At 40.8% G+C, this 144,179-nt stretch overlaps 1 protein-coding gene and 1 long non-coding RNA gene across 6 annotated transcripts; one reads left to right on the top strand and one right to left on the bottom strand.

Annotated features, from left to right (window-relative positions):
- Positions 1–43,313: 43,313 nt before the first annotated feature.
- On the top strand, positions 43,314–45,870 carry LOC133244519 (uncharacterized). The gene is made up of 3 exons (XR_009735436.1): positions 43,314–43,387; positions 44,990–45,143; positions 45,599–45,870. It is a non-coding gene; the product is annotated as an uncharacterized LOC133244519 (long non-coding RNA).
- On the bottom strand, positions 43,381–143,586 carry OMA1 (OMA1 zinc metallopeptidase). Of its 5 annotated transcripts, none has more exons than XM_061411793.1 (9): positions 143,503–143,540; positions 132,420–132,938; positions 128,950–129,178; positions 123,108–123,281; positions 122,887–122,994; positions 120,154–120,282; positions 116,364–116,438; positions 98,942–99,091; positions 43,381–44,437 (listed from the first exon to the last, which is right to left on the bottom strand). In XM_061411793.1, exons 2-9 carry the CDS (start codon positions 132,917–132,919, stop codon positions 44,420–44,422), a joined length of 1,383 nt encoding a protein of 460 aa, XP_061267777.1. In that variant the 5' UTR covers positions 132,920–132,938; positions 143,503–143,540; the 3' UTR covers positions 43,381–44,419. The 5 variants fall into 5 exon arrangements, with proteins under 5 accessions (XP_061267777.1, XP_061267776.1, XP_061267773.1 ...); XM_061411792.1 differs by lacking the exon at positions 143,503–143,540 and adding an exon at positions 143,557–143,581 and having other exon boundaries at positions 44,048–44,437; XM_061411789.1 differs by lacking the exon at positions 43,381–44,437 and adding an exon at positions 78,086–78,933 and having other exon boundaries at positions 143,503–143,586.
- Positions 143,587–144,179: the final 593 nt, after the last annotated feature.

The following is a 144,179-nucleotide window of genomic DNA, read 5'->3' as shown; positions in this document are numbered from 1 at the left end:
GCACTTTCACTTTTCACTTTCATGCATTGGAGAAGGAAATGGCAACCCACTCCAGTGTTCTTGCCTGGAGAATCCCAGGGACGGGGGCGCCTGGTGGGCTGCCGTCTATGGGGTCGCACAGAGTCGGACACGACTGAAGTGACTTAGCAGTAGCAGTAGCAGGACATGGAATCAACCTAGATGTCCATCAACAGATAAATGGATAAAGAAGCTACAGTATATATATATATATATATATATATATATATATATATACATATATACATACACAACAGAATTTTACTCAGCCACACAAAGGAATGCACTTCAATCAATTCCAATGAGGTGGATAAGCCTAGAGTCTATTATAACATAGTGAAGTAAGTCAGAAAGAAAAACAAACACCATATATTAACACATATATATGGAATCTAAAGGCTTTCCTGGTGGCTCAGATGGTAAAGAATCCTCCTGCAGTGCAGGAGATCAGGGTTCTATTCCTGGGTTGGGAAGATCCCCTGGAGAAGGAGATGGCAACCCACTTTAGTAGTACTGGTGAATCTATTTGCAGGGCAGCAGTGGAGATGAAGACATAAAGTACAGACATGTGGACACAGCAGGGGAAGCAGAGCATGGACGAATGGAGAGAGTAGCACGGAAGCATGTACACTACCGTATGGAAAACAGAGAGCCAGCAGAAGTTTGCTGTCTGACTCAGGAAACCCAGACCAGTGCTCCGTGACAACCCAGAGGGGTAACATGGGGTCGGGGTGGGAGGGAGGTTCAAGAGGGACAGGACCTACAGCTGATTTATGTTGATGTACAGCAGAAACCAACACAATATTATAAAACAATTATCCTTCCATTAAAAATAAACTTTAAAAAATCTATTCTCTGTATGTCCTAGCCCACTCATCCTGTTCATGGGGTTCTCATAGAAAGAAATAGAGGAAAACAATAGAATAGGAAAGACTAAAGATCTCTTTAAGAGAATTAGAGATATGAAGGGAACATTTCATGCAAAGATGGGCTCAATAAAGGACAGAAATGGTATGGACCTAACAGAAGCAGAAGATATTAACAAGAGGTGGCAAGAATATACAGAGAAGGACTGCACAAAAAGATCTTGAAGACCCAGATAACCACAATAGTATGATCACTCACCTAGAGCCAGACATCCTGGAATAAGTTAAATGGGCCTTAGGAAGCATCACTAAAAACAAAGCTAGTGGAGGTGATGGAATTCCAGTTGAGCTATTTCAAATCCTAAAAATGATGCTGTTATATATTTGGAAAACTCGGCAGTGGCCACTTGACTGGAAAAGGTCAGTTTTCATTCTAATCCCAAAGAAAGGCAATGCCAAAGAATGTTCAAACTATCACAAAATTGCACTCATCTCACACGCTAGCAAAGTAATGCTCAACATTCTCCAAGCCAGGCTTCAACAGTACATGAACCAAGAACTTCCAGATATTCAAGATGGATTTATAAAAGGCAGAGGAACCAGAGATCAAATTACTAACATCCATTGCATCATAGAAAAAGCAAGAGAGTTCCAGAAAAACATCTACTTCTTTATTGACTATGCCAAAGCCTTTGACTGTGTGGACCACAACAAACTGTGGAAAATTCTTAAAGAGATGGGAATACCAGACCACTTTACCTGCCTCTTGAAAAATCTGTATGTAGATCAAGAAGCAACAGTTAGAACCAGACATGGAACAACAGACCGGTTCCAAATTGGGAAGGCTGTATACTGTCACCTTGCTTATGTAACTTATATGCAGAGTACATCATGTGAAATGCCAGGCTGGATGAAGCACAAGCTGGAATCAAGATTGCCAGGAAAAATATCAATAACCTCAGATATGCAGATGACACCACTCTTATGGCAGAAAGCAAAGAGGAACTAAAGAGCCTCTTGATGAATGTGAAAGAAGAGAGTGAAAAATCTGGCTTAAAACTCAACATTCAAAAAAACTAAGATCGTGGCATCCAGTCCCATCACTTCATGGCAAACAGATGGGGAAACAATGGAAACAGTGACAGACTTTCTTTTCTTGGTTTCTAAAATCACTCCAGATGGTGACTGCAGCCATGAAATTAAAAGACACTTGCTCCTTGGAAGAAAAGCTATGACAAACCTAGACAGTATTAAAAGGCAGAGACATTATTTTGCTGACAAAGGTCTGTCTAGTCAAAGCTATGGTTTTTCCAGTAGTCATGTATGGATGTGAAAGTTTGACCATAAAGAAACCTGAGTGCTGAATAATTGATACTTTTGAACTGTGGTGTTGGAGAAAATTCTTGAGAGTCCTTTGGACTGCAAGGAGATCCAACCAGTCAGCCCTAAAGGAAATCAGTCCCGAATATTCATTGGAGGACTGATGGTGAAGCTGAAGCTCCAATACTTTGGCCACCTGATGTGAAGAACTGACTCATTGGAAAAGACCCTGATGCTGGGAAATATTGAAGGCAGGAGGAGAAGGGGATGACAGAAGATGAGATGGTTGGATGGCATGACCGACTCAATGGACATGAGTTTGAGCAAGCTCCGAAAGTTGATGATGGACAGGGAAGCCTGGTGTGTGCTGCAGTCCATGGGAATGCAAAGAGTTGGACTCAACTGAGCAACTGAACTGAACTGAGCCTACTCAGCCCTTTCTCAAACTTCTTTAAAAATAATCTAATTTCACAGTGCCTACTTTCTCCCCACCTAGCAATCTAGCTTGGACTCCAAATACCTACTGAAACTTCATGATCTCAGATCATCAAAGACCTCCAGTAAAGAACCTCAGCTTCAGTCAGCACTGTTTTATGAGCACTCCTACCTTTCAGAAACTCTCACCTCCAGAATATAGGCAATAACACATGACCACAAGCTCTTACATCTTTGAGACTTCGACCCTGTGGACTGCATCACTTTGGACCCTTGGCTTCAGACTGGGCTCTCGATGGAAGACTGCTCAGTGTTGGTTTGTTTTTTCTCTTTCTCCCTGTTTTCTTTCCATATATCTGGAAATGTCATCTTCTTCCTTCAGGCCTCATCTTCACTGAGTTCTGGTAGAGCTTTTTCTTACACTGATTCTAGCTTTTCTTTCTCAGATCTCAGTCACAGATCCCAGTCTCTGTGACTGGATCATCCTTTCCCTGTGCACTGAAGGCTGGTGTTCCATCCTCACTAATTTCCTGTTCTTTTCTCACACTCTAAGCTGTCAGTGACCTCTTTTATCCCCTGACTTTAACTACCACTCATATGTTATTAAATACCACACCAGTACAGCTCTTCCCACGCCTTCCCAGGGGCGCAGTGACCCATGTGCCATGTGGGAGCTCACTGGACACCTCCAATGGATGCCCCACAGATACCTCCCCATCATCATATGCAATGGAGCTAAGCTTCTGCCTCCACAAAGCCACGAGAATGAGTGACATCATTCCCGAGAGCCTATTTTCCTTTGCTCTGTCATCCTTTCTGCCCAGATATCCTCCCTGCTGAGCCCCTTAACCTCTTTAATCCTGGCCCTCCTCCCCATCAGCCTTCTCCGCAAAGAGATAATGTTTTCCTTTTCTGCCACCATTCCCGTGTCTTCACTGACCTCAACATTGTGTCTTGTCACTGGGTGGAGAATCTTCATTATTGATGCCTCAGGCCTAACTCTGTTAATCTGTTCCATCATTTATAAGACAGCTAACCTTAGCACATCTGAGCTATTGAACAAGTATCAGTGGGAATTAGATTTGGTCCCTGACAAGCATGGATCTGTAGTCTGTGGCCTGGGCAAGGCCGCCATGGGGGAGAGAATCAGATAGCTGCCTCTGCTTCTCAAACTAGTATGGTCTTTCTCCCTGGCATAGAAGCCACTCCCAACTCCAGCCTGTTTAACTGAGGTCCTGACATTTGGCTTTCCAGTGGGAGAAAATGCACAAAATTTAGATTTGATGCATAACATTTAAATTTGGTCAGGATTTGAAGTCAGCTCTTCATCTTGGTTGTGAGATCTCAGGCAAGTCACTTCACTGCTCTGAACATGTAAAATGGGCCTAGTGTTCCATTCCTATACCCAGGTATTCCATTGAGAAAATTACATTAAATGCCAAGAATTTTACCAGCATTATCTCATGTAATCCTCATGCCATACCATTAGCTAGTTATACTGAGGCACACCCAGTGGAGTTTGGGGGATGAATAAAGGGAGATAATGGAATATTATTCTTTATCCAATGGGATTCTATATAGATGTGAGAGAATGGAACCATCCCCCCAACAGAGCAGCCTAAGATTCCCAATTGGAACAACAAAAACTCAGACCACCATATTCTTAATCTGTTGAGTCTCTCAGCTGCTCTGTATCATTCACCAGCACTCAGTTCCATGTCACAAGGATGAAGCTGGATTCTTCTTAATGGTCTCCTCTCAGCACTGAATTATACCAGAGACAGCAATTAGAAAGTCAAGAAGTATACCAACCTCTCTCAAGAAAAGGTCCAGAAATTCAAAAAAAGAAGAAACACTAGGAAGAGAAGAAGGAAAAGAAACAGTTATGAATTTTTTAATTATCTGCTGAATAATCAAATGATACCATTATAACATGTGACTCTAAAATTACTCTTGGAGATAGAGCATTTAAAGAGAAAAATGTAATGTCCATGATGTCCACAGTTCATTGTTCCTGAGTAAATGGTCCTACCCCACCCCAACCACCCACTGACACCCCAACCCACTTCCCACCCCCCTACACCTCTCCCTGCATCACCCCCTCCCCCAGCCACCAGAATCTAAGTCAGAGCACAAGGAGCCTTTGAACTATTCCTTTCCTTCATCCCCACACCCTACCAGGCACCAATTCCTGTCCATCTGGCATGTAAACTTTCTCTTCATGCCCAGCTCCATGTTCTCTCTCTGTTTCTGGGACCTCCACCACTGCCCAGTCCCTGGGTCTCCAGCCCATCCTCCAGGGAGTCTCCAGAGCTTTCCAAAACACCAAGAAGATCAACTCCTTTCCCTGTTCAGAGTCCTTCTTGTCTCTCTACTGCTCTGGATAATAGTTTTCAAACTTGAATGTGTGTAAGAATCACCAGAGAGCTTGTTAAAGATACAGGTTTAGGTCTTACCCCAGAGATTCTGAATCTGTGAGTTTAAAGAGAGCCTGGGAACCTGCATTTTTAACAAATACCCTGCCCCCACTTGGCATTCTGACACATAAAGTTTAAATACTACATTTTAAGAAAAAGTGGGAAAGCAGGCAGACAGGCAGGCAGACGACCAGACCTGGTGTGAGAACTTGATTCATACTCCTCGGAACAATGCAGACTCCTCGCCATCTGGCCCCTGCCAGAGCCATCTTTCAAGCTGCTGTCCCTTCCCACCCTGTAGAATGTCGGTCCCTCAGTCATGCCTTGTCCTCTGTACCCTGCTTTGTTTTTCTCCAGAACACACATCACCACCTGACACATTTACAATTATTAATGTGCTTATTTTCTGTCTTGCCTCATTGCAATAGAAGCTTCTAGTGTAAGCAGGAAAATATTTGCTTACTTTCCTATCTCTCATTACCCGGAACAGGGCCTGACACAGAGTAGGTGGTATCTATAAGTATTTGTGCAAGATAGAGCATAAAAGAAGAAACCACTGCGTCCCCTGCCCCTCACCCACACTCCCTTTGAGGAGTGGCGCCACGCCTTCAAGTCACGTGACTCTGAGGAACCTATGGGTGGCAGTGCCCTGCATTCCGCTGGGCTGAGTGAGCACATGACCAGGGCCTGGCCAATCACAGTGGCCCATCTCCATGCCCTCTGTGGTGATAATTCTAGGGGTGGGTACTTGATTCAAGCTGGTCAACTGGTGTTTTTCCCAAGAGTTATGATGAGGACGTGGACATGCAGATATCAGGGACCATATTCCCTACCATCTGCCATAGCAGAAGAGGAAGCCAAGAAGAAATAAACAGAGTCTAGAGATGAGCAGAAGGAAGAGCCTGGCTATGTGGAGTCCTCAAGTCCAAGTCTTAAGGCCCTGGTGGCTGCTGTGAGTCTGTTCTGCCATTCTGGAGTCATACCCCACACCCTTTCTGGCTACAGAAGTCATTTCTCAATTTTTACTTCAACTAGTTTGAATTGTTTTCCCTTTGTCTGCAAATGACAGAGTTGCCCAATACATAGTTAATGACAATTTCTTATGAAGTGCTAGGAAGGGAAATGTAAGGTGTGTTCAGAATGAACAACTGGTGGGTCCAACCCAATCTTTTAAAAATTTTTTTCGTTGTTGTACAGCAGAAACTAACACAACATTGTAATTACCCCCCAATTAAAAAAGCAAAAAAAAACCAAACAAAAACCCATACACATATATTAACAAGGAAAAGTCGAATACCTAAATAGAAAAGTAAGGAAAGTACAGCTATTTCAGTGAAAAATAAATAAAAATTAATTTTAAAATCTGAAAAAAAAGTAACAAACAAAGACCTACTGCATAGCACAGGGAACTTGTCTCAATTCTTTGCAATAACCTAGATGGAGAAAGAATTTGAAAAAGAATAGATACATGTATATGTATAACTGAGTCACTTTGCTGTACACCTGAAACTGGTTTAGTGGTGGTTTAGTCACTAAGTCGTGTCCAACTCTTGCGATCCCATGGACTATAGACTGTCAGGCTCCTCTGTCCATGGGATTCTCCAGGCAAGAATACTGGAGTGGGTTGCCATTTCCTTCTCCCCGAGATCTTCCCAACCCAGGGATCGAACCCAGGTCACCTAAAACTAACACAGCATTATTAATCAACTATACGCCAATTAAAAAAATACAAAATAGGAACAAAAGAATTTTAACACAATTTTAAATGTTACTTTACATTTAAAATATTGGCAATATTCCCTGTGTTGTACAATACATTCTTAGCCTATCTTACACCCAATAGTTTGAACCTCCCACTCCCCTACTCTCATATGGCCCCTCTCTCCCACCATGGGTAGCCACTAGTTTGAAAGTGAAAGTGTTACTTGCTCAGTCATGTTCAACTCTTTGTGACTCCATGGACTGTAGCCTACCTGGTTCCTCTGTCCATGAGATTTCCCAGGCAAGAATACTGGGGTGGGTTGCCATGTCTTTCACCAGGGCAATCTTCCCAACCCAGGGATCGAACCCAGGTCTCCTGCACTGCAGGCAGATTCTTTACCGTTTGAGCTACCCAGGAAGCCACGAGTTTATTCTCTGCCAGTCTGTTATTTTCACTAGTTTGTTGTATTTTTTAGATTCCACCAAGCTGGTCTTGAGGGTCAGACTGCTTCTCCAAGGAATGGCATCTAGCTGTAGTCTAAAGGACAAAAAGATTCAGCAAGATGAAGTAGGGAAGAGAGGGATCCCAGCAGTGAAGCAGCAGGTATGAAGGACCTTGGCTAGAAGGAGGGAGCTGAAGCATTCAGGACACCAAATATAGGCCAGTGTCATGGACACTGTTGGTCCTCCCCCCCACCCCCACCCCCTCCACCACCTGCCACATGCTCTGGGATCCCTTCTGTTTCTATGGGATTTGCTACTAGTAGCTTACTTTATACCTGTGGCTGGAGACACCTCACCTGTGTGGAGAGCCAGTGTGCTTGAAAGTCTACATTCTCTTTTAGGTGCCCAATACCAACACCTGACTGGGGTGGAAGAACCAAAACTAGACAAACTCTAGTGATCATGCTGCTGTTAAGTCGCTTCAGTCGTGTCTGATCATAACTATCACCAAAAAAAACCAGACATAGTGGTTACCACTGGGGAGAGAGAAGAGAGAATCAATAAAGAGGTAGGGGAGTAAGAGGTACAAACTATTATGTACAAAATAAGTATGAGGATATATTGTACAACATGGGGAATATAGTCAATATTTTATAATAAATGGAGCATAACCTTTAAAAAATTGTGAATCACTATATTGTATACCTGTTACTTACATAATATTGTACAGCAACTGTAGTTGTTCGGTCACTTAGTGGTGTCTAACTCTTTGTAACCCCATGGGCTGCAGCACACCAGGCTTCCCTGTCTTCACCATCTCCTAGAGTTTGCTCAAACTCGTCCATTGAGTCAGTGATGCCATCCAACCATCTCATCCACTGTTGTCCCCTTCTCCTCCTGCCTTCAATCTTTCCCAGCATCAGGGTCTTTTCCAATGAGTCAGCTCTTCTCATCAGGTGGCCAAAGGATTGGAGCTTCAGCTTCACATCAGTCCTTCCAGGGAATATTCAGGATTGATTTCCTTTAGGATTGACTGGTTGGATCTCCTTGCAGTCCAAGGGACTCTCAAGAATTTTCTCTAACACTACAGTTCAAAAGCATCAATTCTTCAGCTCAGCTTTTTTTTTATTGTCCAGCTCTTATATCTGTACATGACTACTGGAAAAACCATAGCTTTGACTAGATGGACCTTTGTCAGCAAAGTAATGTCTCTGCTTTTTAATATGCTGTCTAGGTTTGTCATAGCTTTTCTTCCAAGCAGTAAGTGTCTTTTAATTTCATGTCTGCAGTCACTGTCCACAGTGATTTTGGAATCCAAGAAAAACGTCTGTCACTGTTTCCATTGTTTCCTCATCTATTTGCCATGAAGTGATGGGACCAGATGCCATGATCTTTGTTTTTTGAATGTTGAGATTTAAACCAGGTTTTTCACTCTCCTTTTTCACCTTCACCAAGAGGTTCTTTAATTCCTGCTCTCTTTCTGCCATAGGGGCAATATCATCTGTATATCTGAGGTTTATTGTACCTCAATTAAAAAACAAACTAGACAAACTCTGAGGTATAAATTACACTATACTTTAGCACTTCTTGTGGGATCAGGAGCAGTCTGTGTAACTGAAATTACTTGGCTTCTTCCTGTTCCCTATCTTTTCCCCTGCTTCCTGCAGGGTTCCTCCTGGAACACTCAGAGAAGAAACCATCTGCATGTGACTCTTTGGCTCAGAAAGCACTGTGGGGAGAACCAGACTGAGACAGCCATTGTGGCTGAAGTAGAAGGAGGCTGGGAGGATGGAAGGAGGTGGAATTAGGAGGGGAGGGTCAGGGCATGAATGCTTATGAATCTGTATAGAATCCTGGCCTACATGCCAAGAACAGTGGGCCGCCACTGGAGGCTCTGTAGGTGGCAGAATGTGCATGTGGATGCTAAGCTGCTCAGTTGTGTCTGACTCTGAAACCCTGTGGACTGGAGCCCACCAGGCTCTTCTGCTCATGGAATTCTCCAGGCAAGAACACTGGAGTCTGCTGCCATGCCCTCCTCCAGGGGATCTTCCCAACCAGGGGATCCAACCCAGGTCTTCCATGTCTCCTGTGTTTGCAGGTGGGTTCTTTACCCCTAGCGCCACCTGGAAAGCCCTAAGCAGCAGAGTAGCTCTTCCTACTCCCCCACTCAGTACCGTGGACCCCAAAGTTTTCACCACTTCTCAGACAGCCCTTTCACAGCCCATTTGTCAGCTTTGACTTAGGTCTTCCCTCTGCCTCTTCTACTTTCTTACTCAGTTAACTGTGATAGATCCTTCAAGACTCACTTCAAGAATTGCCTCCTCCAGGAAGTCTTCCCTGACCTTCATCAGTCACACTCAATGCCCCCAACCAGGGTTGGACTAGATGCCACTTTTCTGTGCTCCTCCAGCACCCTCTTCTTACTTTTATCATTCAGCTCCCTTTAACGAATGAATTTCTTGGGGGAACCTGCTCAAACATTTTATTACTGATGGGGCAAGTAATCAAAAAAGTTCAGTGCCCTCACCTCTAGATCCTGAGCTTCCTGAGAACTAAAATTGTCCACTTTTTTCTCCTTAAAGTTTTATTCAGTGCCTAGTCAAAATGAAAAATTGCCTACTTGCTCACTGTGTGTCAGGCCACTGTCCCAAGCATTTCACATGCCTTGTAATTTATGACAATCCCTTGAGGAAGGTACATGTTATCCCTGTTTTATAAATAAGACAAGTGCGGCACAGAAAGACTAAATAATTCACCCACGAAGATCACACAGCTCGAAAACAGGATTCACAGTCAGAGGGTATTGACTCCAGAACCTGGACTTTTATATATTCAGTTCAGTTCAGTTCAGTCGCTCAGTCGTGTCCGACTCTTTGCGACCCCATGAATCGCAGCACGCCAGGCCTCCCTGTCCATCACCAGCTCCCGGAGTTCACTCAGACTCACGTCCATTGAGTCAGTGATACCATCCAGCCATCTCATCCTCTGTCGTCCCCTTCTCCTCCTGCCCCCAATCCCTCCCAGCATCAGAGTCTTTTCCAATGAGTCAACTCTTCGCATGAGGTGACCAAAGTACTGGAGTTTCAGATAATATATAATATAATATATAATATATATTATTTTATATATATATATATATAATTTATTTATGTTGGCTCTGCTGTATTCTCATTGCTGCGAGGGCTTTTCTCTAGTTGCTGTGGCTAGTAGGGGCTATTCTCTAGTTGCAGTGCTCAAGCTTCTCACTGTGGTGGCTTCTCTTGTAGCAGAGCACGGGCTCTATCTAGGTGCCCAGGCTTCAGTCATGGTTTCTGGGCTCTGGAGCACAGGCTCAGTAGCTGTAGCGCCTGGCCTTAGTTGTTCCACAGCATGTGGGATCTTCCTGGTCCAGGGATCGAATCTGTGTCTCCTGTATTGGCAGGCAAATTCTTTACCGCTGAGCCACCAGGGTAGCCCCAGGACCTGACTCTTAAGTAACATGTTAAGGTCAACACACAGCACAGGCATTAAAAAGAGGTGGGCACGATGCTCATATCACTGTTATCCCACGATCTCTGCATTCCTGGCCTCTTTTTGGTCTCCTCCTTCCCCACTGGACCTCATCCTGGTCATGATGATACATGTTTCATCTCCTGCCTGCTTTTTCTCATACGCTTTACCAATCCTCGAAAGTTCCTTGGCTCCAGCATGCCCTCACAATGGGATGATTCTTGGGATTAGATTCTCACTTAGCTCTGTGTGGTACCACGTGAGATCATTGCCTTCCTGACAAGATTTTAGAGAGGACTAGACACCTTGATGAAATTTTGGAAACCCCCAAGAGGGGTGTCAGCCATGTTTTTTTACATAGCCACGCTGCAGCAGGGATGGAAGGAGAAGAGGATTTCCTGGGAGAATACCCCAGATGCTCCCAGCTGAAATCTGAAGACTGTGAGACCCACACACAAGCCTACACCCTGGGGTCAACTTCGGAGGTTGAGGGGGTGGATGCAGGCGGAGGTGGGGTGGGCAGTTCCTTGCTCTGTTCGCTGCTGCCTTATTCAGCTCTCATTAGCATCCTACTATGTGCAGGGTACCAGGCTAGATGCTGAGTTTACAGAGATGCCTGAGAGAAGGTCAGAGGCCCCAAGGAACTCCAAGCTGAGGCAGAAATTCAGACCAGCTAGCAGACCATTTTAATAAACTGGGGTAGGCACTGTGAGAGGAAGTAGTGGAAACTTAAGAGGAAGGACCCTTGACCTGACCCAGATTGGGAGTATCAGGGAAAACCTCCTAGAAGAAGCCAAAAAAAAAAAAAAAAAAAAGGAAGGAATTTCAAATATGGATTTATGTTAGGATCAGGACATTACTTCTTATTCAGCTGCATGGTTTTGGGAAAATTGCTTAACCTCTATAAGCTTGAATGATCCTATTTGTATAATGGGAGTAATTGTGTGTACAGCATGGGATTAATGAGATAATTAATGAGATAAGTATGTATCAGCCACACAGCTATCTGTTGAATTTTCACCTAGGGTCAGGCACCTTTCTTTGCATTCTTAGCCCATGTAACCCTAACAACAACTCTTTGATATAGAAACTATCATTAACACCATTTTATAGATGAGAAAGCTGAGGCATTGTCTTAGTTTGAATGAACAAACCAGATGCAGATTGACACAAAGATTCGAGTGCAAATAGTTTATGGAGAGAGGCTTCCTTGGTGGCTCAGGGGTAAAGAACCCACCAGACAATGCAAGAGACTCGGGTTTGATCCCGAGTTAGGATCCCTAGTTGGGATCCCGAGTTGATTCCTCAGGTTGGGAAGATCCCCTGGAAGAGGGCATGGCAACCCATTCCAGTATTCTTGCCAGGGAAATCCTGTGGACAGAGGAGGCTGGCAGGCTATAGTCCATGAGGTCACAAAGAGTTGAACACAACTTAGTAACTAAACAACAACAACACAACAAGTTTATGGAGCGGTGCAAAGAACATGATAACAGCAGAGGAAAGGAACATACCAACTACAGGTACATTATTAAGCCAGCTGCTATGGTGGTTGAATAGACCTTAATCCTGCAGAGAATTCTAAGGAATTGTGCAAAACACCTGCGTCATTATCCCAGACAATAAGCAAGGTTGGGTATTTATATCCCCATATCTGTCAGTCATTGGTTAAAGGCTGCCCCCAGAAGACTTGGCCTGCAATGTACATTGATAAACTGAGTTCTGGAGGGCCAAGGATAGCTCTCCAACAAAGATGCCGATGCTGGCCACAGAAAGTTGGGTTGGAATGAGTGGGAATACAAAGCGGATGTGAGGAGATAGGCACCAAAAACTGACAATGTCTGCTATAGGTCCCAGAGGCTAAGTAACCTGTCAAGGTCACATAGCTAATAAGTAACAGAACTGAATCTGAACCCAGGCAACTTGGATCCAGAGCTCATTCTATTAACTCCACACTACACTGCTGCTCCTAGATTGTTGGTCACATGAAGTGTAGCATTTATGGTTGTCACTGCCGCCATGATTATTGTTTTTGGTCCTGCCTTTTAGAGATTAAACCCAAGGGCAAGAAGTTGCTATTAATTTTATCATGCATTTTCTTGAAAAAGTTGAGTTTGAGAATGTGGTTCTTTAGTTCAAGCCCTAACTTTGTGCTGCCTACTAGACAGATCATTTCCCCCCTCTAGCCTTGATTTCCTCATTTATAAAAGGTGTCAGATTGGATGATCTCTGTACAAGTCTCCTGTCTGACAGTCTTTACTCCTCTCATATGGCTTTTTCACAAAGTGTAGGGCACCCTAATGGTGAGGACAGGTCAGTGGGTGTCTCCAGCCTGACCATCTCCGCCCCTTCAGACAGCAAGTTCCTGATTAACTAGCACTGATGGTAATTTATGTTCCTACAAAATCCTCCTCATTGGGAACAAGAGAAAATTAAATTGCTCACTGGAGTCGGTAACAGATGGTTGGCTCCATCTTCTTCTGACTAGGACCCCCCCAGAGAGAGTAATTGAGGGCATCCTGTCATACAAAAGGGACCAGAGGGGCTGAGGGAGGCTGAAGGATGGTCGGGAGTCCTCTCCTTGGCACATATGTCATTCTGATGTCTCCCCATTTCTCAGTGAAGGAGAAAATCAAATACAACCCAGAAGGAGCTAAAACAGTTTGTAAATAGGGCACGCTGGGGTGCCTCCAGCTTTTTTTATTCCACTTTATTTTGTTTTGATGTGTATGCATGCGCGCACATGTGTGTATACCCCAAAGCCAAGTTGGAGATTTCCCAAGCATCTGGCCCAGGAAACTCAACTTGTCCAGTCCCAGGGGAACCCCTGGATGGATCTAGAGGCTGACTGAGCCCTTCTTGTTCATGCCAGTGCTGGCCCCACTCCCAAAACTCCAAAATGCTAGTTTTAACTGAGAGCTGACACAAGAGTCCCTATTATTACTCAACTGAGGAAGGAGAGGGGCAATCTTTTTCAAGCAATGGTTTCCACCCAGCAACCCATTGACAACATTCATACACACAATCCCACTGGACCTTCTGAAGCTTCCATTTCCTTCCCTTGATATCCCTTCAGGCCCTTTATGCAAATACCCATCAGAATAGAAGGATCCTCTTTTGAGACCAAAGTCCAGAGAGGCTTTTTTTTTTTTTTTTTGAGAGGGTGTCAAACAAGTACAATTTGGAGCATAAAAGACCTATACTGTCCTATAGACCTAGTTCTAATCCTTACTCTGCCACTAACAAGCTGTGTGGCCTTGGGCAAGTCATTTAACCTCTCTGACCTCACTCTTTTGATCTGTAAGAACATTTTATTTTGAGGATTACGGGAAACAGCATAGGTAAAGCAGCCAACAAAGATATCTGGCATACTGTAGACACTCAGTGTTTATTCAAAGAATTACAGAAGCTCAAGATAAAAACCCCCAAAACCTTTGGAGTCATCCTCCTAGATTTTCTAGTCACTAGTTAGGGACCCGCAAGGTAGACTTTAAATACACCCAGCCCCTCTCTCTTCCTGTGCCCTCCTCATGACAGTTGTGGTGGCTCAGTTCCCCATCACCTCCCACTCCCTCAACACACACATACATGCTTCTCCCATATTACCCCATGAGGCCAGTAAATAATTTAAAGACTGCTCCAATCCATAACCTAGTTTGTGCTCAACAATGCCAAATGTCCTGAAACCAGGAAGCTTCCTGTAACAGCATTCCCCATGCAGTACATGTAACAAGATTGCTAAAGTTTTGAACACAGGAAGAAATCACCTATAATTCTACTGCAATAATACCAAATCCTTATTTCATTAGCAAACAAGCTTTCCCATCTTTTCTAATGCTTTTCTTCACTAAAAATTCAGTAAGCCCTGGATTGGCTCCTAGAATAAACAAGTAACATTAGTGGAAAAACTGATGAAATCTGAAAAAAAAAAAAAAGTCTGGAGTTTAGTTAATGGTAATGTACCAAAAGTTTTGACAAATATACCACAGTAAAGTAAGATGCTAAAATTAGGGAGATCTAGGTGAGGGATGGACTTACCAGGTGACTCAGTGGTAAAGAACCCACCTGCCAATGCAGGAGACATGGGTTTGATCCCTGGGTTGGGAAGATCTCCTGGAGGAGGACAAGGCAACCCACTCCAATATTCTCGCCTGGGAAATTCCACGGACAGAGAAGCCTGGTGGGCTATAGTCTATGGAGTAACAAAAGAGTTGGACATGACTTAGCGACTAAACAACAACACAAGGTGAAGTGCATGTGGGAACTTGCTGTACTATCTTTGAAAGCTTTCTTTAAAGTCATTCTGAAGTGAAGAGTTCATTTTTTAAAAGACAAGATTTAGAACAGGAGATGTCATGTGTAACACTGTAAATAAATGAACAAACATGTTTTCTCTTCTAAAAAAAAAACCTTAATAACCAACACTTTTCATTGTTTAAACATAGCAATTATAGTTATCACTTGTTGTTGCTAAATAATAGTTCATCTCAAAATATATCATTTCCATGTTCTTCTGATTCCTGCCACCACTTTCCAGTCTCTGCCTGGAGACTGCCTATTTCACCTCTCCTGCCTCTATTTCAACACCTATAAAATGAGAGTTATAAAAATTTCCAGACATTATTGCAAAGATTGAATGGGATAATACAGGGTTTGGCAAATGGTAAGTGTTGGTTAGTGTTATTATCATTCTCCTGTATTGGCTTTTAATCCAACTCTAATATTAAAGACCCACGTGTCATTAAACAAACTATTAAATATCTCAGGACTTGGTTTTCTCATCTGTTGCTCAAAACTATCTTCTTTAGGAGGCAGCCTAAATGTCTGTTGACAGATGAATGGGTAAAGAAGATGTGGTACATATATATACTGGGATATTACTCAGTCATGAAAAATGAAGTAATGCCATTCACTTGCAGCAACATGGATAAAACTAGATATTATCATACTAAGTGAAGAAAGTCAAACAGAGAAAGACAAATATCATATGGTACCCCTTATATATGGAATATAAAAAAAAAGTCACAAATGAACTTATTTCCAAAATAGAAACTCACAGACACAGGAAACAAACTTACAGTTATCAAAGGGAAAAGGGGGATGGAGGTGAGGATAAATGAAGAGATGGGATTAACACATATGCACTACTATACATAAAATAGATAACAAACAAGGACCTACTGTATAGCACAGGGAACTATACTCAATAATTTATAATAACCTGTAAGAGAAAAGAATCTGAAATAGAATACACACACACACACACACACACACACATATATATATATGCATGCTGTACAACTGAAACTAACACAATATTGTAAATCAACTATATGTGTGCTTAGTCGCCCAGTCCTGTCTGACTCTGCAGCCCCGGAACTGCAGCCCACCAGGCTCCTCTGTCCATGCGGATTTTCCAGGCAAGAATACTGGAGTGGGTTGCCATGCCCTCCTCCAGGGGATCTTCCCAATCCGTGGATTGAACCCAGGTCTCCCACATTTCAGGCGGATTCTTTACCCACTAAGCCACCAGAGAAGCATAAATCAACTGTACTTCAGTTTAAAACAGAAAAAAAAAAAAAGAAATCTAAGAGATGATCACTTAAAATACCGTCAGTTGAATACACCAGAGTTACCATATTTTTTAAAAACTCATCTTCTGTGACAGCATTAGCACTATTGGTGTGGGCTGTCATACTACCCTAGAGGCAGAATAAAGCAGGAGAAATAAAAACAGCCAACCAGAACACTTACCGTCTGCCAAACTACTGTAAGAGCCTTGCATGTATTACTCATTTAATCCTTGCATCTGTACTATGAGGTAGGGAGTCTCCCTTTAGAGATAAGTATACCTAGGCTCAGAGAAATAAGTATCCAGGATCATTCCTGGCTGACTTGGGCTTGAACCGGGTGGTCTGGCTCCAGACTTGCTCCTCTTAGCGCTGCAGAGCAAGGACAGCTCTAAGCTCTGTCCAGCTCTCACAGCAGCTGGGAGGTTATGGCACCAGCCAGCAAAAGGGATCTGGGAGAGGCCCCACCAGCACCCACTGTAGGGAAGACGGAGAACTGTACGCTGATTCGTACCTGTTTCTGTCGTGAATTGAAACCTATCACTTCCAATCACATGCCATTGGTCAAAACAAGCCCTTTGGTCATGCCAAACATCAAAGGTTCTGGGCCCAGAAAGAAGAAAACTATAACTACTGCAGAGTAACGCAAATGTCTGCTGATCATTATTAAAATAAAAGGATCTTCTTAAAAGACTAGAAGCAGTTGGTTAATACTGAAACAGAAGTTGATATAATACATATTATCCCCATATAATTATTAAATAAAATAGAATTATATCAGTAGTTTTTGTTGTTATAATTTTTGTTCACAGTTTAACAAATACTTTTCTTCCTCGAATATTTACAAGCTCCACCACTTACTAACTATGTGACCTTCTACCATGGCCAACCATTCCAAGCTGCCTGGGACTGAGGGTTTCCAGTAACATCGGACTTGTAGTGCTAAAATCAGAACAGTCCCAGTCAAACCTAGACAGTTGGTCACCCTACTTCTAACAAGCCTCTTAACCTCCCTAAACCATTTTTTATATTTGTAACATGAAAGGTAATAATATTATTAAAATCTACTTTTGTAAGGTTTCAGTTCAGTCGCTCAGTCATGTCCGACTCTTTCCGACCCCATGAATCGCAGCATGCCAGGCCTCCCTGTCCATCACCAACTCCCAGAGTTCACTGAGACTCACGTCCATCGAGTCAGTGATGCCATCCAGCCATCTCATCCTCTGTCGTCCCCTTCTCCTCCTGCCCCCAATGCCTCCCAGCATCAGGGTCTTTTCCAATGAGTCAACTCTTTGCATGAGGTGGCCAAAGTACTGGAGTTTCAGCTTCAGCATCAGTCCTTCCAATGAACACCCAGGACTGATCTCCTTTAGAATGGACTGGTTGGATCTCCTTGCAGTCCAAGGGACTCTCAAGAGTCTTCTCTAACACCACAATTCAAAAGCATCAATTCTTCGGCACTCAGCTTTCTTCACAGTCCACCTCTCACATCCATACATGACCACAGGAAAAACAATAGGTATATGTAAACATAACAATTTTTTGTGCATGGTAAATTCATTACATTCTGACAATATCATGAACATTATTTCTGCTTTATAGATGAAGACCCTGAAACCCCAGCAGGTGATGAGACTCTCCCAAAAACAACGTGCAACGTTGTTCTTCAGGCTGCAGAGACCAGACACTGCCCTCATCTGGCCCTGCCCAGTGCCGCTGGGCCCTGGCCCCTCTCCGGTCTGCAGAAAGTGTTTCCCTACAACATCCGGATGGTTTCCCGCTCCGTAATGTACGTTCCCTGTGGTGAGCCTGCGCATGTGCTCCTGGTCTTGCGGCTGTGGAATGTATTCCTTGCTGTTGGATTTAGAAACCCAACTGTATGGCTAGTGATGCTCTCAGAAAAATCTTTCCTGGAGGAATGGGGACTTTCCTTCAGGGACTGATGAATTACAGTTCCCCTGCAGGAGTAGTAATTCCTTGCACTTAGGACGCCTGTTAACACCTAGCAAAGGTCTTCTCCAGCAATCCCTCCGCTTGCCATTTCAATGACCCGTGAGAGGACAGAAGAGCTACCACCTTCTTCTTTCCTCAGGTAGGGAAATGCAAGCCCAGGGTAGTGAAGAAGTTCTAGAAGACAGCTCTCCACCCCCACCAGAGTTCTGTTTGCCACAGTTAAGATCATCAGATAGAAACTCAAAAGTCACTTTCTGCTAAGGTGACCAAATTTTAGCAGACGTTGACATTGTTCTAATTTTCACTGCTAAAGTAACCCATCACAGAACACTCCTACTCCTGGGCAAACCAGGATGGTTGGTTGGTCCATGGCTTCTCGGATTGCCTCTCAAACCACCTCCCGTATTCTGTTGTATGAATTTATATGCACTCCATGCTTCTCTTTTTAGTACTTATCACAGTTGTAATTACACAGCCAGTTGTGAAATGTGTTATTTTTGTCTTGTCCACTAGACTATAGCTTTAGGCAGGCAATGATCAAATCTGCATCCTTTGCTCCTAGCTCATTATGCAGAGTATTCTCTCAATAGACCTTCCTCAAATAAATGATTACATGAATGAATGAATGAGTCACTCAGTAAATGTTTGTTGTATGAAAATATCTAGTAACCACCTTTGCTCAGATTGACATTTCCCAATATGTCTTCCTTCTGGGACTCACTAATATTAGTAACCAAAAAATAAGTGTTTCCTTGGTAAAATAAGCGCCAGAACTCTGGGTTAAACAAAGTGGATCAGATTTTCTTTATTTTGCAGGGACCTTTGTATTTACCGAGTGAAGTGTATACTATGTTTTCCAGTTTAACCATGAGCTCTTTGAGCAAAGAGCATTTGGAGGACTTATGATCTGAAAAACATCTTTTGAGAAATGCTGGACCAGATAGTGTGTGGACTTGCTGCCAACTCCATTTCCAGTCTCCTCGGGAAGACTGCTGTTATTGCTGTTGTTATTGAGGCCATTGTTCCTTGTCTACGAATAAAAGAAACATGAGGATAAGCTCTGCTTCTCACAAGGCCTGACTCTCCAAACTCCCATACCTTCACCTTCCAAGGCAAACTAATGCTTTATAAAACTAAATCACCATGATATGCTGGCTTGTTTCCCCGAAATACTCCTGAAGAATGGCAAGACTGTTTCAGCTCTTTTTCCCCAAATCCTCATATCTCCCTGCAATCACAGACCCCGTGGCCATTTTCAGATAGTGAAAGGCAGCTCTTTGGACATCCCAGCAGATTGGAGTTGGTGACAAAACTCCCTTCATTTCACCATCTAAGAGCTGAGTGCTCAGAGATGAGGAAGCTAGACTCTTGCCTGGCTTGGCAACCTTCCTGGTCATTATTCACAGGTAATGACTGATCAGTCTCCTACAGCCTGCAGAAGAAGAAAAATCAAAGAAGGGGTTTGCTTAGCTGTCATGAATGCTAAAAGAACAGTAGCGAGAGGGGGTAGGGAGGAATAAGTAGCACCTGCTCCTGAGGGGATGAAATAATGGTGTATTTCAAAGTAAATTTAAAACTGTTTTGAAATCTATCAGCCAATGGTAGGGTACAGAGTCATTTGTCAAGATGAAAAATAAGAAGAGAGTTGATCAACTTTTCAGTCTCAGAAAGGGCATGAAGGTAGACTTTGCTGCCAGTGACAGCTCTTTTCTACATATGTTCATGTATTAATTCCTTCTTTTATTCAACACAGATTTATTGAGAGCTGATTAGCTGTCAAGCACTATGCTAGTAGCCATAGGAGACACAAAGGTCAGCAGAAGAAACACTGCCTCTGCCTTTACAGAACCCCGAGGTCAGTGAAGGAGAGTGTAAACAATCCGGTAGGTGAACCGTGACAAGTGCAATGAAAGAAAAGGAAAGTTACATGGTGCTAGTGACTGACGCTCGGCAAAATGATATGACCTAACATGAGCAATCAGGGGAGGCTTCCTTGAGGAGGTGACGTTTGAGCTGAGCTCTAAAGGATAAGCAGAAAGTCTTTCACTTGGACTTTGTGAAATAGGCATTATAAGGCCCATATCAGCATATTTGGGGCTGTGAGTAGGAGCAAACTCAACTAAAAATAATGTAAGTGAAATGAAATTTATCTTGCATAACAAGAAGACCAGAGGAAGCACAGTTTCTGGGCTGCTCAATTAAGTGGCTTAACAGTGGCATCCAGAACTAGGTTTTTCCATCTTTCCACCTTGTTGTCTTCCTCCCGGGCTTGTGTTTGCAGACTGCACTGTGCAGCCTCATGCGGTGGCTGTCACAACTCCAGGCATCACACAAGGGGCAGCACTGGGAGACAGATGGTGAGTGTGCTCCTCCCCTGAGGCTTTTTCCACTGAAGGAATCCTTTCCCAAAGCTACCAATAGACATTGACTCATGCCTTTTTGGCCAGAATTTCATCCCATGCCCTTTCCTAAAGCAATCAAGGAATTACCACCACAATCAGTGTAGATCAAGACTTCAACTCCTACCCCGCAGAAGTCTGTGATTGCTTAATAGCTAAACAAAGACAGTGTTTATGAGCAAAGTAGAACATAAGAATTTTTCTCACAACCAGTTTTACAATTAGATTTTTATTTTTCTTTTGGCTGCACTGGGTCTTTGTTGCAGTGTGTCGACTCTTGATCGTGACCCTTGGGCTTCTCTAGTTGCAGCCCTTGGGCTCTCTAGTTGTGGAGTGCAGGATCCAGGCCCGCAAGCTCAGTAGCTGCAGCGGGCAGGCTTCTCTCTAGTTGTGGCACATGTGCTTAGTTGCCCTGCAGCATGTAGGGTCTTAGTTCCCCGACATAGGGATTGAACCCATGTACCCTGCATTGGAGGTGGATTCTTAACCACTGGACCTCCAATTAGGAAGTTGACATCTCAGAGTTAAACAACTTCTCTCCTGCAACTTTAGATTGGAGCATGGATGAATCTGATCCTGATTTCATGCTTTCCTCTCCATCCAATCATGCGGTGAAGGATGGACCAGATTCAGGGAGGTTTCATTCTGTGATGCAAGATCAGGGGCTGGTCCTGCTGTTGAGTCTGCAGGTGAAGGAGCCCCAGTTGTGGGAGGAGACAAGGGGCTGAGAGCAGAGAGGGCCCAACACGTTTTCAAGCGAGAGACTCGGAGACAGGGAACATGAGCAGAAGAAACTACTGTAACTAGAGATCCCATTAGGGTCTCAGAAATGAGACAGGAGTCACAGCTATTAGAACTGAAGTACTAGCAGATGGGCTTGCTGCTGCTGCTGCTAAGTCACTTCAGTCGTGTCCAACTCTGTGCGACCCCAGAGACGGCAGCCCACCAGGTTTCCCCGTCCCTGGGATTCTCCAGGCAAGAACACTGGAGTGGGTTGCCGTTTCCTTCTCCAATGCATGAAAGTGAAAAGTGAAAGTGAAGTCGCTCAGTCGTGCCCAACCCTCAGCAACCCCATGGACTGCAGCCTTCCAGGCTCCTCTGTCCATGGGATTTTCCAGGCAAGAGTACTGGAGTGGGGTGCCATTGCCTTCTCCAGGAGCTGGGCTTAGTGACTGAGTAAAACTCTTGTGAGCGCCCCACCCCCATCTCAGCACTGGGCTGCACAGCTGCCTCAAGTGTGAGGACAGGAGGGCCAGAGGAGGACGGGGCAGGCCACAGAACAGGTCTAAGTTGAGGCGCCCACACTTGTAAAGTGGAGCAAGAAAGGGAATCCACCAGAAGAGACAGGAAAGAACGGTCAGAGAGATAGGAAAGGAACGGGAATAGTAAAGATGGCAGAACAAGATATCCACAGGGAAGGGACAGTCACACAAGGTCTGGCATAGAGTGTGAATGGATACACTTGGATGCATCCATCAATGTATGAATGAGTACACAGATGATTGAATAAAAGAGCAAATATAGGGGAAATGCCAGATAAGATGCAGATACTATATATATCAGGGAATAAACAGGGGATTTCTGAGTTCCCAGGGGGTGGGATTCAGGAGAGAAGAGGGAGATGGAAGGTCATAGAAGATGACTGTGAAATCTCAGGACTTGGAACCTCTTGGATTGGATCTGATCATCAGTAGGAGTCAGGTTATATGCCTCCCCCGACCGCCCACCCCCACCATACACACAGGCACGTGCATTTTCTAGATGCAGATGCAAAGGCAGGCTCTGCTGCTTCCCCGCTCTTTACAGATGACAGGTGGGCCCTCTCACAGACTACACAGGTTCCTTGGAGTGAAGAGTACATTTTTGCAAGTGACAGAATACCAAGCAGATGGAATCCACCAGGATGGGTAAGAAAAGGAGAGACCACCAAATACCACTTTTCGAAACTCAAGGAGTATCTCAGAGGAGTCCTATCGTCTGCTCTACCATTATTTTCAGCCACACTGCTGTCCTAAAAACCTAGGAGTGCAAGGGTCAAAGATGAGAGACATCCTCTCTTCAAACATGACCCCTTGACTTCTCAATCCCATGCTTTATACCCATGCTGTCCTTTCAAGGTAAAGTGCCTTCTTACCCCAAATTCACACACCTTCAAGAGACAACTTCCCTAAGCCAGGGTGCCTTTCTATGAATCCCTTCAAGGGATTGCTTAAATAAAGCATAGAATACAGTATTCCACAGCTGACTGCTCCCACAGTATCATAGCATCATTCCCCTCTACTTATGTGTGAAAGTGAAAGTCGCTCAGTCGTGTCTGACTCTTTGCAACCCCTTGGACTATACAGTCCATAGAAATTCTCCAGGCCAGAATACTGGAGTGGGTAGCCTTTCCCTTCGCCAGAGGATCTTCCCAACCCAGGGATCAAACCCAGGTCTCCTGCATTGTAGGTGGATTCTTTACCAGCTGAGCCACAAAGGGAAGCTCATATTTATGTTTATCTGATAATTAATCTCCTTTTTCTCTAGCCTAAGATTATTTGGAGACAGAAACTATATTTCATGTCTGTGTGTGAATCTGCAGTCATGTCTGTATCCAGAGCAACTAACATACATCTAATTAATAGTAACTGCTCAAAGCAGATATACTGATTAAAACATATAATTGCTAAGCAAATGAGTAATAATGAATAAAAGAATTAACAAATGAAGGATATGTGAATGAATGAATGGGAATAAGTGCAAGAATTAGCAAATAAAAGAGCAAACGAGTGTTTTCTGGCTCTAGTCAAGATGGAGTCAAGACACCCTCCACACTGTCTTATTCCCATTGAAAGCAACTAAAAACTCTGTGGAGAGAAAGCAGGGGGGAGCCCTCTGAGGACTCTGAAAGCAAATGGTAGCAAAAGAAACAGAACTTCAAGTGATACCAAACTAGTGATGAGTTTTTTATACATTTTTTTCTCCAATATTTCCTAGCCTGGACTCGAATGCAGCCTGAAATCTAGACCATGCATTGGATGAATGTGAAGCTTCTTCTAGTTCCGGTTCAAGGAGTCATATGGCTCCAATTTTACGCATGGCAAATAAGCCATATGGTGTCTCTTTTTGTTGTTGTTGTTTAGTCACCATGGTGTGTCAGACTCTTTGCAACTCCATGGACTGCAGCATGCCAGGCTTCCCTGTCCCTCACCATCTCCCAGAGTTTGCCCAAGTTCATGTCCATTGAATTGGTGATGCCATCAAAATGTCTCATTCTCTGTCACCCTCTTCTCCTTCTGCCTTCAACCTTTCCCAGCATCAGGGTCTTTTCCAATGAGTCAGATGTTCGCATCAGGTAGCCAAAATATTGGAGCTTCAGCTTTAGCATCAGTCTTTCCAATGAGTATTTACAGTTGATTTCCTTTTAAGATTTGCTGGTTTGATCTCCGTGTTGTCCAAGGGACTCTCAAGAGTCTTCTCTAGCACCACAGTTCAAAAACATCAATCCTTTGGCACTCTGCCTTCTTCTTTATGATCCAGCTCTCACATCGGTACATGACTACTCAAAACACCATTGCCTTGACTATACGGACCTTTGTCACAATGCGATGCCTTTGCTTTTTAACACACTGCCTAGGTTTGTCATAGCTTTCCTGACAAGAAGCAATCATCTACTTTCATGGCTGCAGTCACCATCTGCAGTGATTTTGCAGCACCAAAAAGTAAAGTCAGCCACTGTTTCCCCATCTATTTGCCACGAAGTGATGGGACCAGATGCCATGATCTTAGTTTTCTTTTTTTGATACTGAGTTTTGAGCCAGCTTTTTCACTCTCCTCCTTCACCCTCATCAAGAGGCTCTTTAGTTCCTCTTTGCTGTCTGCCATTAGAATGGTACCATACGCATATCTGAGGTTGTTGATATTTCTCCCAATAATCTTGATTCCAGCTTTTAACTCATTCAGCCCAGCATTTCACATGACGTGCTCTGCATAGTAGTTAAACAAACAGAGTGACAATAAACAGCCTTGTCACACACCTTTCTCAATCCTGAACCAGTCAGTTGTTCCATACAGGATTCTAACTGTGACTTCTTGACCTGCATATAGGTTTCTCAGGAGACAGGCAAGATGGTCTGGTATTCCCATCTCTTTAAGAGTTTTCCGCAGTGTGTTGTGTGCTATGACTTTGACACATAGTCAAAGGCTTTAGCATAGTCAACGAAACAGAGGTAGATGTTTTCCTGGAATTCCCTTGCTTTCTCTATGATCCAGTGAGTGTTGGCAATTTGATGTCTGGTTCCTCTGCCTTTTTAAACCCAGCTTGAACATCTGGAAATTCTCGATTCATGCAAGGCTGAAGCCTAGCTTAAAGGATTTTGAGCATAACCTTACTAGCATGGGAGATGAGTGCAATAGTCCAGTGGTTTGAACATTCTTTAGTATTGCCCTTCTTGGGGATTGGGATGAGCCACCACATGGCCTTATCACCTCCAAAGGTCTCTACCTACTAATACCACCACATTCATTAGGATTCCCTGGTAGCTTCCCTGGTGGCTCAGACAGTAAAGAATCTGCCTGCAATGCAAGAGACTTGGGTTTGATCCCTGGGTCAGGAAGATCCCCTGGAGAAGGAAATGGCAACGCACTCCAGCATTCTTGCTGAGAAAGTCCCGTGGACAGTGGTGACTGGCGGGCTACAGTCCACGAGGTCACCAAGAGCCAGACATGACTGAGAAAACTAACACTTTCATTAGGATTCATGTACCTATTAATACAGCACCATCATTAGTATTTCAACAAATGAATTTGTTCAGAGAGTAGGGGAGAAAGAAACATTCAGACCACAGTAAATGGATACAATTTGTTTTTTAAATGAACAACAAAACCAAGTGTTGATGAGGATATGGGTGAACTAGAACTTTCATTCATTGCTGGCGGAAATGCAAAACATTACAGCCACCTCACAAAACAGTCTGCAGTTTCTTATAAAGTTAAACCTACACTTATCAATGATCCAGCAGCCCCATTCCTAAGTATTACTGTGGAGAAATAACATATTCACACAAAGCCCTGTACGTAAATTTTATAGCAGTTCTAGTCACAGTTACCAAAAATAGGAAATCATATGGATTGGATATGTGATCCATCCATACAGTGGGCTACTAGTCAGCAATCAATAACAACAAATAACAACAGCGATGAATGTCAAAGGGATATGCTACGTAAAAGAAGATGGTCTCAAAAGGTTACATACTATATGATTCAATTTATATGACATTCTGGAAAAAGCAAAAGTGCAATGACAGAGAAGTGGTTTCCAGGGGTTAGGGGTGGGAGGAAGGTTTGACCACAAAGGGGCACAGGGTGCTTTTGAGGCGATGAGCTATTCTGTGTTCTGGTTATGATGGTGATTATATAAATATATACATGTATTAAAACTCCTAGAGCTGTACACCTAGAAAAAGGAAATTTATTGGACTCTATGTAACTTTATATAGCAATAATAATAATAATGGTGAATGAATATATTCATATTCTCATGTCTTTGTTCACTCTGTCCCCATCCATAAAGGATTTTCTTCCCTCTTCTCAGCTTATGTGAACCTCTGGCCATCCCCACTAATTACCTGGAATCCCACCTCTCAAGATGCCTCTCTAACTGCATCTCAGTGCTCCCTTGTAGCCCGAGGCATACTGCCAAAAAGACCTGGTGCAATAAGGCCCATTGGGGTCAGCTTCTCTAGTATGCTGGTGCAAGTCCGGCCTCACCTCCCTCAGGGTGCCCTCCAGGGCTGCTACGTGTCAGCGTGGCAGCTACCCTTGGGTTCTGTTTCCATCAAGACTCTTGACTGCACGGCAGAGAGACCCACTTGAGCTAGCCTGGGGGAAAGGCATTAACCGCAGGGCTTCCCAGAGGCCTTGGAGAACCTATGAGAGAGAATTAAGCAGAGCCAGTCCCAGGGGGCCTGAGACCCGGCCTCTCTCGCAGGGCCTGCGGCTCTCTGCTTCTCTCCGTGGGTCTGCTCCATTCTCTGGACTGGCCCTGCTCTCTTCTGTTTGTACACCAGCTTGTAGGTGGCCCGCCAGTTCCTTCAGCTTCTGGTGCATGTAACCTTCCTGCTCCAGGGCCCACCACATGCTGGCAGCAGTCTCTTATGTTTCAAAGTTTGGGGAAAGCAATCAGTTTGCTCAACCCAGCTGTTTGAGTCGGCCACACAATTCCGGGCTTGGGTTATGTGTCCACCCCTGACTCAGTGAGCAGCTAGGTGAAGTACTGGATCAAATGCACTGTGAGCTGCTCCTTCCAAGAGCTGTGACAAGGGCAGACCCTTCTAAAGTGCTGTGATAAACCATACTGGAAAAGAATATGAAAAAGAATGTGTGAGTGTTTATATATATATATATATATATATATACAACTGAATCACAGCTGTTCAGTAGAAATTAACAACCTTATAAATCAACCATACTTTAATAAAATTAAGTTTTTTAAAAGTTCTGCTCAAATGAATTTACTGGTATGTCAGGCTATAGACACATAGCTCCCCTTCTGCACAAAGTCAATGCCATGAGTCCAGCTACAGGGGTAACTCCTTTTGGGGAGCCTCAGTATCAAGACATTGTCCAGCTGCTGCTTGGTGATCAGAATGCCTTCCAGACAAGCCAGAGCAAGAGGAGTCAGAGACAGTGAGGTCAGGAGGCCTGCTAGTACAGGAGGCCGAGAGCAGCGGCTGCCCCAGACTCAAAGTTCACCTTGAGTGGAGGCCACACAGAGCCGCTTTGCTGACAGATGAAGGGGCTGGCGAGGGGAGGGTGCAGGAGGCGGGTCCATAGGGGCAGGCAGATGCCAGGGTGCTGGAAGAAGAGAGGAGATGAAACAGGTGTCCTAGCAGCACGCCTCTTTGCTTTCTGAGTGTCATTTGCCTTTTCCCTTCTACCTCGGGCCCCATCCTCCTCACCCAAGGCTTGATAGAGAGACCCCCCCACCTATCACCTCTGGACAGAACTTTCTGAGACATCCTGAGTGCCACCTGCTCCTAGACACAACCCTCCAGATCTGGGCAGTGACACTACAGAGCTGTCCTCTTTCTGAGGAGAGGAGATACTCTGTCACACGCTCTTCCCACATTTAACTGTGTGTTTATTCTGGAAAGCTCCAGTTCCTCCCCTTCCCTAGCACCTCAGAAGCACAGCCTACTCGGCCTTGCCCTTGGTTCCTTTGGGCCGCACCTCAACAGTGACGTGTGGCATCCTGAGCTACATTTGTGTGCTTTCTTCACCTTTGATGGTTCATGAGCTCCTCAGATGTTGCATCTTTATCTTGTGCTTCCCATCACCTAGAACAATTTTGAGTAGGGTCTGCATTTGGGCTCCTGAAGAAGTGATTCTGAGTTATGGATCTAAGGGTGAGTAGTTCATTTGGGCAGAGAAGGCAATGGCACCCCACTCCAGTACTCTTGCCTGGAAACCCCCATGGACGGAGAAGCCTGGTAGGCTGCAGTCCATGGGGTCACTAAGAATCGGACAGGACTGAGCGACTTCACTTTCACTTTTCACTTTCATGCATTGGAGAAGGAAATGGCAACCCACTCCAGTGTTCTTGCCTGGAGAATCCCAGGGACGGAGGAGCCTGGTGGGCTGCCATCTATGGGGTCACACAGAGTCGGACATGACTGAAGCAACTTAGCAGCAGCAGCAGTAGCAGTTCATTTGGGATGGAATTCCAGGAAACACCTGTGGGGATGGAAAAGTAAGAGAGGGAAGGATGGGGAAGCAGCCAATGAAAGAGTCCATTAAAACTTAGTTACCAATAGGGACAAGTGAAGCTTAATCCTACTGGGAGAACTCTGGCAGGGAAACATGTGCTTATCAGAGTCGTCCTACTGGAGGGAGCTGGTTGTGATACACCAACACCTATCTGTCATTGGGTCAGGGATGCTTCTTGTTGTTCGGTTGCTATGTCCAACTTTTTTGCAACCCCATAGACTGTAACCTGCCAGGCTCCTCTGTCCATGGGATGTCCCAAGCAAGAACACTGGAGTGGGTTGTCTTTCCCTTCTCCAGAGATCTTCCTGACCCACCGATTGAACCTGTGTCCCCTGCATTGCAGGTGGATTATTTACCAGTGAGTCAACTGGAAAGCCCAGGGCTGCTTCTAGGGGGCCTTAATTCCCTGGGATTACAGTCCACCACTAGGACAGGCAAGGCAGGCTTTGGCAGCTGGAGAAAGCCCTCAGCACAGACAGGCACTGGCCGGTGGAACTTGGTACAACTGAAGATGAAGTCACAAGGTGGTGGGGATATGGGCGATGCGACAGAGCTTAACAAATATCTACTGCATTATGAGCGATTAAGGTCACTCAGAGATCTTTAGGAATCAGCTTTTGTATCACCAAAGATTGATACACAAAAGAAGGAATGAATTTCATTATATTTAATTTTTGCCAAGGGGTCAGAGTATGGTTAATAAAGTATTCTATTTTCTCTTAACAGTTCTTCCACTCTATGTGTGAAACTAACACAATATTGTGAATCAACTATACTTCAGTACAAACTTTTTTAATAAAAAAAAATATTTTGTAGACAAGTACATCCTCTAATGTTATATATGCCACCCAATGGGTAATTGTTTCAGAAACTGTGGTTGGGTATCTATGGGTGGGTGTCTCCTTTCTCCCCACCTCCATGGCCCCAGCATCCCTCTCAGAGCTATGGGGTCAATCAAAGCAGAGAAACATCCCCGAAGAGGTGATCCTTCTCCCAGAGGCACACAGCACAAAGACTCTGGAGTCAGACCAGCTTGGGCAGCATCCTGGCCCTGGCTCCACTCACTGTTCTCACTTTGGTTCAACAGCTCACTTTTGTTGTCTATAAAATGGGCCTATCTACCTTGCTTACTTTTATGGGAATGAAATGACATAAACGTATGGAAAATATTCAACATTGTGTTAATACTTTATTTCTCAATTTTCTTTCCTTCCCCTAATCTAAGGCAACCCTATAAGAGGGTCTAATGGTGGGAGGGAAAACTGATTTCAAAAATTGGGATCTTTGAGATCCTCAGTAAGCAGATGACAGTACTGAGCACAGAGAGGTTAAGAAAAATATCCACGGTCACAGCTAATAAATGGCTCAGCTGGGATTAGAGCCCAGACAGTGTGGCTCCAGAGTCTATGTTCATATGCTCATGATGCTTTGCTTACTGTTTGAGAATGAATACTGGAAAAAGAAAGATACTAGGCTAGTGAAAGCATCCAAAATTACAATAATAATGGACAGTCCAGAGCAAAGCAGGCATAGGAGGGAGTGGAAGGGAGGCATGCACAGAAGAGACCTGGCAATGGAGGACTCTGAGGCCTAGGAAAAGGAGAAGAGAGGAGAAATCCCCAAGAATTTATATTTTCCAAGCCCGGGGCTATTTTTAGCATATGTAACTTAGGGCCAGAGAGCCAGGTTTTGGAAAAGACAATGACACAAATGAAAACCAATATAATATTGTAAAGTAATTAGCCTCCAACTAAAATAAATAAATTTATATTAAAAAAAAGAATCCATTGAGCTACTACTCATTAAGCATCTACTAAATATGAAAACTCCCACCAAGCCTTAAATATGATTTAGAAACACCCAAGAAGTTTATTTTTTAAATCCCAGCACTTAGATCTGGACACAAACAATTAAGTCAGTATCTGTGGGGTTCAGGCTGTGGGCATTGGTATTTTTAAAAAAGCAGCCCAGGTGATTATTATATGCGGCCAGGGCTGAGACCACTGGAATTCCTTATCTCATTTAATCCCCCCGGCATCCCTATGAGGTTCTACTATTATTGTCTCAGATAGGCTAAGGAAGAACTAAGAAAAAGAGCCAAGTTTCAGACTTTATGTAGCTGTAAAGCCCATGCTTTCAGCTGCTCCGTAGGTTGAGAGGCTGAAAGAGGTCTTAAAGATTGCCATGCCCAGCCCCATTTCACAGAGAAGAAAATGGAGGTCCAGGGAGGGAGTGAGCTGCCAGAGGTCACCCACACCAGCTGTGCCACATCAGACTCCTACCTAGCTTTCCGGACCCCCAGCCCAGAACTCACTGCTCCCAGACATGCCGTGTTCTGTTTTAGACTAGAATTCTGATACAGAGAAGAAGTAGTGAGGAAAACCACCCGAGCGCTGGGTCAGACTGTCAGAGGGCGCTCCTTCACTCTCCTGTCTGCAAAGGCTGACTCCATGTTACGGGAAAGAAGCGAGAAAGGGAGCCCCAGCAGGCCACCCTGTCCCCTCCCTGCGTCTACACAACAGCACCTGCTCCTGACAGCAAAAGCCCTTATTAAGCGTCCTGTACCATCTCATCTCCTGCCCCCGCTGAACTTATACTGCTCATGTTGTAGGGATTAGGGGGAAAAAAAAATCCCTCCACCCCGAGGCAGAACAATAACAACACGGATGCTGACTGGGAAGGCAGTTCGTCGTGTGGGCTTGAAAAATAATGAAGGTGACATTTAGGGGGGCCGCTCTGGCCTCCCTGTCACTGAGCCTCATCATTAATTTAACCGTCTCTGTTACAGACAAACTTTCTAGTCAGCCTTGGAGGGATGAGGAGGGGGCTTCCTGTCCTCTGTGGCCCATTAGAGATGCAGGGGGCTTCTCTCCCTCCTCCCCCAGTCACCTGAAATCTAGTCTCTGTCCGATTCTTGGCTCAAATGACATTTCTGCAGAAGAGCATAATTGGCTGCTGTGGACGAGGGGAGAAAAGGCAAAAAGTGCGTTGGCAGGAGGGCTCCGAGAAACATCTATCTTTACCCAGCACAGAGAAGCTATTCTTCAAATGCCCACAATGGGACATGCATTCATGTGTATATTCATCTGTTCAACAATTAATTACATGTGCCTCTTTGGCGTCAGGCATGGTGCAAAGAGCTGAATATACCTTGGTGAGCCAAACAGGTAGAGACCCTGCCTTCCTGGAGTTTCTAATCTAGTTCTGTGCTATCCAGTGTAGTGATCACGAACCACAAGTGTCTACGTATTTAAACTGATCTAAGTATAATCAAAAGTTCAATTCCTCCTTTGTACTAGTTGGGCTTCCCTTGTGGCTCAGCTGATAAAGAATCCGCCTGCAATGTGGGAGACCTGGGTTTGATCCCTGGGTTGGGAAGATCCCCTGGACAAGGGAAAGCCTATCCACTCCAGTAATTGGGCCTAGAGAATTCCATGGACTGTATAGTCCACGGGGTCACAAAGAGTCAGACATGACCGAGTGACTTTCACTTCACATTGTACTAGTAACATTTCAGGTGTTCAGTAGTCATGTGGCTAGTAGCTACCACATTGGATAGACAGGAAACATCTCCATCTTCAGAGAAATTTCAGTTAGACAGCACTGGTCTAGTGGGACAGGCAGACACTTTATATTATTTCATCTCTCCCTCATAGAACCTTTGAGGTAAGCATAGTTTCCCCTATTTTAGAGAGGAGGAAGCAGGGACCACGTGGTCACTTGTGGAATCAGGGTTTGAACTCAGGTTTCTCCTACCCCAAAATCTATAAGTAAGTAAAGGAAACAGGATCAAAACTACAGGTAGAAAAGCAAAATGGTTCAGACCATGTGACTTGCAATACGACCTATTAAAATGTTAAGTATAAATTTGGGTCATTTTTTTTTAACCTCTCTGGGCCTCAGTTTATTCATCATGTAGGGATAATAATAGGGTCACTTCATATTCTGTGGTAAGATGTTTGTGTACACATCCTGGTATGGGATAAATGCTCAGTGTTTTGGAGCCCACTCAGAGAACAATGAGTTTAGGACTATGGACACAGCTACATACACAAGTTAGGGGATACCATCTTTTAATAATCTGTATCTGACACCTACCTGATAGGTTAGTTTGAGAAATAAATAAAATGGCATAGTTAAGTGTTCATTCAATACGAATTCCTTCCATCCCCTTGGATGATGAATCTGAGCTCTAAATGACAGAAGTACAATAGTGATTTAAAACCAGAGATAAAGAAACACTCAGAAATCATTTGTTTTGGAAAATTCAAGAACAGAACAACCAGGAACAGTAAAGATGAACCCCGGATTTTGATCATTATATTATTTGTCTATGTAACAAATTACCCAAATACTCAATGCCTTAAAACAACAAAGATTCATTATCTCATAGATTCTGAGGGTCATGAATCTGAAAGCAATTTAGCTGGGTGCCTCTCGCTTGGGGTATCTAGCAAGGTGGCAGTCAAGTTGTTGGCTGGGGCTGTATTATCTGAAGGCTTGTCTGGGCAGGAGAATCAACTTGCAAGGGAATTTAGTCCCAAGACTGCTGTCAGGGGGCCTCATTTCTCTCTAGCTCTGTTTGGTTTTCTTGGGTCTTTACCACATGGGCTTCTACACAAGGCCCTATAAGAGTTCTTAAGACATGGAAGCTGGCTTTCCCCCAGAGCAACTGACCCAAGGGGTAGAAAGAGCAAGTGACAGAGAGAACCCATAGTCTGTTCACAAGGTAATCTCAAAAAGAACATACCACCACTTTTGCCATGTTCTATTCATTAGAAGCAAGTCACTAAATCCAGCCCATATTGGACTGAGAGAGGAATTAAGCTCTACAGCTTGTAAGGAGAAGCATCCAAGAATTTGTGGACATATATTAAAACCACCATAAGCACGGACTGGGCTGTGTGCCCAGGTCTTCCTTTGAGCAGAGTGCCTGGATGGACCAGGAGTCAAAGACAAAAAGTCTAGGCACATAAATACCACTTTACCATCCAGGAGCTTGAGTCAGATCTGGGAAGATAGCAAAAGGCAGACGAAGAAGTTGGCAGCAGTAGGACATATTAGTAATGTTTATGCATATGTGTGGGGCAGGGAAGGAAGGGCACATCACCTGTATTATTATAGGACATACACTAATTGTATATAAATTCTTTCTCCTAATTGGGGCACCGTGTTTGGGGAACGAGGCACCAGAAACACTTCCAAACTTGCACTGTTTTATTTCTGGCCAGAGCACCTTCCCTGAATCCATCTCCTTTCTTTCACTTGGCCCTAGGTTGAGCAGCAGAGAAGGGGATGAAAGAAATTAATATTTATTGAATAGCTGCTATGTCATTGTATTTCTCACAAATATCCTATCAGATAGGTGTCAAAGACAGATTATTAAAATGTGTGTGTGCATGTGTGTGTGTGTGTGCTCAGTTGTATCCAACTCTTTCATCCCCATGGACTGTAGCCTGCTGGGCTCCTCTACCCACGGTATTTCCCAGGCAGGAATACTGGAGTGGGTTGTCATTTCCTACTCCAGGAGATCTTCCTGATCCTGGGATCAATCCCACATCTCTTGTGTCCCCTTCATTGGCAGATAGATTCTTTACCACTGAGCCACCTAGATATGGTGTCCCCCAACTCATGTGTATACCTGTCCATAGTCCTGAATCTCATTGTTCTCTGTGGGTGCCCCCCTCACCAGGGATCCAAACTGCAGTGCTCTCTGCATGCTCAGTTGTGTCCACGACTCTTTGCAACCCATAGACTATTGTTCTCTGAGTGGTCTCCAAAATGAGGTTGACCTATTCTAATGATTCATGGGAGTTGTGGAGGAAAACACATTGGTGGAGCCCTCTATTTATATGTTTAAACCTAAAATAAGTAAAATATTAATGTTTACTAAGCTATAATATGCCAAAGCCTTTGACTGTGTGGATCACAATAAACTGGAAAATTCTGAAAGAGATGGGAATCCCAGACCACCTGACCTACCTCTTGAGAAACCTATATGCAGGTCAGGAAGCAACAGTTAGAACTGGACATGGAACAACAGACTGGTTCCAAATAGGAAAAGGAGTACGTCAAGGCTGTATATTGTCACCCTGCTTATTTAACTTATATGCAGAGTACATCATGAGAAATGCTGGGCTGGAAGAAGCACAAGCTGGAATCAAGATTGCTGGGAGAAATATCAATAACCTCAGATATGCAGATGACACCACCCTTATGGCAGAAAGTGAAGAAGAACTAAAAAGCCTCTTGATGAAAGTCAAAGAGGAGAGTGAAAAAGTTGGCTTAAAGCTCAACATTCAGAAAACTAAGATCATGGCATCCGGTCCCATCACTTCATGGGAAATAGATGGGGAAACAGTGGAAACAGTGTCAGACTTTATTTTTCTGGGCTCCAAAATCACTGCAGATGGTGACTGCAGCCATGGAATTAAAAGACGCTTACTCCTTGGAAGGAAACCAACCTAGATAGCATGTTAAAAAGAGGTATTACTTTGCCAACAAAGGTCCATCTAGTCAAGGCTATGGTTTTTCCAGTGCTCATGTATGGATGTGAGAGTTGGACTGTGAAGAAAGCTGAGCACTGAAGAATTGATGGTTTTGAACTGTGGTGCTGGAGAAGACTTTTGTGAGTTCCTTGGACTGCAAGGAGATCCAACCGGTCCATCCTAAAGGAGACCAGTCCTGGGTGTTCACTGGAAGGACTGATGCTGAGGCTGAAACTCCAATACTTTGGCCACCTTATGAGAAGAGTTGACTCATTGGAAAAGACCCTGATGCTGGGAGGGATTGGGGGCAGGAGGAGAAGGGGACGACAGAGGATGAGATGGCTGGATGGCATCACCGACTCGATGCACATGAGTTTGGGTGAACTCCCTGAGTTGGTGATGGACAGGGAGGCCTGGTGTGCTGCAGTTCATGGGGTCGCAAAGAGTTGGACACGACTGAGCCACTGAACTGAACTGAACTGAATATGCAGATAAGCTCTGATGCTGTTACTGGGTCTATCTGTCACCTATTCTCTACTCTCTTTTCTTTCTCTGAAGAAAAGGTAAGTGTCCCACAAGATAGAAAGGCTACCCACAGAATCCTCATTCAATTTTTACTTTTCAGCATTTAAGGGTTTACTGTATGGACATGAGTATAATTAAGAGACTTTACAAATTATTGTCTGAGATACTAGAGTTGGGTGAAGATCATGAAAATCTTCTATACCAAAAGAGGCTCACTAGTTATCCCAGAGCTAAATACTTAAAAGAGTTGTCTAGAAGAGAGATGAGATAAAAATTGATGATGAAATTATTTTTAAAAACGACAAAGGTTTGGAATTTACTGAGATTTCCTGTGATGAAAACAGCTGTTGGCAGTCCCTTATAGCTAAGACAGTGATTAAATTCAACCCCTCAGATAAATTAAACTTTGGGCCAAACTTTCAATTTTTTTTTTTTTTTAACTTTTTGGCCACACTGCACAGCTTAAGGGATCTTAGTTCCCGGCCGGGGATCCAACCTGCACCCTCTGCAGAGGAATCAATGGCGTCTTTACCACTGGGCCACCGGGGAAGGCCCTGGGCCAAACGTTTACATAACTATTTCAGAAAGTGTTGCAAGATTTTCAAAATCACAATATTTTAGTGTGAGTATGTATTTCTGGGTCACTAATTATTTTTCAATTAGTGTTTATTTTTATTTCGGGCTTTCAAAAAATTCCAATCTTAAAAATTTCCGTTTTTGGACTTCCCACCAGAGAAGGAGGTCCAGTAGTTAAAACTCTGAAATTCCAGTGAGGAGTGCAGATTGTATCCCTAGGCAGGGAACTAAGAGCCCACATGCCACGTGGCATAGCCAAAAAAGAAAAAAATCTCCATTTGTGTTTGTCTTACACACAAAATATTAGTACACATGTAACGATACAATTTTTAAACAAAGCAATGTGTATACATTGATCCTGGATGCTCAGTTTCCAGTGCCAATCGAGGCTCATGATCAAAAAGGACTGATCTAGAGCCCAGTTATTGCCAATGTGATTTATACTCGTGCTCATTCTCCTGAAACATTTCTAAGTAAGGAATAGGCAGGATGGGTGAGAAAGGAGAGAGCAAAGATGGAGAGCAGACAAGAGATGGCCGCTCTGGAGAGTCAGAGCTGCTCAGGGATTGCCAGGGAGAAAGCAAGGTTTGTTCTGAAGCTGATTTCATATAAGTACAGTAACCAAGGACGAAACTGCAACTGAACCCAGCTAAACTACTCAAGAGCTTTTTTAAAAAAATAAGTCAAAAGGTGTACATTAAAGGACACCGAGGCAGGCAAGCATCGACATGAACAAGGGTAGTACTGCCGTGAAGAGAATGAGCTCTCCCTGAGACTGAGTTATTCAGAAGGGCTCATGATTTTTCTCTGTTTTTATTTTCTATCTTGATGAGAAATGTGCTGATTCCACCCTGTCTCAGGACAAATAGAACTTTGACATATAGTTCACAATTTACGTAACTGATCGCATATACTTGTGCTGGCTACACTGTGTTTCTGACAATTACAAATACTTCTTTGCTCACTCGGTGGTGTTGTGGGGCATCCGTGATCACCCCGCTGTGCCTTGATGCTACAATTACGGGTGCTCTTTATTCCATCTGACACTGCAAGGAAGCGAACTGAGGCTCAGACAGGTTATTTGATCAAGGACACCTAAAGGGTAAAAGGCAGATCCAGGATTTGGACCCAGATCAATAAGGGAAGTACCTTAAAATTTCTCTGCCACATCTCAAGTGTCCCCAGACTGAGTCACCTCAATCCCAAGAAATCTCTGTCTATAGCAGTGTTTCAGAAGTTCAGGGTATTCTGAAGGTATTCAGAGGTTCAGGGTACCCAAAACTTCAGGGTATTCTCCAAACTTCAAAATGTCTAAAAAATGGCATGAGACAGGCTATTTACCAATAAATACAGTGCTTGTACTGGGTAAAATCTTTCAAGGGTGGAGTCAATCAGTGTATGAAAATCATGTATGGGTCATTGGTGGTCAAAATGGGGGAAGTCATTTCTTTAGATTTTTACCCAAATGACAAGTACCTTGCATCAAGTCCCTTCAACTTCATATAGCATCTGGTGAAGCCAGACTGGGCTGTTGAGCGAATGAATGCCTCAGGCTGTTGATAAGACCTTATTGTGTTCAGTTTCCTCAACTATAAAATAGGGGTGAGGACAGACATACCTCTAAGAGTTGTGGTTGGGATTTTTAAAAATCAAAACATGCAAAGTACTTAGAACAGTGCCTGACATCTAGCAGGAAATCAGTGACAGCTATCGTTATTGTTTTAGCCTCGGTTTCTGCATCAGTAAAATAGGAGAGTGCACATACTACCTACTACCCACAGGCATACTGTGAGACTCAAATGAAACGGTACAATAGTGCCTTACAAGCTACAGCGTGCTCCGAAGATGACAGAATGTGTTGTACTTTTCAGTTTTCTGACTCACACATGAAACAAGTCTGAGAACAGCACATTCCAGCCGGGAAATTAAAAGCTTTGTTCCTTTGGAGTCAGAGTGTGTCCCTGTACAGATCAATGTTGCTGAAGTGAAAAGAGAGATTTAATTACCTCCAGCCTCACCACCTTCCCTGCTGAGAGCAGCGAGCTCCTGGTGGGAGGGGAGGCTGAGTGTGGAGGTGACGGGCCATCGTGTGCACACCTGGGGAATCCTAGACCACCAGCCTGGGCTCTGTTCCTGGGGGCAGACAGCTTGACACAGGCAGAGCTGACCCCAAAGAGAAGGTGTGAACCTGTCTCTGAAAAGGCCATGAGCTGGGATGGAATCCCTCGGGGGGAGGAGGCAGTTAAGGCTGCCTTCCTCGCCCTTGCATGCCTGTGTGTGTCACCATGGAAGGGAACACGGCACTGAGTTTGCATACACTGGTATTCATGAACCCAAGGGTATGAACTCTCAGATGCATAAGGTCATATGCACACCAGAGAGTCTGTGTGTGTGTGTACCTGTGCATCTGGGCACACATTGCATGCGAAACACAAGTGGGTTTGCCTGCGGGCTCTGTGTCTGCCCCCATGGGCACACATGCATGTCTGGGTCTCTGCTCTTGGCCCAGTGGGCATGGATCCTTATGGCCAGGTGGATCCATCTGTGTGAGATTCTGGCATCACTGTCTAGATTTGTGTTCAAGTCTAAACACAAATATATATGAGTTTGTACAGCTCTTACTGTGCATCTCACTGGTGCCTGGTTCTGAGACAGGGCAGGCTATGGGGCTGCTGCCCACGGGATACCTGTGGAGTCGGGTCTGGGGGGCTCTGGGTGAATACCCCAAAGCTAGGAACTGGCAGGGAGCTGTGGTTGGGAGAAAGTGAGCTCACTGCCAAAGGGGTCAAGTAAGAGTGGACCTAAATGAGAGGAGATGTGGAGCCTGGGCTGCAGGGAGGAAAGGACAAGGAAGAACACAGTGCAAGACGGGGGAGCAGAGATCTGGCTGACAAACCCACCACCAATGGGCAGGCACAGACAGAAGAGCATCTTGCTTTTTAACCAGAGATGTCTCCTTAAAGGCGCCACACCCATTGCCCAGGGCACACAGCCTGAGGACTGGTGTGCGTACACAGGGTGTGTTTCTACACAGGGCTTCTCTGGGGGTTGACATATGATATGACTGCATGTTGGCTTTTACTCAGGCAGTGTTTAGACAGCACCTATTGCATACATGAGGTCTTTGGGAGGAATTGGAACAAAGTGGAAGCATGTCCCTTGAGCCTGAGTTTCTAAATGGAGGAGTGAAACATACAATGAAGAAAAAAATAAGCAATGTAAAGAAAGTGTTCAGGCATTCTACTGTATAGATTTGTGTGCAAGTCTGAACTCCACCTTTTACTGGCTCTGTGGTCTTCAGATCAGATCAGTCGCTCAGTTGTGTCCGACTCTTTGCGACCCCATGAATCGCAGCACGCCAGGCCTCCCTGTCCATCACCAACTCCCGGAGTTCACCCACACTCACGTCCATCGAGTCAGTGATGACATCCAGCCATCTCATCCTCTGTCGTCCCCTTCTCCTCTTGCCCCCAATCCCTCCCAGCATCAGAGTCTTTTCCAGTGAGTCAACTCTTCGCATGAAGTGGCCAAAGTACTGGAGTTTCAGCTTTAGCATCATTCCTTCCAAAGAAATCCCAGGGCTGATCTCCTTCAGAATGGACTGGTTGGATCTCCTTGCAGTCCAAGGGACTCTAAAGACTCTTCTCCAACACCAGAGTTCAAAAGCATCAATTCTTTGGCGCTCAGCCTTCTTCACAGTCCAACTCTCACATCCATACATGACCACTGGAAAAACCATAGCCTTGACTAGACGAACCTTTGTTGGCAAAGTAATGTCTCTGCTTTTGACTATGCTATCTAGGTTGGTCATAACTTTCCTTGCAAGGAGTAAACGTCTTTTAATTTCATGGCTGCAGTCACCATCTGCAGTGATTTTGGAGCCCAGAAAAATAAAGTCTGACACTGTTTCCACTGTTTCCCCATCTATTTCCCATGAAGTGATGGGACCAGATGCCATGGTCTTAGTTTTCTGAATGTTGAGCTTTAAGCCAACTTTTTCACTCTCCACTTTCATTTTCATCAAGAGGCTTTTTAGTTCCTCTTCACTTTCTGCCAGAAGGGTGGTGTCATCTGCATATCTGAGGTTATTGATATTTCTCCCGGCAATCTTGATTCCAGCTTGTGCTTCTTCCAGTCCAGCGTTTCTCATGATGTACTCTGCATATAAGTTAAATAAGCAGGGTGACAATATACAGCCTTGACGTACTCCTTTTTCTATTTGGAACCAGTCTGTTGTTCCATGTCCAGTTCTAACTGTTGCTTCCTGACCTGCATACAGATTTCTCAAGAGGCAGGGCAGGTGGTCTGGTATTCCCATCTCTTGAAGAATTTTCCACAGTTTATTGTGATCCACACAGTCAAAGACTTTGGCATAGTTAATAAAGCAGAAATAGATGTTTTTCTGGAACTCTCTTGCTTTTTCCATGATCCAGCGGATGTTGGCAATTTGATCTCTGGTTCCTCTAACTTTTCTAAAACCAGCTTGAACATCAGGAAGTTCATGGTTCATATATTGCTGAAGCCTGGCTTAGAGAATTTTGAGCATTACTTTACTAGCGTGTGAGATGAGTGCAATTGTGCGGTAGTTTGAGCATTCTTTGGCATTGCCTTTCTTTGGGATTGGAACGAAAACTGACCTTTTCCAGTCCTGTGGCCACTGCTGAGTTTTCCAAATTTGCTGGCATATTGAGTGCAGCACTTTCACAGCATCATCTTTCAGGATTTGAAATAGCTCAACTGGAATTCTATCACCTCCACTAGCTTTGTTTGTAGTGATGCTTTCTAAGGCCCACTTGACTTCTCATTCCAGAATGTCTGGCTCTAGGTCAGTGATCACACCATCGTGATTATCTGGGTCGTGAAGATCTTTTTTGTACAGTTCTTCTGTGTATTCTTGCCACCTCTTCTTAATATCTTCTGCTTCTGTTAGGTCCATAGCATTTCTGTCCTTTATCGAGTCCATCTTTGCATGAAATGTCCCTTTGGTATCTCTGATTTTCTTGAAGAGATCCTTAGTCTTTCCCATTCTGTTGTTTTCCTCTATTTCTTTGCATTGATTGCTGAAGAAGGCTTTCTTATCTCTTCTTGCTATTCTTTGGAACTCTGCATTCAGGTATTTATATCTTTCCTTTTCTCCTTTGCTTTTCACTTCTCTTCTTTTCACAGCTATGTGTAAGGCCTCCCCAGACAGCCATTTTGCTTTTTTGCATTTCTTTTCCATGGGGATGGTCTTGATCCCTGTCTCCTGTACAATGTCACGAACCTCATTCCATAGTTCATCAGGCACTCTATCTATCAGATCTAGGCCTTTAAATCTATTTCTCACTTCCACTGTATAATCATAAGGGATTTGATTTAGGTCATACCTGAATGGTCTAGTGGTTTTCCCTACTTTTTTCAATTTAAGTCTGAATTTGGCAATAAGGATTTCATGGTCTGAGCCACAGTCAGCTCCTGGTCTTGTTTTTGCTGACTGTATAGAGCTTCTCCATCTTTGGCTGCAAAGAATATAATCAATCTGATTTCGGTGTTGACCATCTGGTGATGTCTATGTATAGAGTATTCTCTTGTGTTGTTGGAAGAGGGTGTTTGCTATGACCAGTGCATTTTCTTGGCAAAACTCTATTAGCCTTTGCCCTGCTTCATTCTGTATTCCAAGGCCAAATTTGCCTGTTACTCCAGGTGCTTCTTGACTCCCTACTTTTGCATTCCAGTCCCCTATAATGTAAAGGACATCTTTTTTGGGTGTTAGTTATAAAAGGTCTTGTAGGTCTTCATAGAACCATTCAACTTCAGCTTCTTCAGCATTACTGGTTGGGGCATAGACTTGGATTACTGTTATATTGAATGGTTTGCCTTGGAAACGAACAGAGATCATTCTGTTTTTTGAGATTGCATCCAAGTACTGCATTTCAGACTCTTTTGTTGACCATGATGGCTACTCCATTTCTTCTGAGGGATTCCTGCCGGCAGTAGTAGATATAATGGTCATCTGAGTTAAACTCACCCATTCCAGTCCATTTCAGTTCACTGATTCCTAGAATGTCGACATTCCTAGAATGTCTGTGGTCTTAGGCAAGTTATTTAACCTCTCTGAGTTTCATTTCCCTCATCTGCAAGATGAAATAATAATACCAATTATTGTTACTAGGCAATTGTGACAATGAAAGGAAGTAAGAAATATGAAGTCACCTAATAAAGTATACAGTACATAGCATATGTGATGAGTGGGGCTCAGTCCAGCAGGCTCCTGAGAAGGCACTGACCAGGTGACAGTCTGAGAGAGGATGTGGAGGATCCAGACCTCCACATGAGGCAGCTCTTGTCTTTAGACCTTTGTTGCTATGAGTCAGTCTCTGAGTCATATCCAACTCTTTGTGACTCCATGGACTGTAGCCCGCCAGGCTCCTCTGTCCCTGGAATTCTCCAGGCAAGAATGCTGGAGGGGGTAGCCATTCTCTTCACCAAGGGGACTTCCCAACCCAGAGATCGAACCTGGGTCTCCTGCACTGCAGGCAGATTCTTTACCATCTAAGCCTCCAGGGAAGCAGAATCAGAGGAGGATCCTAAAACCAACCCCTGGGGTCAGGAGAAGCTTTGCAGGAAGATGGGCAGAGTGAGGTGGGTGTATCTGACATAGGCCGTGGTAGGACACACGGTGTTTCACATTTGATACAGTCCTGTCAAGGTGATGCATTGAAATAGCCTGCAAATCAAAATGGCTCCACTACAGTTATAATGGATAACATTTATGGAGCACTTGCCATGTGCTTTAATTCATTTGCTCCTATGACACAGTGTGGGAATCCACATTTTCAGATGAGAAAACTGGGGGCTTAGGTAGCTTGGCTAAAGTGCCCAGCTGGTAAGTGTTTGAGCTGGGGGGATGACTCCAAGCTGTACCCCTATGCCACCTCTGGTCAGAAATGTTTCCCCATTAAAACTCAGGACCTGAGGCCAAGAGAGAAGCCAGATTTTGGAGAGGAAGAAACCTAGAGCAGTATGGTGGCTGTAAGAATGTGCCTCTCAGATGTCCAACCTCAGGGAGCATAACTGACCAGTGGTCCCAGCCACTGTGCTCTGAAGTCCAGCACTGTCTTTGCACCATGCTGGTTCCTGGCAGCTCCCAGCCAGAGGCAGAACCCAGCGAGGGACACTCAGCAGGGTCATTCAGGGGAGACTCAGGCCTCCTCACCCGGGCAACTTGGGTTCAAGGACCCCCAGACAGCTTTGCCAGACTCAGGATTGTCTAAGAATTTCCACCCAACCCCCTGCCTTCCCTCTGTCCTTCACTCAGGGTCACATCAACTTCACACGCCGTAGCTCCTCCCATCTCTCCTGACTTCCCCTTCACTTTCTCTCCCGTTTCAGATTTCCTATACATTTAATCCTGTCTGTTTCTGGTTTCTGCTTCTTCTACGGACCTGGACTAATACAGATCAAGTAAGTGTAAACAGAAGCCACGTGGGTGCCCAGCTGAAGTCTGTGGAGCACTGGATTCTGAGCCTGGATAGTAGAAGAAAGGGAGGACGCTCGAGTGGTCTCATGCGAAGCACTGTCACTTTGCGCTTCCTTTTTCAGGCCTCGGGGAGGGGGAAGTTCTTTCTTGAAGGAACAATCTCTCTCCCCTGCCACACGCCATCCTCTCTTCCTTCCCCTGGCTCCACCTGGTTCTCTTCTGGAGGTTACTTCCTCCAGAAAGCCTTGATGCCGTGACACGGGGTGATGTGTCACTTTCAGTGCTGCCACTGCCCCGACCTTCATCTCTCATGGACTTCATCCCACTGCCTGGGTACCTGTCCATGCCTCTGTGTTCCTGCTGGATGGGGGTGGGGGCTCCTGGGCGGTGGGTCAGAGTCTGTGCTACTTGTCACTGTATTCTGGTGCCTGGAATGTAGGAGTGGTAAATCAATGACTGAAATGATCGAACACATCAATAAGTGGATGGTTGGCCTCATAGCAAACACATCACTTGCCTTGTATAAAACAGACACAGAACCTGGAGGCAGAGCACCGCAGTGGACCCCTGACACCAGAAAGACTTTCATGTGAACCTAGCTCTGCTAATTAGCAGCTGAGTGACCCCAAATTTGCTGAGCCTCAGTTTTCTCATCTGTAAAAAGGGATTGTAATGTTCAACTCTCCAAGTTGTGAAGACTGAAAATAAAACACATGAGGCATTTAACAAAGTGGCTGTCACAGTAGTAGGAAATCAGGCATCAGGCCCTCTGACCTGGCCCCCCAGGTCCTCCTCTATAGATCTATCACCTCATACAGCAGTGCTCAGACAAAGGCAGAGGCTCTGCTTTCCTGACTTTCAAAACAGTTACTTACGTTCTACTATCTGCTCTACCCGCCTTCTCTCTTCCCTCAATTTTCCATCTCCTGATTAGTAAAAACATAATAAGCACATATTGCTTGTCAACAGCACTGGGGATTCAGAAATAAGCAGATGAAAATCTTCCTTCTTAGAGTTCATGGTCCAGTGAGGGTCTGGGAGAGAAAGAGAGTAGAAACAAGCATAAAAATAAAGAATTGCTACTCAGGGCAGGAAAAGCCACAATAGGCTAAGACTCAATTGCTGACATGTGATAACAAAGACCCAAGATTTTCTGAAGCAGAGCCGATTTCAAGTCATTTAATATATTTTCAAAAAAGGTAATCTGTGGAGTATGATTTAATATGGGTTACTTTTATCATGGAATACTTTAGGCACAGGTACAAAGAGCAATCATGAACCAACCACTCAGCTTAAAACAGAAAACCTGACTGCATTCTTCTTTCTTTCTCTCCCCAGTGGCAACTTCAATCCGGAAGTTTGTGCTTAATCACTCCCTAGTGTGTTCTTAGACTTTTATTATGTATGCACATATCTACAAATGATGTATTGCTTGGTTCTACATGTTTTAAAACTTTATATAAATGTCACATCCTGTATGTATCACTCTGCAACTTTTTTGGTTGTTTTTGCTCAATACTGTACTTTTGAGATGTATCTATATTGAGGCCTTTATCTCTACTTCATTCATTTTCACTGCTCTGTAGCATTCCATTGCATGTCAATATCACAGTATTGATCTGTGTTCCTGGTGATAAACATTTGCAATGGGGAAATAGAGTCACTCTGTCTACTAGAGACTTCCAATAAGCAGACACCAAGATGGGATCAGATGTAAAGAGATGAATTGGAGAGACACAGGTGAGTGATGTGGGTAGGGGAGGAGGAGTAGGCAGGGACAGCCTTCAGACCACAATGCAGGTCTGACACAGGAAAGGAGAGTGGGAAGGAAGGAGGACTGAGTCAGGAAGATTTCTGACTAGCGTGGCTCTAAGCAAGTCTCAGCTAGGCCAACAGGGAGTCCTCAAGCAAAGGTTGTCCATTATAGGTACCCACTGGGAGGCCAGAATGGCCCCGTCCAGCTCTAGCACTGCTGCTGTGTCCAGTCACTGGCTGGAAGCCATCCAGATGAAATGTCACACTGGATCTGAAGGTGTGGCAGCTGGGGCATCAGTCAGCTAAGCTCCACACAGCAGGTTCTCTGGAATGGGGTGCTGAATGGGTCCACAACCTCTGTGGCTGCCATACTGTGCATGAGCAGAGAACAGGCAGATTCCTACTTATTTATTCATTTGTTCATTCATTCTCTATCTTAGAAACAAATTGAGATGTTTCAGAAGGTCATCACAGAACAGTGCCATGAAAGCTGGGTCCCTAGAGGACTGTTTCAGACTTCATCACTGGGGCCAGCAGCCGCAGGAAGTCATTTTTGTCTGGTGACCACATAGAGCTCTACTGCCAGGGACCTACAGTCAAGGTTCCAAGAGTCTTCAAGGTAAGATTTTGGAGTCAAACAGACCTGTTTTTATTCTTTTCTCTGCCACTTGGTCACTTGTGCAAAGACCTTTGTACCTTGCTCTAGGTCTCAAAAATGAGGGTAACCAGACCTATTTCATGGAGCTGTTATGAGGATTAAAAGAGGTGATGTAAACATAGCATCTGGCACACATAGTAGGTGATTTAAAAAACATTAGGTTCCTCATCCAACATTCTTGGATGGAACAATTTTTCTCAAACAGAACTGCTAAAACTTAGAGCCCTAGTTCTGCAAACCCTAGCTATAGCAATCAGGGTGAATCGAAATGGTCTCCATTGACCCTTCTTATTCACACCCATCACTCTTTCTAAAGCAGCATTTGTGATTAATCTCACTCTAGGGCTAAATCAGTCCCAAGAGCTTCCAAGGCACTTGATAAAGAAGCTCTCTGATTTATAGCAAACACCATTATTGAGCGGTGGCAGAGAGAGGCCATTGGGGGATTTGTCTTGCTGGAAACTCTGTCTGTTGGAGCCATTTCTTCTACTTTCCCAGATAAGAGGTCAATTTATTTCAAAATAGATAAATGGGGTCCTTTTTTTATTCCCTTGGTGGGGTTGGAAGGAGAGAGGAGTTGGATGATTTTTTAAAAATAATGAATAATAGTTAACATTTTAAATTTGGGGAACTCTTCATGGCTGACACAGACATCAGGGTTCAGCAGAAGGCTAGGCACATAGTTCAGTTCAGTTCAGTTGCTCAGTCATGTCCAACTCTTTGTGACCCCATGGACTGCAGCACACCAGGCTTCCCTGTCCATCACCAACTCCCAAAGCTTGCTCAAACTCATGTCCACCGAGTTGGTCATGCCATCCAACCATCTTATCCTCTGTCATGCCCTTCTCCTCCTGCCTTCAATCCTTCCCAGCATCAGGGTCTTTTCAATGAGTCAGTTCTTCACATCAAGTGGCCAAAGTACTGAGAGGGTAACAGGCAGGAAGGCCAGGGGTCTCCAAATAGAGGAAATAGCCTGCAAGTGTCAGACATTTTTATCTCTCTTAAGCGGCAGGAGGAAACAAACTAGCAATATTTTTTCCTTCTCTATACAAATTTAAAGGGAGGTTTCTCTTAAAATATTGTGTTGCCATAATGACACCCGGTTTCGCCTGAAGTTAGCTATTCTCGAGTCTAGAGATAACCAATGCCTTTTTCTTATGGAAATGTTTGTCTTAAGCTATGCTAATGTACTATGCCTTTACCCCAAAACTCTGTCTCCAAGTCGGTTCCGCCTCTTGGCCCAGAACCTACTTGACAAACCAGTATGGATATTGTTCCCCTAATCTATGTAAATGAAACTATTTGTATGGTGGTCTGCCCTTCTTCAAGATTCAAGTTAATCATTTTATGGCCCAGGATAAACCATTTATCCCAAAATGCATCTTATGGGTGAGGGGCCTGGTGCCATTCTGAATTTTAAGACATTCCTTTCTTTCATTAACAGACTGCTAGTGACTATATAACATCCAGCTAAAGACTAGCAGGGGGTACTCTTTCTGCCCCCTTCTGATGCCTATGTCAGAAGCTTTCTCTATCTCCTTTATACTTTAATAAAACTTTACTACACAAAAGCTCTGAGCGATCAAGCCTCGTCTCTGGCCCCGGATTGAATTCTTCTCCTCCGGGGGCCAAGAATCCCGGTGTATTCGCGTGATTCAACAACAACCTTTCATCTTGGGGGCTCGTCCGGGATCCTTCAGGACAAGGTAAGGATGCTTGGAGCTTTAGTTCTTTGTTCTCTTAGCGAACACGTTTTCTGCTATGCTTTACTAACTCTACCGTGTGCTTGTGTGAATGAATGGCATGCCCTGCGTGAAACAAGTAAGGAGCCCTGCTCTGCGGTTCCACGGTGATCTCATACGGCTCATGGCAGAAACCTGTCGGGGCGTTATACCGACCTGCCAATGCCAAGAGGCACCCAATGTCTTCTTCGGGAACCGACCAGAAATGGGCAAAGCGTGTGGACCGAACTCTCCTTTCTCGGTCAAACTTTTCGGTCTCTTTGACCATTTCATAACTCCTTGGGAATTAGAAGTACTAACCTAATCTATCGGATCATAGACTTTCAAGGGACTTGTGATCTATACTGTTACCGTGTACTGTGGCTTAGGTCCCAAACTTGGATTGGTAGTCAAGAAAGTGTCTAGCCTCGCTAGGAATCGAAAGTTCGGAAGCTAGATGGAGCTCTAGCTCCCAGAACATCTCTGAGGTTAAAGGTTACTCAGATTGGGACTGCGATGGGTTTTTTTTCCTTTGGTAATGCCGGCTCTTAGTGGATCAGAGGAGGCTGTTATACTGGTGTGGTGATGCTTGGAAAGAACATCTCAGTTTTATGTTCACGTCGGTCTTATTGTGGTCAGGAAATACTCAGGGTCGTGCACAGGCACTCAGGTGACGAATGTTTCCCACAATGGTCTTAGCTTGGGAGGCATTCCGGGAGGTTACTCTGATTCACCCCGGGTGACATCAGAGGCAAGCAAGGTTAAGGGTGAAGAGCTGGACGTCAAGTAGGGATGCTATCAAGTCTACCCCTGGTACATCCCCACCCCGTCTCGGTGGTAGAACCGGGAGGGACGAGTACGGCCCCTGCGTCGGTAAGGGACAGACTAAGTCCGACCAGGAAGGAAAAGCTTTTGGTGTAACGTCTGTCTACACCCCCATCTAGAGCAGGGAGGGACGCCTCCGGTAGAAAAAATGGCGCTGGTCGCTTTTTTCTCTCTTACAGATGGGAGCTAACAATTCCAGCCTCACTCCTTTGAACTGTATCCTGAAAAACTGGGATAGATTTGATCCCCAGGGCTTAAAGAAGACACACCTGGTCTTCCTATGTGATACTGCATGGCCACGGTATCCATTGGAGGACGGCGAACGGTGGCCAGTTGGAGGGTCTCTTAAGTATAATACTGTTCTACAATTAGACCGGTTCTGTAAGGAACAAGGGAAATGGGTAGAAGTAGCATATGTGTTGCCCTTTTTCTCTCTGCGAAATATGCCAGACTTATGTCCTAAGGGTATAGATTTGGGTGTGAAACCTTCAGCTCCTCCCTATCCTCTTCCTTTGCCCCCGTACCTGGGACTCCAAACTGGGATTCAAACTGCCCACATGGAGGTCCAAACAACTCCTGTCTCAGTACGACCTCAGACTACTCTGGTTTCAGTAGAAACTCAGACCATCGAAGTAAGCGATGAGATGGAGGACAGGAGACAAAGAGAAGAGGAAAAACAGGTTTCTCCAATCTATCCCTGGGATCATATGCGCAGAGCAGCCAGAGAGACTGAGGAACAGCCACACAAGCTGTTGCCTCTTTATGAAACACCCACCGGGAGAAATAATCAGTCCATGAGAGTTAATAAGCCTTTTTTTATCAAGAAATACAAAGAATCAAGGAGGATCTGGGAGACTATTTAGAGGACCCAGAAAAATATATCAGAGCTTTTAAAGGTGTTACTTTGCTTTATGATCTCACTTGGAAGGATGTGATGTATATCTTGGGACAAACGCTGACTCCTGAGTCAAAGACTCGAGTTTTGGGAAAAGCGGTTGCTTATGGAGATGAGTGGCTTGGTAATGAATCAGTAGGGAAGAGGGAGAACGAGATAGCGGCCCTCCCCACTGGGAATCAGGCGGTCCCAACTATAGAACCAGACTGGGACTACAACACAGCTAAAGGAAGATGGGATCAGAGTCATTTTGTTAGATGCATTCTTGAAGGACTTAGGCAGGCGCGTTCTAAGCCTTTAAACTATGGCAAATTGGCAGATATAGAACAGGAAGAGAAAGAAGCTCCTGGTAAATTCCTAGATAGACTGAGAGAAGGCCTTCGCAGATTCACTGAGATTGATCCCGAAAGTGAAGAGGGAAAAGTGATCTTAAAGGATAGATTTCTCACTCAGTCGGCTCCAGATATCCGCCGTAAGCTATTAAAACAGGCGTATGGACCAAATCAGTCTTTAGATACTCTGTTACAACTGGCTCAGACAGTCTATTATGGTAGGGAATATGAGGAAAAGAAAGAAAGGCAAAAAAAGACAAAGGAAAAGGCGGAAGCCTTCGCCATGGCTATGAAAAACGTTCTTAAACAGCCTGAGAAAAATGCCCAGAGGGGCCCAGGTGAAAAGGGATGGGCTTGCTACTGCTGTGGGAAGGAGGGGCACCTCAAGCGGGATTGCCCTCAGGCATCTAAGCCGCCCCCGGCTCCATGTCCGGTCTGCAAAGGACCACACTGGAAGAGAGACTGTCCCCAGAGGCGTAGGTCTCCGGGGTCGGACTCTCAAGACAATCAGGACTGAAGGTGCCCGGGGGTCCCCACACAAGCTCCCGTCCTAATTACACCTGAGGAACCCCGGGTATTAATAGTTGTGGGGGGCCAATCCGTCGATTTCCTTTTAGATACTGGGGCAACTTATTCTGTGCTTACTGAAGCCCCTGGCCCACTTTCTTCCCGATCCGCTTCCGTAATGGGACTGTCTGGACAAGCCAAAAGGTATTATTTCAGTTATTCTTTATCTTGCAACTGGGATTCTGTGCTGTTTTCACACGAGTTTCTGATTGTGCCAGAATCTCCCTCACCCCTTTTGGGAAGGGATATACTGAGCAAGGTCCATGCCTCTGTTTTCATGAATATGGAGCCCTCCCTTTCTCTCCCTTTAGTTGAACAAAATGTAAATCCTAGAGTATGGGCTGATGGAAAATCTGTGGGTCGAGCACAAAATGCTATTCCTGTAGTTGTTAAGCTCAAAGACCCACACGTATTTCCACATAAGAAGCAGTATCCACTGAAACCTGAAGTTAAAGAAGGGTTAAAACCCATCATCGAAAATTTAAAGGAACAGGGACTATTAATTCCCTGTAACAGTCCTTGCAACACTCCTATTTTGGGTATAAAGAAATCAAATGGTAAATGGAGACTAGTTCAAGATTTACGAATAATAAATGAGGCTGTAGTTCCTTTACACCCCGTGGTGCCTAATCCTTATACTCTATTGTCTGAAATTCCTGAACGGGCCAAATATTTCTCAGTAATTGATTTAAAGGATGCCTTCTATTCAGTGCCTTTGGCGGAAGAAAGTCAATTCCTATTTGCCTTTGAAGACCCTACGCAGCCAGCTTCTCAGTTAACCTGGACAGTTTTGCCCCAGGGATTTCGTGACAGTCCTCACTTATTCGGACAAAGTTTGTCACGGGATTTACAAAACTTTAATAGCTCTGAAGCAGTGGTGTTACAATATGTAGATGATATTTTGCTCTGTGCTGAGACAGAAGAAGCTTGTTCGCGAGCCTCAGAAGATTTCTTAAACTTTCTGGCAGGCTGTGGTTACAAGGCATCAAGAGAAAAGGCTCAGCTTTGTCAACAATCGGTTAGATATCTGGGCCTAATCATATCAGAAGGGACTAGGGCCATAGGCCCTGAGAGAATTAAACCTATACTAAATCACCCCCTACCTATGACTTTAAGACAATTGAGAGGATTTTTGGGAATCACAGGTTACTGTCGCATTTGGATTCCGGGTTATGGAGAACTTGCCCGGCCTTTATATAAACTTATAGCTGAAACTCAGCAGGCCCAAACTGACAAACTGGTTTGGTCTCCAGAAACTCAAAAGGCTTTTAAGGTTCTTCAGACTGCTCTCCTGCAAGCTCCAGCTCTGAGCTTGCCCACAGGGTCAGAATTTAATTTGTTTGTCACTGAAAGAAAAGGTGTGGCATTGGGAGTTTTGACACAACCCCGAGGGCCTCACCAACAACCTATTGCTTATCTAAGCAGAGAATTAGATGTAGTTGCACGTGGGTGGCCCCACTGCCTAAGAGTAATTGGGGCAGCGGCTTTATTAGCACCTGAAGCTTTAAAAATAATTAATGGACGAAACCTTACTGTACTGACTTCTCATGATGTGAGTGGAATCTTAAATTCTAAGGTTAATATTTGGATGACAGACAGTAGGCTTCTTAAGTATCAGTCATTGTTGTTAGAAGGACCAGTAACTAAGCTTAAAGTTTGTGGAAATTTAAATCCTGCCACTTTCCTTCCTGAGAAGGAAAATGAAACACCTGATCACGATTGTTCTCAATTCCTAACTTTAAACTATGCAGCTCGGGAGGATCTAAAGGATACCCCATTAGACAATCCTGACATGGAAATATTTACAGATGGCAGTTCTTTTGTTCAGGATGAAAAGCGTAAAGCAGGTTACGCCGTGGTGACTGCTGAACAGGTTTTAGAAGCAAAATCTCTCCCCCAGGAAACTAGTGCTCAGTTAGCGGAGCTTGTGGCCCTGACCCGAGCTCTAGAGTTAAGCAAAGGGCAGCGGATGGGCCTGATAACCTATGTGAGCTTACTTCTGCTGACTCCAAATATCCTGAGTCTGCCGTTGGATCCTCAAGACAATGTCTTCCTGTCCTGGGCTCACTCCTATGCTGCATTCCACAATCGGTCTAACTGCTGGGTCTGCGGAGCGCTCCCCTCTTCGTCAGTGGAAGGCTTCCCGTGGTAGACATCCCCACTTCAAGGAAAAGACTTTCTCCAAGTCTGTGAATACCTTCGACAACAATCACATGCGATGCCTCTTCGTCATCTGATGACATCTACCAACCCTAAAATGGACTGGTGCAACACTTTGTACTCTAACTATGGACATAATGTGACTTTTAATTTTGATTATACATTGTCTCGGTTCAATGACTATTTTGCTACATATAAGGTAAATAGGTCTAGATCTAATGGCTTTTTACCTGACGTTTATCAAATATGGGATGAGGTTACATGGCTAACTCCTGAAAGAGGACGTTTAATATCTACTGCCTCTATATGCTGGGAACAAACAGAGCCGTCCCCAAAAGTTAGCCAACAACTTAATTACAATGATTGGAAACAAATGGGATATTTGTCTCGGGAAACATGCAATGTAATCATTCCCGTGTTTTCCAATCCCAGTTCAGGTTCTCCCTTTGTCTGGCCAGGCACGAATTGGGACTGGATATCTCAGTCGCGCTGGCTTGCTCCAAACGGAACTTATTGGATATGTGGCTCTTACCTATGGGCATGGCTTCCCCCTGGTTGGATAGGGAGATGCACCCTGGGTCTAGCCTTTACTCATGGCTTTATATTTTCAGAGCTTCCAGAAAAGCCTGCTAATTTACCCCACTTTAGAACTCGGTGGGCAAGGTCTGTATTTTATTGGTATGATTATTTGGCTGCAGCGTTTGTTCCCTCTTTGGGAACTACAGATGTTATGTTACGAGTGGATGCTTTGACTAATTTTACTCAACAGGCATTACAAGATTCTCAAAAGGCTATTTCAGCTCTTAATGCTGAACAAGCACAAATTAGAAAGGTGGTTTTACAAAACAGATTGGCTCTAGACATTCTGACAGCTGCACAAGGAGGAACTTGTGCCATTATTCATACCCAATGCTGTACATATATACCTGATATGAGCACGAATGTTACTCATTTTACTAACCACATGAACAAGATGATTAGGGCCATGGACACTCCTGAAGCCTCAATTGCTTCACTTTGGAAAACGTTAACTAATTCCCCATGGTGGACAACTATCTTAATTACGATAATTCTGGTTGTTTTGTTCTTGCTGTTTGCTCCCTGCATCTGTAATTGTATAACTGGATTTGTTTCTAGCCGCATGAAAGCTTTTAAGTTACAAATGGTTGCTCAAACTCCTGCTACTACTGTAGCTACCTCCAGCTACTATTTGGGGCCCCTGGATCAGATATCCTCAATATGAGGATTAGGAGAATATGTTGCCTCACCAATTTAGGGACAACGCCCCTTGTCAGCTCGGAAGTAGTTATGGAATGAAAACGACGCCCCTTTTCCCTAGGCAACATAATTCTCCTAAAAGAAAAGGGGGAATGAGAGGGTAACAGGCAGGAAGGCCAGGGGTCTCCAAATAGAGGAAATAGCCTGCAAGTGTCAGACATTTTTATCTCTCTTAAGCGGCAAGAGGAAACAAACTAGCAATATTTTTTCCTTCTCTATACAAATTTAAAGGGAGGTTTCTCTTAAAATATTGTGTTGCCATAATGACACCCGGTTTCGCCTGAAGTTAGCTATTCTCGAGTCTAGAGATAACCAATGCCTTTTTCTTATGGAAATGTTTGTCTTAAGCTATGCTAATGTACTATGCCTTTACCCCAAAACTCTGTCTCCAAGTCGGTTCCGCCTCTTGGCCCAGAACCTACTTGACAAACCAGTATGGATATTGTTCCCCTAATCTATGTAAATGAAACTATTTGTATGGTGGTCTGCCCTTCTTCAAGATTTAAGTTAATCATTTTATGGCCCAGGATAAACCATTTATCCCAAAATGCATCTTATGGGTGAGGGGCCTGGTGCCATTCTGAATTTTAAGACATTCCTTTCTTTCATTAACAGACTGCTAGTGACTATATAACATCCAGCTAAAGACTAGCAGGGGGTACTCTTTCTGCCCCCTTCTGATGCCTATGTCAGAAGCTTTCTCTATCTCCTTTATACTTTAATAAAACTTTACTACACAAAAGCTCTGAGCGATCAAGCCTCGTCTCTGGCCCCGGATTGAATTCTTCTCCTCCGGGGGCCAAGAATCCCGGTGTATTCGCGTGATTCAACAACAACCTTTCAGTACTGAAGTTTTAGCTTCAGCATCAGTCCTTCCAATGAACATTCAAGACTGAGTTCCTTTAGGATTGACTGGTTGGATCTCCTTGCAGTCCAAGGGACTCTCAAGAGTCTTCTCCAACACCACAGGTCAAAAGCATCAATTCTTCAATGCTCAGCTTTCTTTATAGTCAAACTCTCAGATCCATACATGACTACTGGAAAAACCATAGCTTTGACTAGATGGACATTTGTCAGCAAAGTAATGTCTCTGCTTTTTAATATGCTGTCTAGATTGGACATAGCTTTTCTTCCAGGGAGCAAGCGTCTTTTAATTTCATGGTTGTAATCACTATCTATAGTGATTTGGGAGCCCAAAACAATAAAGTCTGCCACAATTTCCATTGTTCCCCCATATATTTGCCATGAAGTGATGGGCCAGATGCCATGATCTTAGTTTTCTGAATGTTGAGTTTTAAACCAGCTTCTTCACTCTCCTCTTTCACTTTCATCAAGAGGCTCTTTAGTTCTTCTTCACTTTCTGCCATGAGGGTGGTGTCATCTGTGTGTCTGAGGTTATTGATATTTCTCCCAGCAATCTTGATTCCAGCTTGTGCTTCAGTCAGCCTGGCATTTTGCATGATATACTCTGCATATAAGTTAAATAAGCAGAGGGACATCGTAGGTCCTCAATAAATGTTTGTGGCATATGCAGTCAACTCATGGAATCCTCACAGTGCCCCTGTGAAGTGTACCAAACTCATTCTTCACATTTGACAAAAGGGGAAGCTGAGGCTCCCAAGTAAGAAATGGAAGAATTAGGACCGTGATGTAGCCTCAGACCTAACCTTGACCAGCCACCACACCACTGCCCTTGGTGGTTCAGGAGCAGAGCCATCATACCCATTCCTTGAGCACAGATGCCTAAGACACTGGCTCAGAGTGAAAGCCCAGTCAGCCAAGGCTGCAACTTATTTTTACCTAGTTTTTGGATCCAGTTGGTTCTACTCCAGAACATATACATAGAACATTTGTCTCTCACTTGCAGTCCCACTTCTTCACTTCTGCCTACTCAGAGCCAGACTTTCCTCTCCAACAAACCTTACAAATGGTAGTCTGACAAGACTTTGCCTGAATATTTCCAGTAACCAAGAGCTCCCTCCCTGCTAGAGCTGTCCATAAGAGAGCTCCTCTTATCTGTGCCCTAGGAAGGTAATTCCCCTGGACCTTAGACTTTGCTGCAGGCATAAAAGCATAGGTGAAAAGCTCAGGCAGACCTGCCCTGAAGTATGGACTTTCCATTTACTAGCTAGGTGAACTGGCAAAGTTAACTAATTTGCAAAATGCAACCAATAATATTTTATCAGTAGGATTTCATTTGGGTGCAGGTGTGAGAATGGCCACCTGATGTGAAGAGCCGACTCACAGGAAAAGATCCGGATGCTGGGGAAGATTGAAGGCAGGAGGAGAAGATGACAAAGAACGAGATGGTTGAATGGCATTACCAACTCAACAGACATGAGTTTGAGCAATCTCTGGGAGACGGTGAAGGACAGGGACAAGCTCTGGCAGATGGTGAAGGACAGGGAAGCCTGGCACACTGCAGTCCATGTGGTTGCAACGAGTTGGACACAACTGAGCAACTGAACAAGAGAATACTTAATTAACAGTGGCATAAACAATACACTTAATTTTTCATTTCATAAACAATTGCAAGGGAGGCAGCACTGGCACTCGCTCAGCAACACAGTGATGTTGGGCTTCAGGTTAGTATCTTCATGATTCTCTTGGCCTGCCCTCAAGTTCATTAAAAGGCCACAGCAGCAACAAGTATCATATCTTAACACAAAACTTGCAAAGCAGGGATAGAAGACACAGGATTAAAAATAAAGCAAAGTAGATAAACAATAAGGGTCTACTGTATAGCACAGGGAACTATATTCAATATCCTGAGATAAACCATAATGGAAAGAATATACATATGTATGCATGTATTTCAGAATGTATAACTGAATCACTTTGCTGTATAGCAAAAATTAACATAACATTGTAAATCAACTATATTTCCATTGAAAATGTAAAATAAAATAAAACAACCAGACTTTTTCATGGCCTCTCTCTTATCAGGTGGAAAACATTTGCCATTCTGGAAAATATTAGACTTGTCTCTATTTCTCATTGGTCAGATCTGGTCACATGCCTACTTCTAGACCAATCACTAGCTGAGGGAGATAGTACTGCCATGATTGACTTAGACAACCATGTTTTATCTCCTTGGGCAGGGCAGATTGCCATTTAAACAAAATGAAGCTCTGCTAGCTGTTGGCTGAACAGCAACAATATTGCACTTGAGGGTAAAATGGGATATGTGCACAGTGCTTAGTAATTTCTGACATGTTTTACTCCTTGTTAACTCTTACTATTGCCTATTATGATGATAAACATTAACAAAGGTACCCAGTTTCCCTCTGACAATCTCTTCTTCCACCTAGAACTTCAGTTCACCCTTAATTATGTTCTACCTTGAGGATCATTCTTCTTGACAGAAAAGATAAAAGCATTAAAGGTAGGACTGCCTTGTTGCATTTACTCTACTGGGAGTTGTTCACATTGTAGTCTGGGCGGATGGTGCCCTCTGGAGTTGTGCAGGATATAACTTGTGTGACTGCTAGCCTTGGTCCTATTAGAAGTAAAATAGTTCTTTCTGTGTCATCTGTCTTCACCATACCATCTTCTCCCATAAGCAGTCCCCTCCTGTTCTTGGTATATTTGACCCTACAAAAACTTTAGCTTTTTTGTCTTACTCGTACGTCTCACTTAGGAATTGAGCCTGGATTAACATCTTATCAATATCTTGAGTGAAAATAGGGACAGGCAGCTCCCTTTAAGGGATACAGTCAGTGACCAGTTGTGGTCATTGAACTTGACCATGGGACCTCTATCTGCCCTTCATACGGCAGTAGGGCTGGGGGGAAGGCAGGCTTTCCAGTTCTGCTGTCACCTTTGAAACAGTTCAAAGAGACTCATCAGCAAAGGGTAGAGAAACCAGGGCAGGTATTTCCTGAATATTACTTGATGCTATCTTGAGTAGAAAACAAAAGACTTTGTTGAAAAACCTTTCTTGTATTTGTCTCTTGATATTCTCTGCCTTACAAAAGAATCTCTTATATCATCTGAGGCCTGATAAGAAGAGTCAGATTTTGGCCCCAAACTTTCCTTTGCAAATCATCTTTGGAAGTAAGTGGACTATAAGGCATATGTTTGAGGGGTAAGAGAAAGAACAAGAATTAGAACAATGGTAATTAGTTACCATGTGCCAGGCACCTCTGCACATAACTCCACTGCCTTCTCCTGGCTGCTCTGTGAAGCAGGTATCACCAATATTTGGTGGGCGTGAAATCAGTCCTGGGAAAGTGAAGGAATTTTCTAAGGTCTGTCTGATTCAAAAGACATTTCTCCACATCACACTGTCAGTTCAGTTCAGTTCAGTTGCTCAGTCATGTCCAACTCTTTGTGACACCATGGACTGCAGCATGCCAGGCCTCCCTGTCCATCACCAACTCCCGGAGCTTCCTCAAACTCATGTCCATTGAGTCAGTGATGCCCTCCAACCATCTCATCCTCTTTCGTCCCCTTCTCCTCCTGCCTTCAATCATTCCCAGCATCAGAGTCTTTTCCAATACATCAAACTGTATTTTTGTTCATCATAAACTAGTCAGTCAAATAGCCAACCCACCCTCATCGAATGCCTTCACATGGCATTAAATCTGGAGCCCATCAGCTTGGAGGATGGGGACAGTCCAAACTGTGACTCTGGGTCAAAACACCCATGCTCTCTAGGCTCTGATTCCCATGCATTCATCTATAAAGTGAGACGATCATATCCACTTCACAGAATGGCTGCACTGATCAAATCAGCCCCTGGATGTCAAGTGCTTTTGGGTCCTGGCTTGTAAGAGGCGATTAATTATTCATCCACTAACCAACGGTGGCTCTTATTACTGCTCTGCTTACTGGTCTTACTGTCAGTGACTGGATCTTGCTGAGCCCTGAAGTGAATTGAGAAGTGTGAAGTGAAAGTGTTAGTCACTCAGTCATGTCTGACTCTTTACGACCCCATAGCCTACCAGGCTCCTCTGTCTGTGGAATTCTCCAGGCAAGAATACTGGAGTGGGTTGCAGGGGATCTTCCCAACCCAGGGATTGAACTCTGGTCTCCTGCATTGCATGCAGATTCTTTACCATCTGAGCCATCAGGGAAGCCCCAGTGACCGGTTTCCAAAACAACCCAACCTGAATGTCCTCTGCAGAGTAAGCTGGAGCACTTCTGAGTTGGCTCCCTCAAAACTGGTTTGCCTTCCCAGCCTGTGTTCCGTGTTTCGACTCCCGACAGATTCCTTGTACCGGACAAGGCCTCTGAGTGTGACTCTGCCATCTGCTCCGGCTGTTAAATAAACTTCTGCTCCCGGACGGGCTGTCACATGTGTGTAAAAACCACTTTATGTCTGGACTCTGATTTCCAAGTCAAAATTCCCACTACATGGCTGGTTATTAGGGTCACTCCAGATCCAGATTGTATGAATCAGAGATAATAGGTTCCAGCTCCGAGGCTGCCCTGGGGCCTGATGATGGGCCTGAATGAGGGATGTTTACTTATTGTATGTGGGCATGTTTATGGCTACTCTGAGCATCAGATGATCACTTTTGTGTCACCATCATTAGAAGAGGTGGCATTATGAAGGGACAATAAGCCACTCATGCCCAGTACTACAGTTTATGAAGCCCATTTATATTTAAGTGTTGACTCATTACCTCCTCATAACAACCCCGAGAGGCAAGGGTTATTTAAACTATGCCCTGCTGTGTAACCATGGGCCAATCCCCAGTCTCTGAACTTTAGTTTTGTCATCTGCTAAGTGGGGTTGTTATAGGCATTCAATAATAATAACAGTGTTTGATAACTAACTTCCCAGTTTGGGTCTCCCCCAAAATAAGGCCAACGCAGGCACCAGGTAAAGTAGGTAGCCCTGAGGTGGTTTATCTGGCCTTGCTCTCAGGAACTCATATAAGGAAGTGGACAGAGAGAGCGGGGAGGGAGAAACCGCTGCAGTATGGATTAATGACAGGGTTAAAACTGTGATGCGGCTTCTCAGGTGGCTCTGTGGTAAAGAATCCACCTGCAATGCAGGAGACCTGGGTTCGATCCCTAGGTCGGGAAGATCCCCTGGAGAAGGGAAAGACTGCGCATGCCACTATTCTTGCCTGGGAAATCCCATGGACAGAGAAGCCTGGAGGGTTACAGTCCATGGGGTCGTAAAGAGCCAGACATGACTTAGAGCCAGACATGAGCCTAAACACACACATCTATAGGCTCATAAATCACACTAAAACTAAACCTGCTACAGATAGGTTTCCCTTTTCTTACCCTTGGGTAAGAACAGATGATCATCAGTTCTGGGTTGTATCACATCAGGCAATGGTCATCCTTTTGGAAATGACCTCTCCTAAATAATAAACTTATCACCCAGACTAAGATGATGCTAGAATTGGCCTGCATACAGCGTTGTTTTTTGTTTTTGGGTTTTTTTTTGAAAGAGAAATGAAGCAGTTTTTAATAAAAATAGTGGCATAAATTTGGTTGTATATCTTGGAATACAAAAATAAATTGTAGGTGTTTTAAATACAAAACGATAAAAAGCCAGCCCCAAACTGCATGCAGCATTTTGGATAATGTACAAAGCAGAGACACATAACTATATTTAAAACCCATAATAACTGCGGGAAGTAGGCAGGGAAAATGTTATCATCCTATTTTCCTAAAGAAAAAATAAGATTAGTCATGTTCTTGATTTTTCTCAAGGTATTCTAACATCAGAGGGGAACAGTTGTGGAAAAAATTAAATTCAACTTGCCTTTCTGCAAAAATGATACTTAAAAAATATATCCTTATATACGGAACAACAGACCTGTCTACCGTCAGTAGACTGTCCATCACCCCTAACCTACAGAAATATGGCTATAATTTAATATACTGGTCAATGTTAATACATGTTAATTTTACTTTATTTCATCTTCTGGAGAAAAAAAAGTGAATCTGACTGTAAACCTCCTGGGAAGAGGTCCCAGGCCCCTTGTGGCCTGTAAAGATGTTATTGGAATCTTTCAAAGAACCTAACTAAAAACTTTATATTTTCTCTCAAAAAAAAAAAAAAAAAAAAACTTTATATTTTCTCTCATATAATTAGGCCACACAGACTAATTAAAATCACAAATCTTTCTTTTGGCTGGAATTTGGTAACACCAGAGATCACATGATGATCAGCAGTCCTGATTGGTCATTAATGACATCACAGAAACTTTGAGACCTGGAAGCAGAACCACACTGTGACTTATGCCCCTTACCCAACTATCTCAGCTCCTAAGCAGCCAGTGCAGCAAGAGACCCTGGTCATGGGTTGAGACATTCCAACCCTTCAAGACAGAGAGAACTTGGTGCAAACATCCATGCACACAGAGCCAGATCATGTAAAAAGAATTCTTGGTGATTTAAAAGCTAGAGCCACTGGCCTACTTTGGAGGGCTATGGGTTTTCTGATGGAAATTAGGGGGCCAAGGAGTAAAGTGGGGATGCCCTGATAGTGCTTTATTTCCACAGTGAAATGAGATATCAGATCAGATCAGTCACTCAGTCCTGTCCAACTCTTTGCAACCCCATGAATCGCAGCACGCCAGGCCTCCCTGTCCATCACCAACTCCCAGAGTTCACCCACACTCACGTCCATCGAGTCATTGATGCCATCCAGCCATCTCATCCTCTGTCGTCCCCTTCTCCTCCTGCCCCCAATCCATCCCAGCATCAGAGTCTTTTCCAATGAGTCAACTCTTCACATGACGAGGCAAAAGCATGGGAGTTTCAGCTTTAGCATCATTCCTTCCAAAGGAATCCCAGAGCTGATCTCCTTCAGAATGGACTGATTGGATATCCTTGCAGTCCAAGGGACTCTCAAGACTCTTCTCCAACACCACAGTTCAAAAGCATCAATTGTTCGGCGCTCAGCCTTTTTCACAGTCCAACTCTCACATCCATACATGACCACAGGAAAAACCATAGCCCTGACTAGACGAACCTTTGTTGGCAAAGTAATGTCTCTGCTTTTGAATATGCTATCTAGGTTGGTCATAACTTTCCTTCCAAGGAGTAAGTGTCTTTTAATTTCATGGCTGCAGTCACCATCTGTAGTGATTTTGGAGCCCAGAAAAATAAAGTCTGACACTGTTTCCACTGTTTCCCCATCTATTTCCCATGAAGTGGTGGGACCGGATGCCATGGTCTTAGTTTTCTGAATGTTGAGCTTTAAGCCAACTTTTTCACTCTCCACTTTCACTTTCATCAAGAGGCTTTTGAGTTCCTCTTCACTTTCTGCCAGAAGGGTGGTGTCATCTGCATATCTGAGGTTATTAATATTTCTCCCGGCAATCTTGATTCCAGCTTGTGCTTCTTCCAGTCCAGCATTTCTCATGATGTACTCTGCATATAAGTTAAATAAGCAGGGTGACAATATACAGCCTTGACGAACTCCTTTTCCTATTTGGAACCAGTCTGTTGTTCCATGTCCAGTTCTAACTGTTGCTTCCTGACCTGCATACAAATTTCTCAAGAGGCAGATCAGGTGGTCTGGTATTCCCATCTCTTTCAGAATTTTCCACAGTTTATTGTGATCCACACAGTCAAAGGCTTTGGCATAGTCAATAAAGCAGAAATAAATAAATAAATAAATAAATAAAGGAGAAATTATATATATATATATATATATGTATATATATATATATATGTTTTTACCACAGATTAAGGAACTCTCTGCTGCTGCTGCTAAGTCACTTCAGTCGTGTCCGACTCTGTGTGACCCACAGACGGCAGCCTACCAGGCTCCTCCGTCCCTGGGATTCTCCAGGCAAGAACGCTGGAGTGGGTTGCCATTTCCTTCTCCAATGCATGAAAGTGAAAAGTGAAAGTGAAGTCACTCAGTCGTGTCTGACTCTTCACGACCCCATGGACTGCAGCCTACCAGGCTCCTCCATCCATGGGAGTTTCCAGGCAAGAGCACTGGAGTGGGTTGCCATTGCCTTCTCCAAAGGAACTCTCTAGGTTTCAATAAAAATACATTATACAGATGCTGGAGAAGGTGTAGAGAAAAGGGAACCCTCCTATACTGTTGGTGGGAATTTAAGTTTGTTCAGCCATTATGAAAAACAGTAGAGAGTTTCCTCAGAAAACTAAAAATAGAATTACTACATGATCCAGCAATCCCACAACTGGGCATATATCCAGACAAAACTCTAATTTGAAAAGATACATACAACCCAATGTTCACAGTGACACTATTCACAATATCAAAGATATGGAAACAACCTACATGTCCATCGACAGACAAATGGATAAAGAAGATATGGTACACAAATACAATGAATAGTACTCAGACATAAAAAAGAACAAAATAATGCCATTTGCAGCAACACAGATGCAATGAGATTATCATTCTAAGTGAAGTAAATCAGAAAAAGACAAACACCATACGAAATCATTCATATATGGAACCTAAAATATGACACAAATGAACCAATCTATGGAAGAGAAACAGATTCACAGACATAAAGAGCAGACTTGCGGCTGCCAAGGAGGGAGATGGGGGAGGGATGGACCAGGAACTTGGGGTTGAAAGATGCAAACTACTACACTTAGGATGGATAAGCAAGGTCCTATTATATAGCACATGGAACTATATTCAATATCCTGAGATAAACCATAATGGCGATGCATATAAAAAAGATTTGTGTGAATGTATGTGTGTGTGTGTATACATATATATAAAACTGAGTCTCTTTGCTGTACAGCAGAATTAACACAGCATTGTAAATCAAGTGTATTTCAATTTAAAAAAATGTTATATTATAGAACAATTACCAGGAATTTTATCTTCATGTATATGAATATGCTTAAAATAGATATTTTTACCACATGCCATAGAGCATTAAAATGAGTGCTTTTAAGAAAGGGAAGAGAAGGTATTGGCCCTGCTGTTCACAAGTGAGGAGTGAAAGGAAAGGAACCCTGTGCATTTCCACTTCCTTTATGAGATTTGCCAGCTGAAGTAGTAAATGGATGAGGAGCACAGACTCTGGAATCAGAAGATGAAGGCTTGGATCTCAGTTCTGCCATTACTTGCTGAGCAGTGCTGGGCAGTTGCTTAGTATCTTTGAGCTTCAGTTTTGAGATATAAAAAATGGAGGTAAGGCCTGCCTCTCCAAAGAGAGTGGAGTTACAGTGTGGTGTTACTGTTGAATGAGCACAGGATTATAAATCAACGAATCTTTTCCTTCTGATCCCAGTTCAGCCATTCACTTGGATAACTTGCCTAACTCCTTCAAGCTTTAGTTTTATCCCCTATGAGCAAAACTCACTTGTCCTTCCAATCTCATAGGTTGATTTTGAGGATATAATTCAGGTCAGGCCAAAAAAAAAATTATAAATGAAAAAGCAAACATTTCAACACAAACCCACTATCATATCAACATAAAATTTCGCTACAGTGTTTTTGTCCAGATTATCATTTCAGACCAATCTTCAAAGGATCGTTTTTCCTTACTTGCTCAGAGGCAAAGGTAACAGGTTTCTTTATTCATCACTCAATAGACCCTACGGTTGCATGTCCCCACCATGTCATAGAGCTCTGTTTGGGTGCTGTTGACTGTACCCATCCTTGGCTCCTGCCAGTCAGGACAATACCATCCTCTACCATGGTGATGGTGACTGCTTCTGGGATGCTCTTTAGAGGCTGCACTTAGAAATGAAGGCTTTGTTTCAAAAGTTGCAAAGTGAGTCACTCTTCCTATCTAGATGTGAAGTAAACCTGGCAGCTGCCTACAGCCATCTTGATTATCATCAGAAGAGAGAGAAGCCAGAGCTGAGAAAAATCACAAAGAGCCATCGCTCTGCTGATATCATGATCCTTTGGACTGAATTGTGTCCAGAGCTAGTGCACTTCTGGGCTTGCTGGCTGAGACAATAAATTTTCTTGATTGAGTTTGAGTTGGTTTTTCTGTTCTTGCAAGTAAAATAATCTTAAGAAATATACCATGTGACCTTGAGCAAGTTTCATTAACCCCCTGAACGTCAGTTTCCTGATCTATAATAGGGGATAATATAATATCTATCATATAGAGGGTTACAGTGAGGTTCAATAGTGCTTGAAAAATGCTTAGCACAGTGCTTAGTACAAAGTAAGAATTCAATAAATTGTGGCTATTTTTATTATGTTTGGAGCTCTAGACATTGTGCTAAATGCTTTCAGTACATCATTTCCCTTAATCATCATGTTAACCTATAAAGTGGGATTTACTATCTCCATTTACAAATGAAGAAATGAGGGTTAGAGGGTTTAGGGGACTTGTCCAGGGTCCCATGGCTACCAAAAGGCAGAGATTTCATCAAATATCATTACTTTTCCTTTTTTCTAATCTTTCGACCAGATGATATTGTACATTATCATCAAAATGCAAATGTGCTAAAAATGATTAGGTATTAGAGATATAGCAGTAAATATACATTTTTCTTTGAGCTTAGTTTTAGAGGGTATAGTATTAAAACTATTGGATTATAAAAGAAATTAAATTGAATTTGTGCTCTGGATTAACCAGCATCATTTTCCAGCCAACAGCATCTAAATCCTCCAAGCACATAAAAAGCACTGAAAGTAAGTTATGCAACTAAATGCAGGACATAGAGAGGTCGTTTCCATGTACAACTTAAAGCATATGTACACATATTATGTTCCAATTACTATTTAATTTCTCCTAAAACCCTGAGCTGAAATGTAACATTTCTTTTACATTTATTGATTCTAGTTTTTAAAAAAATCTTTTTCATGTACACTATAAAATTATCATCTCTATATTGTCTCTGCTCTTTCTGACAAGATGTAAACTTGTGTATGTTTTCTAGGAAGTCTGAACAATACAATTAGATGTGAGAATAGAAGAAAAACAAATAGACTAGGGTCTTCACTACATAATTTTCTTAGGAAATGTACAGGGAAATCTAAAACTGCATTTTACTGTTGACCTGTAGGGGACCTTCTCCAGATGCCGCTACATGGCATGGAGTGACAGCACTCCAACCACTAAGGGAGGAAAGACCAACCAAAGGGAGAATGGTTAATCCAAACCTCTGCCTTACAAGTGTTGTCTTGTGGGCAGATGAGGGAATTCCTTCCGAGCAATAAATAGAAAGCCTCGAAAAACATAAATACACTCTGGACTGGTCTTCTTAACAACTAGGTCAATATTTTGTCAAAGAAAATGTAACTGCATCCAAACATATCCCCGGTGAGAAGTAACAGAATTTCACAGGCAGGGAGAGAGGTTTCACTTCCGTCCTGCCTCACTCCAGGTTTTTCACATGAGGCCTGATAGAAACGTCTGAGAGGAGGACCTGGAAAACAGTCTTATAGATGATACAAGTGATCCTTGATTTTAAGCTTAGGCGGTTTTTTACCGATATCAAAGTCATACATGAGGAAGCTGACAAGCAACCTAGAATAGTTTGTTCCTTTTGGTAGTTTTTAGAAAGCTGAGGGTGTGGAAGTGGACATATTTGTAGTCAGGCAGGTCAGCCTTGCTCCTTCTAGGTGAGAGACACTGAGTGTATCATTGAACCTCTGCAAACCTGTTTCTCATCATAAAATGAAAATACAGGCATGCCTCATATCACTGCGCTTCACTTTATTGCACTTTGCATTATCATGTCTTTTACAAACTGAAGGTTTGTGGCAAGTCTGTGTCACACTGTCCCAACAGCATTATTTTTTAATTAAGGTGTGTACATTGTTTCTTACACATGATGTTATGGCATATGTAATAGACTACAGTACAGTATAAACGTAAGTTTTATATGCACTGGGAAGCCAAAAACAATTGCGACTCATTTGACTGTGATATTCACTTTCTTGTGGTGGTCTGGAACCGATCCTGCAGTATCTCTGAGGTATGCCTGTAATAAGAACTACTTCACAGGGTTGTGTGATGAATGGGCACAGGTAAAAGGTAGCTTATTTTCCCTTTAATTTTCTATAAAACTATTTATTTGATTTAATGTGTTATAAGAAAAATATCCCTCTTAATATAACCTCAACATCACTAGACTTCACCAGTTTGGGAGTACAAATCATACAAAAACAATAATACATTTTTACAACCTATTTCTACATGTAGCGAATATAGTAATTTCTGGGTATCACTAGGGATGTGTCTTGTGCTTCTTTCATCTTCATCCAGATCTTTTTCGATGTCTGCTGCCAGAAAGATCAACTTGGGGACTACATCTTGCCCCTGCCTGCGTCTCTGTGATACCTCAGTGAGAACAGGTTGGCTGTGCTCTCTGAGAACCCCCGAGGTACTGAGACTATAATATCACCAACAAGCTCAGATGACACAACTTCCTGCTACGGCTTCAGTGCACCAGAAGCATACCATGTCTGCAGAGAAGATCCTTCTCCCCATTTTCTCACTTGATCACTTAGACCTCAAACAGCACTACTTGTGTCTGCCTATGGAAAGAGCTTCTTCAGCTTCTTCTTAATCACTCATGGCCCACAGATGAGGATCAGGAAACTCTCTAGTCAAAGGTGCCTACTCCACACAATTGCAGTCCTATTGCAAACCAATTTCTGCATATTTCAGACCATCAATTTCCTAGTTCATTGCAACCACCCAGACTCTTAAATTCAGTTTAGGCTCAGCTGGAACCCTCTAGATGATAACAATTATTTTACGTTCTGATATTCTGATTTTTCACCCACTAGAGGTTTTCCCCCCAAATCAAAAGTATAAGACACAGTAAAATGTGTAAAACAGCGGTGGTCCTAAGATGGTGGAGGAATAGGATGGGGAGACCACTTTCTCCCCCACAAATTCATCGAAAGAAAATTTGAACTCAGAAAATTCCACAAAACAACTTCTGAATGCTGGCAGAGGACATGAGGCGCCCAGAAAGGCAGCCCATTGTCTTTGAAAAGGAGGTAGGACAAAATATAAAAGATAAAAAGACAGACAAAAGAGGTAGAGATGAAGATCCATCCAGGGAAGGGAGTCTTAAAAGAGAAGTTTCCAAACACCAGGAAACACTCATTGGCGGGTCTGTGGGGAGTTTTCGAATCTCAGTTCAGTTCAGTTCAGTCACCCAGTTGTGTCCAACTCTTTACGACCCCATGAATCGCAGCACGCCAGGCCTCCCTGTCCATCACCAATTCCCAGAGTTCACTCAAACTCATGTCCACTGAGTCAGTGATGCCATCCAGCCATCTCATCCTCTGTCATCCCTTTTTCCTCCTGCCCCCAATACTTTCCAGCATCAGAGTCTTTTCCAATGAGTCAACTCTTCACATGAGGTGGCCAAAGTACTGGAGTTTCAGCTTTAGCATCATTCCTTCCAAAGAAATCCCAGGGCTGACCTCCTTTAGAACGGACTGGTTGGACCTCCTTGCAGTCCAAGGGACTCTCAAGAGTCTTCTCCAACACCACAGTTCAAAAGCATCTATTCTTTGGTGCTCAGCTTTCTTCACAGTCCAACTCCCACATCCATACATGACCACTGGAAAAACCATGGCCTTGACTAGACGGACCCTTGTTGGCAAAGTAATGTCTCTGCTTTTGAATATGCTATCTAGGTTGGTCATAACTTTCCTTGCAAGGAGTAAGCGTCTTTTAATTTCATGGCTGCAGTCACCATCTGCAGTGATTTTGGAGCCCAGAAAAATAAGTCTGACACTGTTTCCACTGTTTCCCCATCCATTTGCCATGAAGTGATGGGACCAGATGCCATGATCTTCATTTTCTGAATGTTGAGCTTTAAGCCAACTTTTTCACTCTCCACTTTCACTTTCATCAAGAGGCTTTTGTTTGTTTTTTTTTTAATATGAGGTACTTTGTGTTTTTTTTTTTAATTTTATTTTATTTTTAAACTTTACATAATTGTATTAGTTTTGCCAAATATCAAAATGAATCCGCCACAGAAGAGGCTTTTGAGTTCCTCTTCACTTTCTGCCATAAGGGTGGTGTTATCTGCATATCTGAGGTGATTGATATTTCTCCCGACAATCTTGATTCCAGCTTGTGCTTCTTCCAGCCCAGCGTTTCTCATGATGTACTCTGCAGATAAGTTAAATAAGCAGGGTGACAGTATACAGCCTTGACATACTCCTTTTCCTATTTGGAACCAGTCTGTTGTTCCATGTCCTGTTCTAACTGTTACTTCCTGACCTGCATATAGGTTTCTCAAGAGGCAGGTCAGGTGTTCTGCTATTCCCATCTCTTGAAGAATTTTCCACAGTTTATTGTGATCCACATAGTCAAAGCCTTTGGCATAGTCAATAAATCAGAAATAGATGTTTTTCTGGAGCTCTCTTGCTTTTTTGATGATCCAGCAGATGTTGGCAATTTGATCTCTGGTTCCTCTGCCTTTTCTAAAACCAGCTTGAACATCAGGAAGTTCACGGTTCACGTATTGCTGAAGCCTGGCTTGGAGAATTTTGAGCATTACTTTACTAGCATGTGAATTGAGTGCAATTGTGCAGTAGTTTGAGCATTCTTTGGTATTGCCTTTCTTTGGGATTGGAATGAAAACTGACCTTTTCCAGTCCTGTGGCCACTACTGAGTTTTCCCACGGCAACATAACTGGGAGGAAAAATAAATAAATAAAACCCACAGATTACATGCCTAATGGCAACTCCCAGTGCTCACATCCGCCAAGCAGGGGCTGAACAGGGAGGCATGGGCTACATTGTTTAGGGTAAGGACTGAGCCTGAATGCTCTGAGGGCAATCTGAGGGAACTAATGTGAGATAGCAACCCAAACTGTGGGATAGCCAGAGAGAGAGAAAAAGAGAGAGAGAGAGAGAGAACTATCTTGCAAAAAGCCCTAACCTAAGGCACTGCCAGGCCCGCTCACAGAACAAAGGACTGAGCGAATAACAGAGGAGAGCTAGCTGGCTGTGGACTGGCCCATCCCCCACTGGAGACAGGGAGGCAGGAGGGGGCAGCCAGAGCCAGAAAGGGGCAATCTCAGCCCCAGAGACAGCATCTTCTAACAAACTGCAAGCAGGCTCCCAGTTGCTAACCAAGACTTCTTGGGATTCTGGGTGGTTGACATCTGCCAGGACGGTCGCCACCAGAGATCAGCTCCCCAGGAGACGCACGGCACACCTGAGATGGGCGCACCCGCTGCCACCCAGGAAACCGAGCTGCTGGGATTAGGGAGGTGATAAGACGCCCCGCCCCACCTGGGGAGACTGGCTCGCCAAGCACCTGGTCACCTGAGCTGCTCAGACCTGGGAAGGGCACAAAATGCAGACCCAACCGAGTCTGCGCCTTTGTGGAGTACCCAAGAACCTGAACCTGAGCAGCTTAGACCTGGGAAGCGCGTACAACCCAGGGCCCACCTCTGACAGTTTCTGGCAGAGCAACCTAGAGCCTGAGAAGTGTAGACTGGGAAAGCGCATGCACCATGAGCGGGAGCAAACCCAGTGTGGCCCAGGCACTGTGAGCACTGCCCACACACGCCAGTGATATTTGTTTGCAGTGTTTCTCCCTCCCCACAGCATGACTGCACAAGTGAGCCTAAGTGACCACCTTCGCCCCCGTGTGTCAGGGCAGAAATTAGACACTGAAGAGACCAGCAAACAGAAGAAGCTAAAATAAACAGAGGGAATCACTTTGGAAATGACAGGTGCAACAGATTAAAACCTCTAGTTAGCACCGACTACATTGGAAGGGGCCTATAGATCTTGAGAAGTATAAGCCAGATCAAGGAAATATCTGAAACTGAACTGACCACACACTACCTGCAACAGCTCCAGAGCTGTTTACTATTATCACTTTTTAAATTTTTAAAAAATGAAAAAAAAAATTTTTAAGTCCTCTTTTACTCCTTTAATTTTCATTTTTATAATGTTCTATTAACTTGCAAAAAAAAAAAAAAAGACCCTATTTTTAAAGCAAACTTCATATATATATATTTTATAATTTTTGTGACTTTGGGTTTTTTTTTAATATTGTATTTTTGAGAGTCTAACCACTACTCTAGATTTTTAATCTTTGCTTTTTAGTATTTGTTATCAATTTTGTACCTTTAAGAACCCAATCTTCAGTACCCATTTTAACTTGGGAGTGTGATTACTGGCTTGATTGCCCTCTCCCCCTTTTGACTCTCCTTTTTCTCCACCAGGTCGCCTCTATCTCCTCCCTCCCCCTTCTCTTCTTAGCGTACTCTGTGAATTTCTTTGTGTGTTCTGGACTGTGGAGAACACTTAGGGAACTGATTACTGGCTGGATCTGTCTCTCTCCTTTTGATTCCCCCTTTTCTCCTCCTGGTCGCCTCTGTCTCCTTCATTCCTCTTCTCTTCTCTGTGTAACTCTGTGAACCTGTCTGAGGGGTACAGACTGTGGAGAGCACATAGGGAACTGATTACTGGCTAGCTTGCTCTCTCCCCTTTTGATTCCCCCTCTTCTTCTCCTGGTCACTTCTATCTCCCTCCTCCCTCTTCTCTTCTCCATGTAACTCTGTGAACCTCTCCAGGTGTCCCTCACTGTGGAGAAGCTTTTCATCATTAACCTAGATGTTTCATCATTGGTGCTGTATAGATGGCGAAGTCTTAAGGCTACTATAAGAATAAGACTGAAAACCAGAGGCAGGAGGCTGAAGTCCAAAATCTGAGAACACCAAAGAACTCCTGACTCCAGGGAATGTTAATTGATAAGAGATCATCCAAAAGCCTCCATACCTACACTGAAACCAAGCACCACCCAAGAGCCAACAAGTTCCAGAGCAAGACATACCAGGAAAATTCTCCAGCAATGCAGGAACATAGCCCTGAGCTTCAATATACAGGCTGCCCAAAGTCACACCAAACCCATAGACATCTCAAAACTCACTACTGGACACTTCATTGCACTCCAGAGAGAAGAAATCCAGCTCCACCCACCAGAACACTGATGCAAGCTTCCCTACCAGGCAACCTTGACAAGTCACTCATCCAAACCCACCCACAGCGTGTAACCTCCACAATAAAGAGGAACCACAAACTGCCAGAATACAGAAAGGCCACCCCAAACACAGCAATCTAAACTGTGAAAAGGCAGAGAAATACTCAGCAGGTAAAGGAACAGGATAAGTACCCACCAAACCAAACAAAAGAGGAAGAGATAGGGAGTCTACCTGAAAAAGAATTCAGAACAATGATAGTAAAAATGATCCAAAATCTTGAAAACAAAATGGAGTTACAGATAAATAGCCTGGAGACAAGGATTGAGAAGATGCAAGAAATGCATAACAAGGACCTAGAAGAAATAAAACAGAGTCAATAATGAATAATTCAATAAATGAGATCAAAAACACTCTGGAGGGAACCAACAGTAGAATAACAGAGGCAGAAGATAGGATAAGTGAAGTAGAAGATAGAATGGTAGAAATAAATGAAGCAGAGAGGAAAAAAGAAAAAAGAATTAAAAGAAATGAGGACAATCTCAGAGACCTCTGGGACAATGTTAAATGCCTCAACATTCGAATCATAGGAGTCCCAGAAGAAGAAGACAAAAAGAAAGACCATGAGAAAATACTTGAGGAGATAATAGTTGAAAACTTCCCTAAAATGGGGAAGGAAACAGTCACCCAAGTCCAAGAAACCCAGAGAGTCCCAAACAGGATAAACCCAAGGCGAAACACCCCAAGATGCATATTAATCAAATTAAAAAAGATCAAACACAAAGAACAAATATTAAAACAGCAAGGGAAAAACAACAAATAACACACAAGGGGATTCCCATAAAGATAACAGCTGATCTTTCAATAGAAACACTTCAGGCTAGAAGGGAATGGCAGGACATACTTAAAGCGATGAAAGAGAAAAACCTACAACCCAGATTACTGTACCCAGCAAGGATCTCATTCAAATATGAAGGAGAAATCAAAAGCTTTACAGACAAGCAAAAGCTGAGAGAATTCAGCACCACCAAACCAGCTCTTCAACAAATATGAAAGGATCTTCTCTAGACAGGAAACACAGAAAGGGTGTATAAACTCGAACCCAAAACAACAAAGTAAATGGCAATGGGGCCATACTTATCAATAATTATCTTAAATGTAAATGGGTTGAATGCCCCAACCAAAAGACAAAGACTGGCTGAATGGATACAAAAACAAGACCCCTATATATATTGTCTACAAGAGACCCACCTCAAAACAAGGGACACACACAGACTGAAAGTGAAGGGCTGGAAAAAGATATTCCACACAAATAGAGACCAAAAGAAAGAAGGAGTAGCAATACTCATATCAGATAAAATAGACTTTAAAATAAAGGTTCTGAAAAGAGACAAAGAAGGACACTACATAATGAGCAAAGGATCAATCCAAGAAGAAGATATAACAATTATAAATATATATGACCCAACATAGGAGCACCACAATATATAAGGCAAATGCTAACAAGTATGAAAGGGGAAATTAACAATAACACAATAATAGTGGGAGATTTTAATACCCCACTCACACCTATGAATAGATCAACTGAACAGAAAATTAACAAGGAAACACAAACTTTAAATGATACAATGGACCAGTTAGACCTAATTGATATCTATAGGACATTTCACCCCAAAACAATGAATTTCACCTTTTTCTCAAATGCACATGGAACCTTCTCCAGGATAGATCACATCCTGGGCCATAAAGCTAGCCTTGAAATTAAAAAAAAAACTGAAATCATTCCACGCATCTTTTCTGACCACAATGCAGTAAGATTAGATGTCAATTACAGGAGAAAAGCTATTAAAAATTCCAACATATGGAGGCTGAACAACACGCTGCTGGATAACCAACAAATCACAGAAGAAATCAAAATATGGATAGAAACGAATGAAAATGAAAACACAACAACCCAAAACCCATGGGACACTGTAAAAGCAGTGATAAGGGGAAGGTTCATAGCAATACAGGCTTACCTCAAGAAACAAGAAAAAAGTCAAATAAATAACCTAACTCTACACCTAAAGCAACTAGGAAAGGAAGAAATGAAGAACCCCAGGGTTAGTAGAAGAAAAGAAATCTTAAAAATTAGGGCAGAAATAAATGAAGAAGAAACATAGGAGACCACAGCAAAAATCAACAAAGCTTAAAGCTGGTTCTTTGAGAAGATAAATAAAATTGACAAACCATTAGCCAGATTCATCAAGAAACAAAGGAAGAAGAATCAAATCAACAAAATTAGAAATGAAAAAGGAGAAATCACAACAGACAACACAGAAATACAAAGGATCATAAGAGACTACTATCAGCAACTATATGCCAATAAAATGGACAACTTGGGAGAAATAGACAAATTTTTAGAAAAGTATAACTTTCCAAAACTGAACCTGGAAGAAATAGAAAATCTTAACAGACCCATCACAAGCAAGGAAATTGAAACTGTAATCAGAAATCTTCCAGCAAACAAAAGCCCAGGACCAGAAGGCTTCACAGCTGAATTCTACCAAAAAATTTAGAGAAGAGCTAACACCTACCCTACTCAAACTTTTCCAGAAAATTGCAGAGGAAGATAAACTTCCAAACTCATTCTATGAGGCCACCATCACCCTAATACCAAAACCAGACAAAGATGCCACAAAAAAAAGAAAACTACAGGCAAATATCACTGATGAAAAAAGATGCAAAAATCCTTAATAAAATTCTAGCAAACAGAATCCAACAACATATTAAAAAGATCATACATCATGACCAAGTAGGTTTTATCCCAGGGATGCAAGTATTCTTAAATATGTGCAAATCAATCACTGTAATACACCACATTAACAAATTGAAAGATAAAAACCATATGATTATCTCAATAGATGCAGAGAAAGCCTTTGACAAAATTCAACATCCATTTATGATAAAAAAAAAAAACCCTCCAGAAAGCAGGAATAGAAGGAACATACCTCAATATAATAAAAGCTATATGAGAAACCCACAGCAAATATTATCCTCAATGATGAAAAACTGAAAGAATTTCCCCTAAAGTCAGGAACAAGATAAGTGTGCCCACTCTCACCACTACTATTCAACATAGTTTTGGAAGTTTTGGCCGCAGCAATCAGAGCAGAAAAAGAAATAAAAGGAATCCAGATGAGAAAAGAAGAAGTAAAACTCTCACTGTTTGCAGATGACATGATCCTCTACATAGAAAACCCTAAAGACCCCACCAGAAAATTACCAGAGCTAATCAATGAATATAGTAAAGTTGCAGGATATAAAACCAACACACAGAAATTCCTTGCATTCCTATACACTAACAATGAGAAAACAGAAAGAGAAATTAAGGAAACAATTCCATTCACCATTTAAATGAAAAGAATAAAATACTTAGGAATATATCTACCTAAAAAAACAAAAGACCTATATACAGAAAACTATAAAACACTGATGAAAGAAATCAAAGAGGACACAAATAGATGGAGAAATATACCATGTTCATGCATTGGAAGAATCAATATAGTGAAAATGAGTATAGTACCCAAAGCAATCTATAGATTCAATGCAATCCCTATCAAGCTACCAATGGTATTTTTCACAGAACTAGAACAAATAATGTCACAATTTGTATGGAAATACAAAAAACCTCAAAGAGCCAAAGCAATCTTGAGAAAGAAGAATGGAACTGGAGGAATCAACCTGCCTGACTTCAGGCTATACTACAAAGCTACACTCATCAAGACAGTATGGAACTGGCACAAAGACAGAAATATAGAACAATGGAAGAAAATAAAAAGCCCAGAGATAAATCCACACACCTATGGACACCTTATCTTTGACAAAGGAGGCAAGAATATACAATGGAGAAAAGACAATCCCTTTAACAAGAGGTGCTGGGAAAACTGGTCAACCACTTGTAAAAGAATGAAACTAGAACACTTACTAACACCATACACAAAAATAAACTCAAATGGATTAAAGATCTAAATGTACGATCAGAAACTATAAAACTCCTAGAGGAAAATATAGGCAAAACACTCCCTGACATAAATCACAGTAGGATCCTCTATGACCCACCTCCCAGTTCAGTTCAGTTCAGTTGCTCAGTCGTGTCCGACTCTTTGCGACCCCACGAATCAGCACGCCAGGCCTCCCTGTCCATCACCAACTCCCGGAGTTCACTCAGACTCACATCCATTGAGTCAGTGATGCCATCCAGCCATCTCATCCTCTGTCGTACCCTTCTCTTGCCCCCAATCCCTCCCAGCATCAGAGTCTTTTCCAATGAGTCAACTTTTGCATGAGGCGACCAAAGTACTGGAGTTTCAGTTTTAGCATCATTCCTTCCAAAGAAATCCCAGGGCTGATCTCCTTCAGAATGGACTGGTTGGATCTCCTTGCAATCCAAGGGACTCTCAAGAGTCTTCTCCAACACCACAGTTCAAAAGTTATGTTAATAAAAACAAAAATAAACAAATGGGACCTAATTAAACTCAAAAGCTTTTGCACAACGAAGGAAACTATAAGCAAAGTGAAAGACAGTCTTCAGAATGGGAGAAAATAATAGCAAACGAAGCAACTGACAAAGAATTAATCTCAAAAATATACAAGCAACTCCTGCAGCTCAATTCCAGAAAAATAAATGACCCAGTCAAAAAATGGGCCAAAGAACTAAACAGACATTTCTCCAAAGAAGACATACAGATGGTTAACAAACACATGAAAAGATGCTCAACGTCACTCATTATCAGAGAAATGCAAATCAAAACCACAATGAGGTACCATCTCATGCTGGTCAGAATGGCTGCTATCCAAAAGTCTACAAACAATAAATTCTGGAGATGGAATGGAAAAAGGGGAAATTTGCATCCCACTGTTGGTGGGAATGCAAACTAATACAGTCACTCTGGAGAACAGTGTGGAGATTTCTTAAAAAACTGGAAATAGAACTGCCATCTGACCCAGCAATCCCATTGCTGGGCATACACACTGAGGAAACCAGAACTGAAAGAGACACGTGTACCCCAATATTCATCACAGCACTGTTTATAATAGCCAGGACATAGAAGCAACCTAGATGTCCATCAGCAGATAAATGGATAAGAAAGCTGTGGTACATATACACAATGGAATATTGCTCAGCCATTAAAAAGAATACATTTGAGTCAGTTCTGGATGAAACTGGAGCCTATTATACAGAGTGAAGTAAGCCAGAAAGAAAAACACCAATACAGCATACTAACGTATATATATGGAATTTAGAAAGATGGTAATGATAACCCTAAAAGCGAGACAGCAAAAGAGACACAGATGTATAGAACAGTCTTTTGGACTCTGTGGGAGAAGGCGAGGGTGGGATGATTTGAGAGAATAGCACTGAAACATGTATATTATCATATGTGAAACAGATCGCCAGTCCAGGTTTGATGCATGAGACAGGGTGCTCAGGGCTGGTGCACTGGGATGACCCAGAGGGATGGGATGGGGAAGGAGGTGGGAGGGGGGTTCAGGATGGGGAACACATGTACATCCATGGCTGATTCATGTTAATGTATGGCAAAACCACTACAATATTGTAAAGTAATTAGCCTCCAATTAAAATAAATAAAAAATAAATAAAATGTATTTTTGTTACAGAATTAAAAAAAAAAAAGGAGTTAGGCATGATTAAAAGTGAAGTTCTTGATTTATCAAGAAGTAAAATGTAGCAGTGATCTTCAACCAGAAAGTAAATTATTTATCACTAGATGGCACTGTACTGGATAATTTAAAAAAAATTTTTAGCTCAAGGTTCAACTTACTTATCAAATTAAAAGAATTCTTTCTTTCAACAGAAGAAGGTAAGATTACATTACTATTTTAAGTTATCTCATGGCTTTGAAAATAAAAGATATGGTTTAATGGAAACAAAACAATGACATAATCAAGTTAAACTATTTTTAAACTATTCTGATATCTTAAATAACTCTTCTGATATTTTCTAAGCAGAAATAATGATGAATGTCTCTTGTTTACAATACAACAAACAAGTATAGGAACAGAACATGTGCAGATTTGTACTGTAGCAATTTGACCTAGGTGGAACTACATGTCCCAGAATCCCTGGTCACAAATGGCTCCAGGCAGATTTGGCCAAAAGAGGAATTCACTTCAGATGCCAGAGGAGGAACTGAAGCAGCCATAGGATTTCTCTTCTTGGTTAGATGTGGTCACAGATACTGACACTGCCAGTTCCAGCCCATCCTAACACCCCTCTGGTCCATGTCTAGCTCTTTTTTTCTCAAACACTGAACCAACTGACCAATAAAGAACACAGGTTCACACCAGACAGCTGGCAGATGACACAGAAGTGGCGTTCTAGAAGTATTTAATTATGGACGAATGTTTAGTAAGCTATAATAATGAAGTAAATGAGTTAAGCTCCTCCTCACACAGTAGCTTCAATGTGTTGATAATGTTCTATCAATTTATAGATTTATAGGGTATTTGTATACCCTTTTCCATGTATCAAACATTACATAACATTTTTTTAAAGGGCAATCAGTGATATTAAACATCTGGAGATATTCAAATAAGTTGAGACCACAATGTCTGAACAAAACAGTGAGCTAAGAAATCCATCTCCACCATTTCTTTAATATTTACCAAATTATCATTCAGCAGTATCATTCACTGTGCATGAAAACCCTCCACCTATAGTCAGCTATCTTTAATAGTAAACCAAACTCCTGCATTTGATAGCTAACCACCAAGATGATTTCTTAGTCTGTTTTATTTTCAGAACTGAAAAAGTAGATCTAGTGCTGGAACCAATGACAAGGATACACAACAGGCTCAATATTCTGTGTTAAAAAAAGTTCATCAGTTAAATTATCTTCATACTGGTATCAGCCTGATTCAACTCCCTTAACATCTGAGTTACCACAAGGTAATGAAACAAAACATCAAAGAAAATAAGAAATATAACTGCTAGTTCACTTTTGTGGATTAAAAAAAAATCAAGATTCAAAAAAAAGTGTAATACAAATTTATTCTGTGGCATTTTCCTCATTAAAGATATTTTTAAATTGATTAAATATATCAACATTTCATGAAAAATAAATACCTAGTATAAGAATTTAGATAATACCTGTAATATACATGATTTGACCCTGAGTATCCATTTTTTTCCTTTCAAACATCATTTTTTAAAAAATAACATGAAAATGATAAGGACTGCTGCATTCTTCATGTATCCTGTGTCTCATAAATTTTAATTCAGCTGCCAGTTCTTTTGTCCACTATGCATGTTAATGGTATTTGCTTCTGGTTTTGGATGGGAAGAGCATCCATTTTCTGTTTAACAGTGATATTTAGGTCTTCTTTCTCTGCTTCAAGAAAATTCTTCATGCTGAGTTTGAATAGTAATCGAGGGTCTGGTCCAGAAAGTGGTGGGCAATTACAGGTCTCTCTAATTTTGAGAGCCTATAAAGAAAGAATACAATACAAAATATATACACACATATAAATTAATTAAAACAATGAAAAATAAGAATACATTCTATATTTCTGCAATAAAGGGATCTTAAATACAATATGTAAAAGAGAACATATGTAAATTCATAGTAAATAGTTGTATTTACATGATTTATCCATACAATAAGGTATTTGCAAAAAACAACTGTATCTGCAATGACTGCCCACTGTTCTACTGGGGATAAACAAGGCTTCTCGAAGGTATCTCTACGACTTGTCAAATTCGAGCCAATCCTGAGAATAATATTCCAATCAAAAAGATCTGAAGACTCAGATTTTTTTCGAGAGAGAAAAAAAAAAAGATGTGAACACACTGAAAGAAGATATACATAAGTGGGACAGTCTGGGGTGGAAATGATGCTAATAACCTAGACAAGTAAGCAAATCAAAATCATGACACCTTTTAACTCCAGGGAAAATAAAATGCTGCAGGAAAAAGAAAAGTAAGCACAGTATACAAACGGCTCAGCTGTGATTAGTGTTTACAGTGTTTAAAAAATCGATCTTTATCTAACCAAAAGGGGGAGAGCTATATTCATGCCTGTGTATGCACAGGATGTGACAGTGTGCTGGGAGCCAGCACGGGAGTTCCCACCCATGACAAGGTCATGCAGGAGCGCCCTGATGGGCAAGGCGAGTCAGGGCTCAAGAGCACCCCCGCCTGGACCAGCCTGAGCATCTACCCCAAAACCAAAATCTGTCTGTTTTACTATTTCACGACTTTCACCAACTCTTCTGACGTTAACGGGGGGCTATCCCTGACCACCTTTCTCTGTAAGAAAATCAACTTAAAACTCTAGTTAATAAGTCTCCTGGGCATAATAGGACTATTTCAATTCAAACCCCTCTGATGACTTTCTAGATTGCCTGACAGGTTTGTTTGGACTCCTGCAGCTACGCATGTGATTGTTCACAGCCTCCCAATCACAAGAGGCACAGGAAGCTTAAGATATTCTAACAATGCAGAGCTTCTTAGTTAAAATTGTTAGAATAGAACTAGTACAGGATTTCTTTGTTGAGCTAATGCTTGCTTCCAAGTTTCCATATCCCTTACCTACTGTGTCCCTGGGAGTGTATTGATTAATATAGTTGGTGTATAGAAATGTAAGTAGTAGCTTTAATGTTTGTAACCTTGGACCCTTGAGTTAATTCTTTTCTTGTTATAGCCCACCACACTTTTGCCCTATAGGAATGCAACTTTAATGCTTTCAGAGGGTGGCACCTGACTTTAGAATAATCACCTTTAGAGACAAATAAGTTTTCTGAAGAAAGGGTCATAAAATGTTAACAGGCCTCCTGGCCAGAAGATGATGTAAATCACCTAAAGCTTTTGCACATGATAAGTTTGCAGAAAGAAAGCCTGGCTTCGATAAGGATCAAGGACTGCTGACCTTGCATGACTCTGCTGCTGAGTCACTTCAGTCGTGTCTGACTCTGTGTGACCCCATAGACGGCAGCCCACTAGGCTCCCCCGTCCCTGGGATTCTCCAGGCAAGAACATTGGAGTGGGTTGCCATTTCCTTCTCCAATGCATGAAAGTGAAAAGTGAAAGTGAAGTCGCTCAGTCGTGTCCGACTCTCAGCAACCCCATGGACAGCAGCCTACCAGGCTCCTCTGTCCAGTGGATTTTCCAAGTAAGAGTAGTGGAGTAGGGTGCCATTGCCTTCTCCGTGCATGACTCTACCCCCCCGCCCCACCCCATTATCTTCTATGCACAACTTAAGGTATAAAAGCTACTTTGGAAAATAAAGTTGCGGGCCTTGCTCACTGAAGCTTGGTCTCCCCATGTCGTTCTTTCTCTTTCCTTTTCCTTTTCAGGCTGATCCCCTGAGGCGCAGGGGCCCTCTGCGTTCACTTTCCTGCCTTGGGCTCTAAGACCCACTAGAGAAGGTGCCTAAGGTGGGGCACCTTCCGCGATTTGAGAGGGCGCCTGCAGCCTACGTGAACAGAGCAAGTCCCGTGCTGGGGCTTTATTGGCTTTCTGCGTAAACCAAGGAGTATCGGCCTCTCTTCTCTCCTCTATTTTCTTAACTGCAGAATTTTTTCCTTATCTCTTTCTCTATTTCTATCCTTTTTGCCAACGCAGTCCTCTCGAGGGAATCCCTGGATCCAACTGGGGTTGGACCCCAGTAATTCTCATCCTCCATGGGGAGAAAAGAAACATATAATACCCAATACTGAAAAATTAGGAAATAGCCATATAAGCATGTTACATGGACATGGTAGGAAATACTGAAAGAACCACTTTATAGAGGTGCAGTTACCCTTGAAATTGGAAGCAGGATAGGGAGACTGCTGCTTCACATACTAGCCTCAGAGAACTACATGCTTCTTTAAAGTGGGTACATGAACGACTTTAAAACATGAAAACCAAAATAGAAATTTTTTAAGAGAAGAAAGTCTTGATTCTTAAGGGATTTTGAAAAAAACATATTTGAGGGAAAAAATTAGTTTAGTCTTTTACCGCTTCTAAATCTTGGATAGTGATGCACATTAAGGGAAAAGAAGCAGGGAAGGGGATGTGAGAATCCCTTAGAGGAAACGGAGTAGCCCCCATAGTCAATGAAAGAGTCTGAAATGCAGTACTTGGGTACAATCTCAAAAATGACAGAATTATCTCTGTTCATTTCCAAGGCAAACCATTCAATATCACAGTAATCCCAGTCTATGCCCCAACCAGTAATGCTGAAGAAGCTGAAGTTGAACAGTTCTGTGAAGACCTAACAGAACTTCTAGAAATAACACTCAAAAAAGATGTCCTTTTCATTAAAGGGGACTGGAATGCAAAAGTAGGAAGTCAAGAAACCTGGAGTAACAGGCAAATTTGGTCTTTGCATACAAAACGAAGCAGGGAAAAGGCTAACAGAGTTTTGCCAAGAGAACGCACTGGTCATAGCAAACACCTTCTTCCAACACTACAAGAGATGACTCTACACATGGATATCACAAGATGGTCAATAATGAAATCAGATTAATTATATTCTTTGCAGCCAAAGATGGAGAAGCTCTATACAGTCAGTAAAAACAAGACTGAGAGTTGCCTGTGCCTCAGAACTCCTTATTGCAAAATTCTGACTTAAAATGAAGAAAGTACGGAAAACCACTAGACCATTCAGGTATGACCTAAATCAAATCCTTTCCGATTTTACAGTGGAAGTGACAAACAGATTCAATGGATTGTATCTGATAGACAGAGTGCCTGAAAAACTATGGACAGAGGTTCATAACATTGTACAGGAGGCAGTGATCAAGACCATCCCCAAGAAAAAGAAATACAAAAAGGCAAAATGGTTGTCTGAGGAGGCCTTACAAATAGCTGAGAAAAAGAGAGAAGCTAAAGGCAAAGGGCTTCCCTAGTGGGTCAGACGGTAAAGCGTCTGTCTGCAATGCAGGAGACCTGGGTTCGATCCCTGGGTTGGGAAGATCCCCTGGAGAAGGAAATGGCAGCCCACTCCAGTATTCTTGCCTGAAAAATCCCATGGACTGTGGAGCCTGGTAGGTTACCTTCCATGGGGTCGCAAAGAGTCAGACACAACTGAGCAACTTCACTTTCACTTTAAAGGCAAAGGAAAAAAGGAAAGATATACCCATTTGAATGCAGAGTTCCAAAGAATAGCAAGGAGAGATAAGAAAGCCTTTCTCAGTGATCAATGCAAAGAAACAGAGGAAAACAATAAAATGAAAAAGACTAGAGATCTCTTCAAGAAAATAAAAGATACCAAGGGAGGAGCCTGGTAAGCTGCAGTCCATGGGGTCGCTAAGAGTCGGACTCGACTGAGCATCTTCACTTTCATTTTTTCACTTTAATGCATTGGAGAAGGAAATGGCAACCTACTCCAGTGTTCTTGCCTGGAGAATCCCAGGGGCAGGAGAGCCTGGTGGGCTGATGTCTATGGGGTCACACAGAGTCACACATGACTGAAGTGACTTAGCAGTAGCAGCAAGGGAACTTTTCATACAAAGATGGGCACAATAAAGGACAGAAATGGTATGGACTTTACAGAAGCAGAAGATATTAACAAGAGATGGCAAGAATACACAGAAGAACTATACCAAAAAGATCTTCATGACCCAGATAACCACAATGGTGTGATCACTCACCTAGAGCCAGACATGATCACTCACCTAGAGCCAGACATCCTGGAATCCGAAGTCAAGTGGGCCTTAGGAAGCATCACTACAAACAAAGCTAGTGGAGGTGATGGAATTCCAATTGAGCTATTTCAAATCCTTAAAGATGATGCTGTGAAAGTGCTGCACTCAATATGCCAGCACATTTGGAAAACTCAGCAGTGGCCACAGGATTGGAAAAGGTCAGTTTTCATTCCAATCCCAAAGAAAGGCAATGCCAAAGAATGCTCAAACTACTGCACAATTGCACTCAACTCACATGCTAGTAAAGTAATGCTCAAAATTCTCCAAGCCAGGCTTCAGCAATATGTGAACCGTGAACTTCCAGATGTTCAAGCTGGTTTTAGAAAAGTTAGAGGAACCAGAGATCAAAATGCCGACAAGCGCTGGATCATGGAAAAAGCAAGACAGTTCCAGAAAAACATCTATTTCTGCTTTATTGACTATGCCAAAGCCTTTGACTGTGTGGATCACAATAAACTGTGGAAAATTCTTCAAGAGATGGGAATAGCAGACCACCTGCCCTGCCTCTTGAGAAATCTGTATGCAGGTCAGGAAGCAACAGTTAGAACAGGACATGGAACAACAGACTGGTTCCAAATAGGAAAAGGAGTACGTCAAGGCTGTATATTGTCACCCTGCTTATTTAACTCATATGCAGAGTACATCATGAGAAACGCTGGACTGAAAGAAACACAAGCTGGAATCAAGATTGCTGGGAGAAATATCAATAACCTCAGATATGCAGATGACACCACCCTTATGGCAGAAAGTGAAGAGGAACTCAAAAGCCTCTTGATGAAAGTGAAAAAGTTGGAGAGTGAAAAAGTTGGCTTAAAGCTCAATATTCAGAAAATGAAGATCATGGCATCCAGTCTCATCAGTTCATGGGAAATAGATGGGGAAACAGTGGAAACAGTGTCAGACTTTATTTTTCTGGGCTCCAAAATCACTACAGATGGTGACTGCAGCCATGAAATTAAAAGACGCTTACTCCTTGGAAGGAAAGTTATGACCAACCTAGATAGCATATTCAAAAGCAGAGACATTACTTTGCCAACAAGGGTCCATCTAGTTAAGGCTACGGTTTTTCCTGTGGTCATGTATGGATGTGAGAGTTGGACTGTGAAGAAGGCTGAGAGCCGAAGAATTGATGCTTTTGAACTGTGGTGTTGGAGAAGACTCTTGAGAGTCCCTTGGACTGCAAGGAGATCCAATCAGTCCATTCTGAAGGACATCAGCCCTGGGATTTCTTTGGAAGGAATGATGCTAAAGCTGAAACTCCAGTACTTTGGCCACCTCATGTGAAGAGTTGACTCATTGGAAAAGACTCTGATGCTGGGAGGGATTGGGGGCAAGAGGAGAAGGGGACGACAGAGGATGAGATGGCTGGATGGCATCACTGACTCGATGGACGTGAGTCTGAGTGAACTCCGGGAGTTGGTGATGGACAGGGAGGCCTGGCGTGCTGCGATTCATGGGGTTGCAAAGAGTCGGACACAACTGAGCGACTGAACTGAACTGAAAATCACTGCAGATGATGACGGCAGCCATGAAATTAAAAGATGCTTGCTCCTTGGAAGAAAAGTTATGATCAACCTAGACAGAATATTAAAAAGCAGAGACATTACTTTGCCAACAAATGTCTGTCTAGTGAAATCTCTGATTTTTCCAGTAGTCATGTATGGATGTGAGAGTTGGACTACAAAAAAAAAAAGCTGAGTGCCGAAGAATTGATGCTTTTGAACTGTGGTGTTGAAGACTTTTGAGAGTCCTTTGGACTGCAAGGAGATCCAACCAGTCAATCCTAAATAAAATCAGTCCTGAATGTTCATTGGAAGAACTGATGCTGAAGCTGAAACTCCAATACTTTGGTCACCTGATGCAAAGAACTGACTCACTGGAAAAAACTCTGACGCTGGGAAAGGTTGAAGGCAGGAGGAGAAGGGGACGATAGAAGATGAGGACTGGATGGCATCACCTACTCGATGGACATGAGTTTGCGTAAGCTCCGGGAGTTGGTGATGGACAGGGAGGCCTGGCGTGCTGCAGTCCATGGGGTCGCTAAGTGTGGGACATGACTGAGGGACTAAACTGAACATTTCACTAGGTCTCACTGAAAAAATAATGACCTGGAGGGGTGGAGGGAAGACGTAGAGGACAGGACCTGAGGGAAGAAGTAACTCGGGTATCCAGAAGAAGATACTTCCAAAATGCTGCAGTGAGTGCCAGAACCTGAGATGGGAGAGTCATGTTCCGGACAGTGTGGAAGCCAGGACAGCTGCAGCAGAGTGGGTATGTGGCAGGTGCAGATCGTGTGGGATCTCACAGGTCAGGGAAGGGATCTGGGTCTTACTCTGAGTGCGCCTGTTTCTGACATCTGTGGGGTCCATGGCAAGAATGCAAACGGAGGCTCAGACACCATATATTTAAATATCTAAAATGACTACATAAAAAATGTTCTGTTCTACTTTGAGGAACAGACAATCAAAATGACGCTGATGGCCAAACACAAAATTAGCATCCTTGAATTCACTGTAAGGTTGCAGGGAGCCTACCCTGGCTGCTGCCACTGGCCTGCTGTCCACTCCCTTCTCCCACCACAACCGCCCACCTGGCACTAGGAGGGACCTTGTGTGAGCATGTCCAAGGGAAGAGGTGCACACAGGCCCTGGAAACAGGCTCCAAAGGATCTGGGTGGGGAATTCCATTATGCCAAATGATGACAGCATAGGTTCTTAAAAGGGACTATTCCCTTAGGTCTCACAGGAGAGGAGGGCATACAACCAGAGGCAAGTCAGAAAAGGGTCTTTCCAATTGGCTGAGGTCAGGGCAAGAGCTTGGGTCTAGGACTCTGAATGAGGCTGTGAGTTACCAAAATAAAGAGGAAAAAGCACTGAAGTGAAATTCTTTGGTGACAGAGGTCTTGTCTGAATTTTCTTTGTATCTCACAATATGACAGAATGTGATATGTACTCAGTGTTAAGTAAATGTTTGTTAAACTGAACTGAAAAAAGAAAAACAATGTTTCCCAGCTACAGCACTAAAGTAAACAGAAATTCAGACCCTCAGCCAAATGGTGACCTACTGTCCAAACAAGGATACCTCTGAGAGTGAAAGGAAATGCTATTAAAATAAGATTTACACCAAGACATCAGGCACAACCTGAGACTGTCCTGGCAAAACTGGGACATGCTACTCTTGCTTTAACTCCTTTATAACCAGGCTGATGTTCTTTCCCAAGTGAGAAGCCATCCTGTCACGGCTGCTACATCACACGCCCAAGGCGTTCCTGGGTGTCCGTAAAGGCCCAAGTGTGGGGTTCAGCAGGTAACAGGGGGTACAGCTGAGTTTAACAATAAGAGATGTGAAAAAGCAAACAAAGAGAGGAGAATACCATCTCCAATAGTCTTTTATATTCAGTAAAAGCTCTTCTCTTTCCTTTCGTCAATACTTTTGCCTTCAACAGAAACTTAGAACCCAATACTGAGTAAAGTGCTAGGTACACCCGAATCAGAACAAACAGTCATGATCCCTGCCCTCAAGCAATTCACTTTGCATTTCCCCATTACTGGGCTTGTGAATAGTTTCCATAGTTTTGTTTTATGTGGCTTTTATAAGTTACCCTGCTATGAAAATCTTTGTTTAAAAAAAAAAAAAAAAGATGTTATTTTCTAACCTCCAGTTGGGAAGGAAAATTCCCCAAAATAAAATGATCTGATCAAAAGCATAAGAACAGAGTGTAATTCTTGTGATATAGGACCAGACTGCTTTCACTAGGAAGGGTTTATCACCCTATAATATCATCATCATGCAATCATATCTGACCTAATCCATGTAAGAGTGCATGATTTCTATCAAGATAACCACATAATTTCAAATCTCAGAATTCTTGGAAATCATGCGTTAAATTTTACAGAGAAGAAAATTGAACCCTAGAGAGGTTAAGTGACTGGCAGGAAACAAAACACTGCCTAGTATTTGTTTATTTATTTGTAATTGCCAAAACTTGGAAGCAACCAGGGTGTTCTTTGGTAGGTGAATGCATAAATAATCTGTGCTACAAGCAGACAACAGAATATTACTCAGCACTAATAAGAAAAATTTTCAAGCCATAAAAAGCGACGGAGAAACCTTAAATGCGTGTTTTTAAGAGGAAAAAAAAAAGCCAATCTGTAAAGGCTGCATAGTGTGTGATTCCAGTGATATATGTGACATTCAGAAAAAGGCACAACTATCGAGACACTAAAAAGATCCTTGTCTGTTAGGGGGTAGGAGGGAGACAAGGATGAACAGACGAGCAAAGAGTATTTTTAGGGTAATGAAACCTATACTACGTAGTACTATAAGGATAAATACGGCATTATACATTTGTCAGAACACCACCAAATGTACAACTAAGAGTGAACCCCAATGTAAACTGTGGACTTTGGGCTATAATAATGGTGGCAATGTACATTCATCTATAGTAACAAATGTACCACTCTGGTGCAGGATTTTGATAGAGGGGAAGGATGTGCCCACATGGAAGCAAGAGGTAGATAGGAAATTGTACCTTCCATTTAATTTTGTTATGAACCTAAGATCTGTCTTAAAAACAAAACTATCTTTTTCAAAAGCTGGCATGGAAGTAATCCCAGGTGGCACTAGTGGTAAAGAACCCGTTTGCCAATGCAGGAGACATAAGAGACGAGGTTCGATCCCTGGATTGGGAAGATCTCCTGGAGAAGGGCATGGCAACCCACTCCAGTATCCTTGCCTGCAGAAACCCATGGACAGGGGCATATGGCGGGCTACAGTCTACAGGACCTCAAAGAGTCAGGTATGACTAAAGCCACTTAGCACAGCACAGCACATGGAAAAGCAAAAAGGTTTAGAAAAAAGGAATTGGAACCCACTTTTGTTGTTTTTGTTTTTTATACTTCTGCATTACATGAACTAATGTGGTTTCTTTTTCTCTCTCTTTTTTTTTTTTTTGCACATTATGTTTCCTGCGTAATCCTTTACTGAATAAAACGTACTTTGGCAACATCTGAACTACATTTCCTTAACTGCTAGAAAAACTATATATACTTCATAAAGGTTTATATTAGTATTTCTTCACACGTCAACTGTTTTTCTCCTCTACCTATCAAGCAGAATCCTGTTACAGACCACGTATATTTTCATCAAGTCTTCATCTGTTTTGCATAGTAAGATTTTTATCACATATGTTGGTAAAACATTCTTTTTTTCACTTTACTTTCCACATTTATTTCATTATGCTTTGTGGTACCAACATCTTTTATTTTTTATAAATTCACATCTATCTTATTAAATATGCCTTCCTCTCTTTTAAAGTAAGCAATGCTTTCCTACTATATAACTAGAATATGCTTTTTCCCTTACTTTGTTTTCTGTATTTAACTCCATGCACTGCACATAATAGTACTTAATAAATGCATGCTGAATTTTAAACAAACATTTATAGAACACAAGCTATGAATAAATCATTATGATAAATGTCATAGGAAAAACATTCTTAAGAGTTTTTACAGCCTAAGAGAAAGCAGGAATGCATTCACATAAGAATATACAGTTCTAAGAATCCCATGGAAGACGTAGCATTAAATATGGGATTAGCCAGCCTAAAGATTCCCACTAGGAGTGAAAGAAACTAACATTTACCATTCATTTTCTATGTGTCTTGCACTGTGCCAGGTGTTCTATCTAAATTGGGGTTATGATATGAACTACTTTGAAATCCTGGGCTCAGTGTTAAATACTTATCATTAAAGTATCTTATAGTGGAGGGAGGGAAGGAGAAAGTTTCCCTTTCTTAGGCCAAGAGGGAAGGAGGCATGATCTCCGCACAAATACATAAAACATTCATTAAACATCCAGGAGAGACTGCTATCTCAGTTTCCTTCTCCAGGGGATCTTCCTGACCCAGGGATCAAACCCACATCTCTTTATGTCTCTTGTACTGGCAGGCAGGCTCTTTACTACTAGCCCCACCAGGGCTTCTCCAGTGGCTCAGATGACAAAGAATCCACCTGCAATGCAAGAGACCCAGATTCGATCCCTGGGTTGAGAAGATCCTCTGGAGAAGGGAATGGCTACCCACTGCAGTATTCTTGCCTGGAGAACCCCATGGACAGAGAAGCCTGGTGGGCTAGAGTCCACAGGGTCACAAAGAATTGGACACAACTGGAACAACTGAGCACTCACGCAGTAAAGAAGAAAATAAACATTCATTCCCAAGCATTTAGTTTCTAATGTCCATTAAATCTTCTTTTTGTACTATTCAACTCAATTCTCTGTTAATTTCTTTACATGATCTTTGGTTTTCTAAGAAGAGCAGAGTGCAAGCTATAATCACAATCCTATATATTGCTAAATAGCAAGCTAAACTATATATTTTATCTAATTCTCAAGCATCAGTGGATTTGGAAAGTTCACCACTGCTACTGAGTACTTCACTGACACTTCGTTGTATGTGTTTCATTTATTAAGGGATCTTTCATCATAAAAGGGGTTTCCCAGGTAGTGCAGTGGTAGAGAAGCTGTCTGTCAATGCAGAACACGCGGATTTGATCCCTGGGTCAGGAAGATCCCATGGAGTAGGAAATGGCAACCCACTCCAGTATTCTTGTCTGGAAAATTCCATGGACAGAGGAGCCTGGTAGGCTACAGTCTATGAAGTCAAAAAGAGTCAGACACGACTGAGTGACTGAGCACACACCATCTTAAAAGCAATGAAAGTTGGTTTGGTTAGATACCATAGCAAAATGTATTCGTTCCATTGGTTTTTGGTTGGTTGGTTTTGTTCCATTCCCCTTTAAACTCTTACACTTCTCCAAAGTCTGAAAAGTAAGATCCAAAGTCTCTTTAAGTGTTTTTAAAATTTCTCTTTATACCACGGCATCCTGTAAAAGCCTATCTTTGCAATGAAGGGCAAACATTTGATAAATGTATGTATCTAGGTATGTTCATGTCAGGTTTCTCTTGCATGATGCTCTGGGATTCTTCTAAAAACTTTTCCTGAGAAATGTTATCTAAATTAAAAATGTGACATAGAAACTAGTCAAAGAAATGTCTTCTGTCTTGTCAAAAGACCAAACAAATGACCCTTATCACTGTTACATGCAGCTTGGATTTCCTTGTGTCTTCAATATGCTTCCATTTTCTTAAACACCTTTTTTAGCTTCAGATGTTTTAATTTGGTTGTGCTATGTATGTTGCTCTATCTCTGAGCATCAGTAAGTCTTTGCTCTGGAGCATCAATTCTGTTCTTTCCAATAGCTACTCTGCAGTATTCACAAGTGAAGTAACTTTTTGAAGTGGGTGTGTCTTACATTTGTAAAGTCATTCTTTCTTCTTCCTGTCACTTTCAATGTAGCTGAATCAGCCTTATCATGCAGCTTTACATGGTGCTGCCTCTGCATGTGCAACTAATTTGGGCAACTAAACTAAGTTGTGTCCAACTCTTTCGTGACCCCATGGACTGTAGCACTCCAGGCTCCTCTGCCCATGGGATTTCCCAGGCAAGAATACAGGAGTGGGTTGCCATTTCCTCCTCTAGGGGATGTTCCTGCTCCAGGGATCAAACCCAAGTCTCCTGCATTGGCAGGCAGATTATTTACCACTTGAGCCACCAGGAAAGCATCTCTGATGAAGCAAATTTTTTAAATTAGCTTGAGATTTGCTTTTTTTTTTTAGTTTTTCTATTATTTAAAGCTTATCTTATTCGAGGAAAATGGGCATTTGGGGGGCTTTGGTTTTTGTCGTTAATGCTAGATTTAGTTGAGATGAAGATCTTTGTGGTATTATTATTTGAGGACTCTCAGACACTACCTATTTATTAAATATCAATACAATTATCTGTGACCAACCTTCCTTTCAACTCTTATGCACTAATCATCATTGTGATTTAAAAAAAAAAAAAAAAACCTCACTTACCTACGTCTTAAATCTACTCTTAAATAGGAGAAAAATGTGCCTGCAACATCTTTTGTTCCATTAGAGCTGACTTGGCTGGTCTGAGTTCCTTCTTCACTGTTCTACTTAGGTAGATTCCTCCTAAAGACACACGGGGCTTATCTGCTGGTTCAGACAGTAAAGAATCTGCCTGCAATGCAGGAGACCTGGGTTCAATCCCTAAATTGGGAATATGCCCTGGAGAAGGAAATGGCTACCCACTCTTGTACTGTTGCCTGGAGAATTCCATGGACAGAGGAGCCTGGCGGGCTACAGTCCATAAAGTCACAAAGAGTCGAACACGACTGAAGCGACTAACACTTTCACTTTCTGAAGACACAATCAGCTTAGCCTTTTAAGAGAGAGGAGGATATTTCTTCAATTAAAGACACTTCTCAGGTTGCTGAAGAACTGGATCTTTGGCAGAGTGCCGTCTCACCACCTCACAATCACTTGCTGGCTATGAGGGGGAAAACCACATTCCCAAAGGAGGGGTTACGGTATCACCCTCCAAACCCTCTGATCAAATGTGACATCACTGAACATGGAGCAGCCAGATTAAGAGACTCCTGATGTGAAGCCATATGAAGCATAACTGCACCACCTATAAAATATTCTTGCCAAAAGTTAACTTCCACTTATAGGCATACAGAGAAAGAGGCTGGTCAAGGCCACAAAGAAGTAATCAGATAAATCCAGAATGTGGGTCTAGATTTATTCAACACATCAATAACATGTTTAAAAACAAACAAAGGGCAGGGAGACTGTTCTAAAATCACAGACTAAGGGACAAGGCAGGGAAATGCTATATGGATTTGTTGGATTTGAATAAACTAATTACAGAACTATATTTTGGGATGATATTTGAGTATACAAAGGATATTTAACTTTATTAAGGGGAAATTACTTAGTTTTCTTAGCTATGATGGTGGTATGATTACAGAAGAAAACAGTACTAGTTTCTAAAATGAATATGGAAGTATTAGGAGGGAAAGCCCTCATGTATAAGTTTTGCATTAAAATACTTCAGGGGAAAGAAATAAGAGAAGGGGCAAATGAAGCAAATGTATAAAAAACTTAATACTACTGAATGTGACTGAAAATGGGGGTTCATTAAATTATTCAAATTATTCTCTATCTTTATATATGTTTTAACATTTTTACCATCAAAAATAAAACTAAAAATCTTTTCTTAAAAAAAAAAAAACCTTACTTTTCCTTTGTCATTTTTACACTTCTATAACTTCAACCTTGATTTTACATCAATATCTTTTAATTCTAAATGGCTCATGAGAGGTTTAAATGTTTTTCCTGAAATATGAAAGCAGTCCCTTTACACCCTCTGAATTTCCAACTCTTTACCTTAATTTCTGAAGGTAAGCATATACTTTTCAAAAGATCTAAAATTTTAGTATCAATAACCTCAGTGCAAAAACTCACTAGAAACAAATTTAAGAGAAAATAATAAGAATAGTAGGTTACCACTTCAAGGAATAGGAAATACACCAGAAAACACAATACAATGTGTGGCTACTTAAAAACAACCAAAAAACTTGTTTTTATTAGTCTGACAGGATGATCTGATCTGGTGTCTACTTGAAAGGTTAACAGGAGACAATAGGAAACAAAGAGAAAAGCTGTGAAAGACTCTGAAACGGGCAGTAAACGGTCATTCGGTGCCCTGTCAAGTGCATCCTTGGGTATTATCTCTGTCTTTCACGGCCTTAGAGCTACTTTACCACACTGTAAGTTGTAGAAAACTTACAACACTGTAAATGACACTTGGCCACAGAAAAGGAAATGAACGATATCTGGTACTACATATCAAGTAAAACAGCAATTACATATGCATAAAAAATAAACTAAGTTCAAAAGAGAAAAAGGAAAAAGAACAGGAAAAAAATTAATGCCAAGAAGCCTCATGGTTAGGCTAAAAGCCTCCTTTGAAAACAGAAACCAAGACATTTCAAGGGGAAAAAAAAAATCACCTCCATTTTTTAAACATGTTTTTCTAAAGATATCATTACTTTTCTCCCCTTTCCTCCTAAAAGCAATTTTTTTCTAATAGCCCATTCATTTCAGCCTCAAGTAGATACACATCAAATGCACCATAATATTTTTTTAAGGTTTTAAGACAATGGTACTGTCAGGCTTACTGGTTTTATATGATTCAGAGGCCAATTCAATTACAGTAGCTGCTATGATATTTGCCTTTTCCTCAACACTCTTCATGTCAGACAAAATGAAATTCTGTGAGGTGAGCAGTGTGTTTGTGTACATTGGCCAACAACGACATTTCACTTCAATGTTAAACACTCTCATATTTTCTCCTTATGCGATGTATAATATTAATGATTTATGCATTTACTTTGTCCAATTATAAATATGTAAGAATGATTTACACGTGAGTTAAAACCCCCAGCTTCCTGAAAGTTTAAAGAATCTGAAGTAAAATGAGATTAAAATGAATGCATTTATGGTCTGCCACTGAGTGATTCTTGTACCTAAAAATTAAATGTAGTAAATTTGAAACTCAAGATTTAAAAAACAGTTTACAAATAAAGCTGACATTGAAAGTTCTAAGAGTATTAAAAAATAAATCCTATTCAAAATTATGATTATAATAACATAACCCCAGACAAATAGTAATTCCAAATTAAATGCCTTCCCTATTTACTCTATTATTCTCTATCCCCTTCCCCATGCCAAGGAAAGGATGACAGAGAGTTGGTAACAAAGAAATATAAAAAATTTAGTATAAATGTTTTCAGTTGTAAAATAAATCCGCCAAGTAAATTTCAACCCCAGGTTATTATACAATTTTTCTTATTAACATCTATTCATATAGTATAATGATACTTACAGAAAAAATTAAATAAGGTTATCTCTTTCAAGGATTATGTATGGTATATATAAATTTAAAATTTGAATATAATTTTAAAATTGTCATACTATTAAACATCAACAGGTTGATATAACATCTGTTCTTCAATTTTTCACCCAAGTTGTTATGGTAACGGAATATGTGGGATATGTGTTTCCTAAATTTAACTGATTATTTCAAGTAAATAAAATTATAACATACCGTATCATTAACTACAAATAATATCATTACTATAACTCTTTATTTATCCTTTTTAAATACTAGTGGATCACAGGACTATATTTAACTAGGCATTTACACATGCATTATCTCAGAATTCACATTTTTTTAAAAAGCAAGGATATTTTTTTCCAATTTGGAGGCTTGATTTAGAAACAAAACAAAAAAAGGAATTGGCTTATTTTCTGAACAATATACTAAACTAAAACACTCCAAAATTACATGATTATACTGTTTTGTAGGAGCTGTAGATTACACTCTTTTCAAATACAACACAGATCCTGTTATTCCTCTAGTCCTCAGCTCAAAACACTCCACTGAGGCTCTCTTCAGTCATGTCCGACTCTGTGTGACCCTATGGACTGTAGCCCACCAGGCTCCTCAGTCCATGGAATTCTCCAGGCAAGAATACTGGAGTGTGTTGCCATGCCCTCCTCCAGGAAATCTTTCTGACCCAGGGGTGAAACCTGAGTCCCCTACAACTCCTGCACTGCAGGCAGATTCTGTATCACTGAGCCACCAAGGAAGCCCCCACTGCTGCTCCATCTCTGAGTAAAACCTAGGCCCCCCCCTCTTTTTTTTGGTGGCCCTATAAAACCTGCTCCCTCCACCTTCCCTTGTTTAACCCCAAGCAGCTACACTGGTTTCTTTGCTGGTCCTCAAATATAGCTGGCTCACTCCTGCTCAAGGACTTGTACTTACTATTCCCTCTGCCTGGACAGCTCCTCCTCCCAGGAAGCTACATGGCTCACTCTTTCCCTTATTTCAAGTCTTCCTTCAAATACCTTCTTCCCAGTAAAACCTTCTCTGACCCAATCCCATTTCAAACAGCTATTCCAGCAACCATGACTACCTCTGCTCACACATTACCTATCTGCTATGGAATGAACTGTGTCATCTGGGAATGTGTATGCTGAAGCTCTAATTCCCATTGTGACGGTATTTAGAGATGGGGCCTCTGGGAGGTAATGTTTAGATGAGGTCATGAGGGTATGACCCTTGTGACGGAACAGTGCCTCCTAAGAAGAGGAAGAGACACAAAAGCAATCACTCTTTCTATACCACGCGGGACACAGCGAGAAGACAGCTACATACAAGACACGAAGAGAGACCTCACCAGAAACTGAACCGGCCAGAACCTTACTATTGAACTTCCAGCCCTCAGAATTGAGAAAAGTGTATTTCTGCTGCTTAAGGCAGAACCCTGATCTTGTACTTTTAGCCTTCAAATCTGTGAATAAATTAATTTCTGTTGCTTAAGCTACCAAGTCTATGGATTTTGTTATGGCAGCCCAAGATAATACACAATTCCTCCTTCTTTATTTTCCTCCCTTACATTTATTACTAACATGCAATATACTGGTGATTTATTCTGTATATTACTAATTTATTCTATTCACTGTCTCTCACCCTTTACTGCCAAATAAACTTCCTGAGGGCAGGGGGTTTTGTCTATTTTGGTCACAACACCTACAATACCTATAATCTAGCACGTAAGAGGTAATCAATAAATACTTGTTGAAAAATGCTCAAATATAGATTTAAAACATCATAAACATTAATATGCTATGGTAAGACAATACACTTCTGTAATGATCTACAGGAAAACAATAAAAAAGAAAAATATACAATCTTCAAAAACTTAAATTTTAAAACATCAAAGTTACCAAGATTTGTATTCTCAGAGGACCAAAGAACCTCATTTTCCTGACTTTCTTGGTCTTTTCCTACGAACCTAATCTACTACAGGCTCTTCCTCCTACCAATTAAGCATGGACTCTACCTAACACAGCTAAGTGTCCAAGAGCACTTCCTGTGCTTACCTCCTAAGTGAACTCACTCACTCTCACCACTTCAACTACCAGCATTTCCTGGTGATTCTAAAATCCTCATCTCTGACCGAGACACCTCTGCACACTGGTGCCCAACCACCCTTTAGATGTACATCACTGTCTGAAATGGCAAAGGACAGGAGCTTTAGGTGCAACCCAACACTGTCCTCACTTTAGTAGGAAAGAAACCTTAAAGAAAATCTAACCCAAAAAAGATAGTCTCTAAGACGACACAGACTCACATAATTCCAGATACTGCCTGAGGAATCGTTTTCTTTCATTACAGAAATTAGACCTATGATAGTAGGGAATTCCGATCTCTGAATTATGACTATGTATTCTAATTAACAATATACTCTTCTACTATCAGTTTCACTTCAATCACTGAATTACTCCCAATATTGTAGTAGAGTTTTATTACCTTCAAATTGAATTTAATCACTTGGGGGGAAAAATACAAGAAATTGTATGAGGTTTTCAAATTAAGCTTCCGAACTAGAATAGTTTATTTTTAGAAGAAAAATATCTCTTAATTTTTTCTTCGTCACTGGCTTCCAAATAACATATCTGTTTCTCCAACCATTTTTTTTTTCATACTCACTACTCAATTTATTATTATTTTAAAGACTTCTCTAAAGAACATTTACTACTTCTTTAAAGATCATTAGTTATCTGATGATGAAACAAAAACCCGGAATTTAGGACAGGCTTCAGATAAAAGTTAGGTAGAACTCATTATCCAGTTTAAGCAAACCATGTATTTTTAGAATTTCATTAAGCAAAAAGCAAAGGAAATTCTAAGAGAAAACCATATGGTTATTATGGATTTAGAGATAGGTTAAGCCATTCCCAGGGTAGTATGAGGTTCCTGGGTCTGGGGTGCCACTAAGAAGACTCTCAGAGTCAGCGCTCTTCAATACAAATCAGCTACTTATGAAACTGACTGTCCCAGTCCCATGTTGTCTCTCAAGGGGAATAACTACTACACGTTATATCAAGTAAATTTCACTGCTCTTTCTTTCTCACGTATTTTTCCTTAAAGTTAAGAGTATAAATGAAATGTATTTAGGATAGGTCTAAATAACCTATGTCTGGCTGACCCGGTGCTCATAAAAGGCATAAAGTAAGCTCAAAAAATCAACAAATCCAGTCATCATTCTTTTCAAAATACATCCAAAATCTGACCATTTCTCTCCCGCTCTTCTGCCTCCATCATCTCTAACCAGGATTACTGCAAGAGCCTCTTAAATAGGCTTCCTGATTCCACCCTTGCTCCCCTATAGTCCACAAAAGAGACCCAGTGATCACTATAAAACACTTGAGCCAGATCAAGCCTCCTCTGCTCAAAGCCCTCGCTTAGCTTCCCATATCACTTGAAATAAGAATCAAGACCTTACAGTGGTTTAGAAGACGCCTCACACCTCAACCATTCTCCCCTCCCTTACTCCATTCAGCCCCAGTGTCTTGCTATTCCTTGAATATACCAAGCAAGCACAGTCTCACTTCCGGTCCTGGGCATTAGCTGCTTCCTCAGCCTAGAAGACTCTTCCTCCAGATATCCACAGGACTTGCTCCCCTGCTTCTTTCCAAATTCTGTGTATTAAGGTCTTCCTTGACAAATGAACACTGACTAGTATACCTTCTGTTGCCCAGGCCTCTCTCCCACCTTTCATCCGCTTTGTTTTTCTGCAACGTGCTTATAACTGCTTGACATACTATATGTATGTTTGTTGGCTTGTTTATTATCTGCATTCCTTAACTAGAATGTTAGCTCTAAGAAAACAAGAGGCTGCTTTGTTCCTTGCTCACTCCCCGGCACAATACAACACAGAACAGTACATTAGCAATGAATATTAATAAATGTTGATCATATGAATAAATGAATGAATCTTGTGGTAGTTTCTTACCACAAATAAGAGGCTTACCCCCAAAATACGGTTATTATTATTACACCAAGTAATAAGGTTATTCTTCCTTCACAATGTATACCATTGCATTCTACTTTTCTTATGATAAATAATATTCCTTATTATATTAAGAATCATTTTTTACTTATTTTAGCATCTTAAAATATCAAGACTATGTATTATTTCTTTTGCATCTTTCTTATAGCAGGTACTCAATGTTTGTTCTTCTGAATTTGAAGTCATATTTAAAGAGACGTTTATAATATATCTGTATCTGTTGTGTTATCCCTTTAGCAATTAGCCCAAGACTAATTCTTAAATTGGTAACGAATATTCTGCTTTTAAGCACATAAGGCAGAAGAGAGGATGCAGGCTGCCTTAGAGACGACTGACATTCATTTTGTACCTATGTGGAAAGCACTTCTGAATATGTTAAATCAAAAGAGTTTTAGAAGAGAGTGAATACTACTTGGGAGAAAGCTGTTTCAGCTTGATCCATTAATGAATTCTACAAAGGAAAAAAAAAAAAGAGCACACAGCACACACTTTATTCTATCTTTTAAGAGAACTAACCAGAAAGCAAACTAATCTGAAGGTTTTTTTTTTTTCCCTAAAAAACAAAACAAATTCCAGCATCACTACTGGAATTAATACTCAACCCAAAATTTCACACAATTCATTAACTGGTATTTTTAATGATAAGCTGAAATCACTAAGATTATGATCAGTATGATGAAAAACATACCTTGACTTTTAGACTTTCACCGAATCAGTTAAAACTAAAAAGTATGATACTAAAAGTGCTAAACCTTGACTATCATGAAAAGTCAACTATACACACCAATTTATTCACCAGGACTTGTGGACTAGCAGGATTTTTTACTTTTCAGTGAAATCCTTTGAAAACTGATGGTAATAAAAATGGCTGACAGGCTAGTGCTCTTTTTCTAGGCACAGGAAGTAACAGTATTAAAAATAAATGATACCATAACAATAAAGTCTTGCCTTATGCAGTGTTAGCTCACCTGAGGTATGAGCCTATCCAAGTGCTCAGCTCGACTGCCATGAGAAGGGTGTGTAGACAACCATTCTGGCAACTTGGGATGACCATGGAGGCTTTCTGCAAATTCCATCTGCTGCCAAAACACTGAACTGGCTCTGACGTCCACACAGGCCTAAAACCAAAATTAATAAAAGCACAACGTAAGCTTAGTAATGAGGACATTATTTTTAAATTACCTTTATGTCATTACATTTCTTAAAAATATTTACCATTATCATTTTAATAAAAGTAAAACGCGCTCATTGCTTAAAAAAAAAAAAACAACAACTCTCAACAATATGGTAAAGCATCCTCCTCCCTCTCCCTCCCACTAGACGTCACAATAATCCCACTCCCAAGAAGTGTGATGGATATTAAGAATGTATATTGAGGGCAAAAATCTTCCATACAAATTAAAATTTTTTAGGTTTTCATAAAAAGATTTTAAAATCTAATCTGTTAACAAACTATAATAAAGAAAGTTTACTCTTCATCTATACTACCAGAATAATTAGAAGACCTCAAATAAAGACAGTTACACTTTTATGTGAAATTCCAATTTTATTTGCATTATATCTTACTACAAAAATGGTTCTGCGTTTTAGAACATAAGATTAAAGTGCTGACTCCAGAAAAAATTTAGTGTTTTTATGCTGTTTGATTCCACCCACTATTAGCATTCATTTACATTTAAAATCAGTCATTCCCTCTAGGAAATCTTTTTTAAAGGATATTAAACCTACACTATAGGTTTTATTTGTTGACATTTTTTTGGCCAAAGCTTAACTTCCTCCTTTACAAATTTCTTTTATTGTATTTATTCTTAAGAAGGATTTCACAAGTTTGAAATCAGAGATATTACTCTATGATTTCTTTTTAATACATCTGTTTACATTTACCTCGTCAATTCACTTGAAGTGAACATTTATCAACGTATGAGTAATGTATTTTTTAAATTTATTTACTTTTTAGTTGAAGGATAATTGCTTTACAGAATTTTGTTGTTTTCTGTTAAAGACAGTTATAGTTTTAATGTACACATCAATTTGTCTACTTTTCCTTGAACTTACTGAAGAACATTTGAATTAAGCCATTCAAAATACCTTACCAAAAAATGAATCTTTAAAAAAAAAGATGGGGTATACAGATTTTGTGTATATGTGTGTACAATTCCATCATATACTCATATATATACACTTATCTATTCATAGATCATTTCTGGAAAGCTATTTAAAAAACATTAATAGTAGCTACCCTAAGAGATAAATGGGGTGTTTGATGGTGGAGGAGGTTATTTCTGAAATGTATTAAAATATATTTATTTTATACTAAAATTTATTTTCTAAATCCTACATAAAGTGATTTAGTAAATATTATTATAAACCTATTCAATTTTTTCACACTTCTTAACTTATTTTTCCTGTAAAAAGTGGCTGGGAAAAAAGTAGTTATATTGTATTTCCCAACCAGTTTTACTTTTGATTAAAACAATTTTTTAAATTACACTGTATTGACTAAAATGTGCTATCAAAAGCCTTAATGTGCTATCAGCCTTAAAACAGTGCAACTGTGACAAACAAAAAGACAAATAAAGAATACTGTACGCTAATTTAGACAGTCAACAACTATGCCACATCATTTTTAATAAACACCATTAAAGCCATTTTTAAATACTCAGAAAATGAAAAGAAAAAATGATTTGAAATTCAAGTAAGTTTTATTCAATGTTTAAAGCAACACCATTCTTTTTTTATTGTGGTAAAATACATATAACAAAGTTGACCATCTTAACCACTTTTAACTATACGGCTCAGTGGTACTGAATACATTCACACTATTGTACAGTCATCTGTACCCATAACTAGACTCATAACTCTTCATCTAGTGAAACTGAAACTCTGTACCTATTAAACAACCCTCCATTCTTCCCTCCCCTCAGCCCCAGGCAACTACTATAACAATTCCTGTCTTTATGACTTTGACTACTCTTAAAATACCTCAAATAAATGGATCACACAGTATTTGTCTTTTTACACCTGGCATTTCACTGGGCATAATGTCCTCAAGATTCATCCATGTTATAGCATACTATAGAATTTTCTGCCTTTTTAAAAAGGCTGGATGACATCTCATTGTATGTATGTACCACATTTTGTTTATCCATTCAACAGTCAGTGGGTACTTGGGTCGCTTCCACATTAGCTATTGTGAAAATGTTGCTATGAACATGGGTGTACAAATACCTTTTCAAGACCAAGCTTTCAATCTCCCAGGGAATACACCCATAAGTGGAGTTGCTGGATCATATGGTGATTTTAATTTAAAATTTTTTCAGAAACCAACATTTCATTTCCATGGTGTCTGGACCATTTTACACTTCCATCCAATTTCTTCATATCCTCGCCAGCACCTGTTATTTTATGTTATTTTGATAATAGCTTTGCTAATGAATGGTAAGTAGTATCTCATTGTAGTTTTAACTTGCAGTTCCCTAATTATCAGTGGTGTTGAACATCTTTCCATGTGCTTATTGGCAATTCACATAGTTCTTCTCTGGAGAAATGTCTATTCAAGTCTTTTGCCCATTTTTGAATTAGGTTTTTATTGTTGAATTTTAGAAGTTCTCTATATATTCGGATATTAATCCCTTATCAGAGACATGATTTGCAAATATTTCCTGCCATTCTGTGAGTTGTCTCTTTTTACTCTGGGGATAGGGCTTCTCTGGTGGCTCAGGTGGTAAAGAATCTGCTTGAGCCCCAGGTTCAATGCCTAGGTTGGGAAGATCCCCTGAAGAAGGAAATGGCAACCCACTCCAGTATTCTAGCCTGGAAAATCCCACAGACAGAGGGGCCTGGCGGGCTACAGCCCATAGGGTCACAAAGAGTTGGACACAACAGAGCAACTAACACTCTGTGAATGGTGTCTTTTGATGCAATTTTTTTTTTAATTTTCATGAAGTCCAATTTGTCTACTTTTTCTCTTGTCAATTGTGCCTTTGGAGTTACATCTAAGAAATCATTTCCAAAACGAATGCTATGAAGGGTTTTGCCCTGTGCTTTTTTCCTAAGAGTTTTTGTTTTAGGTCTTACACTTAGGTCTGAGTTAGTTTTTGTATACAGTATTAATAAAGGTCCAGCTCCACTCTTTTGTGGAGAAATCTGTACGCAGGTCAAGAAGCAACAGTTAGAACTGGACATGGAACAATGGACTGATTTCAAATTTGGAAAGGAATACATCAAAGCTGTATATTGTCACCCTGCTTATTTAACTTATATGTAGAGTACATTATGCTTCATGCTGGATTCGATGAAGCACAAGCTGGAATCAAGACTGCAGGGAGAAATACCAATTACCTCAGATATGCAGATGACAGCACCCTTATGGCAGAAAGTGAAGAGGAACTAAAGAGCCTCTTGATGAAAGTGAAACAGGAGAGTGAAAAAGTTGGCTTAAAACTCAACATTCAGAAAAGTAAGATCATGGCATCTGAACCCATTTGCCAATTCATGACAAATAGATGGGAAAACAATGGAAACAGTAACAGACTTTATTTTCTTAGGCTCCAAAATCACTACAGATGGTGACTGCAGCCATGAAATTAAAAGACGCTTGCTCCTTGGAATAAAAGCTATGACAAGCCTAGACAGCACATTAAAAAGCAGAGACGTTACTTTACCGACAAAGGTCCATACAGTCAAAGCTATGGTTTTTCCTGTGGTCATGTATGGATGTGAGAGTCGGACTACAAAGAGAGCTGAGTGATAAAGAACTGATGCTTTTGAACTATGGTATTGGCGAAGACTCTTGAGAGTCCCTTGGACTGCAAGGAGATCAAACCAGTCCATTCTAAAGGAAATCAGTCCTGAATATTCACTGGAAGGACTGATGCTGAAGCTGAAACTCCAATACTTTGGCCACCTGATGCAAAGAATTGACTCATTGGAAAAGACCCTGATGCTGGGAAAGATTGAAGGCGAAAGGAAAAGGGAATGACAGAGGATGAGACGGTTGGATGGCATCACCGACTCTATGGACATGAGTTTGAGCAAGCTCCAGGAGTTGGTGATGGACAGGGAAGCCTGGTGTGATGCAGTCCACGGGGTCGCAGAGAGTCAGATGTGACTGAACTGAACTGATCCTCTTTTTTTAAGAATTATTTCCTGAAAAGATTGTCCTTTACCCATTTTCCACTTTTGGCAAAAAATCATTTGACCATATGCATGACGGTTTAATTCTGGGCTATCTACTCTATTCTATTGGTCTATAAGTCTTTCATACTAACACCACACTGCTTGGATTACTGCACACTTGTAGAGTAAGTTCTGAAATCAGGAAACATGAGTCTTCAAGTTTTGTTCTTTTTCAAGATTGTTTTGGCTACTCAGGTTCCTCAAGATTGTATATGAATTTTAGGATAAGTTTTTCTCTTTTTTCGGCCATGCCATGTGGCATGTGGAACTTCCCTGATCAGGGACTGAATCTGAAACCCCTGCAGTGGAAATGTGGACTCTTAGCCACTGGATCACCAGGGAAGTCTCTAGGATGGGTTCTTTTATTTCTCAAAAAAAAAAAAAAAAAGATCACTGGCATTTTACAGAGATTACACTGAATTTGTAGATTGGTTTGGGTACTGACATTTTAGCAATATTGAGTTTCACAATCCATAAGTACAGGATGTTTTTCCATTCATTCATGTCATCTTTAAGTTGTTCCAGAAATGTTTTGTAGTTTTCACTGTACAAGCCTTTTCCCTCCTTAGTTAATTCCCAAGTCTTTTACTCTTATGGGTGCTATTACAAATGGAATTATTTTTGTAGTTTTCATTTTTAGATTATTCACTGTTCATGAATAGAAATACAACTGATTTGTGTGTGCTGATTTTGTAGCCTGCTACTTATTAGTTTAAACAGCTTTTTTGGTAGAGTCTTTAGGATTTTCTACACACATATCATCTTACTTCTTCTTTTCTAATTGGATGCTTTTTATTTCTTTTTCTTGCTCTGGCTAAACGTTCTACTACTACTATGTTGAGTGGAAGTGAAACTGGGCATCCCTGTCTTGTTCTTGATCTTAAAGGAAGTTTTCAGTCTTTGCTGCTGTGTTTTTCATGTATGGTTTTCATTGCAGTGATACGGTTTTCTTTTTGTCTCTATTTTGTTGCCTGTTCCTTATCATGAAAGGGTGCTGAATTTTGTCAGATGTTTTTTCTGTATTAGTTAAGATAATCACACAGCTTTTTTCCTTCATTTTGTTGATAATAGCATATCATTGATTAATTTTTGTATATTGACCCATTCTTGTATTCCAGGGATAAATCTCATTTTGCCACAATGTATAATCCTTGTAATAGGCTTCTGAATTCTATTTGCTAGTATTCTTTTGAGAATCTTTGCACCGATGTTCATAGTAGTAGCTAGTAGCTCAGTCGTGTCCGACTCTTTGCGACCCCATGGACTGTAGCCTATCAGGCTCCTCCGTCCATGGGATTTTCCAGGCAAGACTGCTGGAGTAGATTGCTATTTCCTTCTCCAGGGGATCTTCCCGACCCAGGAATCGAACCCGGGTCTCCCACATTACAGGCAGATGCTTTACCTTCTGAGCCACCAGGGAATCCTTCTTTTCTTGTTCATCTTTGTCTGGCTTTGATATTAGGATTATATGGGTTTCACAGACAAGGAAGTATTCCCTCCTCTTCAATCTTATTAGGAAATTTGAGAAGTAATGATATTAATTCTTAAAAAATTTGGCAGAATTCTTCAGTGATGCTATCAGATCCAAGACTTAACTCTGTTGGAAGATTCTGATCATTGACTCAATCTAATTACTAGTTATGTGTACTAAGTCACTTCAGTCATGTCCAACTGTTTGCGACCCCATGGACTGTAGCCCACCAGGACCCTTTGTCTATGGGATTTTCTGGGCAAGAATATTGGAACAGGTTGCTATGCCCTCCTCCAGGGAATGTCCCCAATTCAGAGGTCGAACTTGTGTCTCTTACGTCTCCTGCAATGGCAGGCAGGTTCTTTACCACTAGCACCAGTAGTTACAGGTCTATTCAGATTTTCTATTTCTCCATGATTTAGTCTTGGTAGGTTTTGTGTTTCTAGGGATTTGTCCATTTCATCTAGGCTATCCAATCTGGGGCAAACAATTGTTCACAGCACACTATTATAATCTTTTTATTTCTACAAAATCAGTAAAAGTGTCCCCAACTTCATTTCTGATTTTAGTAATCTGAGTCATCTTTATATTTTTATTAGTCCAGCTAGTTCATGATTTGTCAATTTTGTTTATCTTTTCAGAGAACAAAATTTTGGTTTTGTTGATTTTTCTCTGTTGTTCTTCTATTCTCTATTTAATCTATCCCCACTCTAATCTTTTTAAAATTTCCTTCTACTAGCTCTGAGTTTAGTCTATTCTTTTTCTAGCTAAGTTGTAAAGTTAAGTTGTATATTTGAGAGCTAACTTTGGGTATATTGTTTTCATTTTCATTCATCTCTATATTTATTAATTTCCCTTGTGATTTCTTCTTTAAATTCTTTGACTGTTTAAAAGTATACTGTTTAGTAGAGGTCTAACACTATGCTACTAAACAACCAATGGATCACTGAAGAAATAACAGAGGAAATCAAAAAATATCTAGAGATAAGTGAAAATGAAAATACAATGGACCAAAACCCATGGGACACAGCAAAAGCAGTTCTAACAGGGCCATTTATAGTGATACACACTTACCTCAAGAAACAAGAAAACTCTCAAATAAACAACTCTGACTTACACATAAAGAAACCAGAGAAAGGGGAATAAAATCCAAAACCCAAAATTAGTAGAAGGAAAGAAACAGCAACAAAACAAAAACCAATGGGGAAAAAAAAAATCAATGAAACTAAGAGCTGGTTCTTTGAAAAAATTAACAAACTGATCAACCTTTAGCCAGACTCAAGAAAAAAAAAGGGGGGAGAGGACTCAAATCAATAAAATTAGAAATGAAAAAGGGGAAGCTACAACCAATATCACAGAAATACAAATGATCATAAGAGACTACTACAAACAAGTATATGCCAATAAAATGGACAACCTGGAAGAAATGAACAAATTCTTAGAAATTTCCCAAGATTGAACCAGGAAGAAACAGAAAATATATTACCAGTAATGAAATTGAATTAATAATTTAAAAACGCCCAACAAACAGAAGTCCAGAACTAGAGGGCTTCACAGGTGAATTCTACCAAAAACATAGAGAAGAGTTAACACTTATACTTCTGAAACTATGCCCAAAAACCGAAGAGGAAGGAACACCTCCTAATTCATTCTGTAAGGCCAGCATCACCCTGACACCAAAAACCAGATGAAGATCTCACATATACACAAAAATTACAGGCCAATGTCACTGATGAACATGATGCGAAAATCCTCAACAGAATACTAGCAAACTGAATCCGACAATACATTAAAAAGATCATTTACCATGACCAAGTGGGATTTATCCCAGGGATGCAAGGATTTTTCAATGTCCACAAATAAATCAATGGGATACACCACATAAACAACAACAACAAAAATCCCAGTGCCCTGGGGCAGTAGGAGGTGAACCACACATGTAGTGCTCCTACATTTCTAGGAGCTGCCCAAGGGACTAGCCACTGTCACATCTATCTAAGGCACTGATAGACTCTAGAGTACTTTAGATGCCTGGGGAGCACGGGGACCAAAGACAGATTCAGACTAGCCTGAATGTTTGAGAGGTTACCTAAGTCTCTGGCTGGGCTGATCAGCAAAGATCTCCTCCTGTTTGAGGCCAGTCTGTGAAGACTGAAAGCAGTGGTTGTTTTTTCCATTGTGAAGATACCAATACCATAAGTCAAGAGAAATGAAGAAATGGGGAAATGAGTCCTGAAGGAACAAGCTAAATCTCCAGAAATCAACCCTAATGACGATTTACCTGATAGAGAATTCAAACCAGCCATTATAAAGCTGCTCATCGAGGTCAGGAGAAATGCATGAATTGCAGCCAAGAGATAGAAATTACTAGAGTACCAAACAAAAATCTTGGAACTGAAGAATACTATAAATAAACTGACAAATTTCAGTAGAGGGATTCAACATCAGACTAGATCCAGAAAGGATCAGTGAACTCGAAGACAAGGCATTAGAAATCATCTCATGAAGAAGGCTTAAGGAATTTATGCAATATTACCCATCAGCAGACCAATTTATACATTATAGAAGTCCCAGAGGAAGAGAGAAAGAGAAATGCAGCAGAAGAAAAGTATCTCTAAATCTTGGTCTTTCTATTCACCTAGACTCTCCAACCAAACTCCTGCCAGATACCATGTTCTCTAAGAGGTAAATTCTGACACTAGCAGTTCTGAATTTTTCTTTGGAATGGCAACAACACCCTACACTTATCTGAGTCATTCTGGCATTCTCCCCTGTATTCTACATAGACATGTGGTAGATAAAACAGCCATCTGAGATAACACTATAAAGAACTGTAGCAGAAGGGTAACTGGATTCTTAGATGTAGAAGAATACACTGAGGCTATATTAAAATTAAATTTAAAGGAACTGAAAACATATATAAAAATGGTCATTTTACGGACAACAGGACAGATGTCCAAAACTGTTCCTAGCAGGTTAAAGTATTGGGTTGACCAAAAAGTTTGTTCGAGTTATTCCATACCATCTTACAGAGCAAAACTTTTGGCCAAACCAATATTATCAAAAAGTTCCATTTCAGAAGTAGGAGGAGAAAACTTTATTATCTGTGAGCCCTTTGACAAGTTACTTGCTTTCTCCATCCCTCAGTTTCATCCATAAAAATGAAAGAATAATTGTACTTCACAGGGTTGCTATGAAGATTAAAAGAGGTAGCATATTTAAAAACACTCAGAACATGAGCAATACATAAAGAAATGTGAACTATTATTATCACTGTTGTCAAAAATCATCATCATTGTTACCATCACTACCATTACCATCATCATCTACCAGGATGTCTCAGTTTATTTCAGTCTCTTATAGGTTCCTTTTGCCAATATCGTACCACTTGTTAAAGCTCACCTTATAACCCACTTCTTGTTTAAACAATATTCTCCAGTCAATAATTAAAAACTGCTCTTTTACAACCAACTAAATGTGACATAGTCCTGAGATGGTTATTGCTAAACTATTCTCAATATGTGCCAATCCCACTCACTTAAAAAGAAAAACAATGACTTATCAAAACCAATTTTATATACCCTAACAAAGAGGAAAAATGACAACTTCCATTATTCTATAATTCATTTCATTTTAAAGTTTTCTGCATTTTTGATTGCCAACATGTCAGTTCTACATAATTTTAATAAATTTTCATGCATTTATTTATCTATCCTAAAATGTTTTATCATAAGATTCAAAAACTTGTGCTGAAATCAGAGCAACTAAAAAAAAATTAAATGAAATCACAACAGCTTGTCTCTTTTCTCTAGGTGAAACAATCAGGTTCAAAATAAGATGTAATCTATAACACGTGCATTAGGGGAGCTGACTTCATGGCACACCTAGTAAATGAGACGTTCTCATTTATTATTTTTTTTCTTAAATAAATCACTAAAAACATAAGACTTTAACACAAATAGGACACAAAGATAGTCAGTTCGCTATGTAAAAGGCCAGATTACCAACCTGGAAAACTGAGACCTGAATTCTAGCCCTGGCTCTTGCTGTAGTACTAACTGCATGCTAAGTCACTTCAGTTGTATCCAACTCTACGACTCTATGGACTCCAGCCCACCAGGCTCCTCTGCCCACGGGATTCTCCAGCAAGAATACTGGAGTGGGTTGCCATGGCCCTGATCTTCCCGACCCAGGCACGGAACCTGCGTGTGCTTCATCTCTTGCACTGTTAGGCGGGTTCTTCACCACTAGAGCCACCTGGGAAGCCTGTAACAAGGGAACCCACTCCATTATTCTTGCCTGAACAACTGGATAGAGGAGCCTGGTGGGCTACAGTCCATAGGATTGCAGAGTTGGACACAACTGAAACGACTTAGCACGCACACACACACGTATGTTACTGGACAAATCACTGCACCTCTTTGGGCCCTAATTTTCTAATCTGTAAAAGGAGAAGATGGATCAGATTATCTCCAGTTTTCCTTCCTGCTTCAAAAATCTGGGATTCTATAACTTATCATTTTACAGAGAGTTCAGATTTTTTAATTTTCTCACTCCTGCTATGAAAGGAAGTTTTGCTTATTACCTATTGATATTTCCCCCACTAGATGGTGCTATGTGCACAGTTATTCAGATCACTTGAAGCAATCGGCCAACTATGTTTCTTAAGAGGGGCACTTTCAAGATTTGGGGGCTGGACAATACCTCATTCTGGAGAGCTCTCTGGGCCACTACAGGGTATTTAAGATCCCTGCCCACTGCATGCCCACTAAACATCAGCAATCCTACCTCCACAGTCAGTATGACAATCAAAAATAATCAAGAGGCTGTCCCCCAGCTTAGCACAAACAAAAGAAAACTAGTTTTCTTTCTCATATTTAAGAAACAGATACTCAAAAAATATATGAACATGGTACAGCTTTTTGTGAAATCAAATAAACAAGAGTCATTTCTGTAAATGACGGTAAAGTGTCAAATTCTTTTTACAGGGACAAATGAATAAACACACAACAAAATCAGGCTATCTTTTTGTCAGCTGGACAGTTAGCTGTTACTCTGTGCTTAGGACACCTTAGTTCTATCCATTTTTACAACTGTATTTGTCATTCTGGTTATTTATATAATGATAATTTAAAACTTTTTAATTTTTATAAAAATTAAATGAAAAATTAAAACTATAAGAATGCAAATATAAAAAACAAACTCACTCACAGCCAATAGCAGAGTAGACAAAGAGTGTCTCTAGAAGAGAGAAGCTGCTTACCATGAAAGAGGAATCTCGAGTAACTTGATTCTAATGGATTTTCCATATTTCTATTTAGCCCTTGGCCTTAAAAGCTCATAAATCCAATGGGACAGCACATGACCAATAGATCCATCTTTCAGGAACAGTTTCCATTAACCAAGCTCACTAGACAGACGTAAAATCAGAATGCCAACCTATTAGGTGACAGCAGTAACTATCACTACCCAAACTACAAGGGCACAGGGCATGTGTGTCCTCAAGTCAGCATGTTCTCTCCCTCGCAGGCAAGGCAGTCCAGGCAAAGGAAGTCCGACTACAATCAGAAGGTTGCTTGATAAGGAAAGGATTAGGAATAAGAGAATTACGTGATCTGACTATTAAGTGGCAAGAAGTCAACGGAGTCTGATGCATCAGTGTCCAAAAAGAGGACACACGCCACAAATAAGAGTCAAGTTCCGGATATTCAAACTGACCATCGAGGATCAGTTCAGTTCAGTTGCTCAGTCATGTCTGACTCTTTGCGACCCCGTGGACTGCAGCATGCCTCCCTGTCCATCAACAACTCCTGGAATTTACTCAAACTCATGTCCATTGAGTCAGTGATGCCATCCAACCATCTGACTCTCTAAGTTATCCCCTTCTCCTCCTGCCTTCAATTTTTACCAGCATCAAGGTCTTTTCCAATGAGTCAGTTCTTCACATTAGATGGCCAAAGTATTGACAGTTTCAGCTTCACCATCAGTACTTCCAATGAATATTCAGGACTGATTTCCTTTAGGTTGGACTGATTGGATCTCCTTGCTGTCCCAGGGACGCTCAAGAGTCTTCTTCAACACCACAGTTCAAAAGCATCCATTCTTCAGCGCTCAGCTTTCTTTATAGTCCAACTCTCACATCCATAAATAACTACTAGAAAAACCATAGCTTTGACTACCCGAACCTTTGTTGACAAAGTAATGTCTCTGTTTTTTAATACACTGTCTAGGTTGGTCATAACTTTTCTTTCAAGGAGCAAGTGTCTTTTAATTTCATGGCTGCAATCACCATCTGCAGTGAGTTTAGAGCCCCCAAAAATAAAGTCTGTCACTGTTTCCACTGTTGCCCCATCTATTTCCCATGAAGTGATGGGACCAGATACCATGATCTTCGTTTTCTGAATGTTGAGTTTTAAGCCAATTTTTTCACTCTCCTCTTTCACTTTCATCAAGAGGCTCTTTAGTTCCTCTTCTCTTTCTGCCATATGGTGGTGTCATCTGCATATCTGAGGTTATTGATATTTCTCCCGGCAATCTTGATTCCAACTTGTGCTTCATCCAGTCCTGCATTTCTCATGATGTACTCGGCATATAAGTTAAATAAGCAGGGTGACAATATACAGCCTTGACGAACTCCTTTCCCAATTTAGAACCAGTCTGTTGTTCCATGTCTAGTTCTAACTGTTGCCTCTTGACCTGCATAAGATTTCTCAGGAGGCAGATCAGGTGGTCTGGTATTCCCATCTCTTTAAGAATTTTCCAGTCTGTTGCGATCCACACAGTCAAAGGCCGTGGCATAGTCAATAAAGCAGAAGGAGATGTTTTTCTGGAACTCCCTTGTTTTTTCAATGATCCAACGGATGTTGGCAATTTGATCTCTGGTTCCTCTGCCTTTTCTAAAACCAGCTTGAACATCTGGAAGTTCATGGTTCACATACTGCTGAAGCCTGGCTTGGAGAAATTTGACCATTACTTTGCTATCATGTGAGATGAGTGTAATTGTGTGGTAGTTTGAGCATTCTTTGGCATTGTCTTTCCTTGGAATTGGAATGAAAACTGACCTTTTCCAATTCTGTGACCACTGCTGAGTTTTCCAAATATGCTGGCATAGTGAGTGCAGCACTTTCACAGCATTATCTTTTAGGATTTAAAATAGCTCAACTGGAATTCCATCACCTTCACTACCTCTGTTCATAGTGATGCTTCCTAAGGCCCACTTGACTTTGCGTTCCAGGATGTCTGGGTCTAGGTAAGTGATCACACCATCGTGATTATCTGTGTCATGGCGATCTTTTTTGCATAGTTCTTCTGCCAATTCTTGCCACCTCTTCTTAATATCTTCTGCTTCTGTTAGGTCCCTACTATTTCTGTCCTTTACTGTACCTATCTTTGCATGAAATGTTCCCTTGGTATCTCTAATTTTCTTGAAGAGATCTCTAGTCTTTCCTATTCTATTGTTTTCCTCTATTTCTTTGCATTGATCACTAAAGAAGGCTTTCTTATCTCTCCTTGCTATTCTTTGGAACTCTGCGTTCAAATGGGCATATCTTTCCTTTTCTCCTTTGCCTTTCGCTTCTCTCCTTTTCTCAGCTATTTGTAAGGCCTTCTCAGACAACAATTTTGCCTCTTTGCATTTCTTTTTCTTGAGGATAGTCTTGATCACAGCCTCCTGTACAATGTCATGAACCTCTATCCATAGTTCTTCAGGCACTCTATCAGATCTAATCCCTTGAATCTATTTGTCACTTCCACTGCATAATCACAAAGGATTTGATTAGGTCATACCTGAATGGTCTAGTGGTTTTCCCTACTTTCTTCAATTTAAGTCTGAATTTGGCAATAAGGTGTTCATGATCTAAGACACAGTCAGCTCCCAATCTTGTTTTTACTGACTGTATAGAGCTTCTCCACCTTTGACTGCAAAGAATATGATCAATCTGATCATTTAAAATGCTAAGCAAAGTATAAAAATATAATAAATATTAAATGGCAGATAATGGTGTTACTATCTATAAAGGTGACACAGAATAAAGTGGTAGTATGAACATAATTGAGGTTTTCATACTTATTTCTCCCTTTGGAAGGAAAAGAAATACTTGTATTCAGAGATGGCATTTTTATATCCTAAGTGCTCCATAATAAAGATATTACTTCATCACTATGGATTCATCACTTAACATCTGCAGCAATACTGTTTTCTCCTTTGAACTAAATAAACAAACCATAATACCACAACTGGTAAAAGGTCACTAGTCCACAACACAAAGAAAGTGAAATCATAGTTTTATCTACCCAGATATACTCTTTAAAATATATATAATATGGATTGCATATCATAAATAATCAAAGGAATATCAATATTTCTTTAATAACTTCTCTAGTTTAATTCCTTTTTTTTAATAAAACAGGAAATTTAACTTACCAAATGACCTCAAAAAACAAAACTGACATTTGATTACTCAAAGTAGTAATTTCCAAATCTGACTGGATATCAGAATCATTTGCAGCTCCTAAAGACACTCCAGACTCAGACCTTGGTCACCTAGCTACTGATTCTGAATTTCCAAGGGGGGAGGCTAGAATATGTATTTTTAAAATCTACTCATCAAAAGTAGATTGCCTTTTACACAATAAAAGGCAAGCCACAAAAGAAGAAATCGTTTTTAAAAGAGCCAATGAAAATAAAACATTATGCTCAGCTTTACTGCTAAGCAAGAAAATTCAAGTTTTAAAAGCAATTTTTGAGATCTCATTTTTTGTCCAAATTAACACAAAAGGTATTAAGAACAGTGCTGTTGAGGGGAGTTTAAAAAGGCATTCTGGTTTTGTCACTGGTAAGACTTGCTAGTAACATTCTGAAATAATTGAGAGTGTCTTTTAAAGTAAACATTGAAATGCCAGCAACCCCACCCCATAGCTATAAAAGCCCAAGGAGCGGAAGGATATGTGTATAAGGTTGTCAATTTCAGAATTATCGCAATAAAAACAGTAACAACAACAAAAACTAGAAGTACCTCCAGAAGTTCATCAATAAGCATATAGTTAAATGAGTTGTCCAAATTACAGAATATTAGATAGCTATTTAAAAGACTGCATTAGGGAGTTCCTCTCCTAACAGTGATAGAGACAAGTAGCTTATTATAGCAGACCAAAGTTTCCATCAAAAGTGATTAGAAAATTTGGATAAAACATAAATAATACTTGTTCAAAGGTACTGGAGAGTTATCAAGTCAACCAAGACTAGAAAAGCCAAAATCCCAGAAAGAAGGAAAGCTCACTGAGGTGAGTCTGATCCTCTGTTTCACAATTCCAACCAGCAAATCTTATTAAATTTTAAGCAGTGAAGAGCAAGAGACTAAGAATATATGCAGAAATCAAAAGAAACCCAAGCAGAAGGAGGTAGAAGAGCCTTTGACTGTCTATCAGGACTAGAGAGTCAAAACTTAGAAATCAGACATTTCTCCAAAGGAGACACAGGGATGGCCAAGAAGCTCATAAAAAGATGTTCGACATTATTCACTATAAGAGAAATGAAAATCAAAACTACTTTTAGGCATTATCTCACAGCAATTGTAACAGCCATCATCAGAAAAACTACAAACAATAAATGCTGGAGAGGGTGTGGAGAAAAGGGAACCACGCTGCACTGCTGTGGGAATGTAAACTGATACAGTCAGTGTGGAGAACAGCATGGAGATCCTTAACAAGTTACGCCTAACACCACCATGGTGGTGCTTTAGTCGCGAAGTTGTGTCCGACTCTTGCGACCCCGTGGAATGTAGCCTGCCAAGCTCCTCTGTCCATAGGATTTCCCAGGCAAGAATACCAGAATGAGTTGCCATTTTCTTCTCCAAAAACCACCATATGATCCAGTATTCCCACTACTGGGCATGCTGTTGTTGTTAGTTGCTAAGTCATGTCTAGCTCTTTGTGGCCCCATGGACTGCAGCATGCCAGGCTCCTCTGTCATCCACTATCTCCCAGAATTTGCTCAAATTTATGTCTATTGAATCAGTGATGCTATCTAACCTTCTTATCCTCTGCTGCCCCCTTCTCCTGCCTTCCATCTTTCCCAGCATCAGTATCTTTTCCAATGAGTAGGCTCTTCACATCAGGTAGCCAAAGGATTGGAGCTTCAGCTTCAGCATCAAGAAATGAGATGTCGAAATTTATTACACAGTTATAATGAAAAGGTGGTATTGGCTCAAAGATAAATACCGAACCCGTGGAATACAACAGGGAGTCCAGAAACAGACTCACATATAGCCTCCCACATTCATGACACAGAAATTGAAGTTTAGTGGAGAAAAGAAAATCTGCAATAATCAGTGCTGAGTCTATTAGATATCCACATGGGGAAAAAATTATCTTGACCTCTTCCTTATATTTAAAAAAACAAGAAAACTTCTTGGAAATAAAACAGGAACAACTTATTGAAATAAGCAAATATTTCTGAGCCAGAACACAGAAGGCACTTACCTAGAGGGAAAATTTCACAGACCATAGTACATTAAAATTGGGAAATTCTTGAAAGAGTTAACCTGTGGCCCACTATTTGGGAACCCCTTAATCTATGAGGTCTGAGAATTCATTTAATCCTGTTTATGCAACATTCAAAGAACATAGCTTTTTTGGATTTATTGAATTTTTTGAACTTTGAATTTTAATCTCGATTTATGAAATTAAATACATAAAACTCATAATGAGAAATTCAGGTAAGAGTGATTTTCAATAGTTAGGATTTCTGATAACTACTGAAAACTCAACAAAGAATCAAATACAATTTGAATTTAACATTTGAAGTGGCACTGTTTTCACCAATTTTTAAAAATGCAGTTTTACTTCTAATGTTAAATCCTACTAATACACATTTATCACACATGATAAAAAACAGTAGCCAGGCATAAAAGTAGCTTCAAATAAACCCAACATAAACCAAAATAAGACCCCAGAGCTGCTCTCTGTGGCTAGCAAAAATAAGTCATCTGCTATAACAAAAATTATAACCTAAAAGATACAAAGTAATAAGACTGTTCTTCTACCATTTATTTAAATGGTAAAAATTCAGTTTGTTCAGCTGAGATTATAGCTACAACAAGATAAACCCTTTTCCAAGTGGGGAAGAACAGTTGTACATCATCTTATTCAGAAAGCCTCCTTAGATCAGCAAAACAAGGGAAAAGAGTCAAATAAAGATAGCAATAGCTTCCAGAGAGGACAGACTTAAAAAGATATTGATGACGGGCTTCCCTGGTGGCTCAGTGGTAAAGAATCCACCTGCTAATGCAGGAGACATGGGCTTGATCCCTGGTCCAGGAAGAAGACCCTCCCCGCACCCACCCCCCCATGCTGCAGAGAGACTAAGCCTGTGCACCGTAACTGCTGAGCCTGTGCTCTTGAGCCCAGGAGCCACAACTACTGAGCCCACATGTGGCAATTTACTGAAGCCCATGTGCCCTAGAGCCCGTGTTCCACAAGAGAAGCCACTGCAATGAGAAGCCCACGCAGCACAATTACAGGGTAGCCCCCACTCGCCACAACTAGAGAAAAGCCCATGCAGCAAAAAAGATCCAGAACAGCCAAGAATAAATAAATAAAATTATTTTTAGAAAGGTATTAGTGAAAAATTATATATAGTCAAACTCTCATTCTACGCCCACGCCAAACCTCGTTAAGACAACATACAATTGTATTTTGTTATATGAAGGAGATAGTGTATTTTCAACTTCTAAACTTTTTACCTTGGCAGCAAGCTGTAGTCCAATTCTGTCAGCTTCAGCCTCCAGCGTTCTACTATATGGTCTATCAAACAAAAACTAAGAAATAAGAAAGAAAGGTTCCATTCAGGCTATTTATTTCATTTAAAAAAGCAACAAAATGAGATTTTTAAAATAAATTTCATGGATTATCTAGGATATAGTTCTTATGCTATGATTAACATTTAAAGCACACCATGGTATAAAACAATACAACCTTTATTTCCCCCATCAGAGATTAATATTTTAAAAATAAGGAACAAATAGGAAAAAACCATGCCTACAAATTTTGGGAGAGTCCATAGTATCAGAGTCCTTTTATTTTTTTCTGATTATAATCTCCACTTACTATGTAGAGGATTCCCTGAGAAAGTTTATTGACATAGGTTTTTTAATTATGGCCAAGAAACATCCTGATCTTTCAGTCTTAAAAGAAAATTGAAAAACTGCAGCTATATACTAGCCAGTGACACTACTAGGAGATTTATTTCAGTTAGAAAATTAACCATATAGCACAATGTTCTTTCTTTGATGTATTATCTTAATTTCTTATTTGTTTTCTAAGTATTGATTAGTTAGGAAAATGAACCTTTCTTCCAACTTCAATAAAAAAATACAAATAGATATTGTAACTTTAATTTTCCTAATTACTTGTATTTATGTGAATGCTTTCCAGTTAAATACTAATTTTCAGTAAGTACTAAAACTTTGTAGAAGATGGATAGGCAGGACTTTTTGAGAAAAGAGCTATTAATTGGGGAAGCAATTAATTACCTGTCAGTGACGGCTAGAAATAACTAAGTCGATCTAGTCCACAGTACGTGACCATTAGGTATGACTTGCTTCCTTCTCGATCATGTCTGTTTCAGATTGCTGAGCTGTATTATATACTGGCTTCATCACCAAAAGCTGTTCCACAGGTGTCCCCACAAACTGACTGGCACTAATAGTATAACTACTATAAACTGATGAAAAACATTGGCTTTGAAAGGAGAGAAACATGTTCAAGCCTGAGTGCTTATTAACTATTACCTCTGGGCTGTATTTTTCCACCCTTCTAAGCCCAATAGTACCATATGTAAAATGAAGCAGTGACTTCATATAGTGGCAAAGTATAGCAGTACTTCATATAGTACCAAACTCCTAGAGTTGCAGAGGGTTAAAATGAGCAAGTAATAACTCCTATTTGTTGAGTCCTTACTTTATACCAGGTGCTGGGCTAAATGCTTTCAACCGGTGGTTATCAACAGAATGTGATTTTTATCCCTTGGGGACATTTGGAAATGTCTGGTGATATTTTTGACTGTCACAGCTGCAGCTAGGGGTGGGAAGAAGTGGGGAGAGCTACTGGCATCTAGTGGGTGAAGTGAAGTCACTCAGTCGTGTCCGACTCTTTGCGACCCCATGGACTGCAGCCTGCCAGGCTCCTCTGTCCATGAGATTTTCCAGGCAACAATACTGGAGTGGGCTGCCATTTCCTTCTCCAGGGGATCTTCCCAACCCAAGGATCAAACCCAGGTCTCCCGCATCGTAGGCCGATGCTTTTACCATCTGAGCCACCAGGGAAGTCCCTATCTAGTGGGTAGAGGCATCTAAATGTGTGGAGGCTACTAAACTTTCTGCAATGCAGAGGACAATTCCCCACAACAAAGAATTATCTTGTCAATTCTTTGTTAATTCAAAATGTGAATAGTGTTTATATTGAGAAATACTGCTTTAAATGTTATCATTAAACCTTCAGTAATGCTTTGAGTTAGCCACTACTACTATCTGAACTTACAGATAAAGAAACTGAGACCTATAACAAGTGCAGCCATCTGTTGAAGTTCTACAGAATTTAAATCTAATAGAGATTAAATTCAAACACAGATCCATCTGATGAGAGCCTGTATTCTTAGCCCCTGTACAAAATTAAGTTACAGTGTTTATCGTGGTGCCTACCATATAGTATGTACTCAATACATGCTAGCTACTGTATTACTAATAGCTCTCAAAAACCTTAACTGGTAGTGCTCTATGAGGGCTGCTACACTATATCCAAATGGTTAAGTGAGAGCCCCTCCTTCTTCCTTCCTCTCTTCCTTTCTTTGACAAAAGAATGTCAGCATTTCCCCCTCAGTAACTTCACTATCAGAATCCTCTCTGCCCTCCCATCACCATGAGCAAGACTTCTAGAGAAAGAAGCATTTCCTCATCACCAAAATTATTGGGAGGGGGCCTTGATTCAGAGAAAAAAAATAGAGGAAAAAAAAAAGAGTTCAAACAGAAGTAATCCTTACTTGAGTTTCAGTGTAATTATTAAAGAATTATACTCAAGCAACAGGATCATCAAGCATTTCAACAGAGAAACAGCTTCCAGTTATCTTCCTTATGACTTAATCTTCTGATTCCATTACACAAAATGCTATCTACTGATAAATGGTGGAAAACCTGCATTACCTTCTTTGACTTCCCAGCACATGAACGATAAAAATAAAATTCAAAATATGAGATTCTGTAACTTAAGCAATAACCATTTTTTCTCTTTCCCTTTAAGAACTTTTATTTCAATACAAATGAAACCAAATGATACAATAACACTGAATAAAAGATTTAGTTATTCAATTTCCAAAGCAATTTGTCTCAAAGAATTTTACAGATTAGATTTAAATAGCACCCAGATGGCACTCTGATGGGTGCTCCACAAATCACTGAATATACACAAATCACAGATTGTTCCTAAATAACCAAACCTCCCAGGACAAGATGTAAAGATGTAAAATAAAATAATCACAGCCAGCAAAGCAAATATTAAGACTGCAAGACCTCCTTTCAGTAGTGTACTGTTTTGAGCAAGATGGAGGACCCCACAAATTTTATCAGATGACTATCATTATGCATAAAGCAAAAGTTAACAAACACCTATTAAAACTGTCCTTTCAATATTTACCAGGTAATACTAGCTTAGCTGGAATGAGGTGGTGGGAGAAATTAGGCAGCTTCTGCCAACCCTGTATCCATAAAAGTTTACAGGTTTTAAGAGCTCCCCAAGAGTGCTGATGAACCTATTTGCAGGAAAGGAATGAAGACAGAAAAGGACTTCTGGACACAGGTGGGGAAGCAGAGGGTGGGAAGAGTTGAGAAAGTGGCACTGACATATATATACTACCATGTGTAAAACAGATAACTAGTAGGAAGCTGCTATACAATACAAGGAGCCCAGCCTGGTGTTCTGTGATGACCTAGAGGGGTGCGATGGGAGGGAGAGGGAGGCTCAAGACGGATAGGATATACGTATAATTATGGCTGATTCACGCTGTCGTACAGGAGAGACCAACACAACACTGTAAAGCAATTATCCTCCAAAAAAAAAAAGTTCCCCATCGAAATGTAAACATTGGGGGAAAGGAAGAGTCATCCAGTGAGTACACCACTGTCACTATGAGAGACAAAAGGAACATCTGAAGGTAAACAACAGAAGGAAAGAAAGGGTTGTGACTGGGTTTTCTCTCTGTAGCAACAATAAAGATGTCAAAAAAATTATGTTCGCCAGAAGCTGCCAAGCCCTTCCTACCCATCCATCTCCATCATTTAAGAGAAGTAGTATTTTTAATTTAAATGCCTATTATTAAGAGTATCCACTACAAATGAGAAAATGTAAGACACTAAAACATAGTAGCCATGTGTCATGGTAAGGATAAAATATGAAAAAATTTCTGATTTTTTTTCTTTACAGTAATATTAAAATATCCGCACCACAAGCTATTGCAAATTCAAGTTTTTGTCTTGGACTTACCTCCTGCAGTTTAGACTGTATCCACTGGCCCAAAAGTGCCAAACTATCTCGAGGACAAATGGCCCAAATCGTCGTAAGAAAAATCAGACCTAGGAAATCCAGTAAATGAACCAAGCTAGCCTTTTCTGCCTGAGAAAAATCAAAACAATAAATTATACTTAATAAATTCAGACAGGCTTACATTTTCTAGTTCACTGTGTGTAACCACATTAAATAATTACATGTGTTTAACTGAACTTTGCCAAGTAAGACTGCAAGTTCTCTTCCTTCTGTGAGCTTTATCCTTCCTGTCTCTTGCTTACACATTATGTATTCATTTACTCATACAACTAATATCTGCTTCAACTATTACCACTATTCAGATATAATGACAGGTTCATTAACCTACAGAGTCTTATATTAACAAGCATACTAATTTTGTAAAATATGTACAATCGTTTCCTATTTTATAGATAAACTAGGATGAAGAGAGGTTAAAAGAGTTGCCCAAATTCACATAGCTGCTAGTAAAAAGAACAAGGAATCAAACCCAGGAAGTTAGTTTCTAACATTGTCGCTAAATCTTTTTTAAAAATCAAATAAATGTGTTTATTATGCTTTTACTTTTAGACAGAGACCAAACACTATTGAACATATGAAGAAGTTAAAACAAGAACAATTCAGGAAAATATTGGAAATTATTTTAAATAAAAATCTTTTGATTTCATGAGCTAATATATGAAAAGTCAAGCAAGTTTGAAATTTTATCAGTCTGATATTGCCCACCAAGAAATTTAGTTACAAGATTTTTTTGTATTTACTTATAGCAGTAACCAAAAAAAGTTCTAAAGTGGTTGTTTTGAATAGCGATATCTAAATATAAGTTTAAGGCACTGGACTGTTCACCGCTCCCCACTATTGTTGATTAATAAATGTTACTGTCGGGCTGACACTGACAATACAGGAAACATTACTTGAGTGTATGAAACATGGCTGACAACTAAAAATAACCACCTAGAATACTTCTTAATACAAACTGCCCTCACTAAGCAATTTTTGCTTCATTATAAGAACTGAGAGTCATGAAAAACAATTACGGAATTATTTTAGCACTAGAAAATACAAGTCCAAGTGATGAAGTCATTATAGAAGAGAAAATCCTTGTAATTACTAAAGAATATAATTGCTATTACATAATCTTAGAAAACTAAAAAAAAATTTTTAAATCCATATTTGTGGAATAACAAAAACAACATAAAAGGCGAGATCAAATAAAAATGGAGACTCCTGAAAGAGAAAACATAGTACAGACAATGGCTAAGACGCCTAACAAAGAAATATTAATAACTATTTCCTATTTTTGAGCCTGCTATTTGCTTTTTATGTCTCATCTAATTTTTGTTCTTGCAGAGACAGAGATGACAACATTATGCTGAATAACACATTGATCTAGATCCAGGAAAATTAATGTACTGAAATGAATACCTTTTAAAAGCTAAAAATGACCAAAATTGATTTTGCAGTTATGAAACCATTTCTAGAAAGATATAATGCATTTCAACTGTTTAGATTGATTCTTGCATGTATCTGTTTAAGGAAAAAAATTTTTTTTAATTTTCCTATAACTCAGAAGAAATAAAGGTAATAATTACTATTTGTACTCCAGAAGAGCACAACTTTGGCCTACCTCATCTTATTAATACTCTAAGGAAAAGACAGAATTTGAGATGACTTTTAGAAGGATTAATAACATTATCTTTTCCACTTGAAGTTAATATTACTTGCATTTCTGATACAACATTTTACAATCCTTTCAGTATTTACCTTTGTGCTTTTAATTAGAAAATATACCTTTTCTACTCATGCGGACAAATGAGCCATGTACATTTTTAGTGCATCAAAATAAAAATATGAATAAACAAATATTTTTCTAGATTCATACCAAGTCAAACAGATGTGTATATTCACAAGAGCATTAATCAACCTATATTGTATGATAAATTGACCTGAAAATAACCAGGTAACTGTGGTAACAGAAAGCAGTGCTGGACTTGCAAAGACAAAGCCTTGATTAAAGTTCCAATTCTGCCAGTTTGTCAGATTAGTCATTTCATTTAAGGTCTTCTTAAATGTTAAGTGTTCTTGTATATAACATAAGGATATTAAATACCTACCTCATGAGGACAGTATTAAAATTATTAATGAGAAGGCATATATTAAAAAGCTGAGTAAACTGTAAAATAGCAAGGTATCATCATTATTACTTTGCATTCATTATATATAGCATATCATTCTAGACATTTTCATTATATACAGCATATCATTCTAGACATTTTCCAAGATGCTCTAAGTTATTCTCTGAAAAGCAAGAAAACTGACTTACCACTTAAATAGTAATATCACTTTCCTACAGTTAATTTTCTGACTAAATTGTAAGTATGTTAATAATTATGGAAAGTTTAAAATCTAATTTGAAATAATTAGAGGTTGAGAATAATTACTTCTTACCAAAAAAGACAGGTAATAAAAACAGTATTTAAGAGAAACACTAATTATTCAGAATCAAACACTAAAGACCATAGAAATTCTCAAAATTAGCCAGTCATACTTTTTGAGGCAACAGAATAAGTCAATTACTAAAAACTAAAATACCATCAATTTAAAAAAACTGAAAAGATGCAGTTCTCTAAAAGATTTAATTTGCTAACTTCAAAGGAGTATTTCAATAACTGAACATTCACTTCAGATACTTACAGCATGCTCAAGTACTGCATGTGCTATTTCATGGCCCAGAAGGAAGGAAAGCTGATGAATATCAGTCACGCTATTTAAAAGTCCAGTGAAGACGAACACTTGTCCATTCTGCACCATAATGAAAATAATGCAAGCAATGAGAACACCATTTAAAAAAAAAACAAACAAATAAGGACATTAAATTTAACAATTAAAAATTAGGCTGGGTAACATTTACTTACTGGAAGTACAAAGGCATTTATATCTGGGGAATCAACCACATGGATAATCCAATTGATCTCAGAGATCCCTGGAATATCTTGATTGCATTCAATTAAATGATGAACCACTGCTTTAACAGCCACATATCGGGCGTCTTTCTCAGTTAGCATATCATTTTTAAATTCTTCCATCCACTGAAAGGTTAAAAAGAAAAGTAGTCTCTAAGAGAGTGCTAGCTCTACAAAATGTTTATATTGCTTTTATTGTTGTTTGTTTAGTCACTAAGTTGTACCCGACTCTTGGCGACCCCATGGATTGTAGCCCACCAGGCTCCTCTGTCCATAGGATTTCCCAGGCAAGAACACTGGAGCGGGTTGTCATTTCCTTCTCCAGGAGATCTTTTCAACCCAGAGATGGAACCCTCATCTCCTGCAATGGCAGGTTTCTTTACCACTGAGCCACTGCTGCTGCTGCTAAGTACCATCAGTCGTGTCCAACTCTGTGCTATCCCATAGACGGCAGCCCACCAGGCTCCCCCGTCCCTGGGATTCTCCAGGCAAGAACACTGGAGTGGGTTGCCATTTCCTTCTCCAGGAGATCTTTTCAACCCAGAGATGGAACCCTCAACTCCTGCAATGGCAGGTGGATTCTCTACCACTGAGCCACTAGGGAAGCCTTTATTTTAAGGAGTGATTTATATGCACTATGTTGTTGAATACTTTAATTTTTAAATATGGAAAAATCTGCATATAGTAAATACTCAAAATTTTTCAAATTTGAATTATTTATGCAAAGGCAAAAATTTGGCTTTTCACAAATGGAGTAAGTTCTAATAACTTAAGATTTTTCCTATAAATTGGTTGAAATAAAAATTTCATTCATCTTTTCTATTAGCTTATAAACAAATAAAATGCTTAAATATTATTTCTACTTTCCTAAATATTTTAGAAAACAAAGCATTTCCTAGAGAACATAAAGATTTTATATAAGAAAGCAAAACACAAAAAAAAATTACTATATAGCAGAAACTAACACAACACTGTAAACCAACTATACTCCAATAAAAATGAATGAAAACTTTCTTTCATAACATAAAACACCCTATGCTTAATAAGAAAGCTAAACTTCTACCAGAAAAAGGACATTTCATTAATTTTAAAATGTCTTATTCACACCGACTGAAAGGAAATTACTGAAACTGTAGAACTAATGAGCATATCATTTTCTTTTTACTGTGTTAAGACTAACCACCATACAAAGACATTTTTTCTGAAGCTATATGCATGAGAGATTCTTCCAAGTATACTTTGAAAAATTTTGCTGTTCCAGTCGCTCAGTTATCTCTGACTCTGTGACCCCACGGACTGCAGCACACCAGGCTTCCCTGTCCTTCACAATCTCCCGGAGCTTGCTCAAAATCATGTCCATTCAGTCGGTGATACCATCCAACCATCTCATCCTCTGTAGTCCCCTTTTCCTCCTGCCTTCCATCTTTCCCAGCATCAAGTCTTTTCCAGTGAGTCGGCTCTTCGCATCAGGTGACCAAAGTATTGGAGCTTCAGCATCAGTCCTTCCAATGAATACTCAGGATTGATTTCCTTTAGGATTGACTGGTCTGATCTCCTTGCAGTCCAAGGGACTCTCAAGAGTCTTCTCCAACACCAGAGTTCAAAAGCATCACTTCTTTGGCACTTAGCTTTCTTTATGGTCCAGCTCTCACATCCACACACAACTACTGGAAAACTCATAACTTTGACTATACGGACTTTAGTCAGCAAAGAGATGTCTCTGCTTTTTAATGTGCTATTTAGGTTGGTCATAGCTTTTCTTCTAAGGAGCAAGTGTCTTTTAATTTCATGGCTGCAGTCACCATCTGCAGTGATTTTAGAGCCAAAGAATATAAAGTCTGTCACTGTTTCCTTTGTTTCCCCATTTATTTGCCATGAAGTGACGGGACCAGATGCCATGATCTTAGTTTTTTAAATGTTGAGTTTCAAGTCGGCTTTTTCACTCTCCTCTATCACTTTCATCAAGAAACTCTTTAGTTCCTCTTTGCTTTCTGCCATAAGGGTGGTGTCATCTGCATATCTGAAGTTACTGATATTTCTCCCAGCAATCTGGATTTCAGCTTGTTTTGGTCTACTCCAGAATTTCTCATGATGTATTCTGCATAGAAGTTAAATAAGCCAGGTGATAATATACAGCCTTGACGAACTCCTTTCCCAATTTGGAACCAGTCTGCTGTTCCATGTCCGGTTCTAACTGTTGCTTTTGACCTGCATACAGATTTCTCAGGAGGTAGGTAAGGTGGTCTGGCATCCCATCTCTTTAAGAATTTTCCACAGTTTGTTGTGATTCACACAGTCAAAGGCTTTAGAGTAGTCAATGAAGCAGATGTTTTTCTGGAACTTTCTTGCTTTTTCGATGATCCAACAGATGTTGGCAATTTGATTTCTGGTTCCTCTGCCTTTTCTAAAACCAGCTTGAACATCTGGGAGTTCTCGGTTCACGTACTTGAAGCCTGGCTTGGAGAATTTTGAGCATTACTTCACTAACATGTGAAATGAGTGTGATTGTGTGGTAGTTTGACCATTTTTTGGTATTGCCTTTCTTTTGGATTAGAATAAAAACTGACTTTTTCCAGTCCTGTGGCCACTGCTGAGTTTTCCAAATTTGCTGGCATACTGAGTACAACACTTTCACAGCATCATTTTTTAGGATTTGAAATAGCTCAACTGGAATTCCATCACCTCCACTAGCTTTGTTCATAATGATGCTTCCTAACGCCCACTTGACTTTAGACTCCAGGATGGCTGGTTCTAGGTGAGAGATCATACCATCATGGTTATCTGGGTCATGAAGATCTTTTTTGTATAGTTATTCTATGTATTCTTACCACCTCTTCTTAATATCTTCTGCTTCTGTTAGGTCCATGCCATTTTTGTTGTTTATTGTGCCCAGCTTTGCATGAAATGTTCCCCTGGTATCTCTAATTTTCTTGACGAGATCTCTAGTTTTTCCTATTCTATTGTTTTCCTCTATTTCTTTGCATTGATTGCTGAGGAAGGCTTTCTTATCTCTCCTTTCTATTCTTTGGAACTCTGCATTCAGAGGGGTATATCTTTCCTTTTCTCTTCTGTCTTTCGCTTTTCTTCTTTCCTCAGCTATTTGTACTGAGAAGGCAATGGCACCCCACTCCAGTACTCTTGCCTGGAAAATCCCATGGACGGAGGAGCCTGGTAGGCTGCAGTCCATGGGGTCGCTAAGAGTCGGACACGACTGAGCGACTTCACTTTCACTTTTCACTTTCATGCGTTGGAGAAGGAAATGGCAACCCACTCCAGTGTTCTTGCCTGGAGAATCCCAGAGACGGGGGAGCCTGGTGGGCTGCCGTCGATGGGGTTGCACAGAGTTGGACACTACTGAAGCGACTTAGCAGCAGCAGCTATTTGTAAAGTTCCTCAGACATCCATTTGAAAATTAAGGATGTTCTGAAACTACTAAATTTCCAAAAAAGTGTAATTTCTTTCATATATGAATTAAGAAGTCTGTAACCTTGATAATACATTACAAACAAGATTTTACAGAATATGAATTTTAAAATCTTTACATAGTATTTTCTGAAAGCACAAGTCACCAATGTAAACTGTCTTAAAAGAACACTACTGAAGTAGATACAAGATTATATGTAATTACAGTACTTTATAATAATCCCATAAGAATATGTGCTTGAATTTTCATATCAAGCAGGTATTACATGCATAGGCTAAAAATAAGTTAAAAATATATGTACATGTATGTAATTTTTTTTAACTTCTTAGTGATATAAATGGTAGAACATACACTAATTTAACACTAGGCCTTTATCAACCTTAATAAAACACTTTTGTCAAACTTGCTTCTGACTAGACTATTCTAAGAAACATCTCAAATCTCTGTATAACCTGTATAAAAGAGATTGGTCTTATCTTTATTAAGAACAATCGAACAATCTTTTTAGTGAAAAATCTGTTATTTCTTTTTTATGGTAACTTTCCACTGACAAACTCAGAAGCTCAATATTATAAAATATATAAATATTTTTATATATCAATAAAAATATATAAGTATTTTTATATATTAATAAAAATATTGATATATAAAAATCTAACCACAGCAAAGTTGTCAAGTGAGGCTATAAATTCAACAAATATTAATTTAGCATATATAGCACACATTGGAGATATTGTGGGTTCAGTTCCAGTTCTCAATATCTTTGCTGAGATATTCACCACAAAGTGCATGTCTTAGTAAAGCGAGTCACAAGAATTTTCGGTTTCCCACTGTTTATTGTGTGCATGCACACACCTTAAAGAACACTTTATAGCTTAAAAAAAATGCTAAGCATCACCTAGGCCTTGGGAGAGACATAATCTCTTTTGCCTAACAAATAATAATGAAAAGACTCAAAATACTGCCTCACTGAAAAGTGACACAAATAGGAAGTGAGCAAATGCTGCTGGAAAAATGGAGCCGACAGACTTGCTTGACACAAGGTTGCCACAAACCTCCTAAGTTTAAAAATGCAGTATCTGCAAAGTGCAATAAAGCAAATCACAATAAAATGAAGTGTGTATACCGTATGTGTGCTAAGCATGAGGGACAGAAAGATGATCTGCCCTCAAGGAACTCACTAAGGGTGTAAGATGTTCACTTGAGTTACTATACTTTTCAAGGAGTTAAGGCTTCTGAAATCCAACTTTATTTTGTATTCAAAGAATATAATTTTTAAAAAACTTTTAAAAAGAACATAATAAACTGTGGCAACCTGGTGGCCCAGTGATTGAGAGTCTGCCTGCCAATTGCAGGGGACATGGGTTCGATCCCTGGTCTGGAAAGATTCCATACACTACAAGGCAGCTAAGCCCATGGCCACAACTACAGAAGCCTGTGCTCTAGAGTCCAGGAGCTGCAACTATTGAGCCCACACAGCAACCGCTGAAGCCTGTGCACCCACAGCCTGTGCTCCACAACCAGAGAAGCCACCTCAGTGGGAAGCCTGCACACTGCAACTAGAGCGTAGCTCCCACTTGCTGCAACTGGAGAAAGCCCTCATGCGGCAGTGAAGGCCCAGGGAACCAACAGATGATTAGATTTTTTTTTTTTTTAATGAAAAAGAAAATATATACATAATAAACTGCCCCAATTGATGTTTAGGGGATGGGGAACTATGTTATTCTACTTAATTTTCAAGATACAAAAATTCAAATTATAGATCTATTTGTTAAAAAAAAATACATAGTAAGCATACTTTGTACACTGTACCAGTACTTAAAATAAAATGATAAACAGAAAAAACAGGCTCTTTGAACCCCTGGAGTTAGTCTAGCAAGGGAGACAGATCAGCAAATAAATAATTATGCAAATAATTATGATGCTTCTACCCTCATGATAAGTGGTTTTTAAAAGGAAAGTACAGTATGCAAAGAGAAAATAAAAGTAGGATACCTAGCCCCAATATAGCCAAGCAGTGATCAAGCTACAAATGACTGATTCATAATGCAGTCTGTTATGAAGGATGCCCCCCAGGGCCTAACACAGCCTCACTGCTTAACCCAGTCGGGATAATCGAGGAAGGCTTTCCTGAGAAAGTGACATTTAAGGTGACATGTTGCAATCAGGAATTGGCTGGGTGGTTGTGAGGAAAGGCAATGTGGATGGCAGGAATACAAAGCATGAAAGGTCTGAGACTTTTTGGAAAAAAGGCTAATTCCCCATCAGAAATTAAAATTAAAAAGTAGTGCATTGTTCATGTTTAAGAAACTTTCCTGCTTTGAATATTATATCAAGCAATCTAATTAAAAAATGAGTCTTTCTACTTACTGCTTCATATTCCAGTTCTGATAAAAGTCTGAAATGTTCTTTCCCCAATATCAGTAGCTTGCTCCTTCCTGTGACTGGACTCACTTCCAGATGTGTAAAATAAAACACTACAAAAAGCAATCCAAAACTACTCAAGCCAAGGAAGAGCTTCCATTTATTCTTCCTTAAACTTTCTTTAAATAGTTCCTTCTTGTTAGGAGGAAGTGCCTGCCACCATTTTCTTATGCCCCTAGAGCAAAAAGAAAAATTCTGATAACAAAAAGTTCTGATAACAAAATCAGTACATACCACCAAAACTTTATGCTTATGCTAAAATTTTGTCATCAAAGGCTTGAATTTTCATATATCTCTGTATAGATGGGTTTTTTTTCCAGTTTATAAAATTCTTAGCCGAATGATAAAAAAGCAATCAATTATACAGAGCTATAGTTAAAAATTCTAATGTTCATTTGAATTTTCTTCTTCGGTTATTTTAAACGAGCTAAGTGAGAAGTTGTTTTACTCTACCATTAGTTCACATTTATTGACTAATGAGCACATTCAAGGTACTCTTCTAATTGCTGTACATATGTCATCTCATTTAATCTTCATAATAACCCTGTTACAGAAGAGAAAACTGAGGCATAGAGAAGTTAAACAACTTATCCAAGGTCACAGAGTTAATAAGAGGAAAATCAGGAAGGCAATGTGATAATAGGGATGAACTGCGCAAATAAACAACTGAAGGCTTATGGTACAATGAATCTTCACCTTTAACCACCAGTCCCCCCACTGCTCATCAGACATCAGACATCTGGCACAATCTGCCAGTACTTCAGTCAGATGCAAGGGAAACTATCTCAGCACTGATTTTAGAAACAAATATTGCACAGTAGCAGAAACTCCACTAAGCTACAGAGAACACGACAAAGGAGAGGTAATAAGAGCACAGGCACTGTAAACAAAGAAATCAGAGATTTTATGATAACATCTGAGGAGGTCCAACTCTACCAGGCAACAACGTTCTCTGCTGCTTCCTAGGATTCACAGACATTGTGACAACCAGTAATGTTTTCAGTAGCTTCCCGGGTGGCCCAGTGGTACAGAACCTGCCTGCCAAAGTAGGAGACCCAGATTCAGTCCCTGGGTTTGGAAGATCCCCTGGAGAAGGAAATGGCAATCCACTCCAATACTCTTGCCTGGGAAAACCCATGGACATAGGGGCCTGGCGGGCTACAATCAACAGGGTCGCAGAGTTGGACACGACTTAGCAACTAAAATAATAATGCTGTTTTCAGTACCTGAACAAAAAATTTCCCCCATGAGTTCATCTGTGAAATTACAACAAATATTTAAAATACATACATCATTCTCTAGACAAAATTTATTCTATAAAACAATTTCTTTAAGGTATTTTAGTCCTGCTAAGTGATATACCTAAAAGGCCCTTAAAGTGTTTCAACCTAAAAAGACTTAGATCAAGCTATGAAGTATACTTATTTCCAATTTAAAAATTTATGACACCATTATTTAAAATGTATGAAAACATAACCTAAAACAAAATGTCAGGTGATTTATAATGGTAATAACAAAAAGTTAAATAATTTAAAAGGAGGAAAAAGATCTATCAGCCCAAGAGCCTGGGCTGAGTTGTGACAAAGATTCTCTCCTGGACCAAACTCTACTTAGACGCCCATGAATGTTTTGACTTCGAGACTCCTGTGTTCATCTCTGCACAGGTCAGTTAAGTCAGAATCCCTCATCCTCCATATCTGATTACTCGTGATATCTAACCTGTTACTTATCATTCATCATCTCCAAGGTCTGCTGCTGCTGCTGTTGCTAAGTTGCTTCAGTCGTGTCCGACTCTGTGCAACCCCATACACAGGCAGCCTACCAGGCTCCCCAGTCCCTGGGATTCTCCAGGCAAGAACACTGGAGTGGGTTGCCATTTCCTTCTCCAATGCATGAAAGCGAAAAGTGAAAGTGAAGTCGTTCAGTCGTGTCCGACTCTTAGTGACCCCATGGACTGCAGCCTATCAGGCTCCTCCGTCCATGGATTTTCCAGGTAAGAGTACTGGAGTGGGGTGCCATTGCCTTCTCCAGTATCCCCCAGGTCAGTGGTCCCCAACCCTTCTGGCACCAGGGACTGGTATTGTGGAAGACAATTTTTCCATGGACCTGGGGTGGTGGTGAGGGAATGGTTTCGGGATGATTCTTATAAGGAACACGCAACCTAGATCCCTCACATGCCCAGTTCACAGTAGGGCTCATGCTCCTATGAGAATCTAATCCTGCTGCTGATCCAATAAGAGGCAAAGCTCAGGCAGTAATGCACGTGATGGGGAGCAGCTGTTAAACACAGAGGAAGCTTTGCTTGTTCACCCACTGCTCACCTCTTGCTGTGAAGTTGTGTTTCTGAACAGGCCATGGATAGGCACCATGGTTGGGTGGTATCTGATCACTCTCACCTGTTTCGGCAGTAACTCTGGTAGACCAGATTGAGTAGAATCCCTCCTGGCTCCTGATGTTTCCTCTGTAGTTTTCCATCTACCAACCACCACACTACCTGCACAGCCCATGATGTATTCAAAACTGACTCTGGTTCTATACTGAGGTCTCTTTTCTCCTACCACAAAAGTTCTGAATAAAAGCTGGTTTTACTTCTTTGACTACTGCCTAACCCTAGCTTTCTTCGAAGTCATACTTAAATTGAGAGCTAAATTAACTGTGTATTTTCTGAGTGCCAAAGCTTAGTCATAAAGAACACAATAAATTAGAGTACAAGTTCTCGATTTTGGATAAAAAGAAAACTGGGTGGATAATTATGGAAGTAAAAAAGCTAGAAGGCACTTCATAGCTATCAAATATGAAATAAGTTTATAGGGAGACAATGCTTAACTTTACCTTTCTTCAATCTTCATGGAGCAAATAAGAGAAAACAAGATTAATTATGAGGGAGGAGTTTTAAGTTAAATACAAAGCATTATTTAGCTTTAAAAACATTAAATGCTATAAAGGATCACCAAAAGAAAATAAAGATTTGTTGGAAACAGAATAGAAAAATAAACAAATACTAATTAAGAGTTAACTTGGCTAGGAGTTCTTTCTTAAATGAGCAAAGTTCTTCAGTTTCATGATTCATTGCCTCAAATTTCATGAACTAAAAAGGAATGTTTTAAGTACGGTTCTTACACATGAACTGTAATAAATATTTTTGATTTTTGTAATTATAAGATCTTTAAAACAGTGTCTAGATAATATATATAAGAATAATTCTTACAGATCACATTTCTGTATTATATATGCAGCAAATGATTTCAACATTATTAAGGCATATATATATATATATATATATATATATACACACACACCAACTATTTAGAAACTGAACTGAGCTAATCATGGGAGGGAAATCTACCAATTTTTCTTTAAAAGTACAGTTTTACAAACTTTTAATATAAAAGCTTATATTTTGAAAAGCATTTTACCTGCCCACAATGATTGCAAGCAGTTTCTGCGCTGGCTTAAGAATCATCAACAACAGAGGAGCAGGAGCAGCTTGGCACCGAGGAGAAGTGTGGAAACTCCTGATGTCTCTTGTGGGTAAACAGTTCAAGGGATGCGACATTGAATGAGCAGGAACTACGGGAACATTCTTCATCGGTAGCTGTCTTGAAAAAGAGTCAGTCCATGCAGTACATTTTCGGCTAATCATCCAAATTTCCTTACTTCTGGAACTCAAAAGGCAGCCTTTTCTTTTGGTATTAAAAGTCCTATAGAAGAGAAAGTTTTCAGGCAAAGGAGTCCATCTATCACCGTGATTTACTCCCAGGCCCAGAGATTTATTTACTATATGGTTAATTTTCACTTGATGAAAGTCTCGTGAGGTTACAGCTTGTGTGTTACATTTTCTCCAGTTGGTCAGTAAATTAAATCGGAAGAAAAAACAGTTTCTAGCAGCAGACTGCAGTCCATAGATGAAGCTCATTTTTGTTTTACTTGATTATCTGGAACACAAAATATAAACTATAAATAATCCCAGCAAAATATTTATTACCAAACTGGAAATGTAACACATTGAAAAGTTCTTCCTTCAACACGTCTCCAACCAAATTACCTTGGGTTTCTACTCACCACTCATGCAGCAATTCCTCTTAACAACAAAAACCAAAGAGGTTTTACTAACTTTTTTAAACTCAGCAACATGTACCTCCAATGTCCAACAAATCTGACCTTTTTGCTTCTTTTCATTTTTTTAATTTTAGTTGAAAGAAGTCTATTTTTATTTTAACAGCTAAATTATTTGGGGAACAAGAAATAGATTAAACAAAAACAAGACTGAAAGTAAGAAAGTGAAAGTCGCTCAGTCGTGTCCAGCTATTTGCAAATCCATGGACTGTACACGGTCCATGGAATTCTTCAGACCAGAAAACTGGAATGGGTAGCCTTTCCTTTCTTCATGGGATCTTTCCAACCCAGGGATTGAACCTAGGTCTCCCACATTGCAGGGGGATTCTTTACCAGCTGAGCCACCAGGGAAAGTTTCAGTAATTGGTAGTAACCAGGTCAAAGAGCATTTAATGGAATACTAAAGTCTAACACAAAATGTATTTTTTAAAATACCAATTTGTTCCTTTCAAATATTATGCTGACACTTCTGATTCAGGTCAAGACAGAGGGAAAGGGACTTATCTTCTCACTGAAAACAACTGAAAGAACAGAATATGAAGACCTAAATAGACATTTTTCCAAAGAAGACATACAGATGGCCAACAAGCACATGAAAAGGTACTCAACACTGATAATTATTATTGTTGTTGTTCACTCAGTCACGTCCAACTCTTTGTGACCTCACGGACTGCAGCATGCCAGGCCTCCCTGCCCGTCACCATCTCCCAAAGTTTGCCCAAGTTCAAGTCCATTGTATTGGTGCTGCCATCCAGCCATCTCACCCTCTGACACCCTCTTTCCCTTCTACCCTCAATTTTTCCCGGCATCAGGGACTTTCCAATGAGTCAGCTGTTCACATCAGATGACCAAAATACTGCAGCTTTAGTATCAGTCCTTTCAACAAGGACCAATTATTATAGAAATGCAAATCAAAACTTCAATGAAGTATCACCATTCACTGCTCAGAATGACTATAATTAAGAAGTTCACAAACAATAAATGCTGGAGACAGTGTGGAGAAAAGGGAACCCTCCTACACTGTTGGTGGGAATATAAATGTTACAGTCACTATGGGAAAGAGTATGGAGCTTCCTTAAACTAAAAATAGAGCTACCATATGATCCAGCAATTCCACTCCTGGCTATTTATCCAGAAAAGAAAAAACTCTAATTGAAAAAAGATACATGCACCCCAGTGCCCACAGCAGCACTATTTACAACAGCCAAGTCATGGAAACAACCCAAGTGCCCATCAACAGATAACTGGCTTAAGAAGATGTGGTATATATATGTATACACAATGAAATACTACTCAGCCATAAAACAGAATGAAATACTGCCATTTGCAGCAACATGGATGAACCTAGAGAATATTAGTGAAATAAGTCACACAGAGAAAGATAAATATTACATAACATCACGTATATTCAGAATCTTAAAAAAAACAATACAGATGAGTCTATATACAAAACAAAAAACATATTCACAGACACAGGAAACAAACTGAAGATTATTGGGGAGAGGAAAGGGGAGGAATAAATTATCAGTATGGGATTAACAGTTATAAACTGCCATACATAAAACAGATAATCAACAAAGACTTGCTATATAGTGCAAGAAATTACATTCAATATCTTGTAATAAACTACAATGGAAGGTAATCTGAAAAAAAATATATATATATATAACTGAACCACTTTGCTGTATACCTGAAACTGACACAATATTGTAAATCAACTATACCTCAATAATTTTTAAAAAGAGTAAATAAAACAAAGGTTTCATGATAAATGCTGGGCTGGATGAAGCACAAGCTGGAATCAAGATTGCCAGGAGAAATATCAATAACCTCAGATATGCAGATGACACCACCCTTATGGCAGAAAGTGAAGAGGAACTAAAAAGCCTCTTGATGAAAGTGAAAAAGGAGAGTGAATAAGTTGGCTTAAACTCAACATTCAGAAAACTAAGATCATGGCATCTGGTCCCATCACTTCATGGGAAATAGATGGGGAAACAGTGGAACACTTTATTTTTCTGGGCTCCAAAATCACCGCAGATGGTGACTGCAGCCATGAAATTAAAAAGACGCTTACTCTTTGGAAGGAAAGTTATGACACCTAGACAGCATATTAAAAAGCAGAGACATTACTTTGTCAACAAAGTTCTGTCTAGTCAAGGCTATCTTTCCAGTGGTCATGTATGTGAGAGTTGGACTGTGAAGAAAGCTGAGCGCCGAAGAACTGATGCTTTTGAACTGTGGTGTTGGAGAAGACTCTTGAGAGTCCCTTGGACTGCAAGGAGATCCAACCAGTCTATCCTAAACCAGATCAGTCCTGGGTGTTCATTGGAAGGACTGATGTTGAAGCTGAAATTTCAATACTTTGGCCACCTGATGTGAAGAACTGACTCATTTGAAAAGACCCTGATGCTGGGAAAAGATTGAGGGCGGGAGGAGAAAGGGACGACAGAGGATGAGATGGCTGGATGGTATCACTGACTCAATGGACATGGGTGTGGGTGGACTCTGGGAGTTGGTGATGGACAGGGAGGCCTGGCGTGCTGCCATTCATGGGGTAGCAAAGAGTCGGACACGACTGAGTGACCGAACTGAAAACAAAGGTTGCACCATATGGACATTAGGCAATGAAGACCAGTCATCCCTGAGAGACAGGGAGAAAACAGATAAAGGAACCTCATGGCCACCCCAATCTCCTGCCTGGAGAGTTTTCAGGCCACTACGCATAAAGGTAAAACCTAGCGCAGCCCGATGGTCCTCCAAAATCAAAGAGATGAAGATGGGAATTCAAGGATATTAAAGTAGTTATATACACTGCACATGTGTTAAATCTTAAAGGAAAGTTTGAGCATGTTATATAGAGACAAAGAATATAATTTTTCAAAAGACTGATATTGAATTTCCAGATAGGAAAACTATTAATACAATGTCTTAAATAAAAACTACCCTGGATGAGACTAACAGCAAATTAGACACTGTAGAAATAAAGACTTATGAACCTGAAATAACAATAAAACCCATCGAAAATCAAATGCAGAGAAAAAATAAACTGTAAGAAATGCATAAAGCATCAATGAGGTGTGGGATAACTCAAAAGGAGTAAATGGACTCCAAGAAAAGTGGGAAGGGATAGCACACAGGGAAAAACACTTGAAAAATAATGGCCAGAATTTTCTAGAGAATAGCAAGGAGAGATAAGAAAGCCTTCCTCAGTGATCAATGCAAAGAAATAGAGGAAAGCAATAGAATGGGAAAGACTAGAGATCTCTTCAAGAAATTCTAAGAGATACCAAGGGAACATTTCATGCAAAGATGAGCTCAATAAAGGACAGAAATGGTATGGACCTAACAGAAATAGAAGATATTAAGAAGAGGTGGCAAGAATATAAAGAAGAACTATACAAAAAAGATCTTCACAACCCAGATAATCACGATGGTATGATCACTCACCTAGCCAGACATCCTAGAATGTGAAGTCAAGTGGGCCTTAGGAAGCATCAGTATGAAAAAAGCTAGTGGAGGTGATGGAATTCCAGTTGAGCTATTTCAAACCCTAAAAGATGATGCTGTGAAAGTGCTGCACTCAATATGCCAGCAAATTTGGAAAACTCAGCAGTGGCCACAGGACTGGAAAAGGTCAGCTTTCATTCCAATCCCAAAGAAAGGCAATGCCAAAGAATGCTCTAACTACTGCACAATTGCACTCATCTCACACACTAGTAAAGTAATGCTCAAAATTCTCCAAGCCAGGCTTCAGCAGTACGTGAACCGTGAACTTTCAGATGTTCAAGCTGGTTTTAGAAAAGGCAGAGGAACCAGAGATCAAATTGCCAACATCTGTGGCATCATCGAAAAAGCAAGAGAGTTCCAGAAAAACATCCCTTTCTGCTTTATTGACTATGCCAAAGCCTTTGACTGTGTGGATCACAACAAACTGTGGAAAATTCTGAAAGAGATGGTAATACCAGACCACCTGACCTGCCTCTTGAGAAATCTGTATGCGGGTCAGGAAGCAACAGTTAGAACCAGACATGGAACAATAGACTGGTTCCAAACAGGGAAAGGAATACATCAAGGCTGTATATTGTCACCCTGCTTATTTAACTTATATGCAGAGTACATCATGAGAAATGTCTTGCTGGATGAAGCACAAGCTGGAATCAAGACTGCCAGGAAAAATATCAATAACCTCATATATGAAGATGACACCACACTTATGGCAGAAAGCAAAGAAGAACCAAAGAGCCTCTTGACGAAACTGAAAGAGGAGAGTGAAAAAATTGGCTTAAAACTCAACATTCAGAAATCTAAGATCATGGCATCTGGCCCCATCACTTCATGGCAAACAGATGGGGAAACAATGGAAACAGTGACTGACTTTATTTTGGGGGGCTCCAAAATCACTGCATGTGATGACTGCAGCCATGAAATTAAAAGACACTTGCTCCTTGGAAGAAAAGTTATGACCAACCTAGACAGCATATTTAAAAGCAGACACATTACTTTGCCAACAAAGGTCTGTCTAGTCAAGGCTATGGTTTTTCCAGTAGTCACGTCTGGGTGTGAGAGTTGGACTATAAAGAAAGCTGAGTGCTGAAGAATTGGTGCTTTTGAACTGTGGTGTTGGAGAAGACCTTTGAGAGTAACTTGGATTGCAAGGAGATCCAACCAGTCCATCCTAAAGGAAATCAGTCCTGAATATTCACTGGAAGGACTGATGCTGAAGCTGAAACTCCAATACTTTGGCTACCTGATGCGAAGAAGTGACTCATTTGAAAAGACCCTGATGCTGGGAAAGGCTGAAGGTGGGAGGAGAAGGGGACAACAGAGGATGAGATGGTTGGATGGTATCACTGACTCAATGGACATGAGTTTGAGTAAACTCCAGGAGTTGTTGATGGACAGGGAGGCCTGGTGTGCTGCAGTCCATGGGGTCTCAAAGTCAGACACGACTGAGCGACTAAAGTGACTGACTGACTGAAAATTTTCCAAATTTGATGAAAATTGTAAACCTGCAAATCAAGAAGTTTAACAAATCACACACACTGGAAACACAAAGAAAATTACTCCAAGGTATATAAAATTTCTTAAAACCAATGAAAGAGAAAATCTTAAATTTGACACCTTAGATTAAATGGACACATTCCCTGAAAAACACAAATTACCAGAGCTCACTCAAGAAGAAATAAATAACCTAAAGAACCTTATACACGATCTTTAAATTGAGTTTGTAGTTGAAAACCTTCCCACAATGAAAGTTTCAGAACGAAAAGGCTTCACTGGGGAATTCTACTAAATATTTAAAGAAGAAATAACAATTCTATATAAACTCTTTCAGGAAATTAAAAAGGAATACTTTGCAACCCATTCCTTAAGACCAGCATCACCTGATAACAAAGACAGAAAAAAAAAGGATAATTACAAAAAGACCACAAAATAATAACCCTCATGAGTATAGATACAAAAATTCTTAATATTTTAGGAATTCTAACTCAACAATATATTAAAAAGACAATACATCATGACCAAGCAACATCTGTCCCAGGAATGTAAGGCTGAATAAAAATTCATACATCAAAGTAATTCACCCTAACTGAAAAAACACCACGTGATCATCTCAGAAGACACAGAAAAAGCATTTGATAAAACCCAACAACCAGGAGCTTCCCTGGTGGCTCATTGATAAGGAATTCATCTGCCAACACAGGAGACATGGGTTCAATACCTTACCCAGAAGGATCCCACATGCCAAGGAGCAACAGAGGCTGCGTGCCGCAACACTGAGCCTGTGCTCCAGAGCCTGGGAGCCGCAACTTCTGAGCCTGTGCTCCAGAGCCTGGGAGCCGCAACACTGAGCCTGTGCTCCAGAGCCTGGGAGCCGCAACACTGAGCCTGTGCTCCAGAGCCTGGGAGCCGCAACACTGAGCCTGTCCTCCAGAGCATGGGAGCCACAACACTGAGCCTGTGCTCCAGAGCCTGGGAGCCGCAACACTGAGCCTGCAGGCCCTAGAGCCCGTGCTCTGCAACAGAAGAAGCCACTGCAATGAGAAGCCCACACACTGCAACAAGAGAAGAGCCAGCCCTTGTTCACTGCAACTAGAATAAAACAACGAAGATCCAACACAGCCCCCAAAAAGGTCAACAACCAATCTTTTAAAAACACTCAGTAAACTAAGATATTTACAGGTATCTATATCCAACAGTGGAGAAGGCAATGGCACCCCACTCCAGTACTCTTGCCTGGAGAATCCCAGGGACGGGGAGCCCAGTGGGCTGCCGTCTCTGGGGTCTCAAGAGTCGGACACAACTGAAGTGACAGCAGCAGCAGCAGCAGCATATCCAACAGTATGTTTGCTGGTAAAGGATATACTTTCCTCCTAAGATCACGACCAAGGAAAAGATGTCCACTCCCACCACTTCTATTCATTTTACTGGAGATGTTGGTGAGTGTGATTGAATTGAGTAAATATGTACATAAATGGCATCCAGATAAGAAATATATATCATCTTTATTCCTAGATAACATGACTGTCTATCCAAAATATCCAAAGAAATCTAGAAACCAAACCAAAAAAATAAATAAATAAAATAACTATTAGAATGAGCTTAAGGTGGCAGAATACAAGAGCAGTACACAAAAACAATTTTATTTCTCCATACTAGCAAGTGAGAGAAGCCAGACCCATACACAGGAAAAAACACTACTCTCCCTCCAAAAAACATACTCTATGATTCCAGCTTTATAATATTAACTGTAGAAAATGCAGACTAATTTATAGTTACAGAGAAATCAGAGGTTGGAGAGGTAAAGAGGGGCAAGAGGAGGAATTACAAAGTTTGGGGGACAATTAAAATGCTCACTATTGTGATTGTGTTGCTGATTTCATAAATATACACTAAGTCCAAACATATGCAGTTTAAATATGTCCAATTTACTGTGTATAAACTATACATTTAAGATATTTTTTAAAAGATACTAAAAAGAGGCAACCAAACACAACGTGTAAACTCTGATTAGATCCTACTTTGAAAGAAAAAAATTAGCCTTAGAAGACAATTGGAACTACTGGAATAATCTGAATATGAATTTGCTTTTAGATTCTTTTAGGTAAGTACTGCTTATTTTCTTAGTTGACAAAAGATGTGGTTATGGAGGTGAGTATCTTATACCTGAAATACTTGCTGAACACTCTCTTCATCATGAATGAAACTTCCAAATTTTATAATAAAATTACCTACATACATACACACAGGACATAAAGCTGATATACTAAAAATGGTAGCAGTCTTTGTGTAAAGTGGTGGTTATATACGTGCCATTAAATTTGTTTTTCAGTTTTCTTTAGTGTTTCAAAATCTTCATAATAAAAATTGCATCTTCTGCATTGGCAGGCAGGTTCTTTACCAGCTGAGCCACTGGGGAAGCCCAATAAAACTTGAAGGTAAAAATACATAAATCTAATTCATCTAGGTTAATATACTATTATCTGGAAAGATGCTTCAGAACATCAATTTTCATAAATAGTATTATCTATATATCAAACTATTTGAATACTGTTCAACATTTTTACATACTTTATACATTCTGCCCTTGCATTAATGTATAATCTGAATAAAGAGCATGCTAAGCAAGTGTTAACTTCTAGTTAACCCTTTTTGAATTCCTACCAATTCTAAATCAGTAGAGTTGAAGCTGATATTGTATATAATAGTTTAACATTAATAACAAGATATTTTCTAGTTTTCTTCTCCTTTGAACCTAGCTGAAAAGTGGTAAAATATTTTAGGCCTGGAAATCATTTTAAAATTAGTATTTGGGTAGCTAGGAAGATTCTTCATTGGCTAGGTGGTATGTGAGTTATGGACACAGCATAAAATTCAATCCCTGACCTCACAGAGGTTATAATCTAGTTGGGACTGGGGGGAAAGTACTTTAGTAAGACTATTAAAGGACAGTAAAACATGGCCTTAAGTGCCATACACTGTATGAATTTTAAAAAAGAAAGTATATCTTTGAGTAGCAAAATAGTTCAGGAAGGCAATTATTATGCATACCATTTGGGCAGATGCATAAAAAAAAATTTAAGATTTCAAATATGAAAGTGTACTTAAGGTTTATATATAGAACGTCTTCTACCAAAAGTCCAAACTGCAAAAACAAACATTCTCTTTTCATTACTCTGGGGGACCAGTTTCAGTCACTTATCAACCACACTCCCTTTTTCTAAGTACACTCTACAGCCTAAATTTGGGGCATAGGCCTAGACTGCCATGTTTGTCCCTTTTGATTCTGACCTCTGAATTATTTATTATTCATTCATACATTAAATATTTAATAAGTGCCTGCTACATGCCATACCACATACCTTTCTGAATGCCAGGGATACCACAGAAAACAAACCAGACAAAAATCACTACCTAATTTGCAAAAATAGTAAAGCTTAAAATATGGCAGTATACACAAATATAAATAAATCTAAAGGAATATACACCAAAGCATTCACAGTGGTTATCTGGAGCGGCAGGATGATGGTTTTAAGGATTCAGCATTCCCATCTTCTGTATTTCTGTGCTATTTACATTTTTACAGAATGTGTGACTACTGTTGTAAGCCTCAAGCCAATAAAGCCAACTGTATTTGTAATTTTCATTGGTTTCCATGCACTTCAATAAACTCCTACATACTGTAGACCGAACCCTGCAAATTACCACTTCCCACTATTTCTCCAGGCACCTTCCCCACCCTTTCTTCACCAACTCCTAAGTTCCAGACCCACGGATTTACTTACACCTCTCAGCGGAAAGAAAGAAAAAAACCTCTCATCTCTGTCTGCGCGTATCTATTTACACTGCTTAGCTCTGCTTATATGTCAAGCAAACTCCTGCTCATCACTCTCGACTTCCGTGAAATGTAAAGTGTTCTTCTGACACAGAAGGTATAAGCAAAAGCCCAACACCATACCTATTACACATACAAGCAAAAACACTATCATTTATATCACCAACAAGTGTCACTTAGAACAGAAATAGTGCCTGATAGTTTGTAATCCCTGCTTTATCCTTAAAGGATAGAGAATGGGAGAAGGAGTCTATTTATACATTTTCAAAGAGCCAATGACTAGACTACACGGAGCAGAAGAATCCGGGCTTACATATCCTCTTCAAAGAACAGCAGCAGGTCAACAAACATAGCTGGCAAACTTCTAGGATTATTAAATTAATGATGTGAGGAAATTAAACAATTTGGATTGTTAGCTTCTAAGAACATTTCAGATCCTTAATTCTTTAAGTACCATCTCAGAATGCACAAGTACAGCCCTCACTGGCACTCACAGCTGAAGCCTAGAAGACAGTTTTAACAACTCTGCTGAAAATGACTATTTCTTCTCTAGTTTCTATGGCAACAGCTGTCGGATCGGCAAAAATAGGACATGTACTTTAAAATAATCATTCAAGCAAAGTACACACATGATGGAAGGCTTAAAAAAATAATAATAAATAGGAAGGCAACAGACTTGGTTCTTAGGCTTCCAAATGTCAGCCTACATCCTTTCACCACAGCTGAGAATGATGGATACGAACCCAAATCCTTTTAGTGAGGATTTGGTTGCTTTGGTTGGAGTCACTATAGCTGATCAATCCCTGAATTCTTAATGCAAGTATTTTCATTTCCCTGGACTAAAATTTCTCATGCACATTGTTAACTGTTGTTCCACATTACACAAACAAGAGACATTATTTAAAGAGCACAAAAAGTGATTTTTGTAGACAAGTTCATGAAGAAATTGTTTCAATACCCTACAGCTGTTCAGACAGGGAATTTCCTATTTTTCACTGGGGTTTAGGTAGGAAAACTTTTCTCTACTTTAAGAGTGAGGAAGTACAAGAGGTTTGAGTCTCAAGATGCCTAAATCGGTTGGAATCAGTTTTCCGCGGGAGAAGGTGTTACTGTGAGCCATATTACGTTAATTAGAAACACAACTTTTAAAAAGGGACGCCTAAACGAGAAGGCTGGGAGAGGGAGGTCATCTTGCCGGAAATACAGCCACCTGTCTAACTCCCGCGCTACACGGCAGCGCCCTGGAGTCCCTGCAATTCACACCAAAAGGGGACCAGGCGGGAGAAGGAGGCTTTACTCCCACGTCCTCCTTTCCCCCTCGCCCCTCTTCCCCGACTCCACACGCCGCCCCCTCTATTCCCGCCCGGGCGCCCTGTCGTCCCTCCCCTACCCCAGGCCTCGCCATCCCCACCCCGCCGGGTACACAGGGTCCTTGCTCCGCACCCCAGCGCCCCTGAAAGCTCTCTCCGGCCCAACTCCAGTACTCTGTCCCCTCCCCGGGGCCCGGCCCACTCTTTGGCAAAGGCGTCCCCACCAGGACAGACCCCAGCAGTAGCAAAAGCGGAGTCCGCCGACTCGACCTATGCGCACGCGCACACCTCGCCAGAGAAGCCCGGCCTCTTCACTTCCTGCCCTCGGCAAGAACCGGGACGCCTTTTGCTCCGCCCACACCGGGCAGTCAACACACCCGCCCAGATCGTCCTCCCAGAGGGCCGGGGTCCCGTGTGAACTATGGCGCTCTAGTGCCCCCGCGTGGCTGGAGGAGGGACGTGACTATGGGCTAGGCCGCTTGCCTAGGAACATCTTCACTAGTGTGATCCAGTCAAGGGTGTGCCTGCTGTAGATACGGCCTGCTGTGCTGGCCGAAAGGAAAGTGATTCGAAGGCTACCATAACGCTAAGGTTTCTTGGTTCAGAAGTTGCACAGATAGAAGTAGTCTTCGGAGTGTGAGATCTGTCTGCTTTCACATGGCACGTTTTAAGGAAGATGAGGGATAACCTGCGGCATCTGGAAGTTAGTTGAAAATAACTGGCTACAAAGTGATGTGTATAGTAGACTTCAAGATACCAGATAGTGATATACTTTAATTACAAATTTAGTCTGTTATATTCTATGCACAGTGAAGAACATCTTAAAGGATAGAAACACTATTTTTAGGTATCACTTTTAGAGCATTTTAAAATAATTTTTTCTTTTATCTTGCTTGTCTGTATTGTGTAGT

The sequence above is a fragment of the Bos javanicus genome, chromosome 3 (assembly GCF_032452875.1).
Source record: "Bos javanicus breed banteng chromosome 3, ARS-OSU_banteng_1.0, whole genome shotgun sequence".
NCBI lineage: Eukaryota > Metazoa > Chordata > Mammalia > Artiodactyla > Bovidae > Bos > Bos javanicus.
Note: the sequence above shows the minus strand (reverse complement) of the source record. Positions and strands in the feature narration are given on the sequence as shown.

What these genes read in the sequence shown, in the direction of transcription:
- OMA1 (XM_061411789.1), bottom strand. Translation starts at nt 132,919, where the DNA reads ATGAGCTTCATCTATGGACTGCAGTCTGCTGCTAGAAACTGTTTTTTC. An exon ending in TAAATGCCTTTGTACTTCCA is followed by an intron (nt 122,995 to 123,107) that starts GTAAGTAAATGT and finishes ATTATGGTGCAG; the next exon opens with AATGGACAAGTGTTCGTCTT. An exon ending in TGGATAGGCTCATACCTCAG is followed by an intron (nt 78,934 to 98,941) that starts GTGAGCTAACAC and finishes CTTTCTTTATAG; the next exon opens with GCTCTCAAAATTAGAGAGAC.